The sequence below is a fragment of the Plectropomus leopardus genome, chromosome 9, assembly GCF_026936395.1.
Source record: "Plectropomus leopardus strain MGB_pleo_1.0 chromosome 9, ASM2693639v1, whole genome shotgun sequence".
In the NCBI taxonomy this organism is placed as follows: Eukaryota; Metazoa; Chordata; class Actinopteri; order Perciformes; family Serranidae; genus Plectropomus; species Plectropomus leopardus.
Window position 1 is genome coordinate 26,126,679 of NC_142184.1, and position 127,350 is coordinate 26,254,028.

Below are 127,350 nucleotides of genomic sequence, written 5' to 3' on the forward strand. Positions count from 1 at the left end.
TGTTTCTGAAAGTGTGATTAATGTTAAAAATGTGCAAATTATTGCCTGACGTACCTGCAGGCGTATTGCTGCAGTGGGTGCTGTGGATGGTTCGGTTATAAGTGAGCCAGTGTGTGTCTGGAGTGTACAGTTCAGTGTATCCCTGCTAGGTGCAGGAGCAGGTCAGGTATTTTCATTTATGTCTAAAGAGAGAGAAAACATACAGAGTCTGAATCTTCTGTGCCTGACAGTGATGGAGAGATTACAGTGAATCGCGTTTCTGTTTTTGTGTAAAATCAGAACCCAAATAGAATCTACCAGGCTTATAAAGTGACCTGAGAGACTTTCCTGCTCCTCTCGATACAAATAAACTCTCACGGAGGTTTCTGCCCTTCTGCAATCTTGTGTATATAAATGCTGGTAAGAGCGGTAAGAGCTTAAAGGCAAATACCAGCTGAACTTTGAAAGGCACATACCAGCTTTGAAATGTGTTATTGCTGCGTCTCTGGGACAGACCGTTCAGCCTCTGTGAACACGGACAAGTCTCTTCCAAAGCCACAAGCCGGAGGAGAGCAGCGGAAAAATGTAATGTCATTAAGATGTATAACCTGGAGGTGCTCTGCGGATGCTAAATGGGAGTCTGACTCTGTGGGAAATGCTTGTCTAAACTTTACATTCAGTGGGGCTTCTGACCACAGCTGTGCTTTCAGTTTGGAGACTGATCCTCAGAGAATCACCGAGTCATCTATCAGAGTCAACTCCTTCCTAATTAATGTGTTCAAGGGGTGAAATTACACATATTTAATTTCTTGAGGCTTGGTACATAAACATGAGAAAACAGCAGTGTGAAATTGTGTCTTATTTTCTATGCTGCAGTACGTTAACAGAACCAGATGGAATATTACAGATAAAAAAAGACAGAAATCAGTCACTTGTGCCCGAAACGCTGAAGGACAGCGTCAGGTAATAATGCTGTTTGTGTCTCTTGAGTTTTAGAACACGTGCCAAAAATGTGATATTAGGAAACCAACATCTTAAAATGCCCTCTATGCTTTTCTAGATTTCTGCTTTTGATCATGTGTGTAATTCTTTCAATAACGTCATGAGAATTAAGAACGCAGCCTCTGCAATACAATTATTGTGACCATTGCAAAGTGCAATCCCATTTTTTTTATTAAGTTTTTTTTTTTTTGCACATTTCACTTAAACTATCAATCAACTTTTACTGAAAATGCTGATAATTTTGATTTCTAAGGCCTAACAACTTGTAATTGTTATTAATCCTCAAGAATATAGGCTGGCATTATTACAGTGTTGAGGGAAATATTCTGTGGGCCTCATGCTGCGACTACCCACACAAAATGATGACATGACAATGGGGGATCTAATGACCAAAGACTCCTCACATATCTCAGTATCAACTTTCCATATTATGCATACTTAAAAAAAACAAAAAAAAACAAGCAAACAAAAAAAAACTTTATTCAATCAGGTAATCTCACTGAGATACAGGATCTCATTTTTAAGAGAGACTGGGTTTTATCAAATATTTTAATTTTTTCCAATCAGTCGCTCCTGGTTGAAATTCTGTTCTGCTCCCTCTTCAGCATTTTATTTCCTCTCCATTGCTGAATTTAAAATACAACATCTGGATCATTTAAAAAATACACATCTCAGTTCTACAGATGAACAAACTCATGGAAGAGCAACCAGGATCCCATTTTGTGGAATTTCAGTCAAATTCTGACATTATCCACTGTATATATAAAATATATCATATTTTGATTCCCTGAAGCACTAAAGCCCAAAATAAAAATGGATGTTCAATGAATCTGCCAAATGAAATCAACCATTTACACGTAAAATTCCCTAAACATGACCCTTAGCTGTCGGGTTTTGGCATAGATCATATGTTCTGAGCGTTTTCCTTGTCAGTGCCAGGCAGTGTATAAGACTCAGTGTTCATGGCTGCGCTAAAGGATGTGAAAACAGTTTTTAGATGTATTTTCCCTTTAAAGTCCAGCCATGGGAAACCTTGCTGTGACAACAGATTCCCCGCTGAGCGAACCAAATCAGAGAACTCTGTTCCAACTATAGCATGTGTGTGTCTGTTAGCATGTGCCAGAGCATGTGTGTTTCGGTGTGTGTGTACCTCTCCCTGTTAGTGTGATTACAGTTCACACACACATTGACATGACTTTGGTCTGGATCATTTTTTGTACGCATTCCTGCTGTGATCTGTGTATCAACTGCAGGTTTGTAGGAGAACTCTGTATTGAGAATTGGTTTGGATCATCTGAAGCTACTGTTATTCTATCTTCATAACAGACAGTGGGTCTGTGTGTGTGTGTGTGTGTGTGTGTGTGTGTGTGTGTGCGTGTGTGTGTGTGTGTAGGCTTGACGGATTGCCTCTTTGGCAGAAAGATTTGTCACTCAGCAGGGGAGTGCACGGTTAAAACACACACACACACTGAACAAAGTTGGGTTCAGTTCTGGAGGTGATGAGAGAGAGAAGGAGTGTGTGTGCTGCAGGTTCTGATGGGAGCCTCTCTAAGGATGTGTGCATGTGTTTGTAATATAACATGAAATGTTGAGTGTCTGCATATGTGTTTGCTAAAAGTGTTGATTTTGCATTTCAGGTTGCTGTACATATATGTGTCTATGTGCATGTGTGTTAGCGAGTATGTAGCTTGTAATATGTAGTGACAGCAGCACATGGGAGAGTGATGGGGGTGTAATGCTTACTGTCACATGCTGGGCATGTAAGGAATCCTCTTCATGGGCAAAGTTGACGATGAACACCTACGCACACGCACACGCGCGCGCGCACACACACACACACACACACATACACACAAGATTAGTGTATGTGTGTCAATGTAGTAAAAAAAAGGCTTATTACTAGCTGTTAATATCCCTTTTGAGTGATATTAACAGCTAGCCATATAACCTAGATCCTTATCCATTCTTATTATTATTTAAATGTGGACACCAAACTTTCAACCAAATTGATGATCTTTGTAGAGTATAAAGTCAATCCTGAGGCATTTTAGTTGAAAGATAATTCATAAACATGCTATCATAAAGCTGTATCAGGGCTTGTTTGACTGACTGCAAAGGGAATTACATGGAGACTTTTATTGTGAAGCAAGTACAAGAAAGCCACTGTATTTGTTATTGTAGTTTGTGGTGTCAGTGTGCATCATCGCCACAATTGTTGGCCATAACTTCTTGTAAAGAAGTAAAAAGCATTTTTTTCAACGCAATATTTTTAAATATGGCATTGAGTTAATGTACAAGGAGCAAACACAGCAGTTTCATCTTTCAGTAAAAATGTATTAAATTTAACACCACTCCTGAATGCACGATCAACTTTACACTGCTGTGGCCATATCTGCTACCAAGCAGAAAATGTGATGGTAACCGTTCAGTTTGCTTGTTTACTGTCTGTTTATGAAAACACATCAGTTCATACTTGATGCATGTCCAGAATCTGTATTATAGTCCTGACACTGTGAGGTGAAGGGAAAAATGCAAAGCTTTGTTGTTTTATTAACCAATATTTTGTGGTGGACAACAGTACATCTTGAAAGTCAAGCCAAAGGCTGAATGAAATTGGTCTGAGGGCCCCTCAGCCAGACTTTGGACATGCCTAGGTTACGGTACGAGCTGGCATAAGCTACAGGCAACAAACACAGGTGCATTTTTTGACGGCAGCTTGCAACCAAAAAATGCATTTTTTATAGCCCAGTGAAATCCTTATACATGTCTTTTTTCAAAAGAAACTGCACATTTTAGAGTGGCCTTTTACTGTGACCACCCCAAAGCACACCTGTGAAGTAACAATGCTGTTTAATCAGCATCTTGATTAGATTAGATTGGATTATCTTGGAAAAGGAGAAGTTCTCACTTACCAGGAATTTAATGAATTTTTGACCAAAATTTGAAATAAATAAGTCTTTTGTGTGCTAAAGAAAGTATTAGATCTTATCATGAATCTTAAAAATTTGAGCAAAAGCATCATAAAAAGCTGCCAACTGTATGAATATGCTGCGTTCAAATAGGGTTGCGTTCACCGTTTTCATGAAGAGAGTCCATATTGAACGCTCCCCTCTTTTGGTATTCGAGACCTTGTAAGTGAAAATTTTCTAAGAGCTCAGAGTTCCAGACCCTATTTACATGACTTTCCATGTCATAAACACAAGCTAATGAGCTCTATTTGAACGCAGAAAGAGTCAGTGGATGCAAAAGGATAATGTTCACCAACACTGCAGAAATCCGTTAACAATAAACATGTGTGTATGACTTGGTGTGTGTCCGTGTGTGTTTGTGTGGGATTGCCCTTGTAGTGATGGCTGTGATTATCCTTGCTCTAAAGATGGGGATTACCCCCGCTGACCCCAAAGTGAAGACACATCCATTATGGACAATACACACATACACGCATTTCTATGTCTGGGGATGTTTCAAGAAGGTTTATGTAGAGTCAACCTGTAGTTTGACTCTGGAGTCAATCCAATGGTATAAACACACTTAAATCATCACATGATCTCATCAGCACCCATGGAGAGAGAGTGTGTGCGCGCGTATGCTCTTATCATCACCTAGGCAGCCCGGAGGAATTTTATAACAGAAGGATCTGGGAGAGAAGGAAGCGAGGGGGTTGAGGAGGTTTAGAAAAGAGGGGTCCATGAGGAGAAGAGAGGGTTAAGGCAACATATGTGTTGAGAGGAGAGACGGAAATTAAGCTTGGGGGACACTGGACAGAGGGGGACTGGGAGCTGGTCTGTTAAAAACATCCAAACTGAAGAATAGGCACAAAGACCTAAAGACCCTAAGGCTGATGTTCATTTCATAAACTGAATTCATAGTCCATCACATCATAAAGGGTGTGAATTGTACAGGGGGAAATGAGTTTACGGGAGCAAGCTAGCGAGTTCTTCCTCAAAACTTAAGTGAATGTTTAACAGCATCCTGTTGAACATTCACATACGTTTGTACCAAGTCATTCATGACTGGACTTTGAATGGTATTTACTTTGTCAGTAAACTGCAGCACAGCATAGCTGTAATTAACAGTAAACACAAAAATAGGAAATAGAAACCATTTAACTACATAGCCTACTTATCTACTTATTACCTACTCTCCCATTGTTTTATGACACTGTGCAGCAAACAGAACACATATGCACTCATACATCTGCACAAAAAATATTCGGCTAATTGGTGCAGTAGTTTGTGACATAAGCTGCAGACAGACAGATGAACACACACAGGACTAAACCAAAGAAATAAGAAATTAGATAGATTAAAGCAAAAAAGACACACTCTTTGCCATCCTTAAGTGTTCTGTAAAGCAGTGCCTTGGTGTTGTGGGTCCAAGCCCAGCCCCTGAGACCAACCAAGAGACAGCTATTGGATGACCAGCGGGATCTTGTGCGTATATATCCTACTCACAAAAATCACATCGGACATTTAAACAGAAGCGAGATCACTGAGTGATCTGAAGTTCAATTAAAGAACCTTAAAACCAATTATAAAACTAACAGGTTCCCATTGCAGTGATTTTTGAACAAGTGGTGTGTCTTTTTTTTTTTTTTGGAGGACCAGAAAGGAGAGCATTACAATCGTCCAGCCTTTGATAAAAGGATGCAGTAGTCTCTCAGTATTGAACTGGGAGAGAACTGGAAGCACTTTAGCAATATATATATTTTTATACTTCTAGTTTGACTAAACCAGTGCTATAAAGCTACAAAGCCAGTGGATATTGGACTTACATTTAACAAAGGACCATAAAGAGAAGTCCTTTACGATGTGCATGTTGCTCTGTTGTTGCTTATATTTCTCTTCTTAGATTTCCTCCTAGTCGATGTTTTCACCCTTTTCTTTATCTTCCTCCCCATCCTCTTGTTCATCATTTCCCCCCTCTTGTTTTTACACTCTTTCCTGTCTTCTTCTTCCTCCCTCTATATCTTATGTAAATGGTGCACTCCAATTTTTTTTAACGCTTCCATTAGAGTAATAAAATCATTCGAATTTTAAGTTCATTACAAGTAAGAGTCAATGTTCAAACCACGTTGAGCTGGAGGGTAATTTTGTGGTTTGGGATCGCTGTTGGAGGTTCAGCTGTAAATTTTTAGGTGTGCTTGCAGCAAAAAGTAGATTGAGATCAGAAAGACACTTCCTGACAATTTCACTACACATAATTTATTGCAAATTGAGAACATCACATATGAAACAAACAAACGTAATAAATAATAAATAAACATATAAAGGTCACACGGGGGGGGGGGGAAACAGCATTTACATTCCTCCAGGGAGGCACAAATATTAAAAAAGCTAATTTGTGTCACAGATTAGCTATTTATTCATGACATCCCAGACAGGGAAGAGTCAAACGACAGACACGTCACTAATCACTGTTTAATCATTAATGACCGTCTCGGATCTGCTCCATGAGGAATTTTTTAAAAAGTCTTTTCTTATGTAAATCAAGCCAAGTTTAATTCATATGTGTGTGTGCTGATGGTTCAGAGAAAGGCTAGAAGGATTTGGGAAGAGAAAAGGGAGTCGGCTAAGAGGGGTGCGGATGAAAACAAGGGGGAGAGGAGAAGAAGAGGAGGAGTGGAATGAGAGGAAAGTGGGACGCTCTCCTGGAGGCCCCATGTCATGAGATTCTCATTATTTACCTCCATGGATACCAAGAGCCCTCCCACTGTCTTTATATTCTCCTTTCTCATCCTTCTTCTCTCCTCTGTCATTATTCTTCTTCTTTTTGCCTCCCCATCGGACCCAAAACCTTCCCTATAGACACTCACTATTTTTTAATCTCTTGCTTTTTTACTTTTTCTTGCTAATTTGTAACTTAAAAAAAATTCTGTCCTTTTTTTTCGTTGTCTCTCGATACACTAATGTGAATAAGGGTGGATTTCACCTATCATCTTGATGCAGAATGGTAATCACTCATTGCAAATAGTGGTTATGTTAGCCCTCTACAGTGGTATTGTTTCTCCCTGTTAGTAGTGAGTTTTTATTTCTAAAGTAGGACAATGCTGGATTCAAGTATCAGGTGCTGGATTGCATTGTTCACTTGTCTGATAAAGAGCATGTGGCTTGAAACGTCACCTCGGTGGTAATTATATTAAATATCTATGGGAGTACAATCTAGTGTGCGGACTTTGTTTTTTCTTCCCTTGCTTTTTCTTCAGGTGTTGGACTGAGCATAGCTGAAAATTATGACAGCTGTTATGGCTGCTCTTTATAGCTTCATATTTGACATACAGCATCATACTTTAGGTTTCCAATAACTGTATAATGTTGAAGATTCCTGAAAATTTTGGTCAGCCCAAGAGACAGAAAATAACGGAAATAATATTTCCAAAATAATACTTATTTCAGACATGACCACGTGATGGTCTCTATATGTGTTACGTGGTAAAACAAATTTAAGGGTGGTGTTTGTTGCTCAGAATTATGATTAGTATTTGCTTATATTTTACTAACATGCAAAATTCAGTATGGTTGAATCTTGGTGACCATTCCAATTAAATCAAGCTGTTCTTGTAATTTTTGGAGTAATTTAGCAGGTTCATAAAACAGTTCATGTGGAGATGTGATTGTGTTGGGCTCAGGCTGTAAAGGAGACCACCAACGGGCCACCAAAGAGGTGTAATGCAATGATAATCCTGAAACAAAATGTGTAGATTCTTGTTAGTAAACTCTAACCCACAGGGCAGATTTTTTTCTTCTTCTTGGGCATTTACCATTTTTCAAGGCACGAAGGTAATCCTTTAAAATTGGAAAGGTATCCCTTTCTTTCTTTAGGGGCTAAAACCAGTAATCCTTTAAAAGTGGACCGGCTCTTGTTCTCGCTCTCTTCATCTTCCCATTTTAAGAAGGAAGTGTAATCTGCTTTTAGTTTGGTGCTGGATTTTTCCCCCAATAGACATCTGGGGAACTGAGAGCAGGTTGAGCTGATGGGTTGAGTGCATAAGTGGACCAACTGAAAAGCCTATTGTAAAAGAAAAGAAAGTGCAGGAGAGAGCAAGAAAGGAACACAAGGACGATTGAAGATTGAAAGTTATAGAAGACAAGTGAAAGAATGACAAAGTACACAAGAAAAATAAACTGTATGGATGAAAAGATGAAAAAAAGAAAAGAAGCAAACTTATCTGAACCAGCACATGGAACCACACAGGATATTGAGCTGGTGGTCAGCGGGAGGAGAGTGATTGTTACTGTGTGCTGAAGAGACCAAACACACACACGCACACACACACATATATTAGGAAACTGAATCACCCAGTAGGAGCCAGTGTGGTTTTAACCTTTGACTTTGTGACCTCGTCTTAGTTACGGTGCAATTAGTTTAGCCGCTGTGAAACCATCAGATACTTGTGGTAAAGTTGTAGCCGGGGAGTGATTACATGTTTGTTGAACCACCTACCTGAATGAAGTGCATAACACATACCCCGACATACCCCAGAGGAAAGTAAAATTCAATTCAAGTAAGATCCCTTCATTGTACGGCACGTCTTCTGTATGTAACTGAGCTCAGTTCAGGAGATCTTATTTTGAATTTTACTTTCCTCTGGGTTGTCTAACCTCTAAGAAACCTATGAGCACAGCCAAAGAACTGTTGATTTATTCTTATTTACCTTATTCCTCATGAGGGGGAGTTTAAGAGAGGCAGATCAGAATTTAGTGATCTCAGATTTATTTTCCATGAGACAATGAAAGTACTATTGTGAGGAGCAAACCTTTCCTCTGGGACAGTGTATGTCTCGGTGCTGTCATTCTTTTGGAAATAATGAGCCTTTTGTAAGCACTCCTCAAATTTTTCTTGTTTTGATTTCTTACAAAACAAATCTCTTTTTAAACAGGAGGCAGATGGGCTTTAATTACGTGTTGGGGAAATGCAGATAAACCAGGTGTGAACCAAGAAGTGTACCCCTTTCAACATTTCGGTGCTCTTGCTAACAAGGTTGTGACTAAATACTATTCTAGAAACCTCGGACGAAAACTCTTGAGAGTGGGCCAAATCTTTCCCTCTCATGCATTCCTGCAGAGCCTTGCGAGGTCTTTAATATATGGATCATTTGTTCTGCTGGTGCGTCACAGCCTAACAAAACTCAGTTAAGCATTTAAAGGTTTTCTTCTGTTCCTCACATGGGTTTCCTCAGATGGGTGGAGGAACAGAAAGGTTAAAGGTAGAGCAGAGTGGTCTCAGTAAACCCTCTGGAGACAAACCCCCTCACCTCCCTCTCTCAGTTTCTCATTTCTTCTGTGTGTGTGTGTGTGTATATGTGTGTGTGTGTGTGTGTGTGTAGAAGACCACTCTAAAGTAGATCCCCCTTGCTGTTCAGTGACTTGTTTGAATGAGATTGCATGTGGCCAGTTCAAGGCAGAGGTACTGACTGAGGCTGGGCGGCTTGGCTCACTTAATGTGTGTGTGTGTGTGTGTGTGTGTGTGTGTGTGTGTGTGTGTGTGTGTGTGTGTGTGTGTGTGTGTGTGTGTGTGTGTGTGTGTAGGTATGTGTGGGATTAGTGGCTTTGGCCACGGCTAATCTGCGAGTCCCCAGGGAGTCTGCAGAGCCCACCACTGGACTGAGTTTGCGGAATGAATTGAATGAATTATGTGTGTGCGTGTGTGCGTGTCAGACCCACTACTGAGCACACCGAACCACATCTTTCACTCTGACTGCTCCATTGAGTTGTGATTAAGATTTATCACATCAAAAAGCAAAATACCAATGACTGTTGTGTGTTTGAGTGTATACGTAATATGTGCGTGTGTTTGTTTATCCATGGTCTCTATTTCGGGGTCATCAGCAGTGTCTGGCTTAGCAACAGACTGCATTTTGCTCTTTGATGTTTTGGAACGAATCAAATTCATTTAAATCTGTTTCACAAATGGTGGGATTTTTTTTCGCACTTGCCGTTGAATGTGCAGAGTGGGCGATGTCCCACTGAAGAGCTGCTCACCCATCTACTGCTAGAAGCATTTCATTTATGTGAAGCAAGTGATGAAGGGGAAAAATGCCAGGTTATAGTATCTCACTCAAACCATGTGGATTCTGTAAATGATTTTTTAGGTTCTTGGGTGTTTTTACATTGAACTACGCAGAGTAAACCTGTAAATTAAACCTTCTGTGGATCTTTCTCCGTTCATTTGTTTTGATGTTGTGAATGATATGATGTTCAGTCAGGGTGGCTGTTTCTGATTATGCAAATTGCTACTTCTTTTGATGTTTGTTTTAAAAATAAATGTGATGTTGCTTCTTGGAATGTCACATTTATTTCTTCCTATTCATAAGATGATCTGTCCAAGAGAAAATATCAGAGACTGGGATGCATAAATTAGAAGTTTGCACATAAACAATGAATGTGACACTTGTACATATAACACGTCATAAAAAGTACTTGCTTTGAGGATATGGTTGTCTAGTTGTAGGTTATTCCCTAGAAACACAAACCTTTGTAAGTGAGCTGAGAAGGGTTGGTAATCAAGCTTTGTTCTCGTTGAAAATCAGTTCAAAAGTGTCTGAGCAATTGCATCTGAGCATATCAGTTCTTTTTGTCAACGCTGGCATGTTTTTCTCAGTCAGTTGCACGTTGCAATGATGTCAAACACGTGTCTACACTGCTGGAAACTTGCTACAAGAAGAAGTCCTTATGAAGAGGAAGAGAAGTGCATTTCAGGAGGAAAGGCACAGTGCTGCTTGTAATATCTGTGAAATGATAATTCCGAGTCAATGTGGAAACACCATTAATAAGGTGAAATTTTTCCCATGCAACATAAGCTTAAAGTCCAAAAATGTCCTGTATTTTACACACGAATGCCTCTGCAACCAAGCAGCACATCTGTTACAGAGGGTGAAAATGCGATTTTAATGACATTATTTCAATCTCGCTATACTGTAAGATGTGTAGGCTTGTTTGTTTTTTTTAAAACAGCAACTGCCATCACCAGAGGTAAATGTTTAATCAAAAGGTTCCAGATGACATTTTTTGGAGCTGTTTTCAGGAAGCCATAGGTCTCAAACATAAACAGCCATATAACAGTGCAGGTTTGTGTGGATATAATATCCTTATTTATGAAGACATGATTTTTTCATGCGTAAATAAAAACAGCAATTGAACATGTACGCAGATCTTGAATTCAGCTTCCTTGTGCCACCAATTAAAAGGCTTATGGCTCACATCATCTACTGGCGCACAATAGCTGTTTGCAGCAACACACTGGCTCCTGTGGCACTCTAAGAGGAAATTGTCAAGGCTAAACTGAGCGCACTCTGTGTCGGGTTTAAATCCAGACAAGAATAAAAAGAGGACATATATGGATAATTGTGAGCCTGGCAACAGACGTGCACATAATTCTTGATTGTATGGAGTTATACATGTGCAGGGGTTTATAAATCTGATGCAAATGTGGTTGTTTTATTTGTGCATGCCCATCTTCATCCTCTGAATCCATACACTTTTCCTGGGATGGCAACTATAAAAGCATCCCACACAGATCTGAGTGCGCCTGTGGTTATGTGTTATTACATCCTCGTGCTGTGTCTTAAAAATAATATAAAAATGAATCTAAACATCTCAAAGTTTAAAAAAGAATATGACCATTATTCAATTAGTTCAAATGCAAAGTCCATAAAGATCTATACCCAAAGTCACCTAACAACCCGAGCATCAGTGAGTTGAGGTCTAACAGGCCTTCAGGACTTCCTCAGGGCTGCTGGTGGGAAGGCTGCAGTCTTTGTGTATGTAAGAGTGTGTTTGTGTGTGTATGGTTTAGCTTCAGGAGTCAGAGTCAAACCAGGGATTAGGACAAGGCGCCGTGTGGAAATAGGAAATTAGCCTGAGGGCTGAGGAGGTTTGTGTATGTGTGCGCGTGTGTGCGCATTCACAGAAATTGTTGCGTGGGCTGTAATGTGTGTGTGTGTGTGTGTGTGTGTGTGTGTGTGTGTGTGTGTGTGTGTGTGTGTGTGTGTGTGTGTGTGTGTGTGTGTATGTGAATGCACGTGTGTGAACAGAAGCCAAAATATATGTTTCCACATAAAAAATGAATACAATAAAAAATGTTTGCTTGCCATTTCTCTGCTTGAAGATGGTGTGTGTAAATCACCACACACAAGTTTAACTGAGGGGCTGCAGACCTCTGACACCGCTGCTGTTTGTTTAGTGCTCAGAGTTACTGTTCGTTCTGCACCAAAGACAGACCTGGAGCCACTTTTACAGCTGTCGTGTTCTGCATCCAATCAAGCATCTGTGACGGGCAGCATGTTTTCAGCTGAGTGTCTTTAAGGTGAGGGGGTCCTACTCCACAGACATCATCAAATCACCAAATTAAAAGACACACAAGGATGCTGAGCTATGGAAGCCTGTTTGTATGCTTAGATTATGAGGAGAAATGCAGTTATTTTGCATCACCAAGAAACCACAAGGATTACATTTTTCTTCAGGTGATGAACACTTCTCCATGTCTATGACATTTTTTGTAGGATGTAACGAAGCATCTAGCTAAGCTTAAAGCATAATCTGCCTCTTCATGATGCCAATGTATCAAATGACAATATCAAGGGTGTCTCTAGTAGTGATGAATCTATGATGAGCCATCGCCAGAATCTGCAGATGCCCTCATCTTCATGGAGCTTCATGGTGAGTTTCAGCTCACTGTTGAGGTGTTCCACCATAACTTTACTGTTTGGGTCCACTCTCAACTCTCTCATAGTGTCGTTTTCAGCTGCATTAGGCAGTGCTGTTAGTGAGAAGCTCTTAGAACCCATTGTACACTACCTGCTTAATACCAGTTGCCAGACAGCCATATTGGTATTGAGCACAGTGGAGCATTTAGCAGCAAGAGGCAGATATTTCACCACATTCTCACCCCAAATTATCATATATTTCCGCTTTGAGGTGAACTACCAGGTCTACATATAATGCTCTAGTTCTCCTTTTGCGTCTGCTGTTGACTTTCCAGGATGCCACTGCCGTGATGTTAACAACAGCACACAGTGGGATTACACTGTGTGTGGTTATGTTAAGGCAACAAAAGTTTAGCATTGGGGGAAGGAGGCACATGGTTAGGTAAAGAAAAAAGCCCATCAATTTCAGACAGGAAGCAAACACTGGACTCCTGCATGAAAGTCAAGGGTCTGCTGGACCCATTCACCATTCTACCCACTGAATAATAAAGGCTAAAACTTGTTTACCCAATAGGTTCAGGAAGAAATGGAATTGCATGTGTTTATGGCCCACTCATACACACTCACCACCACCTGTTTTCACTATATAAACTTCACCAGCTTCTATACTAAATCACTAAAGCTGAGGTTGCATATAAACATATTTTATAGCAGACAGAGTTGGCTGCGGGTATTTTTGTTGTGCATATGTAGAGTATTTGGGTTTGCATGTGTGTTTGATGTATATGTTTGTGTGAGTCCTCTGCAACATTCACTTCATCATGTGACCTTTTAATGGGAATAAAATAGGCTTCATTCATAGGAAGAAAGCGTTAAGCATCCATGCTGTGAGTTATGTTTACAATAAAAGCCAGACTTAAAGGTGAGGTTTGTGGGGGTGGGGGGGCTGTGACGGATTAAAGAGCCAGTCTGTGCTTCATCAGGGTTTACAGGATCAGAAGAAGTGTCAGAACCGCAAAAAAAAAAACAAACCCATATTTATACAGTTAAAACCTGCCATTAAACACACATTTATGTTTATGGGGGTAATGATGCTTATTAAATTATACACTCATGTTTAGATGGCTAAAACCATCATCATTAAATATAACAGTAAACTTTATTTCCTTAAAACCACCCTTTAAGGGCTATAAGCTGATTGTTATCAGAGCCTGTCATCAAAAGGACGAGTACCCTTTTTTATTTTTGTTGACATAGTTTAGATAACAAGTTCCAGTCACAGTATATCACTCCAGAAAAAAAGAAATGGTGCAACAGACTACAATCGTGATGGTCGTGACTTCCAAGAATGTCACCAGGAGACACAGGAGGATAACCAGAGTGTAATATGTAGTTGCGAAAGTCGACAAAACGGAAATATGTGACGACCTAGGATGACAGCTTGTTGCAGCTTCTCACTAATCTAGCAGCTCACCTGCTGATCAAAAATCAGCAGGTAGAGCAGTGCGGTAATGTTTCACTTTGGACGTTAGTGTATTCCCTCTTCTTTGATTTCATTTTAAAAGAGGTGTAATAAAAGAATACATCCACATCCATATCCGATGAGTATGCTCCCTCAAGAATGACATTACATACTTAACATAAAGTCACATAATTAAAATAAAGTTTTGTAGGCTAGGTTTAGGCAAGTGAAGTTACTGAGGTTAGATATGGAGCAGAAACAGTGAGGACATATCTTAATATGACTCCGTTCACACAATTTGAACACCAAAGTCTTGGGGGAATGTCCTGTGTTTTTTAACATGTTCCACCCCAACCTGTCCCCTAACTGGACAAATCAAGACTGCTTCCTTCTTTACTCCCATCAACATATTGTTCACTAGATTGCAGCCTTCCAAAAAATCACTGACTCTTGATTACATGGAATACATAAAAATTTGTGTAACTTTTTGAGGGATAATGTAGGCTACGAGATGTGCAAGATAACAGCTTGAACAAAATATTTCACTAAAAGCGTATGGAATATCCTTCAGGCAAAAGAAATCAAATTACTTTTGAAAGTTATTCTTTTTTGATCAAGAAACTCAGATCTGTTTGCCACTTTTCACCCTTTTACAAAAGTGAACAAGCATTAAAACAAGAGTCAGTGTTTTAAAAATATTTGGTGTTGTGCAGCTTTTCTTGGTTTATTTTGCTACACATTTTGTTACAGTCAAACTTTGGCGGCGTGAATCCTCGGGGATACAGAAAGTTGAAATAGAAAACTCTAAAGCAGCTGGAGAAAAGGCGTGGGTGGGAAAATGCTCTCAACAGCCAACTTTTGCAGTGCCCTTGAGCAAGACACTCAACTCTCAAAATCTGAGATGTGGGAGTGCTGGAGTACGACCATGAAAAGATGACGATAATATACCACACATTAGTATTCAGTCGTCTGTGCTAACAGTTGTGCACAGAAACAGAAGCCCTCAGCTCAGTGGGGATTGACAGATGTCACGTTGAGAGTTTTACCTCAAGTTTCAGTTTGTATTTTAAACCTAAGTTTATTTTCATATGTTTAACCAAATGTAAAGCCAAATGGCTGTGCATGCAAAAAGAACGAGCAGTCAATTCTACTTCAACAAGCATAGCCAGTAATAGTTTTTCAATGTGTCTTGGAACACAGAAACAAAATCACACTACATGCCTCTAGTTATATACATCCCTCACGCGTTTTTATCCTTCCCTTCAACATTTCCTTACTGTAGCTGTCTTTCTTCTGAACACCTCTCTTTTCAGTTTCTTCACCTCCATTTCTCCGCTCTTCCATGTATCTTTCTCTACCTCCTCTTTCGATTTTCCATTTCTACCTCCATCCCCAGTTTTGCCTATATTTGTATTTTTTCTCTTTTCTGCCAATCCTCTCACCGCCTTTCTTTACCTCAAGCCATAAACCTTGTGACCTAGGTCTCTCAGGTGTAGTGAGAGGTGCAGTAAACTTTGAGGGTTTTGTGTGTGTGTGTGTGTGAGAGAGAGAGAGAGAGAGAGAGAGAGAGAGAGAGAGAGAGAGAGAGAGAGAGAGAGAGAGAGAGAGAGAGAGAGAGAGAGAGAGAGAGAGAGAGAGAGAGAGGGAGAGAGAGAGAGAGAGGCGTGAGGATATGGAAGAAGTAATTGGACTGGACATCTATTGTAAATCACTGAGGGTTTAAATTCCCATAATGGGGGTATATTTCGTTTTTACCATCTCACTTTCAGAGCGCGCACACACACACACACACACACACACACACACACACACACACACACACACACACACACACACACACACACACACACACACACTGGTGTAAGGTATGCGGATGGTTAAATAGATTGGTACCATGTGAAACAAATGATTAGTTCAGGTGGAGAGACAGTGGCAGGACACGGAGTGAAAGATCAGAGAAATAAAGAAAAACTAGATATGACAAACACTGTCAACAGAAAAAAACCTGAAAACATGACAAAAATAGGAAACTGTAAACTGATCGACTCGTTTCCTGCAAAGTTAGTGATGTGTTTTCATGTTTTTGACAGAGAAGCAAACAAAAAGCAAGAGAAGTAATATCTCAGACTAGAAAGAACTGGAGAAAAAAATAAACGACCAAAAATGCTGTTACAGACTTTCAGCATGTGCACTTTCTTTAATTAATTGCTATGCCTCCCATCAAGCTTTATTCACGTAACTTTTTATACACTGTTTGATGTGGAGGAGTGCGAGTTTGTGTAGATGGACTTTATGCATGATGTTGTTGAAATAATTGGACAGAAGTGCTCTCACAAATGTGTATGTGTGTATCCAGACGGGCAGACAGAGCTGGTGGATGTTAGACGAAGGAAGGGGAATACAATGGGACAGGCTAATAAGAACAGGAAAAAAGGAAAGTGAGGATTAAAGAACAAGGGGCGGAAAGGGGAACAGGGGACAGAAGGAAACACTGAAGACATCAGTGACAGATGTTGATGAAAGGAAAGAGAGAAGTGAGAGATGAATGGGGTCATAGAGAGGCTGGCAGTGACAAAGAAAGAAAGAAAGAAAGAAAGAAAGAAAGAAAGAAAGAAAGAAAGAAAGATTGCTTTAGAAAATTAAAAGGAGACAACAGGAGATAAAGAAGATACACTTTTGCCCCCAAGAGAAAAATTTACAGAAAGCCTGAAGGGGTGAGAGAGCCAGATGAGTGGAGAAGAGCTGCAAAGAAGCCAATGCATATGTCACACAAGTATAACATCATAGTTTCCCAAAATTAAGACCACAATTTCCCAAACTCTGTTTACATGGTTTCACATACTTCGCTTAGCAGATTTAAGCAGTGCTGCTACTGAGGAAACTGTTCAGTTAATTGTTGTGTTTTAATTAACAAGATCACTGAATTGATAAAAGTGGTATGCTAACGTGCTACAGTTAGCATTTGGAAGCTTAGACTGATTAAACTTAAAATAAACCAAGATTAGACAGCTGAAATACACTTGGTAAGTTTTATAACAAAATAACTTTATTTTTAGATTGGGTGAAAGTGTCACTCTATTCTGAGAGAAGTTCATGGGTCAGACAGTAAGAAAAAAAAATCCTGTCCCTCCTCCCCTCCTACTGCCTGCATTCGCTAGGATCAAACCACCGCACAGTCAGCAACAACTAATCAGAGCCGAGGAGTCTCTAACGCAGCTGTCAGTCATGTCAATCACTTCCTGAACTGCTGTCATCCTGTCAAACTAGGCAGTGTTAATCAAATGTGTATCAAGATTCTTACTCTACTGCGTATTTCTCTCCTAAAATGTTTTCAGACTTATATTTTAGATGACTGTTTTTTGTTTGTTTGTTTGTTTGTTTGTTTGTTTGTTTGCTTGCTTTTTGTTTTTTTAAAGGCTTTTTGCCTTTACTTAAACAGAACAGATATAGCGTAAATGGAGGAGAGAGAGCAGGGATGATATGCAGCCAAGGGCCTGGCGCAGAATCAAACTCGCGGCCACTGTAGTGAGGACACCGCCTCTGTACGTGGGGCGCTCACCCTGTCAACTGAGCTACTGGGCGCTCCTAGATTACTGTTTAACTAAGGTTGATCCAAGTTATGAGTGATGTTTGGCACACCTGTTTAACAGTATCCAACATGGTGGCGGGGTCACAAACATTCTTATTTTACAGCTAAACAGTACACAACAACATGTTTCTGAAAACATTTGAGGCGAGAAATCAACAATTCAGTAACAAAATCTTGATGTGTAACAGATCGGCGCTGCCTAGTTTGGTTATTTGACCACAATTAACGAGCAATGATTGATATGATCGACAACAGCGTTAGAGACCCCTCAACTCTGATTGGTTGCTTTCCTTTCTTTTTTCCCCCCACAGATTATCTGTCTAATTTACTGCTGTGCAAATAAAGAGACAATTTCAGCAAATACAAAAAAAGTTTCTTATAAAAGTTACTACATACAGATTTAAACAAAATTAACTTTACATTTAATGTGTTTATAATACATTAATGATATACACAGTGTCATTTTAATATATTCAAACATAAAAAAAACTACATTTGTTGTTTAGTTAATTATGTCTTACAATCCAAAGAGCATCCTGGACCTTACTGTGCAGCTTTTAGCAATACCAACTTGACTAACTTTTTCCCCTACTTCATAGGGACTTGCCATCCCACATTGACAAATAATGTCACTGTGATAGCAAAACACTAAACACTGCTGCACACAGCTCTGCAAGCAAGTGTTCCAGTACTCTATGTGAGTCTGGGTCCAAATGAGACGAGGAATCTGCCAACAGTGGTAGGAGAAGATATACACAGCGCACAGAGTTATACTTAAACTAGCAACTCTTTGAAAATACACCAAAAGTAGTTATATTCCCTTTGGCAACTTTGGTAAACTTGGCCTCTCTGACTGTATACATAAACTGCCTATATACTGTCAAATAAGTAAGTGAGAACTCAAGTGTGATCAAAGCCAAACACGAAGCCTCGTTTTTAGTCAGAAATCTGTCAAATTCAGTTGTCTTTGGAGGATTTTGTCAGCCTTGGTTAAGGGTCACACCAAGTTTCCCAACTGTTCTGCTGTAACTTTTTCCCTGAGAAATAAAATGACTTCTTTTTTTAGCATCAAGCAGCATTTTGTTGTCAGTAAAAAAGGAAACACATCACACAGCAGTTACAGATTATTAACATAAACAGTTTTGACTGCTGGTTGCCTCTGTAATGTTGACAACAGAGAAGCTGATTCAGCTGTCATGGTAACGCCCCGTCACGACAAGAGCCAAAATGCTAAAAGAATGTGAGGTATAGTTTGGCAGGAAACGTAGAGGTGACGACTCTGCACTGAGCTTTAGAAGCTTTTTTTTTTAACTTTCTATGAAGCTGTGATCTGCCAGGCAGAAACCATTGAGGGCTGTAATCGGGCTCTGCCCGGCACGCTCTGTAGCATCCGCTGGCTCAGTCTGTCGACAGCGAGAGGCGGTGCTGGCTTTAAAAAGAGAGGAAAGACGGTGGCGCTCGACTGAGTGTCAGTGAAGCATAGAGACTTTTATTTCAGTGTTTAGAACTGAGGAGAGAGGAGAGTCAGAGGAGGGTGGGAAAGTGAAATATGAAGAGATGGAATTAAATTTCTTCATCAGATCATTATCGTTTGCTGCGGTCTTTCAGGGGTCCAAGCTACAAGGATCAAAGACACCTGAAGGGCATATTTTTGGACTATTCCTACTATAAACACATATAACTGCACTTTGCCCTGAATTTTGTATTGTACCACTCACAAAACCAATACATCCAACACGTTCTCATCTCAAGTCCTCATATACTGTAATAATGCACTCTGGATATCCTCTTCTTCGTCCTCTACGTTCTGGGATGCCACAACCAACGCCGGGGCATCAACAAAAGTACATGGCTGATATTAGGCAATAAAGGCACATGATAAGGTCTAAAAAAAATCATGGTTTGGCTCTTCATTCATAAGGATAGCGAATGCCAAGATGAAAGTCCAGAGTTTGTTGGACCCATCCACCAACACCCATACCCGACCTATAGGCGACCTTCCCGCTCATTATATAACGTTGTTACCGGCACATCAAAACAATGCACAAGGTTCTGTCTGGCAGTGTTAAAAACTGAAGCCGCCTGGCGGTGAGCATACCATTGTGAAAGGTCATCAAATACAGCAGATGGTCAGAGACAGTCAGCATGTGATTCAGACCACAAGGCCCTTCAAAGCTACATTTGGTGACTTTTATAAAAGTAACTTTGTGACATATTTGCTGAAAGTCTATATTCTGAAAGTTCGTCTGTGAAAAAAACTGTATCCCTCCTCCCCTCTTACTGCCTTTTGATGGCACTTGTTGAATCAGACCATAGCACAGTCAGAAACAACCAATCAGAGCTGAGCAGTCTCTAATGCAGCTACCAATCATGTCAATCACTACTCATGAACTGCAGTTAAACTGTCAAACTAGGCAGTACTGATCAAAAATGAATCAAGATTTTGTTACTGAATTGTTGATTTTTCACCTTGAATGTTTTGTGAAATATAGTTTAGTGTACTGTTTAGCTGTAAAATGAGAACGTTAGTCTGGCCAGTGGGTGGTGTTGAGGCTTGACTATGTAGAGGAAGATAAGAATGAATAAGTGAAACAAAAGGCTGATATCATTATACGTTACAACACATGCCATCTACACATGAACACACACACACACACACTTTTCCTTGCGCCTCAGCTGAAACACCAGTGAAGTTGTTTTACAGGCCTGGTGATTATTTTGATAGGCCTTAATGATGATGGACTGACTGCAATTTAACGGAAAGAAATTTTATGTCTCATAAATTTTAAGGTGGCACCTTGTTTTTCCTTGAATCAGATGTTTGAAAACCATTACGTGCTGAGGGTTACGGGACATTAAACAGGCTACCTTTAAAGCCTGTAGCAGGACTGCAGCAGGAGCAGGGCTGGTGTTTATCATCTGTAAGCAAAATAATATATTTGAAAAGAAATGTTAGAAATTTGGCATGCGATTCTCATTTAATCGAAAGTGAAAGGTTTGTTCTAAATTCAATGTTTTCACTTGTCGATATGTGCAGTGAGTTTGATTTAGTTGGCAAGCCACCTCTGGCGGTGTGTCGTGTCTGGAGTGTGTCCTGACCATTTAGAAATCATTTGAAATATGTGATATGCAACCCCAACAAATATTATTTCAGTCAATCCACTTTAGGTGTTAGTTTTGGATATGTGACTTCCAGACAGGTGGAAATACAGAAATAGCAGGCTAAGATGTAACATCATTTCTCACTAACAACATAGTCTGTGATGGTAGCTGTTTAACTAATCTTCTAAAAACACAGGTCCTGCAAAATGAAATGTCATAGAAATTAACAGTTCTGGTCTGATGGTGATATATGAAATGAAAAAGTATTCCAGTTCAAGGACAAATGCCCCAGAAATGAATACATTCAAAAACAGCTGTGAGTGATGCATCTTGAATTATTTTTTGTTAAACTTTGACATGATGATGGTATGTGGAGATATTTCCAACATATCCGCAACAGAGAACCATTACTGAAATTGGGCCAGAAAAGGTGTGTTTTGAAAAACTTGCACTAGACTATGTTTAACCACTGAGCGATTGATGGCAAAAAATACACTGTACTTTAAAATAATGCAATATTTTTTTTACAAATTTGGTGTGGTTGTTATTGTTGATTCTCGTCGGAAAGCGCTGTCTGATGCCAAGATAAAACAGTCAAAACATTCTAAATATAGCATACCTTTAATAGATTTTTTAAATGTATGTAATATGTTTTGCTGCTGCCCCCGTCCATAGCACCACATAGTTTAGTTTATCTAATACAACCCCACTTCAAAAAATCCAAACTAGCCCTTTAATTGATACCTCTGTTCTATTTTATTCCATGACTCCACCTACACATAAAACCGTCAACTGAGAGCTGGAGGTTGCTCAAAGTAACGTGGTGAAATAAATAAAGTAGAGGACATACGTTGATTTAACACACTGTAGGAACAGCAGATACAGATAATGTTTCAACTTATTTCAGTTTTTCTCTGTTTTGCATTCATCTTTAGGGAGTGCATAGACTGTTTGTGTGTGTGTGTATCTAGTTGGCACAGAACAAAAATAACTCTCTTAAACAAAATACCGTGGTGTGCTTCAGTTCTTTAGCTAAGAGCAGCAGCAGTGTGTGTGTGTGTGTGTGTGTGTCTGCTATATGAGATTAAGACGTATGTGAAACCTATCTATCTTATATACATAGGCCTATACAGACAACATTTGTAAATTCTATCCTTCTGGGGACCTTCATTGATATATTGTGTTCTCTTACCCCTAACCTCAACCTTCACAACTACATAGTTGGTCTAATCCCAAACTTAATTTAAAATAATTCTAAATTTCAGCCTAAATCTTTTTCCAGAAATATTCGCACTCTGAGGTCTAAACCTCAAATCAGCCATGCACAAGACCCCATGCCATGACTTCCCATGTCATCTCTTAAATTTTATTAGATCCAAATATTGACACACAGCGAATCACTCAGCACTCGTAACACTACAGTCACACTCACACACACAAACACAAACACACACACTCTCCTCCTCCACTCTGACAGTGATGATGGATGGAGGGAATCAACAAATAAACATCTGGCACCATGATCTGTGGGTCAAGAGGTTATAGACCATGGCCAATGTCTGTGTGTGTGTGTGTGTGTGTGTGTGTGTGTGTGTTAGTAATGTTAATGACACCATCACTGATCAACCACATTGAGGGATCCTAACCTTTAGTGCAGGGTCACGACCTCGGCGTGCTGTAGGAACCACACAACAGTCATCACTTTGTCCTCATTGAGTGGACACACACGCCCAGGCTGTTTGCTTTAATGTAATGATTATTATTTAAGTCTTTTCTGCTTTAGGAGATGTGAACCAGTGTTGAGTGACAGGAAAGAGTGAACCACCGGGAGGAAAGCAAAATGTGTTTGGTTAAAAAAAACAGAAGGAAAAGAAACATGGAGTGCAAATTACTGATTCTTTTTCCCCTTATACAGGTCTCTGTTATGAAATATTATTTGGCTTGTTATTACCGCTCAATATCTAATAAGGGACTACATTAATCACTATCCTGAGGCAATAAAGTTTAAAATACTTGTGTGCTAAGGAATGCCAGGTACATGAAAACTTCTCCCAAAAAACCATAAAAACAATTTATTTTTTTGGCGTTTCTGTTAAAATCAGTATCACTGGTAGTTTGTCTCCGCACAGGCTGTTTTATACATTGGACTGGAAACCCGCTCACTGTGGGGGAGAGGAGAGGAGCGAGAGGCAGATGATTTAGATGAGGGAGAGGAGGGTGAAGACACGAGATGTTGCTCAATTGGGACTTAACTCAGGATAAAGCTGTGTTTGCATGCATGTGTTTGGTCTTGTGCTAGTATCCTTACAAGAACCAATTTTTGGAACAGAGATAATAGATGTTTAGTAACAGCATTTTTGTTGGTACTCACTTTGAGGGGATACTGAGTGAAGATTAGATATTGTCCCTGAGGGGCAATTTGCTTCATAGCTGTAGTCAACAAAGGTATAAGGGACAGAATAGTTTTCTAAAGTGTGTGTGTGTGTGTGTGTGTGTGTGTGTGTGTGTGTAGGTGTTTGGCAGCAAAATAAAGATGTTCATTGTCATTGACCTGACTTTAATCCTCCCACCACAGGACACAGCTCAGTTGGTTTCTGGGAAAACATGAAATAAATTGGATAATTATCTTCAAGTACAAAAGGGAGAGGCAGTTAACATGTCTGTTATTTTTGCTATGTGTGGAGAGAGAGAAGAGGTACCAACGGTACTAAAAAAAATGACAATTTTAGGGCAATAAGCAGACATTAAAAAGCTGAGAATCAAGCTCTAATAATCAGTTTCTATTAATTTTGACAATGTTTTTTAAAACACAACACTTCTGCACGACATCTTAAGTTTTTAATTATTTTTGCACTTTGAAGTGGAGCCCTCTAAGTTATGGGTTATTTTTCATTTGCAGCTGCAGAGAATTTTTCAGTCATTTATTCTCAGACATTGAGCAACAGCAGAACTGCAGCAACCCAATGACGCATGCAACGGGGAACTTCTGTCATGGCGACATCTGTGCAAAAATGAGCATGCAAACACTCCAGAGAAAATACAGGGAGTTTAAGTGATTTGTATGTTATTGCCTTTTAAAATGGATTAAGAGAGGCGTCAAAGAGGGTTAAAGAAGGATAAAATCAATGCAGTGTATTGAGTAGTAATTCAAATTAAACTGTTAAAACAAAAATGGAGTTCTGAAGATGAAACTACTGATGACAGTAATTAACGCCACATTTAATTTTTTTGCCAGCAAATGTTTTTAAGTAGAAATTTTTGAGTCCTCGGGGCTGACACCCACTTTGAGCAGAACAAGGAGCTTTAAATGACTTCGTCATGAAGTTTCACAGCTTAAGCTTTTCCTTTTTTCCTGCATAATGCAAGTCCCCATGTGGTCTCTCAAGTGTGTCAACTGTGTTTTATCCTGGTCTGGGAGTGTTTAGTGTCCACTGGTCAGTGGCTGGGTCACAGCTTAATCAGGACAGGCAGCAGTCCTGTGTGTGTGTGTGTGTGTGTGTGTGTGTGTGCGTGCGTGTGCGGTCACGGCTAAGGTCAGACTCTAATCAGTCTAAATTGAAACTTGGGGCTCATAAAGGTCCTAAAAGAGTCTGCATGGTGTATGCATGTGTGTGTGTGTGTATTCATTCCTTCACTCTCTCTTCTTTTTGTTCTCTGTCATTCTCTTCTTGTGATTTTCTTCCTTTTCCTCCTTCCCTCACCCAGTATTTCTTTTTTCTCTGTTGTTATTCCATAATTTTTCCTTTCTCTCTTTCTTTTTCTCCTCCATTTCTCCCACCATACATAACTCATCCAGTAGAGGACAATTAATGTGTTGCACTGCGAGGACTCACTGAAAAATGTTTTCTCAGGGGAAAGTTACCTTTGATCACTGCTATTTTCTCTCCTGTTGACCTCTGCTTATCATCTCTATATAGTCAATTCATCTTATATACACTGTAAAGTCTAATAGCTGCCCTGACTTGCATAAAAAGTTAACTTTACTCAGTATTCAACAAAATGCACGCTTACTGTTTTTTATCAATTAATAATTACTTGCAGGGTAAAAGACACATATTACATATAGTTCAGAGTGAAGCTAACTTAAACCACCTGGTAGCTCCAAAGTTTGCCATAAAAGTCTAAATAGAAGAAGAAGAAGCAAAAATCTGAGCATGCCCAGTAGCTTAAATTCAAATCTGCACAGCATAATAGATCCATGGGAGTGAGCAGGAAGATTGGCGCCGACGGGAAGACAGAGGAAAGAAAGTCAGACTGCTCGAATTTTTACCGTTCTCTTTTAAGAAATAACAAGGTAAGATATCAAACGATAATTGTGTGTGAGCTTGTGTTTGACTGCTGCCAATATTAGCTTGCGTTAGCTAACGTATGCTAGCGCTAACAGTGCCTGCTAGCAAGTTAGCTAATTTGCTAGAACTAGTGCTAGCTAAGTTGCTAACAGGCACTACACAGCAGGGCTGGGGGAAAATTGATTCACATAAGAATCTCGGTTCTCGTTTTTAATGATTCAGACTCGATTAAAAAATCCTAAACATCAATAATAGACTATTTTGACTAAATATAGTATGTTCTTAACCCTCTAAAATAGCTATCATTTGGATAAGTCTTGATTATTTTGAGACCGTTTGTCGGATCGCCTTACTTTTTTCGCCAGCTGTTCCTGCAGAGGGATGTCTCCGATGCATCGTAGCTCTTTTAGGAGCCTCAGTGTCCAGCCTGGGAATTCGGATGTTTTTACGGGACCATGGTGAATAAATCCATAATGATAGATCCGATATTGGTTGTCTTCCGTCCATATTTTATCCATATTTCGATGATAAAAGTACATTAGCATCGATGCTAAACGCCATATTGGTTTCCCATGGTTCCTTTAGAGAGGTCAGAGGTTTGTTTCAGTCTTGTCCACCAATCGGAAGACCGTCCGACGCTTTGTATCCGCCTACAAAGTCACACATCATCTGGAGGAAACTGCACTGTGATTGGCCTAATCCTATCGCGCTGTGTTATTGATAGCGCCTCCTGCATTAGAATAAACTCTGGTAGCCCCTATCATAATAATAATAATAATAATAATAATAATAATAATAATAATAATAATAATAATAATGATAATAATAATAATAATAATAACGAGACAAGGGTAAATCAGGAGACAGTGTAAAAAGCAGTTGGGCCTCATATGGATGTAAACTCTGTGCTCACTGCAGGCAGAGCAGGCAGGAGAATCAGGCCCCTCTCTGAAGTGTCAGGAGTGTCATGTGGCCCTCTGCAGCATCACAGAGAGGAGCTGCTTTGCAGAAAGACACAGATAATGGGATCAACTGCAAAAAAACAATGGGACTTTTTTTTGGAAAAGTGTGTCCATTTTTTTGAACTATAATAATTACAATGTTTATTTTTTCACTTTCTGATTCCCAACACTTGGGTTTTCTACAACAAAAAAGCTTGTACATAATAAAACCTCCATAATTCCACACACACTTTGCTTTCATAACACAAAATGCCACTGGCAAAACAGACTGGAGGAGATCCTGAAATTACACCTCCTGTAGTTTGAATTGGGAATTGGTCCTGAATCGAATTGTGAGATACTGAGAGATTCACACCCCTACCCACCACTGTCCAGTGGTTTCCTGAAAACCTATTTTAACTTTGGAAACAAAAGAGGATAGTTGCAAAATTGAAATGCTGTAGCCAGTTTTGACACAGTAAACACACTTCAGTGGCTGGTTTCACATTTTATGCTTAGGCCTGTAACCAGAGTAATATTTACCAAGCATAGACAATCGTCGATTTAAAAAAAGGTAGAATATTAGAGTAAGTAGTTAAAATCACATTTCATGTTGAGCTTGTATGTACAACTGTGAGCTGTGCCGATTGGCTCAATATTTATTTGGATAATAAATGAATGAATTGTCCATATTCTGTTTTCACTGGAAATTAATGTTGAAATGAAGATTTTGGTGAAATTTGCACTGTGAAAATATTAACTTTATATAACTTGCTTAAGCCTATTTAGTCACTTTTTTTTGCTGTTATAGGTCCCTGCAGAGTGACTTTTGACCACAAATAATGTACTGGTTTTTTTTTTTCATTTTATTTTTTGCAACAACGGTGATGAGGGGGAATAAGATGGAATAAGAGCAGGTTATATCTTAAAAATCACTTCTCCAATCAGTAACTGTTTGCTGCACTGTAAAATAAACTTTGTTGTGACACTTGTTCCATATTAACTTTGACAAAAATGTTTGTACTCTAGAAACCAGATGAGACAGCTATTCGCACTCTTGTACTCTGAGGCCTCCCTGTTCTACTTGGTGATGACCCCAGTACTACTTCTACAAGACCTGCTTTGTAAGTTCTCTTATTTTCACACAGTACCACACAGTTTTTTTAGGCAATTGGTTTGCACGGTTTTATCAAGTAAATTCGATTGCTCTTTAAGTAAATACAACTGAGAAATTCTAAGTTGCAGGAAATGTTACATAAGTTAGCCCAACTTAAATAAGTGAGTTGAATACAAACACTGTATACTTTACTTACAATTATTAAGTTATCTGAAATAGTAGTTCTAAATTGTCTATACTAAGTCTAGAGTACATCTAAAGTAGATTTACAAGTACTCCATAGAGTTTTTTAATAACTAAAACTCTAGTTTAAATACACTACACTAAAAAGTATTTGTTAGTACAATATACAGTAGTTATTGCACTGGACTTCATTTTTTTAGGCAATCGGTTCCCGTGCTTTTTCTAAGTAAGGTTAACAAATCAGAATTTACACTGTACTTTATTCACATATCTCTCTCTGTATTATGATGAGCAGCATCTGGCTTTTGTTTTTTAAATTGTGATTTTTAATCCATATTGCGCCAACATAAATTTTTATTAAGATATTGCAGAATTGCAACACTGCCATCACATCATGTTTTTCCTTTTTTTATTATCATGGATACCAAATTATTTTAGGAGGCAGTTTTGTGTTTTTTGTTGGGTTTTTTTTGTAAAAAAGGGCTAAACCAAGGCACTCTTCTAATGATAAAAAGCTTTATTATCAAGGCTAGTTCGTGGTGGAACAGATACAATTTAGCCAACACGTTTTGGCCACACACAGCCTTCCTCAGGGCAAGAAAAGAAAGAGGTGTAAGATCACTATGTAACCTAGGTTGTAATTAGTCAAATGAACATCACCTGGTAGAGGAGCAGTTCCAGGCAAAAGGAAACACCTGCGGAGGCTACCACAGTAGATCTATTCACACTACAGCCCAGTGCAAACAACTTAACATACCAAATAATATACAATATATACATACAAATATCACAGTGACAGTGGTACCAATTTAAACCATAAAGAGATAAAAAAGAAACAAAGATTGCAACAAAAACAAACAAACAAACAAACAAACAAACATTATGGCCACAAATTAAGGAGAAAAAAAACAAGACTAAGAGTTAACATATCAGTTTAGTCTGATAGCATGCTTACATTTGCAACTGAAAGTACAGCTGGGGGTGGGATGTCATGCAGGTATTTGTTCGTAAACCAGTTTACCCAGTCAGGGTATCATTAATGTATTTAGGATTCATCCTCTGGGGACATGTTCAAACCAAATTTCATGGGTATCCATTTAATGTTTGTGGTGATATTTCACTCTGGACCAACTGAGTTACTAAATGGCATTGCCATCCTTCAGCACCGCTGCAATGGTGTGGCTTAAGAGTTCAAGTTTACTGTTGTGTCATTGATGGTGGCGCTAACTGCAGCGCATGCAGAATGTAGACTGCTCTCAGTTCTCCCTGGACTAAAGTTACGACTTCTTGTTTGATTTCCTCATGTTGGGAGGAGAGAATTATTACAGCTGTGTTTGTGGTGGGATTTCTTAAGTTTTATGACCCATCCCTTACAGCATATAAAGTTCTCAAAGTGCCAAATAATCCATGGAGGAAAACGATGGAGGTCGTTGGTCCTTCTGGTGTGTAACTTTTCCAACACTTAGGTATGATGGTAACATAAACTCTAGAACTCTTGAATATTAAAAAAAGAATCACTTTTGGCTTGAGAACCATCCTATTCCATCACATCCAAATAGCTGTCCACTCAACCATAATGCTTTCCTCAAACTGGCTAAGGAAAGCATAATTATAAGATTACGTTTTCCAGCCTAGCATTTGGGCCAAATGAAATTTAAAAAAATAATAAAGAAGAGCACACATGACTGATGTTAAAATGATCGTGATCATCACAGATGCTTGGCGTAAAACCTCAGGTGAAATGCAAGTATTACGCATTTGTTATCAGTGAAATAACATAATTCCCTGGAAATTAAAAATAAAAAACGCACTTAAAACAACTCTAGACCACAAATAAACAAACAAAAGCTATCAAAACAACAAGAACACACAATCTAGACTAGAGTGCTGCTTCTTTGGCCAAACATGTCAGGCTGTGTGGAAACTGGGACTGTAAATTCCCCTGCTCACAGAGGCACCAGCTGTTGCAAGTGAATTGATCTGTTTCTTCTATCATTTGATAGACTTTCTATCAAATGATAGAAGAAACAGATCAATTCACTCTGTGTTTGATTGCTGTTCATTGTTGCTAAAGTGCTTCTTATGTAAAGCTTGCATGCAACTTTTTCCAAGTCAGCTGGCTTTAAGAAAAACATTTGACTAAAATCTGAAGAAAAAGCAAAGAACCTTGATTAGGAATTAAGTTTATCTTAATGTTGCTAAAGTTGGCCCTGTGTTAGTCTCTTCTCGCTCGTCTGTTGTACTGTTAAATATTCCAGTGATTTCACCACACAAGTAAAATCAGAGCTAAACACACTATACCCCACCAGCAAACAGATTGTTGGGTCCCATGCCACTCACTCCTAGTCAGCTCATCTAATAAATAATACTGTAGACCTTAAATTATGTAACAGGCCTCTGCAAAGACTTGATTTCTGGTGTACATAATGAAATAAGTTCAATGGTTGAATTCAATGTAGCTACCTTACGGACAATGCAGCACATTGTCATTCACATATCGTCAAATTCCAACACTGTGTCATGCCCCTTGGCATCTCTTAGCGACGCACAGGGCACCCTTTAGCATGTCTATGCCAAGCACAGCTGAAATACACTGTAGCATGTAGTTAATATTTTGAAATGACGTGGTTAGGTTTAGGCAACATAATTACTTGGTAAAGTTTAGAAAAAGATCACGTTTTGGGTTAAAGTAAATAAGCTATGTCTGGTCCTTAACGTGACACAGTGTAATGTAATATGTCATATGTGTGATGTAAGTGGATAACATTTTTGTGTAAATTGCATAAAGTTACCTTAAAACAAAAATAGCTTTAGGTTTTACACAGAACATAAAGTGCAGTCTTCTGGGTTAAAGTGTTATTTTGTTTCACTTATTGAGACTTTCTTGATCTTCATACTGCGTATCTAAGCATCAAATATTGCTGTGGATGGGTTTACATTTGAGCAGTTGAAAGCCCAGTGCATCTGATAAAGATGTCAGGGGCTGCCTTTTGCGTCAGTCTTACGCCGAGGGGCATGACAAAGCGCATTGTATCTGTATTTGACGACCTTGGAATAAGAACAGGCTGGGGTAATATACAGTTTATATTGCATTGCTTTTTGTAGGTATAATTGTGAACAATAGCCTGCATACTGGTACCAGTAAATAGCCACAACCATCCAATCAGAGTGGAAAGTGGCTTCTGTCTTGCCCTGCCTACTTGACACAATAGTCAGGCTAACACTTATTATTGATAACTATGAAAGCAATTCAACCTTTACTGTCTCTTTGTACATAATGTATTTTTGTAGCAAAGTGCACACTCAGGTGTGTCTTGACACTGTTCAGTATATGACATTCCTCACTTTGTCCTTTAATATGTCTCCACTCATGTCAACTCCATTATCCTGGTTTCTCCTCATATTGCCAAGTAAGATGAAACATTTATGATCCCTCCGGCGCGCACACAAACACACCAGCTGTCTCCTCGCCTTGTTCTCCATCCTCTACTTCTGCCGTACCTCCCACATTGTGAATTCATGAACTCCTGCCCTGCCATTCCCAATCACCACTCAAGGAGCACCAATCTGGTTTGTCAAAGTGACGCAATGTCAAGATGCTGCTAAGTGGTCTTACGTTTCATCTCCACTGACAGCTTGAAGAGCATAATTCAGCCCCGGGAGGGTTTTTTGAGGCACAAAGAAGGTCCTTCGATCAGACAGTACAACTCAGTCCTTTAAACAAAGGGAGTTCTGAGAAGTACGGCGTTCCTTTCAGAGAGAATTACGTTGTTCAAAAGTTTGAATAGCAATACTGAGACACATAAAGATCCTTCGTGGGATTTTTAAGAGCAAGCACTGTATTTGAAACCCATATGAGAGTTGTCTGTGATTGGCCACGACACTGAGGAATTTACAGAGAGAGTTTAAGACAAGAACAGTAAAACAGAACAAAAAAATATTTTGTTTTATCAGCCTAGCCTAGGTTAAAGACGTCATTTCCAGTTTTTATAAAACCAGGAAACACAGAAATAGTAAGACAGCTGGTGGCTTGACAAATTAATTAATTTAGCTCTTCAATCCTCACGCTGCCTGCTGCTTTCCCACGTCTGTTTGTCCGTCAAGAAGAGCGTGGACAAGTGTTGTCCAATCATGAGCCTCTCAGGGCTGAGAGCCCTTCACGCCAGAAAAAAAAGACCAATTAAGAACAACTTTAATCACAGGTGGTCGCTAACTTGTGAAATCAATGGCTGTTGTTTGCTTTAAATAAAAAACTTTTACTCTTTATGAGATTTATTAGCATTACCGACTTTAATGCTGTCAGTTTTTATAAATTGACATACATTAATTTGCAATGCATTATTTGCATTGAAAACATGCAACTGCAATGTTTTTTTTTCATGTTTTATTATGATTTTACGGTTTCAAAGTACTTTTATACATAACAGAGCGTCAGCAAGAAACCATATTGGGTTTTGGTTTGATGTCCCTCCTCCTCCTTCTATTGCCTGCCTCAAATGGCAGTTGCTAGAATTTACTGTGTCTCATGGAAACACACTTGTCAGTCAAATCAGTCATTCTGTGAACTGCAGCGCTGATCAAATATGAATCAAGATTGAGTAACTGCATTGTCTTTTTCTTGTCTCAAATGCTTAGATATTTCAGTGTACTGTTTTGCTGTAAAATGAGAGCATATGTGACATGGTTGCCATTTTAGAAACAAGACAGCCATCAAGCACCACCTATTAGCCAGACTAACTTTCTCATTTTAGAGCTAAAGAGAACACTTAAATGTTTCTGAAAACATTTGAGGATAATCCTGCATAGATATAGTGCCAGTTTTAGCAAATATGACAAAAATATGAGTCAAAGTTTCCTCTTCTAGCCTCCACACCATATGTTACATTATGTATCATTGTGTCTGCTTTTGTAAGAAATCTGCTATATCACTTTAACGCACAAAACAAGAATAAACACAGATAATATTTCATAGTTTCTGGCAATGGCACATAATGAATCCAGAGAATGGCAGATGGAAAAATCCATTTCAACATGTTTGTCCTCTAAAATATACAAAAAACATGTGCCTGAGGACAAGGACAAGTAGCAACATCTTTATTTCATCAGTTAGCATCGGTGTTTACTTGAAACATGATCTTAATTTCAGGGAGCACAATACCGCTGGAATGAGACAGAGCTACTCACTGTCAGCACCGTGGTTTCATTTGTCTACAGTAAATATACAAAGGTATTTTAATTCTTTCTCAGTGATATATTGATTTTGAAAACACTGAAACATTGTGAAGCATTTTGAAGGCAATCATCAGTCTCCATGTCGTGGACAGTAAAGATAAAAATATTGATAAGAAAATTGGGAGAGACAACTGCACGCAAACATTTCATTTATTCTTGAGAGAAAACATGCATTTCCAAATGCATATTTAAGGTTTTGTTAGCATATCCCCTATCTAAAATATAGCCAAAATGTGCACTTTTAGTAAAAAAACATAAATAAGACATCTGATATCTTATTGCTTAAGAAGTACACCTCATTTACGACTGTGGTAGTTTCCAGGATGCTAAATCAAAACTAGATACATTTCATCACAGTCAAACTTATTACAAGATATTCATGCAAGGATGTCTATAAACTGAAGACCTTGCAATGATTTGACAAAACCTAAGAGGGGGGAATCAACTGCTGTAAGCACACGATCAAGTATTTGTGTCACTCCACTCATCTGCCAGGACATGGCAAGTTCCCTGATGGAACCAGAATTTGAAGTGCATGTAGGGCCCTCTTTTCCGGCATAAACAAGCCCTCAGCCACAAGACCTGCTGTCATCTCAAGCACCCAGCATTCCTTAATGTTAATGTTTATCGCTCCTCTCTGCCTCTCGGTCTATATGAGACATGATGGGAGTCTCTTTCCTGATGCAAACAAATGCTCCCAAAAGACTCAGGGTTGCAGCAATGACACCTTGAATGGCTCTCCCTCACCCTGACGTGACCCCTGTGTTCACTTGTAGGCTTGCTTGTGAATAGAAGCAAACAGGAGGGGGTGCTGAGAAGGTACCCCAACAACTTAATTAAACTACTGAACACGTCCCATTGGCACTGAAGGGGTTAAGAAAGGCCAGGCATGCACAGGGCTCAAGGCTGAGAGATGTGTAAATGGGGACGTATGTATCTTTTGTAAGATTTATTTATAGCCTATAGATCATAGGGCTTGTCGATGTTGTTAGTTTCTTGAAAAAAATAAACTGGGAGCAAGTCATCCTCTCTGTTCCTATGGATCTACCCCTCCAACTTCAATTTGATTTGATTTGATTCAAATCAATTCAGTTCAATTCAATTCAAGTCAGTTCAATTCAATTCAACCAAAAAAAAGGGGAGAGATGACTGTTTTTTCTGCACAATAAAAGACCTGTGTTGGGTGCTCATGGAAAACAGCAAACAACAGTTGAAACAGGAAAGAAATCCAGGAACTCCAAAAATGTCAAAAATGAGGAGTTATTATTTAAAAAAGCCTTCATTGTAATAGCCTAATCATTAAAAAAACATCTTCAGTAGAGCTTTAAAAAGTAAATACTTATATATATTATAACTTGCTTAAATAAAGATACATTTTTTGTTACTGTTTTTGTGATTGTTATTATAATTTTTATTGTTTTTTATTTTTTACCTTGCATATCTAATCTTATTCAGCCTCGGAACACTTCAGTTTTGACATGCACGTCCTCCAATCCATACAACCACATAAGCTGTATGTGCCAACCTGTGAATGACCCACAGGAACATTTCCTAAATTAGCGCACAACTGGTGGATGACAGAAAATCTCATGTGTGACCATTCACAGCCCCAGTTTTAAACACTTGGTTAAGTTAAATAGTCATACTTTCATGAAAACCCACTGGGTTAACCAAAAAGATCATGGTTTGGCTTAAAATAGGTGTTTTGTGATGATACTGGCATCACATAGCCTATGTCACCTGAGACACTATGACATACTAGTTTACACTGTTAAAAAATAACTAAACATTAACTTTTGGTTTCACATGGGACACAAGCAATGGTCTCCTGTTCCCTCCCTGACTGGGCTCCCTGAGTCCAGACCAAGGCCACTCAAAGAAATGCACCGATCCTGACAGAATTTTAGCTTGCAAACATGGCCTGTGTGGTTGTATTTTGCAGGACGGTCTGTTGCTTTTTTATGTAGCTGTTGTTCAGAGAATCTTTTGGGACCCCCACCCCTCTATAAACATTTAATAAATGGTTAAAAACAAAGCGTAATTGCAAGGGCACATAAAATCGAGTGAGTATTTATGAAGTAGCCAACTGTCTCCATGAACACTTAAAATGCCCTAATATCCGCTCATAGGGACATAATAATGTGTTACCAAATATTTATTATAGGTTCATATACTACTTATGAATGATAAATAGTTACTGTTACCAAATACACTTTACTTGATGTTGAAATAATGACTCATCTGTAGGAACGTGCTTCCAAGTGCGCCTTGTTTGGAGAGTCTGTTGTGCGTAAAAGAGGGACAGCTCACTTGAAGCGCCACTGCGCTCTCTCTCTCTCTCTCTCTCTCTCTCTCTCTCTCTCTCTGCTGTAAAGGCGTGGTGTGTCAGACTTCAGTTTGGCAGCTGTTGGAAGTGTACTGAACGATCGAGTCACCTCATCAGCCCGAGTAGAGAAGCAGTCACTCCGCAGTGGACACCCATCTGCTCGACCCTTTTTACGCACCGGGGGAACTAACTGAAATCGCTCATGTTGGCATTGTGAGAACAAAGATCCAGCACAATTTCTTCCCACTAAATTCTCCTGGAATATTCTGATTTGACTGTTGGCAACACATTTTGTTAAATTATCAGTGAAAAGCCGGAGGACATCTCCAGAGAAAGATGAAGGGATGTACACCTTTCTTCAAGATGACTCTTTTTGCACTACTTGTCGCCGCCGTGTCAGCGACCAAGTTGAATGTACCGCGACTGAGACTGTCATACAAAGGTAATTAAGTGATCTATCTATCTATCTATCTATCTATCTATCTATCCTCGCGCAGCTGCTCTCTATTCCAATTTTTTGTGCACACGCATGCCCTACAGGTGGCATTAATTGGTCATTGGCATTAATCTGCAGTCTTCCCTGTCATTCCCGCAGATGTCTGTTTTTTACTGCGATTATTTGAACTTCACACCCACGTGGTAACGAATCAATGTGGTTTTTCAATTAATCTCAGAATAATTATTCTCCACGAGGTGGTCCGCGCTGGAAGCGTTCAGTTCGGGTCGATGTTTTGGCTACTGTTCTGGGAGTTTTGTGTGTTTTAGGAAGTATACACACGTTAATTTGCTGGTTTCCACGTTGAAACCGCTCTGCAGTGCTGGCGGGGTGTCCAGCCAGAGGAGATTTTGGCTGAGGTTCATGTCTCTGCGGTGGGATACACCGGGCTGCGATCTTCTCACTGTAAAGGTTTATGAGGAGCGGCAACCGCAACGGAAATACCTTGGAAGGATGTTGCATAATTATCGTTTATGATGCGGTATACTTTTAGCATTATGCCATTAGGTTTAAAAGACTACAGATAGCTGCATTTAGTCTGTTAAGCTTCAGACTGTCCAGATCGTGATGATAACCATAAATGTTCAAAAAGTCGTTTCTACCTTAAGACCTAAATTGGGTTGGATTAAACTGATTTTATTAGTATTAAACAGATATATTTGCTGCTCACATGCTGAGTATTAAATAGTTTAATATGTATTAATAAGACTGCCATATGCAGTATTTCTTGGCCAGTTCTTTCTCTACCCTCTCTAATCTGAACCCTGTTGTTGGATATGACTCACAGTGGTTTAATGATAATGAGGCTGTAAAGATAGACACCTGTGTGTGTGTGTGTGTGTGTGTGTGTGTGTGTGTGTGTGGTGCTTAAGTGCTGTTGACTGTGTTGTTGCCAGACTGTGCTCATTGTTTCGTTTCACTCAGGCCGGAGCAAGTCTGCAATCATCATCAGCGATAGATATCACACAGGATTTCCTCCTCATGTTTTCAGGAGAAAAGTCACCATCTGAATTTACTGGTCTTCCTGTTGGCTACACTGGAAATACTGTGTGTGTGTGTGTGTGTGTTTGTGTGTGTGTGTTTGGAGGGGGGTAGAGACTGAAAAAGAAATGATAGAGAACAACTGCAAAAGGACTGAATGCATATTGAGGTTATGGGGTAACAGATGAGAAATATGGATACAGAAAGAAATAGGTTTTGCATACTTTTTGTACCTTTTCAGAGAACAAATTCAACATTTTAGTTTGTTGATTTACATTTATTCTGTGTTGTGGGTTGTAATTAAATAAACATTGAGGCCTGCTGTGAGGTGCCATATTGCAGTTTGATTATCAGTTGTGCAACAAGGTCAGTTCGGTTTGACGGAACGTGACAAACTTTGCATTTTCTCTTCTGTTCACTCAACTTTGAATATATAGTTTGGTCACTGTATTATTGTGATACTCAGTCTTTATTGCTCCATGATAATATAAAACAAAAATCAAGTGGATTTTGATAAGTTTTAAATAATTTTGGTGTGAAAAGATTTTTGATGTATGACCTTTGCCATACCATAGAGTTTACTGAATTACTGTTTTTGGTGGCTATATATAAAAGATATTATTCAGGAAATCCGGCAGCACAATTGAGGCAAAGATGCTGAGCGGAGAGAACCTGTTATTGAACACACAAAGTCATGCCCTGAAAAAACACTTTAAGTGGGAAAAGCAGCGCCCAAGATTGTGAGTCACTGCACTTTACTGATGTAGAGCAACTTTTTCAAAGCATTACATCCATTTTCACTTTGGCCTAGCAATAAACAGCACCTTTTATAACCAGTTTTTCTTCATCACTTAAACAACTCAACTTGCATTTTGTGAGCATTACGGGGAGTGTGGGAAGAAACTCTGTCTATAAGATTCTCATTAGTGACCAACCAGTTTCTTGCTTCCTGTTGAGATGACCTTAAATTTGACCCCCGAGTTTGCCCTATTTTACATAATTCCCCCTTCGACTCAGGTCTCTCATTTCTTTGCTTGACTTTTAAATTGTTCCTTGTGTCTCCATGTGTCTCATCTTCTCTCTCTTAAGTCTAATTCCTCTGTCTGACTTCAATGTTCTTTCTTTCCCTTCTTGTTTGTGTGTCTCTTCCTTCATCGCTCCCTCTTTCATTATAACTCGGGGAAGCCCAGAGGGTGTTTGTATTCCCAGGAGGATGTGGAGGTAATTTGGCGACAGGAAAAGCTGTCATTATCTCATTTCAATCAATTAGTGGGTAGAAGTTCAAGCAGGAAGAAGGCCATTTTACCTCCGAACTATTAAAGTATGGCAGTATCCCAGTCAGCATTGATTTAGTTATTTGCAGATAAAAATGCATTTAGGAAAAATGATATATCATATACTAAGCTTTTCACAGGTATTTAAATGACTATATTTAAATGTTGGATACATACATGTTGGATTGCACTCATTTAAAGGCTAAAATGTTCAAACAAACCTAGACATCACTTAAACACCTAAAATGCTTCTGACCTGCAAATAACCACATTTTATTTTTTATATTATTTATTTTCTCTTCCTTCTTAATCATTTATATGACATTGTATTTATCTGGCATTAATATGTTTATCCCAGTTCATATATTTTTGAAATCCTAATTTGCAATTCAAACTTCCAACAACAATTGTGTGTGTGTGTGTGTGTGTGTGTGTGTGTGTGTGTGTGTGTGTGTGTGTTTATGTGTGTGTCTTACGGGGGGTGACATTGAGGCGTCGAGGTATGTGAGATGTGTGTGTGGTTGGCTGCACTCCCAGCCCTCTGCCAAGCATCTATACCCACCTCCCATCATGCATCTCTCTCTGCCTTTCTCTATCTGTCTCTGTATGTCTTTCATTTGTCTTTCTCTTTCTTCAATCTGCTGCCTTCATTTATTCATTTGAATTCCCTCTCTCACACTCGCACAAACACACACTGACTTAAGAGACGCACACTCTGTCTAATACAATATTCACTTTGTCTCGCCAAAGGCAGGGGGGCACTTGAAAACACCAACGCACACATCAGCGTCCTATTTTGATCAGATTGCATTAGTTTTCAGAGTGAAGGGTTCTGTTTGTTTTCGCTTACAGCCTGTGAATTAATGAGTTTGTTTTCTCAGTCGGCGTTGCCCAGATGCTTACACACAGACGGGTGTTAGTTGTTCTTAGGCGGAGCGGGGTAATCTGTCACCGGGAGTCTGTTGGAGACTTCGGAGCTGCTGAAATGTAGGGCGTCTCCCATCCTTTCATCTTTCAGCTCTTTTCCTTTCTTTCTTTTCTCTTTTTCATCCATCACTCCCTTTCTGCTCAGTGTAATAGCTTGATCATTGCTGCCTTCCTCTCTCCTGCTTTTCCCTGAGTTCAGTATAAGTGCTCCCAGGCCTCTGGACTGATCTAAAACCGTGCAAAAGAAAGAAAAAGAGGCAAGAAAAGAGAGAACTTGAAAGTTTTAGTAGCCAAGCCAATTGGCTTGTCAGGCACATGTTTTTTTTTTACTAGGGTGTATTTAAGCTTCAGCTCTGAAAAATTTTGGAAAAAAATTGAGTTTTAGAGGTTTTAGTGTTTTAGTAATAGTTGACATGTGTTTAAATTTCAAATGTTTGTGTAACTTCTGAACATATAGTCTTGGGGTTTTCTGCCCGCAGGCTCAGTAACCAATATTGAAAGTTTACAGTACAGGAACAATAGTCCAAATAGTTTAATAAAAGGAAGAAAAAGGAATGTTAAGAAACAGTCTGAAAATAAAAACCTGGTCCAGGTGAAAGCTGTAATCCTTTATTGATTTCAGCTGTTCACTTTAGTGCTGGAGACAAGTATTTAAAAAATTGAAACAGTTTGATAAGGTCTTAAAGCTTTTAGGCAAAAAGAAAAGGCATCTTAATGTTAGCAATGTGTTTCTAAGTTTTTTCTCACGCAAGTCTGTGTCCCAAACTTATCCACTGGGATACCCTTATAATGCTGTTTATGTTTGGCTTTGTTTGTCTTTTATGTAAGTCTTTTGCTCGGTATAGAAATAGAATATAGACTGCTTCATTCTGGTTGGTGAGATGGTATGTATTATGGAAGATATAATAGTTTAAAAGTTGTATGTTCCATGATTGCAATGGATAATACAGGTGCAAAGAAGCACTAATCTTAGGAATTTGGAGAGTATTTTTCTGGTAATGTCCCAACAAAAGGTCAAATTAAGAATGAGTTTTTCATTCATGCAAATGTGTTAAAAAGGTTGCAGGGGGCTGAAGTTGATTCCAGCTGACATTGGACGAAAGGGTGTAGTACGCCATGGACAGGTCACCAGTCAATCACAGGGCCGACACATTCATACAGACAACATTCACAAACACATTCACATCCACTGGCAATTTAAATTCACCTTAAGACGGAAAGAACATGAAAACTCTTCATAAAAAGCCTTCTTGCTGTGAGGTGAGGGTGCAAACAGCTGTGCAACCCACGCTTGCAAACCTCGAGACCTCAAAATTAGGGAGGATTCTCGACAACATGCAGAATAAATATAACAAGAAAAAACTGCACTGCGACAGCATTATTAAGTTATACACTCTTTATTTTACTCATAAACAAGTAAGAACAAATACTGAATAATTTCTCTCCCTAATGTGGGCTTACAAGAATGTCTGGTATAAACAAATACACATTCATTTTATTTATTCGCATTCATTAATGACGTTCCATTTCATTCATTTTTGCCCCTGCCTCTTGCAGAGTCTGTATGCACTACCATCATTAATTCAATGCTTGTTGCAGTTATGCTTTGCAGCCTGTTGAACCATCCTTGATGGAACGAAGGTGTGGGCCGGACCTTTGTGCAGGGAAGGAGTGAGCACAGAGTTGTGTTGTCCATCCTCATTCTATTTTCTATGAACAGTGGCCATGGGCGCTAACAAGGCAGGCGCCAGTAGCTCTCTTCCGGGGTCACGTGACATGCATTGTGTAGCCATACAAATGTCAGTTAACAGCCAACTTCAAGGGTCAGGGGTGTCAAGAGGCTCTAAATCGGGAAAAATATGGGAAAAATGTGACACCAGGAGGACACTAGGAAAGGGCAGTGAACAAAAGGAGTCTCCCGGGAAAATCAGGAGGGTTGCCAAGTAATGTGCCACCATTCGCTCATTGATCAGCACGGCTCTCTGATCAGACTGGGATCTGTGGCTTCTGGAGGCCAAGTGGGCAAGTGAGCTTTTCGTCTTATTTTTTGGGCCATTCCTGAACAATTTTTGTTATGTGGCATAGCGCATTGTCCTGCTCAGGGGGCCACTGCCATTAGGGAGTGATGTTGCCATGACGGGGCATTCTTGGTCTGTAACACTGTTTGAGTGGGTGGTGCACGTCAGCTGGTATCCACATGAATGCCAAGACCTAAAGTTTCCCGTCAGAACATTTTAATAATTTTAATAAGATGATTAATGATACTCTTTTCATCTGTTAGCGGTTTTAATGTTTTGACTGATCCATGTAGACTCTAGCTGGTATATGGTGTTAATACATGTGATTTTTTTCAACATAGCATAAAATTAGCTGGTATACATCTGCTTGGATTTAACCGTAAAGTAAGAGGCAACACTCTGATTACTGTTACACAGTTTATTTTTTACTACTCCTGTGAGAGACTGGGCATGGTATGAATTGGATAATCCATTTGAACCTATAGGGCTAAGAGTAAAAACACGTCACATCCAGGGAGTAATTTTTTATCACCAAAAAATATTGACAGTGCATGTTACTGTACTTCAGTATTATGCTTTGAATATAAAAACATAACCTAAAACATGGATTTGTCTACTTAATTTGGAGACTGGCCTAATAGACGTCCAGATTGTATTGGTATATTTGATGAAATATTATTATCTCAAGACTGGTCATATACAGAAAATATATTTACTCAGTCTTTTATATATAATAGCCAACATACTGTAATGGAAGCGGCACAGCAGTGCTTTGTCCGGTTCATGAAAATCACCCATATTTAGTTTGGAGGCTAGAGAGACACCATAGAGAGGTCTTCTGTTCGGTATGTGGACCTGCTGACAGAAGAAACACACTACATGTTTCTGACACCGGGGGCATGATGTGAGGGGTGAAGAGTGGTGTATGTGAGAAAAAAAGAGAAAGGCACAGTGAGTATGTTTGATGTGTGTAGGCGTTTTTGATCCGTAGAGAATTTTGTGTGTGTATGTTTGGGTATTACTGACAAGGATGTAAACGTGTGTGTGAAGAAAAAGAGATGAGTTGCCACTGATGTAGAAACCTACATACTGAAATTGTGTGTGTGTGTGTGTGTGTGTGTGTGTGTGTGTGTGTGTGTGTGTATGTGTATGTGTATGTGTTTGAAGATGACTGTGTGTGATTGTGTGTCAAAAAGAGAGAGATTAATTGCATCTGATGGAGACATCTGTGTGTCTCAAAGTGTCACTTGTGTGTCATGTCAACAGCATCTCTCATGTGACGACCCTCAGATAGCGGCCTGGCCAGATCAGAGAACACACAGATGGAGGAATTAGTCGGGGGGATACAGAACTCAGAGTCAATGTGTGAGAGACGGGGAGCTGGAAAAAGGATTGAGATAGGGCCAGATCAGAGAGCACAGATGGAAAGGAAGCTGGGGTGAGAAGAAGAAAAGGTGCCTGTGATGTTTGAGGGAAAAGAAAAATGATGCTGTGGGTGAGAGAAAAAAAGGAAAAAGTAAGAAAAAATAAAGAGGGAATAGTGCATTCACACATCAGAAAGCCAGAAGGACATCCAAGATAAGAAAACTTTAAGAAAGAAATCCTTTATAAACACTGTAGATGAAAACATCTGTCCTTGATTGTTTCTCTTTGCTGAACCACATGTGTCATGCCGATAAAGAATAACCCCACCGCTGACTGTTCCTATTGTTTTGCCTGATTGTGAAAGAAAATTGCATTATAGGAAGATTGAAGTTTATTTCTCGGCAGAACAAATTTGAAATGAACCAGGAACATGTTGGTAGTTCAAGTGTTTTGTCTTCATCAACATAAAGCATGCAATTCATAAAATACTGTGGATGCAGAAAGTACATGTTCACTACTAGCTGGCAGCATTAAAATCATAGAACTGGACACTTGTCATCAGTTTACCCAACATTCTTAAGCAGCTGGTAAGGTATATTGAACAGGTAACCATAGAAACAGTACTTCCGCTTTGCTCTTCATTAATAGTCAACGGTCAGTGCTGAAGCTGATCTAATCATGGAATAAATGAACAATAAAATCTGGATGTTTATTTAATAAGTTATATTTTCTGCCTCAGGTAAATGGCCAGCAGTAGTTAGCATTTTGGCAGCCATTATTGGCAGCAGAAGATGACCTCTTGTACTTTTGAATGGTTTACAAACTTGTTTAACATCTGGACGAAGGTAGCACCAAAATATATTTTGAAAAATCAACACCGTTGTAAGTGTACACTATGTGTGAATACTTTCACTGCTTTACTTTGCCGTCAGACATGATGGCAAAGTCAAACTCATCCATGCTCTCCTTAAAGCCACCAAACTCCACTGATATGTAATTTTACCTCACTAAACATGGAAGCTGCTGGTCTACCACTGCCCTGATGCAATAGTTTGTGCCATTGTGTGACTTTGGTAAGATTTTCAACTAGAAACATACACAACAGCCGCACAAAAAGCAGGAGCACTATGAAAGAAGATGCTGGGTGTGGTACTATTTCTCTAGTTGGCCACATGTGGCCACATGATGCTCTCTGCTAATAGTAAAAAATGAAAAGAGACAATGGCGCTCAGAAACAAAAAAGCTATGCAGACACAGGTCCTAATAATGATCTGTTTAGTCATAGCGTAGGTTTTTTTCCAACTGATGAAAAGTTGTTTCAAATAGTTCTCAGCACATGCATATTTACTCCTGCTTGAGAAATGTTTTTAAAAACTACAATGTCCAGATGTTTAGGCAATTTTAGCCATTTAAGCGTTAAGCCTTTAAGTGCCACAGACAAGGTAGAGAAATTGGAAAGTATTGAGACTGTCTCATTGTTTAGGTCTTTTATTGACAGTTGTCGGCAGCCCTGTCCCTTAACATGTTCAGCCATAACTAGCACCTATTAAAAGTTTTGTAGTTTTACATAGTCCGAATACATCTTAAAGATATAGCTAAACTCTTGTACAAAGTATAATTATAAAGGTAGACTGCATCTGGCCCGCTAGCTGCCCGAGGGAGATAAGTCTAACCCCCCCCCACCATGTCCCCTAAAGTCCAAGGATAGACTGATAAACACCCTGCTGAATTCAAACAGCTTAGCTTTGCTGAAAAACATGTCCAGAGAAACAGTGCATTGATACCCCTTAGAGGTCAGTGCACACAGGCCTCTGAAATGCCTGAACCAGGACTGCACTGTGAATTAAAACATGTGCCCCTAATGCTGGCATGAATCAACGGGTTGAAGGGTGAATGGAAGAGGGGAATATCCGTGAAAGAGAAGAAACATCAATGAATTTCTAAGCCCAGTGAAAGAAAAGGACAGAGGGGAGATGGGAGATAGAGGGAAGTAATGAATAAGAGATGTTTGAATGTGGAGAGAAAACAAATGATGTGTCCGTGAAAGAGTAAATGTAAAAGAAATGGAGGAAAAGGATGAATGAAGAGAGGAAAAAGCGAGCATTAGACAGAGATGGAAATACAGATGAAAAGAGGTCATGGCACCGTGGTGGAGAGAGATTAATGGATGGAAAGAAAGACAGAGAGGCTACGAAAATGAAAAGGAAAGGAAAAGAGCGGAGGGTGAAAGAGTAGAGCGAAAGATAACCAAGATGGAAGAATGACAGATAGATAGATAAAAGGAAGAGAGGCTAACCTGAAGGCTGAAAGACACTGGTCTCTTTGAGAAGCAAAGGTTGAGGGTTCAAGTCCCAACAATGTGGCTTTGACCATCTGTCATGTAGATTACATAGTACTCCACTTACACACAGGAGTTATATGGGACGTGTGTGTGTGTGTGTGTGTGTGTGTGTGTGTGTGTGTGTGTGTGTGTTTGTTGTGCACATAATGGGAGTATCCTGTATCTCTTTCCTTTGTGAAGTCTGTATGTCTGTTCACTCTTGGTGGACTAGCATGTCCATGTTTAAGAATAGACGTGTGTGTGTGTGTATTTGTGTGCATGTGTGTGTGTGCGTGTGTGTGTGCATGTGTGTTAGTACACATACGTGCATGTATGTGTACTAAGAGACCTGCCAAAACTGATATTCGTTGTTTTAACATGAGCAACACAAATCACTGCAGTGGACATTCACCAAGGGGGGGTTCAAGCCCTTAAAAACATTTACTCTAAATTCTTAACAAGCTGCCACACCTAGAATAATGATCATACACACACACACACACACACACACACACACACACACACACACACACACACACACACACACACACACACACACACATATATATGTTCACTCCTCCCTGCTGTCCTCAAGAGGTCTGACCCACCCTCTGTGCTGGTACTGTGTAGGATTTTTGTGTAGATATCTCAGATAAAATAGGTACATTAAATCCTGAAAGTTAATGTTTTCAACCATATTCCAGTGCAACCTCACTTGGAAATTAGAAAATTTAAAACCACTTTTTGGGGTGTCTTGGTGTGCCTGTAGTTCACAATATAGGCAGAAAAATAAAGGTTACAATATTGTAACCCTAGTTCTATTAGCACATATGAAGCCCATATGTATGGACGATACACTCCTTCAATCATGTGCACGATTTTCCCTACTGGAATTTTCATAAACATTGCCAGCCAATCAGGACATGCCTACCTGAATACATATGCATCCTATAGCATATATGAGCTGTGTGATGGTATCTGCTATTCTACACTCTGCATCTGAGGGGGTCCATGGACGATCACTGAAGCTGAAGAGAAAAAGGATAGCTGATGTTGTCAATCCTGTTATGCAGATGTCAGCGGGCAAATGCATGCTTGTGATTGGAGGAGAGTATTACCCATTGAGTCCAGTGGAGCCTGTTTTAGATAGAACCATTAAAACTTGGTAAAGATAAGGAGAAGATCATGGTCATGGTTAAACAAGAAACAGGACTAAGGTTATATACAGACATAGTTCCTGGTCTCTTGCCAAAAAAGCATTTGGATGATATGACACCATCTTTATTGAAAACAAGCGTAAATGTAGTTTCAATATGAAATTCATTATATAGTACATGACCATCTGCTGTACATGTCAACCCCAAGCCTTTAATACTTTCAACAAATCACAGTCTCACAATAACACCTTATGAAAACTTTGTGTTCAGTTGGACTAATGTTGAACTTGGCCTCCTCCTGTACATCGCCGTCCGCCAAGTGCACGCTGGGTCGCTGTGTTGGAATGACAGATGCCTTGCCAGTGTTTTATAGTAAGACTTATTATTCCAACTTGAGAAAGAAACATCTCTTCACTACCTTCTGTCTGTGAGATACAGCTCTGCTCGTGTGTTTTTTTTTTGACTGCAGACATTAAAGAATCACCAGGCATTACATACACAGTAGTACAGCTGGACTTTACTGCAGAGAGCAGCAAGCACACAAAGAAAGAAAAACAGAAAGAAAAAACTACTAGGATGATTAAACACACACACATGAACACATGCAAAGACAAATAGGGTTCTTCTCGTCTTCCCATGTCCCATGTGGTACCATTTGGCACTTTGGCTCAGAACCAATACAAAGTGATAAAGAAACAGGCCAGAGGTGATGGGAACCCTCTTTAAAGTATGATGGGAGACATTACATGTCCCACACACAGAGATGCTGCTCCTGCTGCCGCCAAAACCCCCCAAAATCAATTAGTTCCACTGAAGCTGCTGATGAGAAGAGCTGAGTACAGGGACTCTACTGTTGTCTGATGTATCTATTAGACAGCAACTGACAAACAAAATCACACACAAACATCACTGTTAAGTGATACCAGAAGAAAGGCTCTGTTCAGAGTTTGCGTTCTCGGGTGCATCTGTTTGTTTTTATGTTAAAAGAGTACAGCCTAATGTGTATTGCAACCAGTTGTCTTACTGGCCCCCGCTGTCTTTACTTAACATGCTGCAGAATGGATACTGTGTATATATTTAATTTCATTACCAACCATGAAAATGTTGAGACGGCTGATATTTACTTGCCTTTTTAAGGCTGTGTGTGTGTGTGTGAGTCATCATGGCAAAATGTGGTGTGCAAGACACCTACTGCGGGAACTACAAAAGAAGCCGTTTTGAGTATTTTAGCCAGACAGATTTTGTCAACGCAATAGCGTTGCAACCATGCAAGATACACCGACAAAACTTTACAGGTGTGTTATTGAGATCAAACTTTGAAGATGGGTATGGTATGAGAAAGGTAGCTGCATGCAGGAGGGTAGTAGGAAAGGGGCTATTGGCCCTCAATTTGACATGCCTGGCCCACGTTTTATTTAAATTGAGATTTCTGTACAGTGGCTGGTGTGATCCTGATTCAAGATGGTCTGTGTTTTATTTTCAAATTAATCTAGAATGTTTTGTCTTTTTAAAAGATCTTGAAAAATGCGCTGTAAGTGTAGTAAGATAACTTCATGCTGTTTTAATATTTATGTATTTTTAATTTTTTTTTCTTTTTCTAATATACAGAAGCTTCTTTCTAGAATTTAAAACATTAAAGTTTGTAATGTAAATCAGTTACAAATAGTTAACTACTGGGCTGTTTTTCCTCTTTTTTAATACCACACATAAAACAGATTGCGTTTGCGCTACATTTGTTGATGACAATGCAGCTATTTATCTTTATGTCTGTGATACAGAAAGGTTTATGTTCATTAGTTCAGTTTTTGGCTTAGTGACATTAAATGTTTCATGAAATAACTAAGCCGGCAATCAATATGTCCAAAAAAACAAATTAAAAATTAATAATTTAATTTTATAGTAAGAAAAAAGAAAAGTTTAGACTAAGCTGTATAGACCGTACAAAACTGCATATGTGCTTGCGCTTTGCTGCATTCACTTAACAAAGTATGAGTAGCAGAAGACAGAGAATTTTATAGCGAGCTGGAGGTCTCAGATGAGGTGTTGAGGGAGTGAGGGATGAGAGTAAAACTAAAGTTTAAAAAGAGACCGAGGGAAGGAAATAGCATTGGTATTTTTTCAGAGAGTCTCAGTAGGAATGATGAATTAAAACTGGGTAAGAACAAGAAGACTTGAGAAGGGAGGGTAACAGATTTCTGAGGTTAAGGGAGGAAGGATGAGATTATGAAAGGAAAACAGCAGGGATGAGGGAAAGGACAGAGGAAAGCTTTGGATAAAAGAAGTGGAGTATGACATGGATCATTTTGGATGAGAGAGAGGTGTGTGGTGCGGGTGAGTAATGGAATAAGAGTGGATTAAAAATGGAAGGAAAAACAGATGAAAGTGGATGAAAGAGAGAGATGGAAAGTAAAAAGTGGCATTCAGGAAGGGAGGAAAATAAGGAGAGGAAGAGGGGAGGGGGAGATGATGAAATGAGGGAGGAGGGGGAGACAGCGGGGGGTGAGGGTTGATGAGGATCGAGGGTGATGAGGTAACACCCTGCGCTGTGTTTTGATTGGCCCGGCAGGGAAGATCGGGTAACAAGAACTCTGATAGGCATCCTGAGACGATGGAGAGAGAAGAAGCCTTGAATGTGTGGGTGTGCGTGTGAGAGAATAGGAAACTAAGATAAGAAAAAAAGAGAAACAAAACAAAAGGCAAAGAAAGAAACAAAATCAGACTGTATGGTCACTAGATTTTCAGTTTTCTCTTTGGCGCTCATCTCACCTCTCATGATCTCATGGTTTTATCACATGATCGAGTGTCTTAAGAATGCGAGCTGTAAAGTGACATCTCCAGTGAGGAGCAGGAACAGGTTGGCAGGAAATCCCAGGATTTACACTGTCACGATCTATCTGGCCTGTGGTATCTCTGCCTGGATAAATGCCTGTCAGTCTAAACAATGAAAACACTGTTATCTGGGTGTTGAATTAACACTTTCTAAATAGGTTAAAAAAGAAACATGAAAACGATTTTGTGTGATTGCAAAATTGCAAAAACACAAACCTTGGCACTTTATAACAATCTCTCACACAAGCACACACGCACACAGGGACAAACAAGTTAGGAGGTAATCAGCAGCGTGCAATTAAGTGAGAACAAAGGCATTGACTTTGGGGAATCGACTCAGAGTTTAGCTTTCGTGCCGAGGGAGCCTGATGACGGCCAACAAAACTTTCAGATATGTCAAAAATGAATCGCAAATGTCCGGAACTGGACCATGACCGATCCTCATTCAAAATTCACGAGGCTCAAAAATCAGGTCAGAAACATACACAAATTGTACAGTGTATGACCAGTTTGACATGCAATTTTAGGAACTTGAATGCAGCAACATATGTAAAACCAGAACAGATGCAAAGGACAGCAATCATCAGTTTTTAATAACATTTCTGTTTGAGGTTGAACTTAGCTATTCAGTCACCAGTACTCTGTGCTGTGAGAGGCTGCAGCTGTGCTTTCCTTCATCTGCTGCTGTTCTCTTTACACCGGAGACAGAGCGAGAGAGATTGAGAGAGGAGGAAGGTTTATAAAAGTAATCCAACCTGATGTATCTAATACTGTCCAGGTGTCATACTCATTTTTCAAGCGCCATTATCATGTGTAAAGACATACCCTGAAGACATTAAATTGCACAGAAATAAAAGGCAGTATGCGGTGTAAATACCCTACTTGTGTTTAGTTTTTTGATATCTTGCACTTATTAACTTATGAACACACTCACTATTCAGATGAAATAATATGAACAAAATTCTCCATAAGGATAAATTGTCACATTTACTGTAGTAATGATAAATCCAACAGTCAAGTTTATATAACAGTTTTGCTGCATTTTCCTCTTTTTCTATTCATACAATTCATATGAAAAACTAAAGGTCAGGAAGTTATCCATAATCTATGTAATTTGTCCTGCTTTGATACACATCTCATAAAGAACCACGCGAGGAGGGAAACTGAAGAGGATGACAGGGAATATGAGACCTGTGAGAGGAGGAGGAGGAGGAGGAGTGAGAGGAGAAGTACCGTGAGATGACTTTTTGTCCATGCGGCAGATTCCAGAAATACTTGGCACACTGCAACAATATACAGCCGAGATCTAATGATACCCTGGGAAGCCTGTCAGCGGTGTAATGAGCCTAATGGGTCTTTATTTGTTTGTGAGCGGGCGTGTTTGTGTGTCAGAGCTCATGAAAACAAAAGGTCAAAAAGCAATATTTAGAGAGACAGAGACTGACAGTGGGTTTTGTCAGCTGAGGTAAGGATAGGTGTGACTGAACCAGGGACTTATTAATTCATGACAGTCTGCGTGCGTGCGTGCGTGCGTGCGTGCGTGCGTGCGTGCGTGCGTGCGTGCGTATGTGTGTGTGCATGTGTGTTAGTGTTTCTGGTATGCATTTTGTAGCACAGGGGGTCTAATAGGCTTCAGATGTGTCCCTTTCTCCCACTGAGCAACGATAACACTGATGCTATTGTTGTGTGTGTGTGTGCCTACATGCATGTGCGTGTGTGGCTTTACACAGCTTACACTCTGCCTGTGCCCAATTTGTACATTAGAGATGTAAGCATGAGATTTGGAAGTGAGCTATTTTCATTCTCTGCTCCGTTTTGTTCGTCTGTTTCTCCTCTTGAACCCACTTTCACTCTTGTCTCCGAACCTGTCAGAGCAAATCTTATCTTATTTAACCTTTATTTTGCATTTGCCCCCTTTTTTTCTTTTTCTTTCATTTCTCTCTTTTTTTTTTTTTACAAAATGCATTCATGCTGTAATGCAGTTTCATCACACTAGATCTTTCTTTTTTTTACATGCCATTGGGTGATGAAAGGACCACGAAAGCCCTCAGATCAAACAAAAAAAATGCAAATAAGCAATTGAACTTTCAACACCAGCGGTGAATACTTTTGCCCAGTCCGAGTCGTCTGAGTCTCAGATTTGACAGACACCAGAGCATGCCTCAGCCTGACTAAGCGGAACATTGACAATGTAAACAAATCCCAGAATAAATTACTGCGCACATATCTTTGAAGTGGCTGAGACTGCATGATGCGATAGCTGAGGTTTGACACGTACAGTGAAACCAGATGCTCTTCCGCGTGTCGCCTCGGTTTTGGCACGGCTGCTGTTTGTCAATGCAGCGTCGGCTGGATGCCTTTAGGGAAATGAGACACATTGGAGACAGATGTAGACGTCTCCCTATGGATGCTGTGAGGGAATTTGGGGATGTATAAGCCTGTAGGACACAAGACGGATAGAAAGGGAGACAAGAGAGAAAATTATAGCAGCGAAGGGAAGAGAGACAGGAAGACAGATGGAGAGACATAAGAGATGAAAGGGAGGACATATTTAGAAGTGACTTCAATAGAGGAAACTCAACACCAAACAGGAAGTTAAAGATGGATAGACAGAAGAGATGGGGAAAGAGGTTAAATGGAGAGACAGGAGAGATGTGAGGATAGATAGGAGAGAGAGAGGTTGGTGAGAGGTGAGACAGTGGTGTGGCTTCCATAGTGAGGCGATGAGCTGCTGGAGTGATAACAAGCTGCAGATGGAAGCTGTTAGCTCACCTTTCCCCTCTGTTTGTGTGTGTGCGACATGGATGTATTATATAGAGAAGTCGGTGTCCGTGTGTGTGTGTGTGTGTGGCTGTGGTATAAATGTGCTCCCATTTTAGTCGCTATTTGAAGATTTGTATATACATCCAAGTTATTTACAAGATAACAATGTAGAAAGAAAGACGGGAAAGAGACATCAAACAGTATTCTGAGTGTGTTTGTGAGTGTGTGTATTTACAGTACGGGGAAAAAAAATGACAAAGTTTAGTGTGCCAAAAATCAGATAATTACTCCATTTAAAGATGAAAGTTCAGGAAACCAGATCTTTGAAAATGTTGCCCAGAACATACCAAGTAACCAAACAACCTTTCAGACTACACAAGTCACCAAACAAATACTGAAAGACTTTTGATGATGCTATTGTGCGTGTTAAGCGGCCAATCATTGTTCAGAAACACAGGTCTTGGGTTGAAATACTAGTCATGTGCACTGTTTTTTCTTTTGCTCTGAGTGCCAAAGTTCATGCTTTTAAAAAAGCATAAATCTGTGCCCTTCAGTCACATCAAGCACCCTTCTGATGTGACTGATGAATGCCAACACTGACTGTACATGTGGCTTATAGCCATCCTATCAACAGCTATTATATGGATTGCCATGAAATTCTGTACACTTTCATAGTTTCCAGAGGATGAATCATGCTGATTTTGGTGGTCACCGGTCTTTTCTTCCCACACCACCACAAGTTTGACATATTTTATTTTAATAAGGTGTGAAATGCCAATTCTTATATGTATTACCATGAAATTTGACATTCATGTCCCCCACAGGATAAATTGTAACAGTCTTGGTGATCCTTTAACCATAATATTGACTGACTAAATACTTTTTTAAAAAACTGATGAAATTATCATTAATCTTAGCTGTCAAGAACATTGAGCCAGGTTAATATTGTGTTTACCTTTATAAATTCATTTTCTCATTTTTGGCATTGTGCCTTTAATATATAGTGACAGTGAACATTAAAGTATGATGTGCTGGATAGAGAAGGAGGAGCGTAAGTTGCAACAAATGTTCCTGCCAGAATTAAACCTGTTACGTGAAATGCATCTTAACCACTGTATCACCAGACATCCCAAAGTTTTTAAGTCACTCTGAAACAAACTTTGATAACCATAGCAAATCTACAAAAAAAAGTTGTTGGCGGGAGTCATATAGACTTTTATATTTACATCTATGCCCTCGTAACTTGACATTCTTCGGGAATCTTTGCTGTCAAAACAAAGAGGGGTGCCATAAACATAGATGTATTAGCTACAGTATCTGTTGAGGGTGTCAGCTCACAAACACATGCAAAACTGCACAATCTACCAATCACACATACTCAAATCCACACACAGTCTTCAGTCATCACTCACTCTCCAGCCGGAGGTCATCTCAGGGCTCAGAGCTACGTGGAAAAATTTGAACTTGTGGAGACAGACAGTCACCAGCTGATGGTGTGTGGAGCTGCTGCATGTTTTGCTGATAAATGTGTCATGAAAACACATATTACACCTTTCGGCTGCAATATCTGGGCCTCTACATGTCTGCTGGTATCAGTGTACGAAACTGTGCTGGTGGTTTGGATGTAGTGTTGCAACTCTATCGGCTTTTCGTCCAAAACATGTCAAAACATTTGGCAAAAAATTACCAATTTTCAAAAGTACAATGGACATATTTAAACTACACTGAGGAAATAAAACATTTGGTAGGAAGAGGCGTATCGTGCACTGGCACAGAACTCCATCATCTAATGTAAAACAGTTCGAAAGGTTATCTCCACTGTCTCCTCATCATATGTTTCCTGCTAACCTTGTCAGTCCTAATAAATCCATCATACATCGCTATGCTCTCTGTCTCTCTTGTGGCTTTCTCTGCCTTTCCCACTCATTATGTTCTGACTTTTACCAGCCGCTAAAAGCCACAATACCCTTCCCTTCCCTCTCCCTCTCCAACTTTATCTTCCACTCTCCAACTCCCTCTAACTCTCTCGCTCCCTACAGAATATTCCCTAATGTCTTCCCGCTCGTGTGTCTCCCAGTTATTCTGCCAGCAGCTTTAAAGTTTTACATCCAGTCTTTAAAAAAAAAAAAAAAAGGTATTCCCCTAATCACTGTCTTCAGAGGATTTGGTGCAACAACGTTTAACAGGCTTCCATGTCGGTCGGCTGTTTTTGATTTTCATGCTGTAAAGGTTCTGTTAGGGAGTATATATAGAAGAAAAAACACGATAAAATGTTAAACTGTTGAAAGTGTTCTCCTATCACTGTAAAAGTTTCTTGTGCACTTGTAATGAGGAGGATCTCAGGAATGTGTGTGTGTGTGTGTGTGTGTGTGTGTGTGTGTGTGTGTGTGTGCAGCCTTACTGTAACGTATGCAGGTGTGTATGGAAGCTTAAGAAATGGAGAACTCTAACAAAAACAAATCATTTGTGTGTGTGCGCGTGTGTGTGTGTGTAAGTGTGTGTGTATGTACAAGGCCCCAGTGATGGACAAGGTGTCACTGGTACAGGAGGCCCCTGTGCTTCACTCAGTCAGTACCGTGGCTGAGTGGTGAGTGACTGAGCCTACTCTCTCACTTACTTTCTCACTGTGTGTGTGTATGTCTGTGTGTGTGTGTGTGTGTGTGTGTGTGTATGTCTGTGTGTGTATGTTGGACTGAGTGAAAAAAGAGAGAGAGGAATAACGAGTGCGACAGACGAGTGATGAGAGGTAGACTGAAAGCCGATTGAGCTGAAAGACTCCTCCAGCGAGTTTGGCATACCGAAGACATCCTCTCACACTTGAATTTCTCTCCTCATCTCGTTACCTTGCAAGAGAGACAGAGAGAGAGAGAGAGAGAGAGAGAGAGAGAGAGAGAGAGAGAGAGAGGTGATACAGAAGGAGAGTCATGAGGAAAAGGTAAGTTAGGGAGATGTAATACGTGTTTGTGTGAGAAAGTCTCTCAAGCTATGGGAGTTTGACAGGCTTAGAACCAGAGAGCTTGCTGCTGTTTATGTACTTGTGGTGTGTGTGTGTGCGTGTGTGTGTGTGTGTGTGTGTGTGTGTGTGTGTGTGTGTGTGTGTGTGTGTGTGTGTGTGTGTGTGTGAGACACCCCATGTATAGCTGAACTTGAATTCAACCCGCTCCCGACCACTCCTGCAGAGTTGTTGCATCAACCTTTTGACTTTGAAGCTGCTGCCAGATCAGAGAGGAGAGCCAGGTGCAAGCTGGTGTGTGCAGACGGACTCCTGCTCTCCCACTGATACATGTTAACTTATATGGAAGTGTGTACCATGAGTGAGTGCTCTCATAAAGTCATGCACCTCAGATAGCTTTTCAGTAGTAGAGTTTTTCAAATTGTTTGGGGTCACTGGATTCAAATACAGTATGTATACAGAATGAAGTAGAGATGATTGCTTAATACAATTACACATGTGCAGATTATCAGATGATACATGATGATTAACACAGAAAGGCTTTGGCTCTGAGACTCTGCAGGGAGATTTTGAAATTAAGGGACGTCTACCCTGAGCAGCAGTAAGATAAATTCCCTGAGGTCCAGACACTGATGGTGGTGATGGCTGCTGACTCTGCTGAGACTGATAGGTTGATGAGGTTGATGAATCTGTGAAGCCGAGGCATTGATGTGGAGGTGGAGCACAGCTAATGAAGAAGTAAAGGCAAAAAGCAGCAAGATGATAGGCTAAGAATGAAGGTGTGTCAATGTGCTGTTGGTTAATTCTGATAAGTTGATACAACAGCTAATATTTCAATTGACAACGCCGGACAATGACAGCAAGAAATTGCGATTTAGCATGCACGAGAGTATTGAATGGCAGATGGTATGAGAAATAAATTACAGGCCAAAGCATGCAGAGTATAGTCTTCCCAACACAATCTTATCCCAATGGCTCAAATACTGCCGCTTTGACCTACATGTCAAAATATGATGTGCGAGAAGCACATCATATTTTTACATCAGCATGCATCAGTTTTAGATGTTCAGGGACAGCTTGTTGTTTTTTGCTTATTACACGCATTGCCACTTTTTTTTTTAAGTACACTTACCTTTTCAAAGAAAAATTACAGTTTCTGCTGGTCAAATACACAGTCATTTACAAACTAAACTTTCAACATGGGTAAAACCTGGTAAAACACACCCCTTTTGATGTTAAATTGCTAATAACATGATGGTGTAGCTTAAAATAAGTAACATAATGTAACGTCATGTGATACGCCATGTGACTTATGTCTCTAGCGAAGCATGCTACCCATACTAGCACACTACGTTGATATTAAAATAACTGGAAAGATAAAAAGGAACAGCAGGCCCCTTGGTTAAAGTCCGATGTTTGTTAGACCCATCCAACAATATAAAGATTTTCTTTGTCTTTATTCTATGGTTGTTGCTGCTGGATCTGAAACAGCCACAGCCCGGTGTGTATCATTCTGCCACAATGGGTCACTCTCTCTTGGGTTCTGGGCGTATCATACTGTTGCAAAGGGTGCCTCCATGCATTGATATCTGATGCTGAGGTCCACTGATGAAATGGCCGTATTTGACGTGTTGGGTGTAAGAACAGGCTTTCTCCGCCTGAATCATTGTGAGAGCTTTATTAGTTAGTGTGATATGGCATTACAGCTTTGAGGATGAATTACTGCCTGGTTTTTGCTGCATTCCATCACAGATTAATAAAGATTCATATATCCTGTTCTGGTTTATACTGTAGATCTTTTCTTGGAACATCCCTTAATTCAAATGAAGTGTTGACAGCAGCAACAGGAAAGGTTTGGAGACAAATAGTGTAGAGCGGAACAAAAGGCGATGTTCCAACATGTGGATTCTCAGTGGAGACGTGCTTTTTTTTTTATGGTATTCACTTTAACATATCACTTTCAGTACAGTAAGTGTGAACAGAATGCCGCCTGATTAATGTATAGGCAGGGACAGCTCATGGGAGCCAATGTTAAGGTGTTGAGAAGATGGATCTTCCCATATCAGATCAGTCTTTAAAAATTAGTTCCCTTGTGGTTAGGCCTGGGCAAAATCATTTTTAAAACCTTCTTAAAATAATACATTCATCAGCAGTCTCCTCATGTTTTTTCAATGTTTATTCATGGGCGAACAAATTGATGTCTCGCAAAATGCTTTACATTCAGCATGCCAGGAATAAAACAAGTGCCCAGCCTTAACACCCTGCCAGTCAGTGCTTGTGCATGGTCAGGCAGCAGAATTCCATATCAAATAACATTAAATGATTTGAACTGATGTAAATGTATCTGTTGGTTAGCAACAGGGGCGAGAGTCCCTTATGCTGACAACAGTCATTAAGGCTTCAGTGTCAAAAAAGTTTTACAATCCATCAGTAATGCGTCCTGTGAGAGAACAGAAGACACTCTTCTTCTTCATCGCTATCATAACTTGTTTAACTCACCATTGTTCTCTCTGTTTGAGCTCCAGCTTGAATTTTATGCTTCAGTCCTCAAAGGGAATTTCTTAAATTTGCTGTAAAATAATGTAAAGAGATATGTTTCTGTCGTACCAATCATCCTGTTCTCCCCTCTCTCTCTCTTTGCAGACCTGCTGTCCACCAACAGGTCGTCTATCTTCAGCGGTCATCACAGCCAGCTTTCTCTTACCACCGTCTTTCTGGATGAGTACCGTGACCGCCTCTTCCTGGGAGGGAAAGACATCCTGTACTCTCTCATGCTGGGACCTGCCAGCAGCGAGTCCAAAGAGGTGAGGCTTTTGGAGACAGTAAATAATATCAGTTAGTTACTGTAGTATTTTAATGTATTCAACTCTGGTGATTGATGTTTTGTAAAAGGTTAGTTACTGTACGGTCTACATTCATCATTCCAGTTTGATTTAAGTCGCTGTGACTCTGCAAGTGGTTTCAATCTGCGGTAGATAATATATGACTCGAAGAGATAGGCGTACAATATTGTGTTTTTCCAGAATTTCCTCTCTGCAGAACATCTGTTAAAGCACTCTGAACTCATAAATCAACCATATACGTGGTGACTCAAACACCGATTTTATTTTATATCACTGCTATTGCATCATCGCTGAAACGTAAACAGAAAACAGTGCTGCAAATATTAAAGAAAGCTTAAAGAAAGTTCACTTTTTAGCAAAAAATGATAAAAATAATGCGTCAGCCACCTGTTTTCTGAGGTAAATTTGTATACATGCAGAAATTTTGATAAAAGCAGTAAGTTCAGATATGCAACTCTTTTCTCCTGATCTATGACAGGGTTGTTCTGAACGAGTCAAATTTGATCTCCTTCCTTTGCCAAAACATTTCTTCAACCTCAACACCTGTAAAAGTGCAGTCAGTCATGAATCAAAGCTTGTTATTCCACCAACGTCACCTTTAATCTGTAGCCTATGTTTAATTTGTCACAAAGGCTTGTCAAACACAGCGGTTCTGCTGCAAGAGTTACAGTTTCTTGGCTCACCAGAAAGACATGAAAGATGAATTATGATCCAGAAGTCAGATCTGTTGAGTGAGCCGCAGATTTCCACTGTCATCAAACACGGAGTCTGACTAACAGAGAGAGAGCAATGCTATAATGCTATTATTACCATGTTGGGGAGTATTGAACTACATGTAATTGGACTGGTAGTTTAGCTTGTTGATAGCTGAACTACATTCATATTAGGACTAGGTGATTTAAGTGGTTAAATTACCTTTTTGCCATTTTTGTGTAGTGAACTACTGCAGCATTTTTTGTCCATAAAAGGAAAGGAAACTTTTTTTTAAAATTTAATCGCCATTTTCGACTGTATTTTCACCCATTTGACCACAATTAGTCATAAGTATTCGTTATTGTTATTTGTCGACAAAAGTTAAGAGTATTAAGTTCAGACTATTTAAGAAGTAACTTGGTTAACTGCGTAATCCTGCTTGGTCTCATGCACCCTCCAATTTCTGAAGGCAGATGTCTGACTGATGCTGATGCTGCATGACATTCCTTGCACTTTCCCATGAATAGTGCGGTGTTTTATTTATTTTTTTGGTTCATGGGCTGTGAATAAGTGGGCACTTCATTTTTTGCAAGAAACTCAGTTGAGTTGCATTTTTTACTGGCATGCGGCATTTTCGCCATCCCAATCTCGTGAGGGCGATATCTCAAGAACGCCTTAAAGAAATATCCTCAAATTCGGCACAAACATCCACTTGGACTTAAGGATCAACTGAATGGAATCTGGTGGTCAAAGGTCAAGGTCTCTGTGACCTTGCATTTGTCTGTTTCTCATGAACGCCATTCTCAAGTACACCCTAAGGGAATTTCTTCAAATTTGGCACAAAGGAACTGTCTTGAATTTGACAGTTGGAGGTCAAAGGTCAAGGTCATGGTGACCACACAAATCATGTTTTTGACCATAACTCAAGAATTCATTCATTCATTATGACTCATTTTCACACAAATGTCAAGTAAAATAAAATGAGAAAGTGATGGAATTTTACATCCGAAAGGATAAAAAAGTGCAACTTAACTGGTGTACTGAGGCATACGACTGCAAGATGGCAATTTTGGTTTGTAGGCTATTTGTTATAACATGTACATTGTCAATATGATCTGTTTACAAAGTGATGCAGTTTAAACTTTTTCTAAGTAGATTTAGTAAACCAAACTAGATTTCTCCTCAGGACAGCTAGTTCAACTTCTTCCAGTGTGAAGTAATTGGTACATGCAAAGCTAGTCTTTCAAGGTAGCTTCCTCAAAACTGATTATTACCAATTTAATTACACCTACAAATATTGGATCTTGTATTTCTAACTAAACTTACTAACTCATTTCAAGAATGACAGAGTTTATGTCACTGTGATGCAGTGCTTTGGCAGTGTAGACCAGATTCAGCATGTTAACAATTATGGAAAAACGTGTATCTCATCTGTCATGTATATATTCAGTGGAACAGAGGACACAGATAGAAGTTTAGCTGTGATTTGTGGAGTTGTGGAATTATTATACCTGTGAGTTACAGCTTATGAGTTTTCAGCGTTTTTATTGGAAGGCTTCGACAAAAGAGGAAATGAGCTGATCTAAATTAAAATAGGATTTCATTTCATCTGTAGGAGCATAGTTCGGGGAAAATATGCAGCATATATGAATTAATATTTCAGTCTCCAGTAGGGCGCCCAGTATCTCCACTCTGTTTCATCAAACTGGTTTCTAGTCGGCACAGAACAAAGATAACTCTCTCTAAAACAAAATACAGTGCTGTGCTTCAGCACTCAACCTGAGACCAGCACTGTGTGTCCACGTGTGTGTGTGTGTGTGCTTTTAAGTGTGTCTATCTGTGCTCATACATGGGTCAAAGAGAGTGGGATGACACAGAGTGAATGGGTGAACAGGGAATTTATGTAAACAGAGAACCAGATGTCGCCCACCTTATCCACCCTTTAATTCCTCTCCTTACCTCCTCTCACTGCTCTCTGTCTTGGCGGATGATCAAGCAAGAAGCTTGCTGATATTCTAGTTTGCTGCAAGACATTTGAGCCTTAATGCCCGTGCATCTATCAGAGCCAGCCATTGTGAAATCTATCTGCGATGCCAGGTCAATGAAACAAAGGTTTATAAGATGACACATCTGCCAAATACTAAACCATAAACCAGCACTGAGAGAAGGAGAGAAGAAAACAAACAAAAAAATGAAATGAATATTCGCTGTGTTTGCCCTCTCTAGAGAAAATACCACTCAAACAACACATGTTGATATTATTGATATTCAAGGAATGGTGTGAAGGATTTAGTGGAATAGGAGTGAGGACTGCAGATTGCAACCAGCAGAAACTTCTCCCAGGTGTAAACTGTAAGGTCCTGATTCCTTCAGTGTTCATTGTTCAGGAGGTTTTCACCAAGAGCTAAATTATCCACAGAAGTTTCCCCCTCTCTAAAACAAATGGGCCAGATGATTAAACTAGTAAAAACACTAAATGAAGCAGTTTGTAAACTTTGTAAAAAAAAACATTCAGAGTTTTCACAACCAGAATGAAGTTGCACAATACTGTACAGTCTATTAAACTAGCTTGTATTTCTCCAGCCCAAACTTTGCCTACAAAAGCTTGTAATATCTCTTTGGCATAAAAAACCTAATTTGCCACCCTCTCCACTGTAACTCTGACCAACAGTGTGGTCAAATTGGAAATGGGAGTAAGGTTTAATTCCATACATGAGGCTTTGGTTGAAAGCAAGTCAGATGGCATTAGAATAGTGCATGAGTGTGTTTTCTCTGGATCCAGTTCATACTGAATCAAATCTTGGAAGTGAAACAGTTTACTTAATGATAATTACCCAGGAAAAACTAAAACAAATAGTGATTCAGTTCATGTAAATGTTTTATGTGATGGAATAAATATTCCACTGTCTCCTTCCTTAAAACATGAGTAGGTTGGTATTTGATATATCATCTTTGATTATTGTATATAAAATGTTTTTATGTATGTCTTTTTTGTGGTGTGGAAATGTGGTTGCCACCTGTCAGATATGTTTCAGCACGTTCAGACAGCTGCTTTATTTTACTCAGTTTACTTCACGTCGTGTATCTTGTATTGCTGTGTTTCCTGGCTTCTGGCCCAGTTTACTTAGTGTATCTTAATTTTGGAATAATCCCTTTGGCCTCGAAAGAATACAATGTAAAAAGTGCCCTGTTGATAAAAGCAGAGTTTGTGTTGAAATGTTAACCTGCTCCCCAGGGACTATTTTTTTAGTTAGTTGTAGGATTGCAGAGTGCAAAGGTTCTTACAATATTTCAATCCAATATTAAAATCAGGCAACTTAAGCTTTGTTGCATCCGGATTCAGTCAAAAATAAACTCATTACAACCCATGATTCCATCTGTCTGCCTGTGCCAAATTTTACTTTGGCTCAGCAACACTGAGCTGACAAAAAAGACAGATGGTTTTGTGCAAAACTGAGTAAATGGAAATGCATCTGCTTACATCAGCATGCTGCAGCATGATGTTGCTACATACAGAAGCCTGTCCCAACAGAGTTACAAGTTGAGTGCACATAGACAAAATTGTGACATGTATAGCCATGGGGAATATGGAAATCATAGCAAAAATATAAGTGGAATAATGCATTTATTTAATATATCTTAAACAAGATGAGTTTATTACATTTTCAGGGGTTATATAGTCTGTTTCCTCTGCTGGTTTAATCTAAAGTGTAAAATATACTGTAGGGTTTTGATCTCTTACAGGTTGTTTAGCAGCAGGCACATGAACAAAGATGACTTTTGATGGTTTTTATATTTTTGTGATTTTTGCTGACTTTTTAAATAATTTGCCTGAAGCTACTGACATTTTTGGTCCTGTTTAGTCCCAGAGGCAGTTAAAGGTTATGACCCGCAGTTAAAAGGACAGCCTGTGTTTGTTACTGTCCTGCTTGGCTCACTTGTTTCCAGCTCTGAAGTTAAACTTAACACTCCCTCACGTTCAAAGATCAAAGACATAACAAATGTGAATTATGTCTGAGGGTGGATTAGAAATTAAAGAGCACTTTGAAGAGGTAGAGTCAAATTCATGAAGTGTCAAGAAACAGTTAAACAGAGGAAGGAACGTGTGGCTGGTGGAGGTCGGCCACATTTCCTAAAGCGTGCGGAGCGAGACGCTTAGACGATGGATGGAATATTGCAGTACACTGACTCAGACCATAGCCAGCCAGGTTTTAGGCAGGGCCTGATTTCATAGTATATCAATGTGAGTCAGGCATGCTATCAGACTGCTTTGGGTCAGACTGTGTGAGAGCCAGGCCTTTCTACAGTCATGCATTCATATCAGTCCAGCATGATGTCTGGTCCAGGGATCCAAACCATTTCAGGCCAAGTTTTAGTATAGGCATAATTTATTTATTCATTTTAGTCAGGCATGAAAACTGTTTCTAATGGATTCCCATATTTTCAGTCAGATGGTGTGAAGAGGGAGCTGTCTATCAAAATCAAGTTTGCAGTAATATCTTTTTTATATACAGTTTTTACACACACACAAAAAAAACATTTTGAGAATGTACAGACATGACATGGTAAATATAAGTTTTCAGGCAGTTGCCGCCTAATTTAGCTTAGCACAAAAACTAGAATGGGTGGGGAACCAGCCTGGCTCTTTCCAGTGGTAACAAAATCAGTCTCTTGGCACCTCTAAAGCTCACCGACACATTTAAACAAAAACCAAAGTGTGAAAACAACAATTCATTTGTTGAGTTATTTCTTGGCCAGGCCAGGAGGTAACTAGGCTCAGAAAAGAAATGTCCGGTACATAACGTCCCATACAACAATTGTCATTTTGACAGTTCTGCATACAATAAACTCAGTTAGTAACTTCATATTTAATGAAAAATTGTACCCAAGGCTATAAAAGTATCTCACAAACATTCCTTATATAGAGTAAAATTTCTACCAGCCAAGCTGAATACAATTTGCCATGGTAATACTGTTTACATTAAGGTGAATCAAATCATATTGTCGTATAAAATTATCACACAATCAAATCAAAGTCCAAGTTGAACAAAATGTGTTGACTTTACCAAAAGAAAACATTTATTGCAAATATAAACTATGTATATGATGATTAATCATAGATCTATTATTGTGCCTGAAGCATCAAGGTTGGCGTTACGTTTCATAGAAAACACATAAAACTGACATTCACAAATCTTGTGTGCAACTGGACATATATTTGTAAAAAAAAAAAAAAAAAAAGATTGATCCCACATAAGTCTGTAGACTACAAATATTTGTACTCACTTCACTCTCTAATTAGAAAAAACACATTCACACATTCTTAATCCACACAGAACTTGTTTGAGAAGAAGAGAATTTAAAATTTTTGGTGAGCCAGGTTTCCGTCATCTTGATTTACACTGAGTCCACTGGACTGCCCGTGATAAACTGAAATATATAATAGAGGAGACAAAATATGTTTCAAACTTTACTGCCAAAATGAAATTCAGGGCAAAAAAGGATAAAGCCTCACCTATCTTTTTCTCTTGCTTTATCACTTTCCATTCACACACACTTCTAAGAATCCTACAGCTTCCACAGTGGCCCCTTGACACACAAGCACATGCTCTCAGTCTACATACTCACTGAACATAATCAGGCATAGAAATGCAAGTCAGGAGCGTTTGTTTTCCTCTCTGGTTTCTTTTCTCCCTGTTCGCCAAAACAAAGTCAATTTCCAGACAAAGACTTATTGTCTGAAAGAAAACCTCTGTTAGTCTGCAAGAAACTACAGTATCACACATGGCTTTGTCTCAATACTGGGACAGATTCAGGCTTTCCTCTTCGGTGGCAATTCAATTTCATTTTTCATTTGCTGAAAGCAGTGTGAAAACTAGTCCCATTGTTTCAGGTCCAAATTCTATTTCATGCGTATCTGAGATTCACCTCATCTTGTTGAATTGGAAGAATGAGACGAAGACCCTGGGACTTTCATAATCAGGAAATCTTGGATCTATACTGTGAGAACTTGAGTTGAAAATTGAAGAGCGTTTTATTTATTTATCCTTTTTTTTAAGCTCCAGATGGTCTTGTTAGGATACTATGAAGGGTTGGCTCAGCAAAGATTTCCTGCTTCTTTCTAGCCAATGGTCTACTTTTATTTCTAGGCACAGAACAGAAGATTGACACTGAAGGGGACTGAGGCTCTGGAGTCAACACTTGTAAAATTACATCTGCAGTATAACCAGTTTAAAGTCTATCATAGTATCACAAAGACTCCCAATGTTTCTATTTCCTATTATTGTAGCTAAGTACATATCGTCTGTAGTAAGCAAGTCTAGTGTTTCCTAATGTTTCAACGAGAAATACTTCAACAGCATATAATTGGGTATAAAAGCATGTTTGTTTTTTAATTAGGTACGTCAGTCTTAATCAAAAGGTCTAACTCTGATTGTGAAAGGAAAGTTGCAGATTTTCAACCAGCTCTGTGTCATCACAGTGTGTGCAGATCAGGAGTGTTTGGTTTCTCGCTGTGCCGCGAGTGGCCAGAGCTCCCCGCCCATTTGCCATCAAAAGTCCACCGGGTGACTGGACTGGCAAATGAGAGAGGAGCTCTGGTGCTTATGACACGAGGGGAATCATTTATCAATCAATTATTCATTTGCACACACTACATTGACACAGAGCAGGTTGAAAATCAGCAAAGTTTGCCTCCAAGTAGTATGAAAGTAGAGGAGAGGGACATTCACATATCTCAGCAGCAAAATCATGTAACTTGTTCTGTAAATAATGGCAGTATTTGATGTAGTGGGGAAAAAAAATCAATTACTGAAATTGGTCTTAGCTGCCATTCTCTAAATGAATTTGTTTAATTTCTTGATAATTACCGTGACTTAACCCAACCAATAGAGGAGAAAGGAATTGTATGAATGGTATTCAGAGCATTAAAAAAAAAGAAAGTCACAAAAATGTGCTGTTATTTTGGATAAGCCACATAAGATATTTTATAGGGTCTATTTATTAAACAGAAAGTAGTTGCAACTAAAAAGGGTCACTGTGAACACAATGTGCTTTCCATGGTAACCTGGACATTGTTTCTGAAAAGACACACTGCTGTTGATATTTATTAGTATTATTTTTATGGCTGAATTTCTTTTCATCACTGTTGTATTGTTGAAGTGAATGCAGAAATATTAGAGACAAAGTATCTCAAAACCTAGACTTAGAAAATGAAAATTATCCTCTTGGCTGATACTGAAATGATAAGTGTGTCTGTCATGTTTCAGTCAAGGTTTCAGCTTTACAAGCCAAGAGTTAGCTCACACAGTCTTTGGCGCTTCATTTCAAAGCCTTTGTTTCATCAAATGTAGAGCATATGCTCTGCTCAATTTGCCTCTAATTGCTATAGAGCTCGATTTGCAGTGAAAACAATTCAAAATGTATCAATACATGTGCTGATTAGTATGTTTTGATTGCATTAACAGAGTCACATAGAGCATGAGTGGGTTCAACACAGCAATTACATTTTGCAATATTGCAGAATAAGATCGTTGTTTGCATGACTTCCAAGTTATGGGATCATTAATCAGCACTCGTTTTTCTCTTCCTTCACAGATCTACTGGCCCCCGTTACCTGGCAACAGAGAGGACTGCATTCAAACGGGGAAGGATCCGCAGGTAAGCGATTGACTTTTAATTCCTGCCTGGTTTAAGACATTTCCATTAAAATATATGTGCCTGAATGCACCCAGAGACAACCTCATACCCTTTCTTTCACTGTCCCGCTCCACCTGCCCTCTTGTTGTCCTCAAGTTTCCATTCTCCAGAGATCACAGACACCAGCCTACAAAGCTGCCTTTTATTCCCTGAAAGCCTCAGAGTAAACGCTATATACAGTAGAGGCCAGTTTTCAGACAGTCTTTGCAAGATTGTCTGTTGCTTTGCTTCTGTAGCTGTCAAAACCTGTTTCCTTCCTGTCCTTTGTAACTAACTCAGCTGCCAATGTCCTGTCTGTTTGTTGATTGTTGAGTGTGTTTGCCCATAGCCTGACTACCTGCCTGTTTTGGCAGAGTTTTATTCTACCAGCTGAGCCTCAGTGTCTCCATTTGGATTCTCATCGCTGTTTCATGTAATTTGAACTCTGACAGTACAATGTGGTCCAAAATGGACCCAACAGATGCTGCTTTTCCCATAAATGAGGTGACTGTGTTGACCTATGCTGTTGAGCGGCGCAATGGTACGCTTTTTGCCAAAATGCCTGGAGTTAAGAGCAGAGAAGCAGCTCACAGCATGACACTTGTGTCCTCTAAATTCTGGCTTGTTGAGTTGTTGTATGGGCTTTCAGAGATTTTGGCCCATGTTGCAATGTCAGTCTCTGCTCTGCTTTCTGTGGTTCTCTTGTATTTTCCAATTCCTGCCCAAAACATTGTAACGAGTTTGAGACCCAGGATACAAAATATTAATGAATTTGAGGCACTACAAGGGCCCTTTTTTAAAGAGCAGTCCCCAAATGGCACGTTGTTCTGGGAAGTGCAGAATGTGCCTCTAGCAGTGTAACAAAGTATGTGTACTGCAAATGGCATAGCCTACTTAAGACAGTTTAGTACATTGCTTCCCTCAAATCCCTGAAAATTTACAATAAATATAAATAATAAAGTATTAATGATGAATAAAATCTGAATAAGGTCAATCATTCTCAATAGACTTTTACTGTCTTTGTAAAGGAGGAAAATTGAGGCAGTAGTTCATCTCTTAATGAGCACTCAAAATGCAGAGGAAGTAAAGAGGACATGAAATCATGGAAAATAAAAGGAAATTGGGAGGCAAGTGTAAAGAATAACATGCAGGACAAGGGGAGGATAAGAGAGAAGAGAAAAACACAAAGGGAGGACAGTGCCCATGTAATTATGACCATGTTTACAACAAGAGAAAGAGAGGGAGATTCCAAAGCAACCACGTTAATATTGTAGAGAAACAAACCAGTTCAGAGTTAAGTTTCAGCCTCACACAGTGCATACTGTTATGAATGGAACCCAGAGTCCAGGAATGTGTCAGCACCTCCACTCACAAGCTGACTCAACTTTCTGTTTGTTATCTTGGAGGAGGTTAAAATGTGTTGTATAATGTACTTCACAGTAAATGAAGGGGAAGAGAGAACGAGACGAAGATAATGATAGCTATAAGAACAGCATGAAAAAAAGACCTGACAAAGTAGAGGTAGTACAACCATCGACAAGACTCTCTATTCCTCAGCGCCAGTGATAGTCATGGCCAAAGGCATCATGTTTTTTGGGTTGTCCATCTGTCCATCCAATACTGTAAATTTGATATTTCACAAACACTGAGGGGATTTCTTTTTTTTTTTTGTGATCAAACTTTTACTTCTCTGTAAATGATAAAAGTATAATAGTATACCGCCACATCTCATCGACATTTGCCATATGTTTTCTAAATTTTTCGGGTATTGATACTCCAGAAGGAAAGTTAACCTTATGTTTTTTGTACGTGAGGGTATTTCTTCTAGTTTTGAGCAAACGTCCCCTTGCACTCAAGGATGAGCTGAGTTGATTTTGTGGGTCATAGGTCAAAGGTCAAGGTCATTGTGATCTCGTCTCTTTTGTCAGTGCAGTATCTCAAGAATGCCTTGGTGGATCTTTTTTCAAATTCAGTACAAAGCCTCCCTCAGGTTAAAAGATGAACTGATTAGATTTAGGTGGTCAAAGGTCACAAGTCAAGGTCACTGTGATCTTACACTGTCTCATTCTTGTAAATGTGATATCTCAAGAACACCTTGAATTTCTTCAGATTTGGCACAAATATCTACTTTAAGTCAAGGATGAACAGATTAGAGTTCACTGGTTAAAAGTCAACGGTCAAGGTCACGTGACCTCACAAAAAATGTTTTTAGTCATAATTCAGGAAGTCATATGCTAATTATGACAAAATGTAACATAAATGTCTAAAATGATACAATTATGAAGTGATGACATATTATCTATGATGACAAACACCAACTGTGACATCATAATGTTCTACACTTCTCTGGCCATTATTCAATGTCGTACCTCAATAACAGAAGTGGGTCAGATACTGAATTGGTGACACCAATCTTGGGTGCCCACGTTGAAACTCTGATTGTGTAGATCTTCTGTCCTACTGGAGGAAGATGTGTATTAAGCATCCATATTTGACATGGACGCACACAGTGTAGCTCTAGGGTTAAAAATTCCAAACTGTAGGTTGATTCACTGCTTTGGTCTAGACTGAAATATCTCAACATTTATACTTGCTGGCCGATGGGTTGCCTTTGCACAGATGTTTATGGTCCCCAGAGGTTGACACCTCTCAACTTTAGTGATCTCCTGAATTTGGATCCAGTATGTTGACATTCGGTGTCATTAGTGAAATGTCTCAAAAACTGTTCCTCTCAGGATGATTTGCAATAACTTTTGTGATCTCTGAACTTTTCATCCAGAACCACCAACATTCATTTTTCCAATATTTCGTTTCATAACTAAATACCTTTGAAACTAATGGTAGGCCTATTTCCATAAGCCTCAGCTTTACTTTGTTAAAAATGCTAGTTAGCAAATGTAAACATGCTTACTATGCTACATTACTACAGTGAACAGCAAAAACTACACCTGGTAAACATAAGCATGTCAGCACTGTTGTTGTGAGCAAATTAGCACGCTGACATTTCGCTTAAAGCACCTCTGTGTCGTTGTACAGTCTATTGACTGTCTAATAAAGATGGAAGACATGACAGATCCCTGAAAGTGAAGCCAAAACATCCCCTGGTTGTCCCCTGGTGTCTGGCTGCAGTATAGGTCATAAACTTTGCCCCTACATTAGTTAGCAGATGGGTCATGGGCCAAGGGTCATAAGTTTGGTTTTAATTAGTTATGTGATGCTACTATAAAAAGGGGGTTTGACATCATAATTGACAGCTGTGTGTGCCAGCTGGTGTGCTCATGATCAGTGGCGCTGCTCGAGATTGGTTGAACAGGTGTATATGCGAGACCTGGATACCGCAGGGATCGCTACTCCACAGACTGAAGCTACAGATGACATCTACAGCACAAGTTGACAGTGGTGCCATTTTTATATACAGGCCTTCGTACATCCTTAAAGAGCTTCTAACATTGCTGTGGATTAGTAGTCTTGTTAAGATGAAAACATAACCAAAGAAAGCAATAAAGATGAAACAGAAAATAAGAAGGAAGAATAAATAGTGAAGAGAAGGGAAGGCTGAAAGGAAGGGCAGAATGAATGAAAGAGGGAAGAAAGATTTTGCAACGAAGTCTCTTTGATGTACTGAGACATCGTTAAATTTGGTCCCAGTTGTTGAAGAAGCTCCCTGTGGCTTTAGTGGTGCTTAGAATACATAAACTGGCGCTAATTACTGATTTACACACATACATGACACACACACACACACACACAAAATGCAGACACTGTCGTAAGAGTTGTAAAGGTCTTGTGACTTTTTGCGCCTTTGTGTGCTTATGGAAAAAAGTCTGACAGCTACCGGCATCTGAAACAACTTAGAAGGGGTGTGTGTGTGTGTGTGTGTGTGTGTGTGGGACTACAGGTATATGTTCCCTGTGTTTGAAGTGGCAGGTGTGTCCTGGGTGTCTTATATCATTTTTATTAAGTGTTTCCTCTGCTCGGCGCTCACATGGCTCCAGGTGTGTGTGTGTGTGTGTGTGTGTGTGTGTGTGTGTGTGTGTGTGTGTGTGTGTGTGTGTGCGTGTGTGTGTGTGTGTGTGTGTGTGTGTGTGTGTGTGTGTGTGTGTGCGTGCGTGCGTGCACGCATGCTTGCATGTGTGTGTGCACGCTACTGTACTGTCTGTAGTGCAGAGTCACAATGCATTATTTGACAGGTCCTAAAACAGGATGTGTGTAACTCTACCTTACTTGTACCAAAGGAGTCATAAAGAGTGTGCGTGTGTGTATGTGTGTGTGTGTGTATGTGCATGTATGTGAAATTGTGAAAGTAACAGATATAGATGTTTCTCTGCTTATGTTAAACTACACAGGCATCTTTCTGCATTCCTTCACGTCTCTCTATGTTTCAGTTTTTTGGTGTCAAATTAGATGGATGACTGCTGTATCCCGTGGCATCTACAAAGCAAAACACACAAACACACACACACACACACACACACACACACACACACACATATGTTCCATCTCATATGTTTGCTGTCTGCATCTGTTAAACAGAACAGAGTTTGACAAAAAGTGGTAGAGGTTGAAAGGTTAAAGGTCCTTACATTGTTTTTTTGGACTTTTGAGTGTGAGTGTGTGTGTTTGGTGAAAGGCAGAAAAGACATATGAGACAGAGACAAAAAGAAAAAAGAAGAGACCTCTGAGCAATCCTTTATCAAGCTGCATGACCGTCCTCTATATGTGCACATTAAATGTGACACAAAAATAGGTAAAGCAGTCCTTTTTATCTTTATAATGAAAGCCTCTCTCCAGAGCCTTCGACTGACAAGTGTGTACCACCTTAAACATGTTTTTACTGATAGCGTTTCCTCCCAGAGTCACAACCTCAGGACCTTCAAGATCATTAATTACAGCTCAGACAAATAAATAACAGGCTGGGGGGAGGCACTCTGACTTCAGCCAAGCATGCAGTGTCTTGCTTTGTCTGTTAACACATTTTTCTGCTTCATCTATCTGCATCTTCTGTTTACAATTGGATTGATAATCTAATCAGCTTCTTACTTCCTTCATCCCTAATGCATTAAAACTTCAGCGCATTAAAATGCTGTTCGCATTGAGCACTAACAAAACTCTTTGAGTGCAGAGCAGGGATCATAGAGATAGGAAGTTTGGCATATTGAGTGTGTGGATAATTCAGCTTTGAAAAAGCCAACGAAGCATTGTGTATTCAGGTCAAAACTCCCGACTTCTCTATGTGAACTTAGAGAATTGGTGTGTGCGCTCAGTTCTATGCTTTGTTCCTCCATGACAAGCTTGATAATGCCAGTAATCTGGCATCCCTCATGGTTCGGCTTTATCAGTGGAGCTGTGATTAGTTTCACTTTGTTTAAAATCTAGTCTTTGGCATTTGGAGTCAGCGTGTAGGAAAATGTGAGCCTATCCCATCTATTAAAATGATCAGGAGTTTTTATACTGCAGCAAAAACTCTTCAGAAGAATGTGCAGAAAACTTGCTATTCCAGTGTCGACAATAACTGCCGACACTGCAAAGCAACCCAAAAAAAGGAACAGAGTCTGACAATAAAGACAAGAAAACAAGTGTCAAGTGTCCATGACAGGCCACCTTGCGAGGAGGAGACTGGGCAGTAGATCCGGAGACAGATCCCGAATCCAGCAAGTGCAAGTGCCTGATGTCTGGACCACTATGACCCCATGCCAGAGCAGTAGACTTTCTGTTGCTGCCGTTACACGAGTTACACATGTATCCCTAGTGCTGGGGGTTTGTGCTAGCCAAAATCAAGCTGCTGCAGCCAGTTACTGAAGGTCAGTCTTCAGAGCTGCCTGCTCTCTTCCCGTCAAAACAGTCCGCAGTGGAAGGGAGTGAGGTGACGGACTGAGGGACTGTGGGGTGGTTAGCTTGCTAATTTGTGACGGTGGTCGTCTAGTGTGAGGAGCTTAGGACAGAGAGGGGACAGCTGCCTTCTCCAGAAAACTGTCAATCTCGGCTTTAAGAGAAAGATTAGAAAAAACTCTTATGACTGTGTGATTTTTAAAGCATTGAAAAATACTTATTTTGTAATTACGTATTTAAATTAGTCGTAAAGTAAAACCAAATGAACAGAATGAATAGAAAGTGATCTACATATGATTTAAAGACTACTTTATAGAAAAGAGAAGCGAAAGCACAATGTGGCCATATTTTCTAAATGCTTAACTGAAAGTTGGATCACTGTATCTCTCTAACATCAATAAACAACACAGTAGCATTTATACGTCAGTGTTTACACTGGTATAATACAGAACTAAGCACTTACATATGTAAGCTCTAGATTTGGGTTGATACAGCTCATCTTTATGGCACTTTTCTTTAATATTAGTGAGAAAAAGATGCTGCATAGGCTCGAGACACACAGAGACAAAGTGTAGTCCGTCCTCATGCTTTTTTCTGCCAAATGTTGTTAGTTGCAGCTCCTAACGTATGCCAGGCAGCCAAGGTCACTGTGGTTTTTTAATCCTGAAATGAATATTTTATTGGTTACATGGTGGGAGTAGCTGGTAGATGTTTGGAAAAATCATCTCACGCACTTTGGCGAGAGTTTCTTGCCATGACTGAATGTTTTGAGTGGTGTCTGGAAGTCAATCGAGAGTTTTTACAAAAAACAGGCTTCTTTGAGGATCAAACAGCTACTGAGACCAAAGCCTTCATCCAGCTGTCCAGCTTTGACTTTTTTTTTTTATTTGTGTGCGATTGTGTTTGTTTATGGAGTCCTTTCGACTGTCGTGTTGTACATGTGAATATTTGTGTAAGTGTATGTGTGTGTAGGTGAAAGTGTTAGTCCTCATTTCCTGTTAGTATTACAGAATCTGACTTCTCTCCCCTGAACATTGGCTGTTTATACTGGAAAATGCTCTCCATGTCCAAACTTGCCTCTCCCTGCCCGGGTCACTCATCACAGAACATGTGTGGCTGTTGGAGCACTCTCTGCTGTTAGCTCCACCTTAACTCCACCACAGTGCCTCATGGACTTTGCTAATAAACTGGCTATGACCACGAATTATGTAAAATTATCCAAGCAGCAGCTCACTGTTGGCCCAAACTCCCTCTGTTCCTCTTTACTGTCTGAAACATGTGATGTTCGCCCAAAACGACAACAATAAAAACTTGACGCCAACTATGTGCATGCAGAGCAAAATTGGTCTTTCTGATTTAAAACAAAATATTTGGAGGCATTTTTGCACAATGCAAGAGTAGATTATACTTAACGAGGTGGATAACAGTTTCTAACATGGCATATCATTAACAATGGCATCTCTTCTTTTAAGTCCTTTAAGGCCTCACGGAAACCTCTTTAAATTCCCAAAAATATCAGCATTCAACATTGTGCAAAAGTGGTTGAGAGTTCAGTTTTGTCAGCCTGCCCAGGACAAACTTGGAAAGAAAATAGTATGAGAAAATGTTCCTGGTCCTTGAGCAAATTTCTTGACTGCATCTACGTGTAGCATATTTAAAAATGAATGTGTCATTGCCAAATTTTGATGCTGTGTAATACTTACCATAAACAAATCAGACCATGATTAAAATGATTTGTGGCCCGTGGCAGTGTGTCACTGCTCATATTTCTTAAAGTAAAGACCACATTTAAACACTGTTTCTTCTGTCATGAAAAAGACATTTGTCTTCCCTCCTGCTCGCTGGATTCACCTTCTCTGCCTCTAATTTACTGAAGAGCATATGTTTGTTAAATCTACAACAGAGTTACTTAAGTTTTATCTATATATATTTTTAATGGCGTTAATTTTTATTTTGTTTTTTATTTTTGTTTTCTATTACATTTAGTTTTAGTTAGTGTCCTGAGTCGGTCTGCTCCTTTCAATTTAGTTTTTTATAGTTTAGTGTTTGGTTCACTTTTTATTAGTGTCAGCAATAGTTTTAGTTTTTGAAATTATAAAATGGGGTTTTTTGTCTGGGGCAAGATTTAAGAAGTTCAAAATCAGTATGACAATACAAACACAAGACCTTGTGAAGGCAGTTGACTCACGGTCATGTAAACATCCCAGTCTTTAAAAAAACATGGACCAATGCCTCCTCATGTTTACTGGGTTGACAGATTAAACCAAACTGACTAAAAATTAAGACATTTATTTAGTTTTGTAAATGCATGAAATTGTTTCAGGTTCTTTCAGGTGTTGTTCTAATGTCAAGTTTTTATTCTCATTTCAGTTAACAGTTAAAATGGATTTTTTTCCCACCTAGTTTTAGTTTTTAGCTTAATTTTAGTCAACCATAATAGCCTTGGTCTGTAACCCACTGAATTGGATTTGTCTCCTGAACCAGGATTGTTTAACCGTTGTTGAACATGTACAAAGTAATTATTCTGTTGTTTCACACCTTCATCTGAGACTGAGCTTGAAACCTTTAGCCTCAATTAAAAGCTCTCCTACTGTGTGCCCCAGAATGATCATACTTTATGGGAAATCTCGATATTGCAAATTGTCAATGACGGGGAAGGCAGTGGGAGGTCTTGGCTGTGTTTTTTGTTTGTTTATGTTAATGATACATATGTCTCAGAGCAAATGTAGTAATAATTTGACGTTTAAAATTCTGAAAATCCCCCTTTTTAACCCTCAAGACACAAAACTGTGGTTTCTGTGGTCAGTTTAAAAGTTTATATAGTGTGAAGCAGAAGCTGGTATTGCTGGGAAGGCGTCTTTGTGGTCAGCCATCCATCCCCTGATAATCAAAGGTTAATAATTGAACATTGTGAGCTTTTGTTTCCATCATATAACCTGACCTTGGCTGTTTTTGCAGTGATTAAATATCTCGATTTTGAATTCTGGTGAAGACTACTCCCTAAAATCTCCCAGTGAGACAAAACCAGAGTTAGTAATCAAACCACTTCATTTTCTGTTTAACACCACTCCCTTTATTGCCACTTAATCTCAGTAAGACCACACAGATACTGCACGTAAAACCCCAAATCCCAGGGCGGGAGAACAGAGACATATTTCCTCTTTTCAACATTTCATTCCACTCGTGCTCTCCTGGCCACACAGATCTCTAAGACGACTCCCTTAGTAGTAGAATAAAAACATATAAAAGACAGTACTCTTTTCATTTTTGGTCTACTTGGTAGGCTCTCCTAGAACTCATATATCTTCTGTAATGACATAAACATAATGTAAAGTCCAGCTCTTAGTTTTTCTCTCCAGCAGATGATTTCAGTGGGCTAGAGATGTATTTTACACTGGCTTGTCATGAACATAACCACTTAATGCTTATTTGGAATAAATAATTAAAGGGAACATGTCAGATTTTCTTTATTGTATCCCCTCTTTCTCAACAGAAACATCTGTGAAATCCAGATGCTCCTTTTTCTATAGATACGTCATACTTACTAATACTACAGCAAATTTAGATTAACTGAAAGCATTCTTGATACAAATGTGTTTCTGTTTAGTTTATTGCTGCTCTCGTTTTGTTTGGGTCCAGAAATGAGCCAGGGGGAAAGGGCAATACAATGATGTAAACTATTTCTCGTTGTGCATTGACATGGTTTACATCATGTCTGCAGTGCCGCAAAGCACTCGAGCAAATGTTTGAGCGTCTCAGTCTGAGAGGGACTTGGGCCACACACAAAATGACAGATTTACTACTCATTCACACACACACAGCACATGTAAAAACACAAGGAGAGCACACATGCACATTTTCATCATGCATTGAAATCGGAAAAGACATCCGTTCACAACACAATTAATGCTTCAAAGGCAAAGAGACATGCACCAATACATTTGGATCCCATTAAACTCGTCTCATATTAAACATGAACAAACACTATGCATGCGCACATTTTGAAAAAGGACACACCAGACGATCATTGTGTAGATATGAGTTTGACCTTGTCAACTTGAGACAGTGATCCCTTCCTTCTCTGCTGACACCCGTTTTGTAAGCCGCTGCTACAGACAGGAAGAAGGAAGCAGTGGTGCCCATTGCTTCCTGTGGACCTCTGTGTAGTACAGAAACATCTTGATACTTGTTTCCTCAGTCGCCACTGTGGCCTTTTGACGTTTTCCACTTGAATATCTTTGTTTCAGTTTCAGGGCCCTCTGTTTCCAGTTTTAGCACCAGTGAGCATGGACTTATTGTTGGTGTCTCAAAACTCACATTTCACATCAAGTCATCCCACACATTTTCATTTTGGCAGCCAGGCATTTCTGATGCTTTACAAATCTCGATAAAAGTTCCTTTGACCCGAATGTGATGAAACTTGTTCTACAACATCACCTTGGCTGAAATCCAAAAATCAGAGATACAAGTCCTTTGCGGGACACTGAGGATATCACATTTCATCTAATAAGGCACTTTACTTGGCCTTCATTACAAACATGTGGGATCAATAAGCATTGTTAAGAAATCGTTTTGGTTCTCTTCAATACGCTGAAAATCAACTTATCTGCATTTGGATGACAGTTACCGTTGCACTGTGTTATTTAATTTATTTAAGAGCCTTTCCCTGGTGTGTGTGTGTGTGTGTGTGTGTGTGTGTGTGTGTGTTTGTGTATGCCATACAGTATATGTGTGTAACATGCGTGTAAGAGTTAATGTTAACTTCCTGTACGTGGGTATAAACATCCTGCTATAACATGAAAATTTAACTTTTTTTTTTTTTTTTTTACAGAAAATTGAAAGTTACACCATGGTTCTTTATCAGGACCCAAATAGATAACTTGAAGCAAATCATTCACAGAATAGTGCAGGTACACCTTAAGTTCACCCTGGCACTCTTTGAGTGAAGTGTGTATTCAATAGACATAACGTGTATTATACCATTAACCATAATTCTTTTGAGATACAAGGTATTAATCTGTGTGTATGTTTTTGTGTTTTACAGACGGAGTGTGCAAACTTTGTCCGCCTCCTGCAGCCTTACAACCGCACCCACCTCCTGGCCTGTGGCACCGGGGCCTTCCAGCCCATGTGTGCCTTCATCTACGTGGGGCACAGAGGAGAGGTAAGGGGGGTGAAGATAGGCTGTGTGTGTGTACAGGATTTGGGGGGGAGACTGCTGGGGAGAACTGTTGCTTACAAAACATTGTGGGAGGGAGAATGTGTCAGCACATTGTTCACAAACACACACATACACAGACTGACTAAAACACACATACAGCCACAAAGTAACTATCGCTTATATATAACAGTCAGTTGGTGTTCTTGGGGAAAACTTTGATATACAGCTGTCGCAGTCGTGTAAGACTTGTATTTTACTGTATGCTGCTGAAGTAGTGCTGCACTCTTCTCCATAGGGGAAATGTTTGGAAACTGTAAATTATATTTACATTTCTGCACCGTGTAACCATGAGAGAGACTGCTCAGTTTGTGCAGTTTACTTTGATTTCAAGTGACTGTAATGTACGTTTTACTACTGAGTCAGTCCTTAACATGAACTGTTTCCAGTGTTATTGCCCCACATTATCAGCCATGAACTATGAACTCCTAGCAACTTTAAATATAAATCTCATCTGAAAGTGTGATAATGAATCTGTCCAACTGATGATAACGTAACTTAAAATAAAAGCTGAGTCCCAACTAAATGCTGGATCCCTTTTACTAGCCAGGTGTGGCTATACTTTTTGCCACAAAAATGCAGGTTTCAGTTAGACCACACTGGTTTCCATCGATGCTGAGAAGAAGTTCATTTTTATGAAACCTATCTGACCTACCTGACCTATCATAATTTGCTGCTTAGGTTGCGCATACAAATAGAATTATTTAAACTTTTGTCAATATGGACATGCTACTCATTGTTAATATGGTTAGATTCTGCACAATTCAATTGTTCAGTTCATTTCACTGAAACCATGAATGACAAAGTATAACTCATACAGACAACATGGTAAACGAGAGACGATAAAAGTGGTGACTGCCGTCAAGTTGTAATTATTGCTTAAACAGGATAAAAAGGTGTTGTGTTGTTATGGCGGCTGCCTTAATCCTGGGGAGCCATAAAATGAGCGAATAAACTCTTTGTCTGTCTGTCTATGTAGCTATCTATCTGTTTGTCTTCATGTAAGTAATATTGATACTTGCTTAAATAAACATTTTTATAGTATTGCCTATCTTTGCTGAACAACAGTTTTGTGTGAAAGGAATTAAAGGCCCATCCCATACAGACCCCTGTCCCAATATACACCAGTTGAGTTCAGTGATTAAAGCAAATTAAAGCCCGGGCTGTTACAATAACTGACAGTTAATTTGTGTTTGCAGGAAATTTACATGGATTTATAGTTTATGGGGGATTGGTGAAAGCTGGGAGACAAATCTACAAAGAAAATCTAAAGACCAGAAAACCCAAATAATGGACTGAAAGAGTTAAAAAAAAAAAGATTTGATGGTCATTATCTATTGGTTCAGCATTGCAAGGAAGTATTTTATATTATACAGAGAAGTTTTATTTAAAGTTTTGTGTGGAAAAAGAAAAGGCTTTGCACATGGTATGTACTTCTGGTTTGGACCACCACACAAACACTTGTGGTTAGAGTTGTTATGGTAACATTTAGTTTTATGTCTAATTTAGATATACTGCTCAATGACGTTTTAAGTGTTACTGTAACAACAGAGAAGTTGGTAAAGTAAATAAATGCTGAATGAATTAAAACTAATGCAGAGTAGTCTATTTAAAAGAATGGTTTTCTAAATAGTTCATGGTTTGAACAAGCCTAACAGAAATGTTCGCATTATTTTTGCAGTGAAGAGACAGGATACCATTTTTTCATGATACATATAAAGTACTGTACATTTGAGATGATAAGGAATCTGTAGTTGGCCTCTAAGCAAACCTGTGGAGGAAACCAGAGTAATGGAACAAATATGGCTGGTGCCAAATCACAGCTCAGAGTGGCCCTGCAGCTCTGCCATGAGTCTTTCTGTACGGCTTCTCAGCCGCGGAGTCGAGCCCTCTATACATCTTTTTAACGGCACAGAATGGCTCTCCACAGAGCCACTTAGTTCAGTGAGACCCTCTGCAGAGTCTCACACTTGGAGGCATTTGAAAGACAAGAATCAATGAATGGAGCTATTAAGGCTGACTCTTAACTCGCTGTTTCATGGCGATCCTCCAGATCGCAGCCCAGTGTGCTGCCCTGCATGGCCCAGCAGGAGGGGGTCAAACTGGGCATGAGGAGAGAGGAAAGCTGGATGTTGGCAAAGAGCACAGAAAGGAAATGAGACACTAGGGTGGGAGAGTGCCAACGTTTTAGTGGGAAGTGTGTGTGTGTGTGGTGGACATAAAGTACCAAAGGTGCATTGCAGCATTTTTTCTTGTGGATTTAGTTGCTTGCCGCAGTGTGTGTGCTCTCCTTGCTGACATTTTCTGCCTCCCTCTCAATCTGTCATCCTCAGTGTGGGTTTTGGACTACGGGTTTTATTGCACATCATGAAAAGAACTGCACTTCTTCCTCTGCTCATGCTGAATAACTTGAGGCCCAGTGACCATGTACCGTGGTCTGCATGGTTGAGAACAAAGAAAACAGAAGTTAGAGATACAAAAATAAGTCAGTGGAATCCTGGAAGCGTGGTACTGGGCTGAAGGACAGAGCAGAAAATTACAGAAAGTAGGTCACCTGTATGAATCATCAGACCTGGTAAGGTCTTGCTGGTAACACAAGAGTTAGTGTCCAGAAGCTTCATCGCAAAGCACTTGAGCTCATCGATTGCCGGCAACCAGTCAAACCCTATTTGTATCTGTTTTGTGTTGCAGTGATTCAGCTAAACACGCACAAAAAGAAGCTGGGTTTTTTAAATTTTAAGTTTTGCAGTGGACCTTACATCTGTCTGCAGGTACAGAATGAAAAGATTAGAATGAAATGAACATTTTGAAGCAACCCATAATGGTCATAAATAAAGGAAATCTATGGCTCTGACACACCATGTGAATGGTCGGCCTTCGGTCAGTATCAATGAGCATCTTTTGCCTTAGTTTTTCCAGTGTGTCCTGCACCATCAGCATTAGTCGGTCCTTGTTGGTCCTTGTCACCTGCTTTTTGGCAGATTCAGCATGTTGAATAGGTGTGTGAGCCAGAGTAGTCCATCGGTGAATAAAGTCACTCTTACTGGCAGTTTAGCTTCATGCACAAGAGAACAAACACAAGTGAGAAAAGTAAAAATAAGACCAAAATCAAGAAGGTGTGAGCTTGAAGCATAGTTGTTTTAATCACTGAACTCTTGAGGAAAAGCACTTCGTAATTTTTTTTGTGTATTGTTCACTGATGCACAGTGAATGTCCTTTGTTCTTTCCACATCGGGTTTTGTTGTTAATGGGCTAACTGGCTAACTAGTGTCTTGAATCAGTTGTGTTGGTCTTCTGGTTTCCCTTTTTAAATAATGAATACAGACTAACCCTGCTTCGGGTCTGGAGGGTTTTTGTACTCACACAGGCACAGAACGTTCTACTTGGCCGTTGGGTGCAGTCTTTGTGGTGTGTTCAAGTGAAACTTTTTGGCCAAGATATTTGCAAAGTGAGGTGACCCAACAGTCAGCCTTTGTCGCCACTAGTTCTTTGATGACAGTTTGATGTGTCAGGGGCATTTATTTATGAGTCTGTAAAACCTTCTGACTACTTTGTTATGATAAAGGTAGCGCAGCTCTCGTCACACACATTGCTGCATTTGTTTTATATACCTCAGGGAATGTATGTATGTGCTTATGATAGCATGTTAGTATCTGCATGTCCAGGTGTTCATGGAACAACTCTCAGGTTGTGTCAGTTGTATGTGTGTTCAAACTTAGCTGTCCTGACTGATGTTAGGACACCAGTCGTCCTCCTGCTTGCATGTGTGTATATTTATATGTGTCTCTCCATCATTCTGACCACAACCGTGTCCTTTCAGCTCATCAGAGTTTCTGTGTGAATGTATGAAACCACAGGGAGCCTGTCCATTTATTTAACCAATCGTTAACTGGTGGAGAACACACACCCTTATGTTTGTCTGACCTCTCAGGGGGGACCAAGGCCACAAGCCCTTGGACTGGACTCTGGGTGGGATGATCTTTGACCTTCTAGGTGTTTCATCTCAGTTAGGGGCAGACAGACACATACTATTTGTGTCTTTTTCATGCCACCTTTGTCTGTCTCATTCTTATGGTGCCGTCGGCACACAAATTGTACATTAAACTCACGAATGTTGCAAGAAATACGATGTGAGCTGGTGTAAAAGTGAAGAAACTGGCTTTTTGTCAAACAATGTTTTGTATAGACTTCTTAATACTTATTGTTCTTCCGTGTTGGTTTTTCTTAATTATATTTCATGCTTTTATCCAGAGATGAAAACAAAGAAATGCATTTAGCAATATTGGACTTTTCCAACCAACTGATATACAGTCATGATGGTTAGGAACATCAGTAGTTTACATATCTCTGGGAGGTCCTCGAGTGCAACATTTCGGAATCACCCAAACTATTTTGAAATTAGTGGTTGTGTAATAAGATTGCATTTCAACTGGCCAATAGAGAAAAGCTTTCAGTATGATATAGTTTATTGAACACATTTCACTATTTCTTCACAGTCTTTCTTTAAGTGTGAAAACAATATTTAAATGAATGTTCCCCACATGGTGTTCATCTAAATAATCAAAAAATATCAGCCCTTAATCCGTGTCTTGGGTCTATGTGTTTCTCCTTACTCCTTTTTTCTCATACACACACACACTGGAATCCCCATGGTGAGTGACACAGCTGGCTGAGCGCTGTCATAGATGAGAAAATAAACCTCCATTTTACAGTGACGACATACAGAGGACCGGACCCCACACGCGCACACAAACATGAACACACACACATAGTCAAACAAAACAAATGACACAAACTTGAACATATAAATATGCAGAGATACAGACAGAAACACACACAAACATGATGAAAGACATGCACAGTCGAGCATGAATCTAAATACGTGGAAGCAAATGCGTAGACAGACACACAGATTGAAACACACACACAGAGGGAAGCAAATATTTATATGCAACTAACAACAACTGACAGATTTAAAAAAAAAAAAAAGAAGTTCAAAGTTGAACACACAAATAGCCAACTGGCCTCCTCAGCTGAGCCAAATTGTACAATAAAGCAGTTCAACTGCTTCATTTCTCAGTAAAAGCCCACTTTTACTTCCCAGTTCTGCTCTTTGGCACTGAGTTTTTAACTCGCTGAGTAACCCACTTCCTCCCACCATGATGGCAGGCTTCCATGACAACCTCTAAGTGCTACACATGGGGCGCTTTTTAAGTCCTGTGGGGGAAAAATGCTCCTCAGCAAAGCACAGCATTAAGGTGGATAAAAAAGTGGACTAAAAGATTTAAAGCGTAATAAAAAAATATTACTTATAAATCACCCATTTATTTTTTCCATTTATGTTGCCTTTGGATTGAAGCCCAACAAACTGGAGATTATTTTGCTTTCAGTTTTGCTCCATATTTAGTCCTTTGCTTGGTATTTCATCTATTAATTTTCCTGCAGTTATTACCATAACTCTTAATTAGCTTGTTCTGTCTCACTCTGTCTTTCCCTCTGGCTCTACTTTATCTCTGACTTTTCTTTTCTGTCTTTCACTTTCTTTCAATGGAGAAGAATGAAAAGCACAGAAGATTAAATGAGAGCGCAAGCTTCCCATGGTTTCACTGGAGTGAGAGTTGAGTGGTGAGTGAGGGAGCCTAGCCATTATCTCACTGGACAGTGAGGAAAAGGCCAAGTACAACAGCGTTTCAACTGAGGTCTGTTGGTTGGCCAAGCTGCCTTTAAGATGCTTGAAGTGACTCCAAACTGTAGATTTTTAGACATTTAACATTTTTTTAAACCAGACTACTAGACTGCTGGTGTGTGGGTACATGTTGTCCAGTGTTAAATCATGAATATACCCACTTTTTAACATGGGTAAACCCACTAAAAATAGGCAATAGACTCCTTTTCCATTGCCAGTAGACCAGAGCTGTGTACATGACTCTGCAGCAGAGAAGTATACGTTTTTTTTCTTTATACATGCACACGCACACACACACACACACACATATATTATATATATTAGTGCTGGGCCGTTAACAGCGTTAACGTGCTGCGTTAACGCGGGATTCTTATCGCGTGATAATTGTTGTTGATAATTGCTTTGTTGTTTAAGCGCGGATGTATACCTGGTCGAATTACGCGGAGGGGGCGTGAACAAGGCGGAAGCTGGTCTGCCTGAGTGACTGGAGTGATTGGCTCAAGCCGTGTCACAAAGCTGCTGACTGTTAATGGTCTTCTTCATGACCTCTAATGTAGGCCCACAGTTCAGTTAGGGTCATGTTATCAGAGGCTGCGCCCTCTGCTGTTCATTCCAGTTAGCAGGAAAAAGCTTTTTCCACATGGAGACAGAACCTGTGTTCCTAAATGTCTGTGTTTAACAAAATAAAAAAAAGTTAAACACCAAAGTAAATCTTATGGAACATTATTTTTACCAAATATTATAGTAGAACAGCTTTCTCAAGCATTTTGTGATGCATTTTCATCATTTAGATAGATAGATATTATTTTGAATGTCTTTGGCAAAATTCAAATCTATGATTTTAATCTAGATTAATCTAGATTAACTACAGGATTGCAGTGAGATTAATCTAGATTTAAAAAATTAATCTATGCCCAGCACTAATATATATATATATATATTTATATATACTTATTCAGTCATTCTTCTTAAAGTCAGTACAGACTAATTTAGATGGATGTTAAAGCACTGCTTGAGCGAAAACAGACAGTATTTAGTGGCGGCGTGTCATGGCATCTCATCGATCAAGGAGGTAAAATTAGCGTGTTCAACCAGATGTTGTGTTTTCATTAATGCTGATTGAAGCCAGAGGTAATAAATACCTGGACAGCTGCAAAGTCATTTGACATGGGTGTGAATGCCAATAGTTACCTTTCCCATTACACTAAAAAACCCAGCTGTTAGTGGGTTAGCAGAGTTTTTGTGAAGTGGAAAAGAGGCTTCATAAAACATGGACAGTTTAAAAATGGCCATTTGAGGAATCGAAGATAAAACGTGGGACCCTTGACAAAAGTATCAAGTCATCAAACTCTGGTACAGAATTTCATACACTAATGCGGCCTCAACTTCTGCTTCATCAAAACTTGAAAAGCAAGGGAGGACAAGAGCGAAAGGAGATTAAGAGGAAGATGAGAGGCTGGAAGGAGCAGGGAGGACAAAAGGTGGATGTCTGCTTTGTTCAACTCAGTAGGACAGAGGAAGAGAGATGGGACAGGGAGAGAGGCAGCAGTCACGAAGCTCTTTTGTGACTGGGTGGTGCATGTACTGGGATTTTTAAATGTCTAAATGTCCTAACAAAGACAGAAAGACAAGGAAGATCAAAGTGCCAGATCTGCCACCTCAGTCAAAAGAAATTCCCATGTGAGATGTTCTGCCTCTAAGCAATAATGCTAATTTCTCTAAATTTCCTCTCCAATATGACTTGGTAGTTACTTGGTACTTATTACTTGGTAGTTATTCTATTTTGTTGAAACATTTTAAACACAAAGGGACTTTTAAACAGGTTGTTTCTAACCCATTGTTTAACAATCTCAATAATAAGTGCAAGTGGAGAGAAAACGGCTGTATTGCATCTTTTCCAATAAGGCTACTGTCAGTGGGGAAATTGCCATGCATGCTTTTCTTTAGTGGATCTCTCCTTGTATTACTTAACATTGTTGCAAGATAGTAAGTCTAGAAAGCATTCCAAAAAAACTCTTTGATTCTTGGGAACTGATACAAAAAATACCTATTACCGTTAAACAACTGTTTTTATGTTTGAAGGTGGATTGTTCCTTTGTAACTGGCAGTTATGGGATACAGGTAAATGCTAAAACAGTTTGTAACACTGGCACAAGTTGGGAAAAGTTGTAAAAAAAGTTGGCTAAAACCAGCTACATAACATTAGTCACCATAAACTACTGGTTATACCAGACCAAGACAGGCATTGTTAGAAAAACCCCAGGGTGCATTAAATTGAGCAAGGGGCATTTTATGGCTAATAAATTCCAACTTTTTATTTGTAATATGAAAAGTGTGCTATTTCATCTCACTTTAAAGCAGCTGATTTAGGGTCAAGATCATAGCCAGTGTTGAAAAATGCTAAATGAACGACAAAAAGTAAATTAAGTTTCTCATAAGTTAAACTAAACAAATGTGCATGTGTGTGTGTCAGTAGTAACTTGTCTAAATGGTTTTGTAGTGGGGGTCCTGATGTATTTTACTTGGCACAGCTGAGTACAAAGTGGCCTGGATGTCTTTCTCTCTCTCTGTATCACGGCCCTTGTGTGTATTTATCTTGGCAGAGTTTGGCCAAAGTGACTCTGACAGTCTAATCAGCTGCACAGGCAGTCGCACCATTCCTCCGGATCATAATGAGATAACACAGACACACACATGCCCACTCACACAAATTACCCCAAAAACCACACAATCTCTTGCGCATATAAGATGCACAAGTGTGCAGTGGACACAGAAGTGTACAAGCGCACACCCACATCCCATGCACACTAACTCAGATGAGAAAGACAGAGATGCTGTGACGTTCCCTTCAGGAACAAAAGAGCGATGAGGTGCTGAAAGAAGAAGGATGACTAACGAGTGAGCTAAAAGACCTCGTCAGAGTGAGATGGAGAGCAGAAAACAGATGGAAATGAGAGCAGAAATTCAAGATAAATAGAAGATGAAAGCAATGAGGAGAAAGGTAGAAAGAAGGGAAAAGGTTCAGTGGGCGACAAAATTAAGAAACACATTTACAAAATGGTAAATGCCAATTCTAAAGCCTATTTCCAATATACCTCTTTTCCCTCCCATTTAGCCCATACCCATTCGTTTTGCATGTTCAGGCCTATAGGTATGAACCCCACAAATGTATTTTCTTCATGAATGAAAATTTTAGAAATTACAGCTGTATTACCAAAGTTTACTGTTGTTTCAGTGTATTCAGGTCCTTTTATTTTAAATCGTTATAAACAAAATTCCTAGTATGCTGATTTCTCCGTAGCTAACTACATAGTTGATGCTGATTTTTGTATACCCGAAATTTAACCAAATTCCAGCAGTGAAGATCCTGCACTTGTTATTGTTCCAAATATTAGTGCAGACTGACAGGATATGAGCATGGGTTGCTGACGTTAGTCCACAAAGCACCGCTAGTGGCCCGGTAATGAGGAAATGCTCCTCTTTTTAATGACTTGTTTGATCAGTTTGTAATGTGAAACTTAACTTGTTGCGTGTCCTAAAAAATAAAATAATTCCTGCAGCCCAGGCAAGAGATATCACTGCTGCAGAGGATGTCATCCTCACAATGTCGGGCAATACTTGTCACGTCTGTTTACATAAATGCCAGCACACCAATGATGTATTAGTGTCTTAAAGAGCTGTCTCATTTCATAACTGGAGTTTTCAACCACTACAACTTCTAACTGTCTTCCGAGCAGCAAGATGGCACTCGGATAGGGGTAAAAATATGAAATGGAATTGGGCCTAAGAGTTATATATTTATTGTTAAGTATCTCTGCAATAACCTGTAAAAAACTGTGCTTGCACAAAAGACATTTTCTCTCAGTGAGTGATCTTTTTTTAAATGAAGCATCACTTTTTAAGCAAAAAAATACGTGTTGCAACTTTTAAATCAATGAATAAGTAATCATTTTCAGTCTCTAGTCAAGTGAAATAGACAAGAGAAAACCTTCATAGCTCATGCTGATAAGATATCGCAAGACAGGACTCAGAGCCTATTTTCAAATGTTTACCATCAATTCAAATTTAATTGTGTTTGAGCACTGTGCGCACTGGTGGGATGTTTATATGCACTTTAACACCTGTAAAAGTCATTCAAACCTCTTTATAAACGTTCAAAATGCCACACATGGATCAAGTAAGAAATTAACTGTCTCTCCTTATTTCCTGAGACCTGTTGGATTTGCCAGTTTATATATGATCTTTTAGTGTGATTTTGACAGTAACAGTTTGCTGTGTCCTTGTTGCTCACCATGAGTGATCATGAGTTGATGCACGCACAAAAATTAATTTGCGTGGGTGTGTGTGTGTGTGTATTGTTCACTGTGTTTCGTTCAGTATTTTTATCCTCCTGACTTCAATGTCATCATCTCCCCTGTGATCTCCGTTCAGTCGAAGACTCACCCTCCCAGTAACAATACTCCATTGTCTATAAGAGGAACAGAGAGTCACACACACAGAGTTCACTGTACGGACACTTAAATCAGTTATATGGACTCATACAGGGAGTCTTACTGTAAGTCCTGTCGCCTTGCATTCCCTTTTTATCCTGGAAAGTCGGCTACGTTTGGTCTCACATTGATCACGCCCAGCAGCCTGGCACATTGATGTCGTCGACAACGGAGGAGACGGGCTAAAAACAAAAGGGTTTTTGTCCACAGTGACCCTGTTTTGACCTGGCAATCACACAATCCAAGGATGTGGCCAGTGTTCGTCAGGTGAACTTGACTAACTGGTGAATAGCGAAGAAAGAACCGCTCTGTTATTTTAATTGCTTCCTTACTTCTTGACTGCTGGAGTCAGAAAAAAGAATTTGACAGCAGTTTGATGTTTAATGGCGATCCATGAAATCGTGCTAAAAGGACAAGGTTTTTTGGGAGGAGGCACAAAATATGTTACATGCATATACTATAGTATATGGACGTGACAGTAATAATCATGTGTTTGTAATACAGGTGGAAGTATGACTAATAAATGAAAATGACTATAAAGTGACACAGAACAACCAAATAAGACACCAAATTACCCAAATAGACCTAAAGAGATCCAAAAGACTACAAAAAGACACAAAATTACCACCAGGAGATACAAAATAACAAAAAGAGACAAATTTACCTCAGAGAGACCAACCACATGGATGCACAAAATTACTGCAATAAGACACCTAGTTATTTAACAGAGACACAAAATGACCACAAGAAGAGACACAAGACAACCCTAAAGGGACACAAGACAACCACAAAAAATACCACAAAAAGACGCATAATGACCATTAAGGGACACAGAACCTCAAAAGATGCAGAGCGACTACAAAGAGATGCAAAACCTAAAAGTCTATGTGTCTTGCTCTTGTAGGAGAGGTGGTGTGGGACTTTCCCTTTGGTATTTTTTTTTTCATTTGTACTATTTTGATAGATCATTCTTAAAATTCAGTTCTTCTATTTTTCCAAATGGTATGTTTGGATGCTACTGCCAGAAACAAAAATCCAATCACTTACTGTGCAGCAAAATACTTTTTTTTTTTTTTTTTTTTTCCAGAAAACACACACTCACACGCCAGACATAAGATAGCAGGCACTTCTTACAGCAAATGAAAAAGGATTCATGGATATGGTGATGGTTCTGTCTAGTTGGCAAGACAGAGTGGAAACATTTTTACATGTAAATGTCATGGATTGTGACTTTCAATATTTACTTGGTCAGTTACTGCCCAGTGTGTGTTGAGTGAGTTTTATCATGAAACCTGCTCTCGTATGAACCGTCATGATTATTATTGTGTTGATAAAGTGGATTTTATGTGTGGTTTTATTTGATAACAGTCGTACGTAATTTGTTTTCCTTTGTAACCCTGCTGGCTCCGCAATACAAAGATCAGCTCTCAGTGTTGATCTGCACTGGGAACCATGTGGGAAACTTTTTTTGTAAACTCTGGCAACTACAATGATCCTGCATTTCCTCGTTTCTCAGACAGCGTCTTAGTTCTCAGACAGACAGAGTTCAGTGGAAGGACAAATAAATCTCAAACAGGCTGAAATTGAAAACAGCTATTTTTGATACATTCTTTCTTACACACCACATGCTGGAAATAATGACATAAAATCATCTATGTGTCTTTTTCTTCCGCAGCATGTGTTCACCATGGACCCTACAAATGTGGAGAATGGACGAGGGAAGGTACCACATGACCCTAGCTTCCCCTTCGCTAGCACCTTCAGTGGTATGTCCCTTGATATTTTGCCTATAATTATAATTTTGTTTTGCTTATAGTTATAATTTCTCAAGTGGCTTATGGAGTGAATATGGCTAGAGAACTGTTTTCCACAGATATTTTGGCCTATATTGATACAACTGATTGAAAAACTGTTTATACTGTATACTCCCCTTCCTTCTCCTGTTTCCTGTTTGCCTCTTCACTATTAACTGTCAAAATAATGGGAAAAAGGCTTAAAACTAAGAGAAAAACTTAAAACATTGAGGATGTAAGATCCAGAAAGGTAGGTGTTCTATCCCTATCTCATTGCACAAAGTCTTTAACAACAAAGTATACATTTCACAAGGTGACCCAGTGACAAAGCTGTCAAATTACCACTTGCTTTTTTATAATTTGGTATTCTTATCTGCCAGATTTAACTATTTAAAATGCCAAACATGAAGAGTGGTTTTCTACACCTTTACCCTCTCACGGATCTCTGTTATGATTTGAAATGACAATAACCTTAAGAGCAGCAACGAGGGAAACCTTCTTTGGCTCTTACACATATGCACCCGCACACTTTCTGGAGTTGTGCTGAGTTGGTTAAATAGTTCTGGGAGTTTCTCTCTGAATGTCATTAGGTATTTAGTTTGTGAAATAACGCTGATTTGTACCAGTGACAGACAATCCTGGGAGCCACTGAGGCATGAAGTGTGTGTGTGTGTGTGTGTGTGTGTGTGTGTGTGTGTGTGTGTGTGTGTGTGTGTGTGTGTGTGTGTGTGTGTGTGTGTGTGTGTGCGCGTGCATGCGTGCGTGTCTGTGTGCATGTGCAGCCCTCTATCCCACCGTCCTCTCTCGGCAGCTGGGTGCTCTTAGCATCAGAATTAATCCCACAAAGCATTACATTTGGCAGGAAATCGTTCAATTACAGCCAAGTATTCAGTAGTTTGGACCTCAGAGACATCAGACACATAGATACAGAACAATACACACAAAGCTGTTGAGGAACGCCATTAGGCCTGCAGAAGTTTATTGTAGAATGGATAAAACGAGATTTTGAATTGTACATTCTGGGAGAGGATGATGATTTTTTTTCAAGGTTTGTTCATCTGCATCACTTTAGAAGTCACATTGAACCTAATGGGAGGTAAAAAAGTTGACTCAGCAAATTTGTCGTCCTCCTAAAGGTCAACAGAGTTGTGTAAAATGACCAGCCAGCCCGTGTTACAGGACTGTCCCTGAGTCTGACCGACTGCCATATTCAGGCTGTCTGTTTCTGTCACTGACCGTGACTGCTGACCTCTCTATGGCTTTTCCTCATCAGGGATCAATAGTGTGCAAAAAGAAAAAAAAGGCTTTTATTGGTCATTGCTGCATACTGACACTAACATTTTTTTCTCATGCAAAGTTCACCAGCCCTGAAACTTGTCTGTAAAAAATAAAGCAAATCATGAGACAATTGATAGACATGGATGCGTTACTGAACAGGCCTACTAAGCTCAGACCCAGGGGCCTAAAGTGTCCCCTACAAAATGACACCCAGAGAGACATATACCGACCAGGGAGAGACTAAAAATGCCCGTAGAGCAAAATAAAAAGATAGAAAAAAAAAACATGAGGCACAAAATGACTACAAAGCAATGCAAAACAGCTGCAGAGACACAATGACTCACCGTGACTACGAAAAGGGACAAAACTATCACAAACACCACAAAGAGATACAAAACCACAGAAAGTTGCATAATGACTACAAAGAAACGCAAAACAACAACAAAAAGAGACTAACCAACTATGAAATCATGTGTCTTGCTTCTGTGTATCCTACTAATTGAGTAGACAAGCGTGGACAGACAAAAATACAGATCCAGGCGTGTAGAGTTTGACCAACAGCATATGATGAGAATTAAGAAAGATTGAAGAAGAAACCCATAGAGAATAAAGAAGAAAAGAATCCAAGAATAAAACCATAAAAGATGGTGAAAGCCCAACTCATTAGCCATCAACTCAGAAATCTTTTTCTCTCCTCAATTTCAAGATCTTCTCCCAAAATACACAAAGCTCAACAGGCTCTGTCATCACCAATTACTGCATGTGCATGTGTGTGTATCTTTTGCTTGTGTGATCATAAATCAATTTTATGAGTGTTTGTGTCTGTAAGGTAAAGAAATGTGTATGTATCTAATACCATTATTGTAGCCAAATAAGATTAGATAAGAATTAATTCACAACAGTGAGATCACTGTGTGTAGCCAGATTCATTTGCTACATTGGCCACCCTGTTGGGAAAAAATAAAAACAAAACAGATAGTTTTTCAAAAGAAGAAATATCTCTCATACTTTTTCATTATCCGACCGCCGTTGTATGAGCTCTGTCTCCAAGTTGCTGAGGTCGCTGTCTCCTCTAATGACAGATAACCGTGACTGTTAAAGGTTTTTCCAAGGTTCATTTACACAACGTGCCACAGGACAGATATTATATCTACTTGCAGAAAAATCAGTTTTCTGAGTTGTTGAAATTCAGTCCATGCTTATGGTCTCAGTGGAGGATGTACTGTACGAAGTGTGCTTGAGTTGAGGTTTCAGATTACTCTCCTGGTGTGTTCTGTATTGGATTTGTTTGATTTCCTCTTTCCTTCCCCTCCTCATTTACTGAACCACAAATTCTTTCTCTGTCACCCTTGATTTCCTTATTGTTCTCATGTGCCAAACCTTTTATTTTCTGCTAATCTGTTTTCCTTTATTGCTGCTGTTTCTTTACATTTGCTCCTTATGCTCTACTTTTTTCACTCTTATCTTCATCTCTCTTTCCTGTTGTATGTTGTGGGTTGTTGTGTGTCGTGTGTATCAATTTTCTCCTCTACATCTCTTTGTTTAAAATGTATTCTCTGTTTCCCCCCTCCTCTGTCTCTGCCTGTCTACAGGTGGGGAGTTGTACACAGGACTGACAGCAGATTTCCTGGGTAGAGACTCTGTGATCTTCAGGAGTATGGGAGGTCGCTCCACCATGAGGACAGAGACTGACCAGAAACTTCTCCACGGTAACGTTTTCCTGTTTTATCAATCTGTTACATTCAATACAGAAATGAGACAATGTAATGTCAACATTATTTTTCATATAAGGACACCTTGGGGTCCATGTTACCGTTGAGAGTTAATCAGTATTATTGCGTGACGCAAAGCACATGTGCGATGGTTACATGCTGTTGAATAGTTTTGCTCAAAGTGTTAATGAACGTATTTTGCATTTGAGTGGAAGTTACTCTCAAAATAATGTGAAAATGTAATTTTAAAAGTGCTATATGTAAGATACTCATTAAAAAAAAAGATGTATGCATTTTTTTGGACACTGGTATGATGATGAAAAACTAACTATTTACTGCTGTGTTGCTTTTGCACTCTTCTGGACTGATTTACAGAACAAAATTACTACATTTCTCAAAGTTTCTTTGGTAAAAGTCATAAAGACGATGAAGGGAGTAATTACAGGTTTATCATTATCTGTGCTCGTAAAGCTGCCGTGCAGGGAAGTGAGGGGGGCGATATTGTTTCAGTCTCAGAAAGCAATGGGATCTGTTGCAAAGGTGTTGATTTTCTTTCACTTTCTGTTTTTTTTGTTGATTCGTCTTTTTTACGTTTGATGCCAAATTGGGAACATTGCTTTTGAGGTTGCGCGCTAACACCACCTACTTTTTCTGAGGCATTCTTGCTTCTTTGAGTTGCGTCATAGCAGTTCTTTGAAAAAAACAAGCTCTGCTAATTTCATGTTTTTAATGGGTGGGTCCAAATGCACTCAATATTAAGGCGTATGGGTACTCTACATGCCCCCCAAAATCTATGCCTACGGTCTTTTGTAAATATGGTACATTTTAGCAGCAAGATGGGCTCTGATGCTAAGAAAAAGACTGCTAATCATTCATAAAAAATCCTTTCATACTCACCTCCATGTCTCTCCACCCTTACATCTTCCTCTGCAGACCCTAAGTTCATCGCAGCCCACCTCATCCCAGACAATGATGACAGAGACAACGATAAAGTGTATTTCTTCTTCACTGAGAAGGCCACGGAGGCAGGAGACAGGGAGGGGGCCATACACACACGTATCGGACGAGTGTGTGCGGTGAGATGCTTAATAAAATCTTTATGTGTACACTTTTACTCTATGACACAGTACATGATGTTTCTGTTAAGGCTGCAACAGGAAACTGTTATCTAGCCTCATAGATACTTTTACTTGCCAAGGTTTAAAGATATCTCTCATGGAGTCTTGTGCATTCGCTTCATTCCAGTGGAGGTGAATTTTGTTAGCGGTGCTCAAAACATTAAAAAATGATCTACAGAGAGACTCCAGATGTACCCGTAAGGACTGAGAGATCTGTTGGCAGGTGGGGGGGAGTGAAGCCAGATGGTCAGGTGAGCTACACAATGCTCTTCCTTCTGGCTGTACAAACATCCAGTCCCAGCAATGAGACATCTGCCTTTCACTTGAAGAAGCTGTGATCTGGGATAGTCTGGGAATCCTTTTGGGCTTTCTTGTTTTCTGGAAGATTTGTCATGTCCTACATTTTGAGTCTGCACCAGGCCTTTCAGTCTGATAGCTTCACACTGCCACAGAAGTCCACTGGAAGATGGTTATATGAGAACACGAGCAGAAAAAGTGTCCTGGAAGGGGATAGTAATTTGATTTAGGAGTCTTTTTCTTCAGGGTCACATACAAATGTCTGCCGGTTTTACTGACTAGGACAAGAGGTAATGGTTTTATGGGTTTATCCTGCTCTTGTGACATTTACAAACCCTCTCTTGGAAAAGATAAATGTCTTTTGGAGCAGTCAAATATTTACATTTCCCCCAAAGGACTGCGAATGCATCGTGATATTCAGAATCATATGAATTCTTTCTCCTTCCAAAACCCCACACAGCTGTCAAATTGGCCAACTGTGATCCCCATCTGCTCTGCAATCTCACTCACATTCTTTCACGCATCGATTTGTCTTAGAAAACCATATGTGTGCTACGTCCACCATACGCAAGCCTTGGTATGCAAAGGAGAATACACACCATTTATACACACACTCGTTTGACTGTGCCAGAAAAGTTTGGAAAAATTTCTTAGACAAAATCCCACCTTGACCTTCAAATTATAACTTTCTTTGCCATTCTCATTTCCCTCTCTCTCACTCCCCTTTTTCCCCATCTGTCTCTCTTTTCTCCCTGCATACACGTTATAGTATTTCCTCTTCATCCCTCCTTTTCTCCCTCAGGCAAATCTGAATAGTTGTCATCACTTCCCTTGTGGTACGTCTTGCCAAGCAGCCAATTATCACCGCTGATCCTCATCTCTCTCTTTTTCTCTCGCTCTCTCTCACACACACACAAACACAAACACACACACACACACACACACACACACACACACACACACATACACACACTGTTGTGCACATATGCATAGGAAATTATTTCTTCAATTTTGATAAAATGGAATAGTGAAGGACATACACTCACACAGTATCTATCATGAGTCTCTTTCCATTTATTCTCTGCAAAAGACATTGCATCTTCTTTTGTTATACATAGTCTAACCACATTTTGGTGCCATGTTAGAAACATACCCTCCTTGATTGCCTTATCTTTAAGTTTAAGTTCATAATCCTGCTGCATTGTTCCTAAAATTGGTGGTCCTACACTGTTTCACCCACTTCAAACACCCCTTAAAGCTGCTTTAACCTCAGTGTTTCAACCCAGATCCAGTGTGCTGGAGTACAGAGCCAAAAAGTGAAAATGTGTATTTGTAAAAAGAATATGCAGCTGTGTTTTATAGGTTGTGTGTCTTTTCTGCCAGAATGATGTTGGAGGCCAGAGAGTGCTGGTTAATAAGTGGAGTACTTTCATCAAAGCCAGACTGGTCTGCTCTGTGCCAGGACCGCATGGCATCGACACACACTTCAACCAACTGGGTGAGACACAGACATTCTTATTTTTATTCTATCAAGGTTATGCTTTTGCACGTTAACACATGCAGCAGCATGTCACATACAGATGCATACACAGACTATCTACACATGCTTGTTCTTGTCCACAAACTAAATGCATAAGAGCGTAAATTCCCACATTATGTTGCACATAACACTAAATGGCATTGTCCTTCTACATGAAACAGAGGATGTTTTCCTGCTGAGGACCAAGGATGAGAGAAACCCAGATGTCTATGCAATCTTCAGCACTATCAGGTGACTAACCAAGCTTCATACTGTATGTGCTTACAGGTCATCTACACATTAATCTGCCTTACTTTACCTGAATATTATTGAATTGGATATTATTGGAGTTAATCAGAGAAAGTAAATTGAATTGTTCAGCTGTGTCTTTCCTTGATTAAAGCTACCAAAGTCTATATTAAATATTTGTGAGCCGCAGCTGAATATCTTCATTTTGATGATGTAATTATGCCTTACCTTGCTGAAGCAATGTAGTTGTGTAGTCCAGGGTGTGTCATTACACAGTTACATAACTGTTGAGTGTGGCTTCAACTTTGATGATTATTTAATTTGGTAATATCATTGACTTACAATTAATTAACACAAGTAATTCATACTATTATTGCTGTTCGACTTTAAAACCCTAATGGATCCAAGTACTTAAAATTATAAACTGGTGGGTTGCCTAGTAGCTCACCTGGTAGAGCGGGCACCCCATGTACAAAGGCTGTGTCCTTGCCACAATGGCGGTGGGTTTGATTGCAACCTGTTCCCCTTTGCTGCATGTTATCCCCTTCCTCTCTTCCCTTTCACACTATGCATCCTTTACAATGAAGGCAAAGACAAAAAATAATCTAAAAAACCCAAGAAACTGGTGATTGTATTCTTGTCCTTATTCTCCAACTTTTTCCTTTAAGTTTACTATATGTCTTTTGTCAATATAACTGAATGTTCAGTCATTTTTTGTCAAATATTTAATCAAAATAATTCAGTTGGTTGTGGAAATGTTTAACTGTATATCTCCACTCTTTCCTCCACAGCAATGTGTTCCAGGGTTTTGCTGTGTGTGTTTACCGTATGGCTGACATTAGAGAGGCCTTCAATGGACCGTTCGCTCATAAAGAAGGTCCTGACTACCAGTGGGGGGCCTATGAAGGCAGGGTCCCTTATCCAAGACCAGGCGTGGTGAGTGATTGTCTACAAACAATATGACCTCTAACCCTAAATTTATTTAAATGTTTTCATTGCCCAACCTTAGCCGTACCTTATCCACGCTGCTCTTGGCTTGACCACAATAGTTCCCATTACACACGCCTCTGCTTGGCAACATTCTAAGGAAAAACATGATGTCCTGCCCTTCATATGCTGATGACACACAGTTATACATCACTCTACCCACTGCTGATCTCAGTACTATAAACAGGTAGACTGTATGAACAGTATCAATTATTGAATTTCCAACCTAGATTAAGATACTTAATAGGTTCCAAAAAATAGACTCATGAAAACACTTAAAGTCAGTATTTCTGAAAACAGTTAGTAGATGAAGAACCTCAGAGTTGGTTTGAATGCTCACTTAAACTTTACATCTGCAACAAAATTCTATCAAATTTTAACATTTACTTTACTTATTAACATATTTGTGGACAGCAGATTTTGAGTATCACGTAAACATGCCAGATTTCAGGGTAGATTTTTATCTGCCCAACAACAGCCATAGAGGTTGACATTTTCAAATGTTGTTAGACAATTAAAAGATCACCGACCTGTCATTCCAACCAAAATATAGAGTCCCAATGTATTTACAGCGTCACATTAATACCTGGTGCCAGCTGGGTGTACTAGGAAAGCATGGAGGATTTATATCTCAAACTGATGCTGAAAATCTGGCTAATGTATTCCTCCCAAACATTGCAATACTATTTTTGGATTACCAGTGGGGAGCTCATTTTAAAACACAGCAGCAGCACCATGTACCACAGCCTCCAAAACTGTCACAGAGTTGAATCAACACTTTAAAAACAACAACAAAATCTCAAACTTCATTAAGGTAGGTTTTATTGCAGGGTCGCTGTATAAGAATGCATTACATTAACCTAGGTGTACCTATTGTGCCAATATTTAAATCAATCAATTTAGAATCTGTGATACATCCCTATTTGACATTGTTGTTCAGCAACACCTAAAAGAGGTCCAGTGACTGAGATACAATGTAGATAGCACTGCATTTTCCGCAGTATATTTACTAATGTAGTATGTAATATAGTTGTGTACAAATGCAATTCTTATGGGAAGTGGTTGCTCAGGCTTACTGTGTGTGCTAGACCAGAGAGGAAAAAAAGAATTGCAAGGTGATAAAAACATTAAAAATGAGGCGTAGAAAAGTTTCCATATCAGTAAAGTAAACTACTGTATGTGGTAGTGCAGCTGTGGTGACTGTACACAGTGCAGAGCCTCCTCCTGGTTTACATCCTGAATCTCAGCAGAGCTCTGTCATGTTCGCTCAACCACATCACTGTAATTCAGACTTGTTATACACACAAACACACACGTGTAAGGCAACACACATACACGCGCTCACATCGAGCACGCAATTCCACCTCATTACCAGAGCGCAGGCAAGCCTATGGAGGCAGAGGGATTATGAATAATGTGAGAACAGAGCAGACACCTCTGTGGTTTCACTTTGCTGACTCCCTGATTAACAGGAATGTCTTGGCCCAAAACTGAGGGTATAAAAGAGGGGGGGGGGGGGTAGAGGAAGAGAGGAAACAGGGTAAAAGATGATGAATTGGGGCATGCTGATGAAGAGGCACAGATGGGAATGGGGGGAAGATAGAGGGGGTGTCGATTGATTTCTGCTTCTCTCTGATTGAAATATTTATCAAAATTCACTTGATGAAGAACATCTTGCTGCCCTACTTGGATGTTTAGCTGAAGTTGAATTTTTTTTTTGTAAAAAAATTCTAATGATCTAGATTTTTCTGTCTCACTCACACCAGACAGAGCATTTAAGTACTTTTTTTATTTTCCTGGATTTAAGCTTTATGCTGTGTAATATCCATCATGCATCCTTACACACCTGCCCAAACTCACCCAGGAATGGAAAATAAAACTTCAACTCATATGAGAGAGATTTGGTGGATTTATACTCTCTAGATATTTGTCTTGGATTGAACCATTACTGCACAGTGTTTAAATTTCTGTCATAACTCATTCTATAAAAGAGGAAATGATGGGATAGTATAGATAGCAGGTTTACTGGGGTTTTAATGAAAATCCTACCTGGACTGAAATTTGTGATGTATTTTTCTGCTTGCCTCTCTTATCTACACAGACATGTATTTTCATCATAAGGGCCTCATGATTGATACTTAAATATAGAGCTTTTGGGCTGCTACCAGAATGACTTTATCCTTTGTGATCCATACAGCTTTTCAGTTACCTGTTTTTCTTGGATTGATTTTGGACAAGAAAATCACTACTGCAGCCTGTTTTAAATCAATAGTACTTTAATATGCTGTCATCTTAATAATCAGAGAATCATTTGCATATTTTTCTGCCTCCTGTCTGCACTGACAGCTCCGATTGGATTTGAAGTGCCATACTTTCAACTGTCTTTTCCTTATAAAGGCTTTGTTGACTGTTCTCTTACAGACAATTTTTAAAGAATGAGCTATGATTATTTTTTCTTTAAAATAAAAAAAGGGAACTCTGGAAAGGGGCCAGAAGCAGATCTACTCTTTCTCCCTGATTAAAAATGTCTGGATCTGGCCTCTGTTGTGATAGGTACCACTTTTGCTTTCTGCTCTCTCCAGCGCTGAATCAAATCAAAGTGAGGAGATAGGTCTGGCTATGGGAGATTAGCACTAGATTTACTGGTAAAAGAGCTATGGGCATTAAGAAAGCTAGTGTTGGAGGAAACATAGGAAAAATTTAACCATACATGTTTGAGCCTCAGTCAGATCCAGACTCAGATGGAGTTTGGGCAACTACCAGATGTATCAGAATGATAGCTGAGGTTTACATCTTTTCTTTATGTTGCTTGTTAGCTTGTGAAGCTTGTAGCTTGCTGTCAAAACTTTCACTATGCCTAAACAAATTCTCACTCTATACTGAAAGTCCATTTTGTGACAGAGGTTTTTTTGGTTTCTTTAGCTGTGCTGTGGCATAGTCTATTTCCCGTCTGTGTGTTTTCATATTTAACAGCTTTAGTATTAGTGATGTACCTAATCTGGCTTTCCAAACGCACTTTTGAATCTCAGATTTTAGGGAAATGCACAAAAATTAACCCAGTACAGGAATGTGGAAACACCTCCCTAATGACAAACTTCCCATATACAAATCAGTAAAGTCAAGGTCAGACATTTTAGGGGACATAAACATAAGAAAAAGACATTTTTGAGAGGTGGGGAACATTAAATATCCTTTATCTTTTAAACGTCCAAACTCTTGCCGGACCATTTTAGGGATTGCTAACTGCCTACATTTGGTTGATAGTGGACAGTTGACAGATGGTACAGGATACAATTAATGTTCATAGGCCTAATTAAAAACAGGCTTCTGCTAACATGTTTATGCAAGCAAAGGTTGATATAGAATTGAGGAAAGTAATTTTCTAGGATTTGATCCTCAGCTAATCTCACTCTCCTCTGCTGGGTCTGTTTGTCATAATTGAGCAATTTCCCAAACATAATACAAAAGGGCTTGCACAATGCATACTGTGCTCAACACACATACAAAAACACTCGCACACACAATAATAATTGGTGTGAATAGAAGTCTGCCAAATACGCTCACCTCTTCTCTCTCAATAATCCTCTCTTGGCTTTCTGTTGTAGATTGAACGTAGTTGACTTGCTACAGCAAATTTCCAATGAGTTTGACATAAGATTTTGGAGCTGTTCTAGTTTAAGTTTTACGTGTTGTGCAGGAGTGGTTTAGTGACCAGTTGATAATACTAACAGATTAATGATGTGCATTGGGAGCAACCCAAGTATCTGTGTCGAAGAAATTTTACACACATACATGTTAAAAATAGTCCCTTCAGTTCCAAAAGACTGTTGTTTGTGTGTGTAAAAACAACTACTAAGTTGATTTTAGCATTCAGTTTACCCACAGATAAAAGGTTTGTTTGGAACTTATTTTGAATTATACATAAATGCTACTTCTTGTGAAACCTCATTACTCATGTAAAGAAATATACACTTTCTGGAAGCATTTGCTAACACATTCCACATCTTCTGCCACAAAAAGTGATTGACGCCATTTATTAAATCATACTCAGAGGAATCATATATCAATGGTTTGTGCAGATTTGAGTCCCTGCACAGTTCAGATCCTCCCACTGAAATTGTATACAGACCATTACTGGGCTATTGTGTGGATCAGTTACTGTTGTGATAAGCAGGAGTAACAATATTTCTACCATATGGAAGTACAGTCTGGGAAAGCAACATCAGGCAATGCAGTTTATACAAATACCAAGTGGTGTAATGACTAAATGCTCCCTCAAGAATCTCGTCTGCGAAAGAGACTAAATCTTACTTAAATTTCTCCTCAGCCAATTTATGACAATTGTCAGTTCATGACTTTGACATATGCTTCCATTTTAGTTAGTCACTACTGCAGTGTTACTTTTCTGAAATTTATTTTCCTTATCCACATCTTTCGGTCATTCCAACCTCCCCCTTCATAATCAGTTTGTATGTTTGTTTCCTTCTTAGGCTCTCAGGTATTTTTTATGTATATTTAGTTAAGAAATTTTATTATTATTAATGTATTTCAAAACTTCAAGTGGAAATATTCACTTCACTTCTTTTTTTGTATGTCTTTCAGGGAAAGAAGTCAAGTTTGAAATCTTGTAAACCCAGTCAAGAGCGTTGTACTACCTGATATAAATGGGGGGATTTTTTTAAACTAACTGCTTCTATAGATGTCTTTCCAAGCACACAACTTTATAACTGTGGTTTTGAACTTTCTTCCAAGGTTTCAGGCATAGTAAAACTGCTAATGAGGGTTCTTTGAGAAGACTTTAAGACCATAATTAGGCCTCCATTCTTTTGGAAATCACGCCTACAGTGGTGGGAAATGGTGAGAATATAGAGGCATGCTGGAGAAACACCAACATTTTGCCTGTTTTGCTTCTGCTTGTCTGTCCTGCTCTTTCCATTCATTCTCTTCCAGTATAGCATCAGCAGTTATCCAGCCATGGTTTTTAATAAAAAAGTTTAATTTTAGTAACATCTCTGTTGTCCTGTTTCTCCTAATTTGGCTGATCCTCTTCTCCGCCTCTCCAGTGCCCAAGTAAAATCACAAACCAGCCAGGCAGAGAGTTTGGCAGCACAAAGGACTTCCCTGATTCAGTGCTTCAGTTTGCACGCAGCCACCCACTGATGTGGCGACCGGTGTATCCTGCCCTGCGCCAACCTGTGCTTGTGAAGGCCAACATTCCTTACAAGCTGAAACAAATCGTGGTGGACCGGGTCGAGGCAGAGGACGGACAGTATGATGTCATGTTCATCGGCACCGGTAATACAAGCAAGAATGTGAAATTAGGCCCTGTGGGGAAACTGGATAATTGTGGCAGAGAAGAATTTGCGATAACATGCAGGCATTCTATTCCTATTCTGTAACCTTGTCACTTATAGTATGTGTTTGTGTTTTTCAGACGTTGGCACAGTATTGAAGGTCATTGCTCTGCACAGTGGTAACAACCTGGAGACAGAGGAGGTCACACTGGAGGAGCTGCAAGTCTTTAAAGTAAGAATCACCCCCTCAGGTGTCCTAATAATACTCTCTTCTTCCCCAATCATTGTGTTTTAAGGCCATATTGAAGAAGCAGTCATTCATCATTTTAAATAACATTTCTTTCACTGTTCCTTAAACCCTCTTTGCAATTGACGGATAAGGAACCACAAAGATGTCCTAAAAGAAAAGCTGTTTAAACCTTATCACATTTTTTCTCCCTGTTCTTAAAAGAATAGTTCTATTCCTAAACTTGTCATTTTTTTGAATGTAAGCCTTTTCTACTCTATACTTCATGTCAATTATTATCATTATTTCAGGTGCCATCTCCAATTACATCGATGGACATATCTGTTAAAAGGGTATGTTAATACGACTGTAATTACTTACTTTAATTCTCATTTCCATCAACTTAAGTTAACAGTTTTAAAATCATTAAACCTTACACCCTTCTTTTCTCCTCTTCTGATTTCAAACAGCAAGCCCTGTTTGTGGGCTCTCCAGCTGGTGTGGCACAGGTGAAGCTACATCGTTGTGAGACTTATGGGAAAGCCTGTGCTGAGTGCTGCCTGGCAAGAGACCCTTACTGTGCCTGGGATGGATCACTGTGTGCACGCTACATGCCCAACGGCAAACGTCGCTTCCGCAGACAGGACATCAGGCATGGAAACCCTGTGTTACAGTGTGTGGATCAAAATCTGAATGGTAAGTTACCTACTTTCACCCTGCTTTTTCTCTTTGGTGCCTTCTTCGTCCATGATGCAAGATTAATTTATTGGTTGGGTGCAGTGCCCTCCTGGATAGTATCTGGCCACATAATTGTCCATCTGAGAATCAAACCGTTCATTTTTATTTTTTTAAACGTTTTTAATTAGTGAGCTTTATAGGTGCTGATAGGCAGATTTCCTCACCGTTACACAGAGCCAAGCTAGCTGTTTCCCCCTGCATAAAGTCTTTATGTTAAGCTAAGCTAACTGGCTGCTAGTCATAGCTTCATATTTACCATAAAGATATGAGAGTGGACACAATGTTCTCATCTAATTCTTGGCAAGACAGTGAATAAGCACGTCCCAAAATATCAAACTATTTCTTAAACATCACAGACCAATTTAAAGATACAAGCAGTCAAACTTTTAAAAATGGTGGTAGTATTAATGCTGTGTGTAGATTTAGGTTTGGATGATCCATCTGCACCACCTTTTAGGAGTGGTAGAGGAAGGAGGAGGAATGGAAATTGAGTAAGGAAAAGGAGAGATATTATCACCATGTATAGGAGATTCAAGTGAACAAACAGCCAATATTTGACTACAATAAGTACTTCTAAATATTGCTAATATCTGGCACACTTCATAGAGAATTCATTAATATCATAATTGTTGCATGTTCACTCATGTTTTTACAACTCTTCATCGTCCTGGTTTGTAGGTCATGTTCCAAACATTCTTCATCCTGAAATCTGTTGGCAACGTTTTCCACATTCTTCCCAGGTCACTCTAGATAAGCATTACTTGTTGTATGGTCTAGACCAGGGTGGTGCTCTCCCCACACGCTAAACTATTTAGCTGTGGATAGGAAGAAGACCAGTGAGACACCACTCATGTGTGTATGGTCTGTGAGTCTGTGTGAGTTTGTGTCTTTAAGGGTCACCATGTATCTTTGTGCCTCTTTCTAAGGATGAAAGCCAAACAGTGTTTATGTGATTTGTACACGTCTGGCAGTTTATCCAAGCTGTGTGAGACTAATGTTTTATAGTACATTAGACAAAAAATATATGTTAACTTTTCAACAGCACGTCTGTTTACACACTACACATACAGTCTGTGTAGAGCACAACCTTGTACTCATTTCACACCAGATTGGCTTTGTGAGACTTTAAGAGCTCCAGATTTTTGCCACCATTTATCCTTAATAAACTCAGTAAGAGGATAGAAAGACCAAAGGAAAGATGATGATGATGATGTGTGTGTGGGTGTGGGTGTGTGGGTGGTCCTCACAAGTAACCGAAAAAATGGTGGACCCCTCAACTGATAAAAACAATGATGCGTGTGTGGTCCTTACAAGTGACCAAGAAAAACTGTGTACACCACACCTGATAAAAACAAGGAACAAATGTGTGTGTGTGTGTGTGTGTGTGTGTGTGTGTGTGTGTGTGTGTGTGTGTGAATTTGTGTGTGTGTACAGTCTTTACGTGTTATCAGAAAAACAGTGAACCCCACAACTGATAGAATCAATAATGTGCAAGTGTGTGTATGTGGAAGATGGACAGAGCTGAAAGACTGACAGATAACCTCAAACAGAGGTTATGTAAAGTCATCAGCGATCATATGAAAAGTAAGAATAAACAAAAAGCAGAAAGACAAATGAATGTCTGAAAACAGATAAAGAGGATGTGTAGGTGAAGGCAAAAAAAGACAGAAAAAATGAGTGAGATATAGGTTGTGTGCATTTGCTGGATGTGTGTTTGCTTACCTGGGTGCAGGTACGGTGCTAAGGTGATGAAATATGCCTCCCTCAAAGCCTTTGGATGAACTCACATTCTGTAAGGTTTCTTTGTGCCTAGGTGTCAAGCTGTTGTTGAGGGAGAACTCCCAGAGGCATGTGTTTTCTTTGCTAAGACTTAAATATCATCCTAATAACAGGCGTTTGCTATTTGTCAGTGATTTCTAAATGTGTACTCACTTGACATGAACTTTTCACAAAGCACAGGCAAAGCTGCTGCCTTGTTCACCAACTGTGTCCCCAAATCACCACTATATGAGGCTGACATCATATCTGTTTTCTGGGATTTGCAGTCAGATTGCAACTTGTCTGTGTGTACAGTAGATAGTAATCAGGATTGTTCAACATAGTTTAAAAAATAAGCTTATTTGTTTTCTTGCCAAGAGTTAGAGGATACCGATACTGATACCACTCTAATGTCTGTACACTTAATATGAAGGTAAAGCCAGCAGTCTCCTGGCTTAGCACAGCAGAAAGACTAAAAACAGGGGTAAGAGATAGCCTGGCTCTGTCTAATGGTAAAAATATCTGCCTACCAGCACCTTTAAAATTTGCTCATGTACTCATTATTTGCTGCTGTCTTAATCCATATAAAAACTGATGTATGAAATGACAAGTTGTGGTAACATGAGGAAATATGGAGTAAACCTAGCAGTAACTTCCTGCTAGATGTATTTTGTTACCTTTGTATAGAGCCTGATTATCTGTTTCCACTATGCTAAGCTAAGCTATCCAGCAGTGAACATGCACTAAACTGAGATACCTATCCATCTCTTGCCAAGAAAGTGAATAAGTGTATTATGCAAAATGTTGAACTATTATTTTAAATTATTCTGTCAGATATCTGGCTTGACTGCCTGTTATCTTTTGTTTTGTTGACTCACACATCTTCACCACTTGATTCAGTTGGGCGTGTGGAACTGTCTCACATGCACATGGTTTAATGTGTTGCTCAAGAGTATTTTAGGCTCCCCTGGCAAATGCTTACATTGTATGGATACAGCAGGTGTCAAGGGAATTTAGGCCTTTACTAGACTGACGTTCTTAACTCTGATAATTTTACAATCTTCCAAATAATCTCTCTTTCAACCAGAAGACCTTGACGTGACAGAAGACAAGATTGTGTATGGGACTGAGAATAACAGCACCTTCTTAGAGTGTGTTCCTCGCTCTCCACAAGCTACTGTTACCTGGCTCGTGCAACGTGATGAGCGCAGAGAAGAGGTAGGATGAGTAAACAGCTATCCCATTAAACTCAAAATAATGATAATAAAATGAAAACCTATCCTTCTATGTATCATGGATGGGAGGTCAGGAAGGGTTTGGGAAACAGATGAGGGAAGGAATGAAAATATCTGGCCAATGTTGGCCGGAATAACTGCTGGAGTAACTGCCTTTAAAAGTGAGATTTGTGTGTGAATTTGGCACATGGTTGACACTTTTGACAGCCATTTGACATGTGGTTGAAATTAAGCAGTTATATTTCAAAGGAAAACGCACAGCTGCTCTTTCTTTTAGATAAACTGTGAATTCCAACCTTGACCACATGCCACTGAAGCTGAAGTGTCACTCAATGTCCACCTGCCATTGTGACTTAAACACTGTTGCAGAGTCTTATTTAAAGCACTACTTAGAAAATGATGTTGTTGCGTGTGCCCACACCCACAGTAATCATTCATTCAAGGGTATGTTTCTCCAAGCTTAACCAAGTGCCTCGGTCAGTCATGCAAGTATTAAGGCATTACCACCCCTCTCCATTTCCATGCAAATAAACATTTGGCTGCCACTCCAGCTGACAAGGCTGCCATGTTTGTGTTGGCACAGAAGGATAGAATCTGAAGAGAGGGGAGGGAGGAGGTCAAGAGAGAAAAGAGGTATAAATGAATAGAGGAGTGACTTGAGGGAAGATTCGTAAGGGAAGAAAGCGAGAATGAGCAAAGGAGTAAAAACTAACAGTGACTGGGTTTCATGGTACATTCTTGCTGTTGCAATTCAAGCTGAGAAAACAGCACAAAGAGCCCAGTCTGCCCTTTTTCTTTTCTCATGTCATGAAGTGGATTACATGCACTTTGCCCAGATATTCCTAGTTTGTTTGCATCAGCCAGATGAATGGGCAGAAAGCAACACTCTGAAAGCAATTTTCACAGGGATTGATAAGCATGCTAGACCTTCATAAAAAACTACATATAGTGGCTTTAAATACCTTTTTTTTGTTGGTTGTTTCTTGACTATCCACAAAAAAATGTCATTTATAGTCAGAAGGCTTGGAACTTTTATATGAACTACAAAAGCTTGTTCATACAACCCTTTGTGACTTTCACAAATTCATGGCAAAAGCATCCAATTTCAATTGATTTACATTTTTAAAATAACATACTTGACTTGCAGCATTACATGCAAAGATGAATTGATTCAAGACTTTTTGTTGCTTTATGGTGCAAAATATCTGTGTCCCAACAGTGTCTTTTGTATTCTATTGCATTGTGACTACATGATCACAGTACAGACTGAAACAAAATGACATGTTGATTTTACAATAAAATTCAATAAAATTTAATTCTTCCCCAAAGTATTTTTACTCTGCATCATATCTTCACAATTTGTTGTTCTGTCATGTATAAAAGTTAAGATTAGACACATATTCTTTCTCTACCCCACTCAGGTAAAGCTGGACGAACGTGTGATGTCCACTGAGCAGGGCCTCCTGTTTCGTCGTCTTTTCCGCCAGGACGAAGGCGTGTACATCTGCCGATCTAGGGAGCATGGCTTTACACAGTCCCTGGCCCGCCTAACCCTCGAAGTCCTCCAGGGGGAGACTGTGGATGAGCTCATGGCACGAGACAGCGGCGGCCTCTCTGACTCGTTCAAAGACCGGTCCACAGGAGGCTACAGGGCCTGGATGCCTTGTAGCGCATACAGCAGGGGGGGCTCATCGAGCCAAATCGGCCAATCCCGTACATGGTTCAAGGATATCATGCAGCTGATTGGGCCATCAAATCTGCCGCATGTGGAGGAGTACTGCGAGAGGATGTGGTGCAATGACAAGCTGAGGAGAAAACACAAGAGCATGCTGGAAAAATACCGCCAGGCGCAGGAGAGCGCCAGGAAGGCACGTAGCAAGAGCTCTGGAGAACGTAACCGAACCCCGAGGGATCTCAGCGCATGGGAGGAGTAACAGATAGAAAGTTAGCAGAGGGAAAAAGAAGAAAAAAAGGACAAAGACTACAGTATAGGACATAAGAAATGGGCAGCGAATAGGGTCAAGACCAGAATCAACTCCTAATAGTTGAAACTTTGAGACCTGGATTTTTAGGAAGATCAGAAAAGAGCGTCTACTTCGGCTGTTAAACTGAAGAGAATGGATTTTATGACATCAGAGTATTTGAAAGTCAGGTGATAGGGGTTGGTTCTGGATATGGCCCAAAAACACAGAAGTGTGGGGCTACTGAACTGAAAAGGTTGTTGCTATAAAGAGGAGACGATACACTCTAGGATGCTTTTTAAAAAATCTTGTTTAACAAGGACTCCTCCCACTCTCACACTTGCATACTTTTATGGTTGAAAATGACAGACACTGTTTTCATTTCATCAAGTCATATAAAACCTTCACAAACCTCAGAATTATAGAACATATGCGTGTCTGTGGACTGACTCTTTAATGAACAGTTTGGGCTGGCTCTTGACAAATTGGGGTCTCAAAAGAGAGGAACCTCATTTACATGTTTTTCATCTTTGGAGTTTAAAAAAAGCAAGTTTGTCAAATGCAGCTCTGACACACACGGACACATACATTTACTTTCCATTTGTTCACTGGATTCATCTCCTTCTCACTTGGTCTTGAATGGTCCATGTTTCTTACCTTGTTGTGCACCGGGCTTTTTAAAAATTGAAATATTCACATGTCTTCAGCTCAAGACATAACTGAGTTTGCAGTGTATTTATAAGACGCATGTGCAACTAATTCACCCAGGCTTATAGACCTACTGTTTCTGATCTTGCCACTGTACATGCATTTACACACACTGTTACATAAACTGAAATCCCACTTACTGAATGCATAAGCTCAGCTAGCTCAATCTGGAAGCTACTTTGAGACGACTGTTGATGGTTCAACAGATTAAAGGCACATTGCTTTATTTTTACTGCTGTGGGTTGAACTTTCCATTAAACACCAGCTACAGATCAAGATTCCTCTCTCGCCGACCCTGAGAGGGATATTTCACAGGGGCTTGCTCTAATGCTTTTGGGCACATACCGTAACACCTCCTGGAACGTACCTAATGGCCACAGTCTATCACTGATATTAGCCTCTCTGGGGATCTCTATGCACCTCAACCCAATGAAATCTAGGTATGTGACATAAACACTAATCCAGCCTGCAAATAATGATCATTTTCAATAATTTGTTTATTACTTACATCAGGGAGGGTAAGTTCTTAGTTTGGTTTGTCTGTTTGTCAGCATGATTATGGAAAAACAACTGGCCCAATTTTCATGAAACTTGGTTGAAGGGTGTAGTATGGTCTAAGGAAGAACCCAATACATTTTAGAGTAGATCCGAATCATGGGGCAAATACACAAATTATTTTTCACTTTTGTCAAACTTGCAATATACAACATTCATAGTCTTGGTCAGAATTGCCTGCTCATAGCTCTCACTTCAGATGTCCCAAGGAAACATGGAGGTGGCTGAGCCGAAACAGCAGCAGCTAACATTTCAGAGCTAACAGTATTGGGGCGACCTGCGGGGAACCAGAGAGTGGATATTACATTTCCACGATAATGCTATCCTGCCTCTGTAGGTTGGGACAATGTTATCAACTGTGCTAACACCCTAACAGTGATAACAACGGCAATGGTGCTGACAGAGTTAACAGTGTACTGGGCAACATTTTCCCACGCAGTGCAAAGCTATTGTGAATAGCTAGCCAGTAGGGACATGAAGGAAGGTGGGGAACTCACATTCAAACGCAACCGGTCAAGTTACCACAGCAAAGAACAGACAAGCTCGGATTACAACACACACGGAGAAAGTGTGACTTCATTTTCTGCCCCAGAATTAATTACTCCATTATATATTTACATTGCAAATGGTCTTTTACTGCTATATTAATGATTTGAATGTAGTATATTGCACCTTCAACGTTGACGAGAAAGGGTATTTGGCCTTGGTTGAGATCTGCGCTCTCTGAGTACCCTTTTAGTTAATATTTTTACTTCTGTAATTTTTTAATTGATTAAAGCAGCTGTAGGTGATATCTTCAAAGGATTTTTTTCAGTCAAAATCCATTAAAGGAGAAATTACATAACCTGACCTCATTTTCCCACAGTTCCTCTGTCTGTTATAGCTCCAGTGACAATAGAGGGAACAACAGAAGGGGTCAGCTGTGATGGCCAACTCCTTGTGTGCTTTCTGCTTTGTAAACTCTGATTTTGAGACGGTTCATGCTTTGAACACAGTATAATCCACATGTTATGCCCTCATGTAAGTTCTGTTGTTAAAATATAAGTTTCACAGTAGCTAAATCCACAGGGGAAAGGTGGGGAAAAGGACAGTGTTCAATTGATAAATAAGATGGACAAAATGGATAGAGACACAGGGCAAGTAAAAGAAAGACAGGGCATGGATGGGATGAGCTGTGAGCTCCAGATGTAAAAAAAAACAAAACACAGAGGCGAGGTCATTAAAGACAGATGGCAGGCTGGGAAAACAAATGCCAAACTTGAGTTACAGTGAGGGCTATGTGTGGATGAGAGAGATGCGCTCCAAAGCTTTGGTAATATAATGGAAAGGGTAACTTTTGATAATAAAAATATTCATAAACTTAAGCAGAAGTAAAATGTAATTAAAAATGTATAAATTGATGACTGAGTTGCTTTCAACCATAAGACCTAAATATAACAATATGAATACAATTTTAAAAGCTTTAGAGTTGCATCATTAGTTTAGTAACATCCTCTGGCCCCATGGAGGTCCAGCTGCACCACTGATGGGTCAAATATAGTGCATCTAATAAACAATAAAAAAAATATGTGCCTTTAATGTGTCCATAGTTAATCATTTCCAAATTAATTATATCATTTTTTTAATCTTGCAGTTTCAATCTTTGTCCCTGGACAAGTCTGCGTAACTATGAAATATTACCTAAGATAATATTACCTACATTTGAACTATAATACACTAAATGTTGGTCACGTGGTGAAATCATCAGATTTGAAAGTACCTTAGAAAGTAAGTAGCCTTGTTTTTTGGATTTATTTGATGACAGCTTGAAACACAATCAGCTGTTCATAAACAGTCTTTTGTTGCCAAAGAACTGAGGACCTCCAATATGTCTGCCAGAGGGTGAAACCCCAGTAATATGTGTACAGAAGAAGATGGTATCAATATTCTGGGAGCCCTCTCATTGTTTAAAATTAGCCAGGAAACAACATTAACACCAGTGACCTTTTTGTAACCTTCATGGCGTGTGAATGAGAGGAGAAAGAAAAGGGAAGAGAGAAGACTGGGAGAAGAAAGGAAAGATAGAAAGAATACGGTACAAAGCATCTTGTGAAAGCTGTATTTGCAAAACTAAAAAACCTAAAAAAAAGCAAAAAAATATAACTCCTAATCACTAATCAAAACCCAATTCATCAGTGTTAAGTGAGTATTCCAGTTTGTACAGCACACATTTTACTCTAACAAAGTTTATTTTCTTAGTCTGAGCATGGTGAGACTGGCTATTAAACTCCACTTACAGTGTTTTCTTTAAAAATATTGCTTCTGATGTATATCTTAACGGGAAGAAAATGAAAGAGTGACAGAAGGACAGTGCATAAAAGAGAAAAGCAAATAGCTGGGTAAAAACTTGATTTGTCTTGAAAATAACCCTCCTTAAAAATTATCTGCCATAAAATTGTCACTCAATTGTACATTTTGCTCTTGTCATATTTTTTGTGGAAATAAGTATTTTGTCTAGTCTGATCTGGTCTGTGAAGATGATTAGGTATTTTGTTGTTGTGGTGGTATCATTCTACTTCTGTAAGTCCACCTCATGACTCTGCATTAGTGTTATTAGAAAGTTAAAAACTGTCTGTGTCTAAGATATAACTTTGTAAATATGATTTGTACACTGTGTAAGATGGTCTGAAAATACAAGTTTCCATTTAAATGTCATAATGGAACTGCCAACTTTTTTTTTTTGCTGGACAGTATACTGAGATCTAAAAGAACACAGATGTAATAGTATGTGGTGGTATTGCGTCTCACTTTTATATTTTTATTTTCTGTTAAGATGTCCACTCTGTAACTAGTTCAATGCAGTTTGTCAATACTTCTTAACTTATAGCTAAAACACATGTTGAATTTGCAGCACTCCTGCCTAAATGTCCAACTGTAGTATTTAATGGTATATCTGATGGATTTATATTGACAAAGACTCACTCATCAATGTGATCATTGTATTGTGATAACTGTTGTTAAAACTGGTGCACTCCTGTCAAACTGCACCAGGTGATTTCACTGATTAGCTGCTCCTCCTGGCACTAATTAGCAACTGCCTGCATCTGCTGTGACCACCACAGCTACTCTATATCAAGCTGACAAAGAGGCTCAGTCTGGTTCAGACTAGGAAAGAAGACACTGCAGTAAACCCATTCAGAAAATCTATCTTCCACAGCTACTCAGGACTTTGGTGTCCATGAACTTGGACGGTCTGAAGTCCAAAAAGCATGCATTGCCATCATGAACTCACTGAACATCATGCAAAAACAGTCAATGTAGAATATAAGCTAAAAGTGTAAAAGGATCCTCTGATCCAAACTGAATATCAACTTGACCTTTCCCTTTATTATACTGCAAAACTGTGCTGGTTGTGGGGTCTCTGACAGAGCCTAATTTAAAGCATATTTATCTTTTATTTAAGTGTCTTTCTACCATGCATGCTATGTACTTGTATGCTAATTAACAGCATTAAAACTTGATTTTCTAACATAAAAGTGATCCTGACTGGGTGTTGTAAATATTGTGACTTTAAGTATAGGGGGGGGGGGGTCTATTTAGTGCTTTGGCAGGACTAATGGCACCAGTGACATAAACAGAGACAAACAGCAGTGCCCCAAAATGAGCCACTTCTGTAAACTATAGCTTTTAAGCCAAGACATGCTCTATTTAATACTGAATCAACAACATGCAGACTGCACACCTGCAACAAGGCTGTTTGGCATGTCAGGGTTAAAGAGACTGGCTTTTGGCTTTATTTCCCATGCCTGCTTTCATTTATTATTCTATTTGTGTATGTGTTGAATGTCCTTATTTCCAGGGCCAAAATGATCTTGGCTAAAAAGCTTTCCTTGGCTTGTAAGGGTTATTTTTAATGTTAGGACTTGGCATAGGAATACCCTAAGGGTTAACTCTACATTTCAGGGTTTAGGGCAACTACAAATGTGAATCAGTGCAAAAGTTGCCCCTTTTCCACCAACCGATTTCATTCCAGTTCTCACATGTAATTTTGAACTGTTCAGAGCATTTCAACTAAGAATTAATTGATTCAGAACCCAGAAAGTTGGCTCTCAGCTGGAAGCAAAAATTAAAAAGGACAGCAAAAGTTGATTTTGCTTTTTTTTCTTTTTTCTTTTTTTTTTTTATCTTTAAAGATAACAGAAGTTTACAGGTGGTTAATGTTGTCCACGGGTTTGCTTCTACAGTTTATTTCCATTGTTTGTGTGTGTGTGTGTGTGTGTGTGTGTGTGTGTGTGTGTGTGTGTGCGTGCGTGCGTGCGTGCGTGTGTGTGTGTGCAGCGCTTTCTGATTGCACATCCTTGATGACAATGGTTCTGTTTGAAAGTGGTGGAAACTTTGGCTGTTTTGTTAGATAGCACAAAGGTTCCAAGAATCCTGAACAAAACCAGATCAAGAACCAGGGCTCATTTAGTGGAAAAGGAGTGACTGTGTGTGTGTGTGTACTCTCAAAAGTGCTATTAGCAAGAGTACGTGTGTGTGTGATTGCAGATTTACTGACCCAGTGTTGGCCCATTACGTTGCCCAGTTACTGAGTCTGACCATGCATGTGATTGGAGGGTAATTGGGCAGTAAACATCTGTGGAAACCTGCAGTAACAATGGCTGCTTGTCGCTTCTGCAAACAGACCATCTCATAAAAACCAAACCTGCAACTGAACCCACTAAACGACTTCACACCCTGACAATTACTGCAGCCACATAAGCGCACACAAATGCAGGATGAATGAACGCACATGCCTTGCACACACAGATGTGCATGACCCACAAAAACCAACAAACACACAAATGTTCACAAATACACACACACACACACACACACTGCACTGTAAAACCTTCTGAATGCCAATTCTGAGTCAGTCTCCAGTGTATAAAAAGCATTAAAGTGGCCCCAGTGTTTATGTTGTCTCACAGTATGGGTCCAGCCTAGAGTAACAAATTGGCCATGGCTGCACTGACGGGAAGCAACTTATTTTAACTTTAAGTTTGTATTCTAAAGGAAGAACTTATGGGTCAAAATCACCTTTCTCACAAAATGTGTAACCGTTGAAATAAGTTGAATTACAGTGGAAATTAAAGTGAAATTATCTCACTTTATAAAAAAAAAAAAGTCCTTGCTTTAAAGAATGATGATATTGAGGCAACTGTTAAATCAACAAAGGCACACAAACTATAAAATCAATGAGGTGAAACATGCAGAGTGCTTCACAAGGTCCATTGCTTTGTTTCCCAAAATTGAAAAATTATGGACACATGGAATTATGGAAATGTACAGCAACCCATAAATCCCCCCCAAAAAGTTTTACTTTTTGGATTAGGGTTTTTTCAAATGAATGTTATTTATTGTGGTTGTTAATGCAATGGAGACATCATGTCATCTGATAAACTGCATTACTCTGAGCTCAATTTTCCTTAACTCCTTTTTGTTTATTAATATAAGCACTGTGTACAAATTTTGTTCAGCTAATTCTGCACTTGTGTAGAAATCAAAGTGCTGCACATTATATTTTTGGCCAACTGTTTGAATAATCCCACACCATAGTTTGGCCAACTAGTTAGAAAACTGAACTACACTCACATTGCACTGACCAGCTTGGATGTGACTGTTAAACTGAATAAACCCTGAATAGACCCATTTTCAACATGGCAATTTGCTCTCACAACCTACACAATTCACATATTTTTAGGCCATGTCCATATGAAGACAAGTTTAGGTGTATCTGCAAAAGTTTTTTTACTGTATGGCCGTTTCGTCCACACGGAACCAGCATTTTGGGAGCCCGAAAACGCAAATTTTAACTTTTTTAAAACAAAAGAGAAATAGATTGGTTCCGTCTCCGTGTGGACATGGACTTAGTCTTCCTAAAAACAACCCTTATAGTTACATTAAAATAGTCACAGAGATACTGAGTGCACTTTGCTAGTTTGATCTTTTGATCTCTCACTGTTAAGGTTTTTGAAGTGTAGCACAGAAATTTGGCGCCTGTATCATTTCCTCCATACAAACTGCAGCTGGTGGACTAGAAAAATTCTTGACACCATGTGACTCTACAAGGTCTTTAAAGTAAAGCAAACTGGACTTAAAAGAGTTGCAGCCTGGTTCAGACAAGTGCATCTGTTCATTTATTTCAGCCACCTCAGTGAGCTGTGCTAATGCAGAACTACCTGTGGCTTTGATTTGTGTGTGTGTGTGTGTGTGTGTGTGTGTGTGTGTGTGTGTGTGTGTGTGTGTGTGTGTAGCCACACTTCATTAGACAGCAGCAGGCCTCAGTTTAAACAGGTGTCTGGGCATTCTGCACACATTTTCTGTCTACCAGGGATACATTTTTATCACAATTGTTAGTACATTTAAACGTTTTCTCTTTTTTTTGTAAAACCCGTTTTTTTATAAAATTGGTTTGTTGGTTGTTGGTCTACTTGTGTCAACCATGTGTGTAGGGCCCACACTACAAACAAATTTACAAAAGTTTAAATATATGATTTTTGACTACACAGTTTTTCTCCACGGGATGAGTCCATGTATTGGTGTCGTAATGTTATATTCATCATAAAGGTACCTAGGTCAGGTTTTGGCAAGTCAAATTACCTTAGGTTTAGAAAAGGAAACATAGTGACAGTTTACCTTTTTAAAATAAGTCAGAGTTCACTTGGTTTCACAAGGTCCCAATGTGAACATCATGTTTTATGGCCCATCCACCACCCCAACCTTCCTTTTTACACTGACACTGGCTTTTGACATGACTTCCTTCTTTACTCCTATCAACACATTGGTCATCACAGTCTTCCTAGTTACATGTGTATATTTTTCATAAGTATATGTTTTGGCTCAAAACATCACTTGTGTTTGCAGAATAAAATCCTTTAATGGGGGCTTCCTGCTGCGGATCTATCTCTTCACATTTCGAACAGTGCATGCAAACAGCCAGCCTCAGTAGAACATTAAACATACATATTGTGTTTTTACTTGTTCTTTTAAAGCAATAGTACCAACTGTATAGACCCAAAACTTCTTTTTTTAGGAATGAAATACACTTAAAAAACTATATCTAACATATTCTCCAGCTGGCAGGCACAGAATACAGTGCTATCGCACAATCCTCAACTCTGGAAAATATTTTCTATACACACAGAAATACAAGTGTGCAACCACAGACACACAAAAAACGTGGACACAAATACTTCAAACCAAGTTATAGACACAAACCCTACAGTTTAGCTGGTCTCATAGTTGCTTTTCCCTGTGCACTCAGTGCAAACTTTACATTTAGCTAGTTACTTTAGAATCTGACTGTGATGATAAAACAATTATTCATAAATCACAGGTCATAATGAAATCATGGAAGGTGGTTTACATTCAAGAGTGTAAACCACATCTGATGGATTACATTGAAGCTAATTTAGAAACTAAGCAGAGCACAGTTTCAGTTAAGACAGGGATTTCCTGTCCACAACCCTGAGGTTTCCTGTAAGAATTTGGGACTTGAAAAAAAAAAAAAAATTTCAACAAAAATTGTCTGAGAGACACTTAATCCCTGAGGTAAGGGGTACTTTTTCATGCTGGACTGTAATGTTCAAATATCTACAAAATGATATCACCGCCATGCTTATCAGAAAATTGCTAAAATCTTACTTATGTAATGCAAATATATATTAATATATGAAAAACTATGAAATGTACTTCACAACTCAACGGACACCTGATTTAGTTCAGTTTGTATCAGTTATGTCAGTCCCACAGTCATCCTTGGCTTATCATCATTTGCTGGACAGCAAACCCACAATCTTCAATGTGGCATGTGATATGTAACAAAACCACAACTTGTCACAGTTGTAAATATTCTATATTATGTTTGGGACTGGAAAGATTGGATCCTTGGCTTCTAAAAGATTGTGGTCTTCCACATTATATATCATGATGTAGTAATTAATGGATATGTTGTAGGCCAAAAGACTTATTGCTGCACTATTGCAATAAGCAATACTATTGGGATTTCTTGTAGAGAAGGCCATTTATTGGTCAGAAGGTTGAAGAAAATTGAAGAAAGGATTTTATTGGAAATGTTTGGACCAACCCTAAGTCTTTCTCTGGCAAACACTACTACTGTTGCTGCTTCTACTACTACTGCTTCTACTAGTTTGAAACTTTGCTAATTAAATCTAAGGGAGTTGTGATTAAAGTGTGCGGGTTCCCCTTGTATTGCAATTTTATTTATATTGTTGTACTCTGCAGCAACCCCACTTTTTTGTCAATGTCTACCTGTTTACTGTAATTTATTAAGATTTTAAACGGAATACATCTTGGCTTTGTCTTCAGATTAACAAACTTTCCTGACTTTATTTACTTAGTTTGCACTATTCAGTCTCTCTGAGATTTTGCAATCGCAACAATTACAGCAAATTCAGTCAATCCCCATGAATTCTGTGCAACCTTGTATTTTTGTCAAATCACCATAACCAAACAGCTAATTGCACTATTTGAAACTGGTAAAATCTAAGTTTATTCGAAAACTGCAGGAAGGATATTGATTCAATTTTTTGAATAAAATCTGATATAAAAACAACCCCCAAAACAGCCCTCTTACACCTGGATGGACCGGCTAATTCTCACTTGTATAAAGCAGCATTAAAGACTTGTTTGGACTCATACTCTCTGATGGGGCTATACATCCAGAACTGATTTCAACCCTTTTTGTGGTAAAGCACAGTCCAGGTAGCAGTCTAAAAGGAAAGAAACCATAAGGAAACACACTTGAATCGTTTACCATCACATGTTAACACAGCCAAAGATCTTCAAGAAAAAGTCTCATTTGTCAATTTAATTTTATTAAATGAGTCAATTTGGAAACATTAAATAGACATAATGGCCCAAACTGAATGGACTTAAATTACTTTAATGATGCCATATTTATGGTTAAGCATATGTGGGACTTTTGCCAAAAACAAAAGCCTGATAAGAGAAGAATGAAATTGTTAAACACTTGACAGCAACATTAGCTAAATATACTCTGAATAATGGTGGTGAATATCCACTGGATAGATTGGTGCTGAAACCAGGACGTTCCCACGACAACAAACAGCTTTTAAAAGTTGTACAAGTGACAACCATGCAATTCCAAATGCTGCATGTATATATTAACTCAGCAGTGGTTCTTGTTTTTGCCTTCACTCTTTCCTTTTGTAAAACCAAAAATATGTTGTGTTCCTGTCTCTATTGCGTTCCCAAGATGCGTGAGGCCACAGTCCTGTGTCACCATGTCAGTTTAAATGGATTCAAATACATTTTATGTTCAATGTTGTGGCACAAAGCAGCTTTATAACCTCTGATTTAGGTTTATTACAGCACCTCACAGCAATGTTACTGCCTCAGAGGCAGTATTCCCACCGGTCTGTTGGGCTCTCTTGGCCTACTTTATTTCTAGTTGACTAAAAGCAAGTTTCCTCTAGTTCAGCTTTTTTTTTTTTTTTTTTTTTGGTTCTGGTTGTGATCGTACCCACTGGAGCACTCTGTTGAACTCATTGATCCTGATTGGAGGCATGAGGTTTTCCTTTTATGTCTGTGCTGGAAAGACTCAGTCTCACACTGACTGACTGCAGACCTTGCTCTGCCCTGTGGTGTTTGAATTTCCACAACATATGTGTAATTATTTCACTTGGATTCTATTTTAGTTGCTTAATTTTGGCATGTGAGATTACAAATGTCAGTTTTGTTTCACTATACTACTATTAGCTTTTCTCTAAAATCTGGCATTCTACACAGCTTTTGATGCATTTTCAGTCAATTTCTGTTAAAGTATTGTTTTTCTTGACTGGTAGTTATTGCTTGTCATAATGTTTAACATTTCTTATTAAAGGTACTGTATCTTTTGCTGCTATCCATGCAGTGATAAATCAAAACGTGAAGTCTCAGAAAATCTTGAACATTTGCTAATTTTAAAGACAGCAGATTTCTCTAGCTGCCATTATTGTGATATGAAGTCTCAGAAGCATTTTTGTAAGGCCGGAGTGAAATTGCTCTGGGAAAAATAATCACTTCAAGAACTGTCAATCTATTTGGCTGATTGTCCTCAGTTGGAAGAATGAGACTGTTTTACTCATTTTATGGAGAACCTATTTGGACTCAGGAAAAACAAGCAAACTACTATAATCTTGGAGGGTTGAATTAAATTTTCTGAAGGCTGGAGAGGATCAGACTGTTTTCTCAGTCTAGACAAAAGCATGTTGACACAATTCACATACAGGACATAATGGGCTGTACATGATGAACTAATTTTGTCACTATAAATAATCAAGAACATTTGTTGCCTTCTGGCCTGAAACTTGTTTTGTATACCACATACACAAAAACATGCGAACATTGTTTTGGCAAGGGTTTTGTGGGAAATGTGGCCCAAATCTTCAAAGTACTGAAAAAACACTAATATGAGATTACATTAAATAGCATCTAATATGTAATTATAGCAATGCATAATGATTAATTTCACAATGATAAATTGATATTAAAAGGTGCTATATATAGCACTTTTAGTCTCCAATGTGGGAAACAAATGAGGACCAGCACAGAGAGGGAAGAGCAAGAAAAGAGGATGTAAAATACCAAAGTGGGGGATAATTGTAAATTGAGCAGGGGCTTTGATACAGGTAGACAAATAAAGGTGGAGACAGAGATAAAAGGGAGAAAAAAGTGAAGAGTGACAAAGAAAGAAGGAGCAATGGATGATAAAAATGTTGAATAGAGATGTAGAGGGAAAGTGCTGATGAACAAAGAAAAACAGGAAGTTGAAGGGAGGACTGACTGGAGGTGCAGGGACGCCTCATGGGGGAGAGGACGAGAATCTGGTCATTAATCTCTTCTGTTCAGTTCCACTCATCCTCTGGGAGAACAAAATGAACAATTTCTCTGTGTGTCACAACCTGTTATGACTCTGAGGCGGGGCTGTGAAGGCATGTATTCCACTCTCAATAATACAGCCCATTACTCATTAGAAAGATAGTGTCAGTATACCACAATCTCACAGGACCCACCGTCCACGCACAACCTCGAACCTTATATGACCCACTTTCAGCAGGACTGTATAATATTTATCTTTCAGCTTTCAAACCAGTGTCATTTATCACTGGCTGGTCCATTGATGTTCTACAACAACCACAGAAACCTCACTCTCCTTCATGTTGAAGGTCTGACTGTGCTTCATCTTCCAGACTTTCACAAAAACCACAGAAGAATTCTTCACTCCAGCTTGAAACGAGGCATAATTAAAATGGTTTGGACATTATTTTTTTTTCTTTAAATCATCCATGATTTATCCAAATTAAATAATGTATATGCCTACCTGTTGTTGTCCCCTAAAATAAGTGATTATAAGATTTCCTTTACATAAGAGATGCTAGTGTTGTACCCACATGTATTATGTAAAATGTTAAAGTTAAGGTGGAAAGATATCTTTTGTTCAGGAAGAACATGATTCAGAATTCATTTGTACTTAATGATACATTTATTCAAATTGTTAACCTAATCCTAAATCACAGTAGTGCAGATAATGGGAAAACAGAAAACAGAAACACTACATATATATAATAAAATCAGCTTCCCTCATGGAGTAAGATTTGTCTGTCAAGAGTTATTCACAAATGTTAAACTTCTGTTTGAATGGATAAATAATAAGTATTTATTGGCTCCAAATCCATCTTTACAGCAATAATCTAATGCTTCCCCGCAGTACAAAAACATATACATTAATGGAAGTAGACTGATTATTGTAAATTTTGCCATGAAAAACATTCCTTAAAATGTTCGCTGTTTGACAGAATTTTGTCTTCTCAATTGTTTCACTTCTCAACTGTCTTGAATTTTTGAGCCCTTGATAATTCTAATCTACAATCACAAGAAAAAAATTTATCTGCAAACAGAGAGTGACAGTGTGGCCTTTTTTTAACAAAAAAATCAGACTTGGCATGTTCTCTTGTAGTCCTTTATATTAGCTATTAAAGAGTTTTAAGTGCAACCAGATTTAATTAACATAAATATATGTAGTATATGTTGTTAGAATGAACATTTGTATCTAATTGGTGAGCCCCACAGGCAATGTAAATTAGTAATAAATAATACAGTACAAAGAGTAACACCTGTGGTAATGAAGTGCAAAGAACTGATCTGTGTCAATCTTGTCTAGCAAATGCAACAGTAAAATCTACATTTTAAGCTGAGCATGAACTGGGCTTGTCACAATGAAAAGAAGTCACATCTGATAAGACTTTAAAAAGACGTAATGTGTTGGCTTACATTCATGGAGAACTTACTCAGAAATTTGAAAGTTGATTTTTTTTCAGTGAATCCTTCTGTTGTTTTCTTTCTTTAATGCGGTAAAAAAAAATCCCTAACCCTCTTTTGACAGTAAATCATCAAACCGAAAGTACACTGGGTCTTTGATCATTTGCTGGACTTTGTGGGCTGGCTCAAAGTCAAAATTGTATCATTCCTTTTGGATATAGTCACACTTTTTCCTTGGAAACCCTTCTTATCTTTCAGGGTTTTTCATGATTGCAGGTGTATAGTAAATATAGTGGCACAACCATGCAGCTTTAAAATGCAGTAGATGAAAACTTCTATGCTCAAGTGGAAAGTGCCATTTATGCTTTCTACAAAAGAGCAAGGGGTGTGGAGAGTTAATTCATGAGTAGTGAGTGGTTGGTATAGAAATGTTTGGGTGCCACCAAATTAAAATAAGGACACTCCTGACTAGAGGCAACTGCATGAGAGGATGGGTTGATCCAGTGCAGACAGAAAAGGAAGGGTCAAAACAACACAGTCTTAGTTTCATTCCATTTGTTGCTTTTGATAAAGTGAGTAAATAATGTGATTCACAGCGGCACAGCACAACAGCACAAACTGTAAAGTTCCTGGCGGCACAGTTGTGATATTGGCTGTATGAACTAAAGTGACTGAACTGATCAATACTTTTGTTATAAACCTAAATATAACTGGTTCTCCTCTAACAAAGAACAAAACACTTTTGCACTTATCCCACTAAGTTCCAAATTGTTATCGACTTTAAACTTGATTTTAAACTTCTCTCCAGTTGTTTTTTTCTTTTAAATCAAAATACTCAGACTAGAGAATGAGGTCTGAGGGTTGACACTTTAGAGCAAGACACATGATTGTTGTTAGTCAAAGACCCAGACTACAGAGTGCACTTTATTTACCCTCCCTGTGTGCCTGATCCTGACCATTATTTATACAGTGATGATTCACCACTGGCATCAGCTCATTTGCACTTGTGTCGATCACGCACATGATCCACTTGCTGTTCCTGTGTAGTCATTGTAAATAGTACACAGCCTGTCATCAGGATCTGCAGCTAATGATGTTTGGGCCAGTAATTTCCTGTTATTAGCCAGATCCTTTTCAACAAATACCGGGATATAATCTAAGCCATAAACAGATGTTTTTTGCAGTGCAGAGACATGTGTTTTCATGTGCTGTTGCTGAGAGAGTCATCCTGTAGGTATTAGAAACTGATGGAGAGAGAGACAAAGCAGTGCTGTCTTTAGCCAGAGTGGAATAAACACGTTATTATTAAAAGATGGATGTTACCAAACATTGATAACACAATAACATGCCAAATGGTAACTAAATATTGCTGGATAGTTGGGCAAATAACCTGCATGCCAGTGGCTGTTTACCTTCACACACACTTATGGTCAACTTCCTTTCTGTTTCCTGTTCAGGGACATTGCTAAAGCTGGATCTGGGTTTTTTCCAGATTGGCTTGATTATGTCAGAGGAAATGATGTGTGTGTGTGTGTGTGTGTGTGTGTGTGTGTGTGTGTGTGTGTGTGTGTGTGTGTGTGTGTGTGTGTGTTTGTGTAATAGCTCCAACAGCTGGACTGGGTAACAGAGCCGGCACCTTTGGAACTGCCCACCTGAGACCAAATCTTTTCATACACATTTGCCAATATAGCAAATGTTGTAAAAATGAAATTCTCCCTCTCTCTCATGAAGTTCAATAACATGTTATTGGCATAATAACCTTTTGATAAAAAAACATGTTGACAAAGCATAACAACTCATAACATATATGAATGAATTCAAATACATACTCTGCAAACACCTCTGTAGTGTTAGAAAATGTCTTTACATTACAAGGGAGTGAACACTTATCCCTGCTGTGTTTTTAAAGATAAACCCTCCCTTATACGTTGTGTATGCAGGGTTAATTGATTCTCCAGGTAAGAGGGAAGAAGACTGTGTATGTCATAAGTAGTGTCCTGTGGGAAACGCAGTAGTCACGCAGCTACTTCCTACAGGTTTGGTCACAGCTTGAACAGCAGGAAGACATGGTCACATGTGGTCTAACAGAGGCATTGTCAACAGAGGGCCCTCCTACCATTATTTGTTGACTCATGCAGCTCAGTGTTACTGAATACTGAAGTAATGGTTAGATGACTGCCTGCTCATGTTGTTTCTAGTTCTACTTGGTTCCACATACAGTACATGTACTTTATACTGAGCAGTTCATTCAGACAATGTCTAAATTTCAGTACCTTTTTGTTACTTGTTGTACATAAACTTTTGCAGTTTTTGGTAACATTGGATCAAACCAAACTGTTTTGAGTTAGAGGAACATGAATGTAGTGCTGGGTTTCTCCAATGAAGAAATAAAATGTATTTGAATTTCAGTCATAGCTGTTACTACTTAAAGAATGTGAAGATTTAATTCACGACGTCAACTTATGCTTGAGCAACATGCAAGAAAAAATTCCACCAAAAAGGCTGTAAATAGCAATGGTAGCCTTTGTGCAGCACAGTGTGTTAAATTATTTTTTCTCAGTCTAAAGGTGCTTATTCTTAACTAGTAAAGATAGAACAGCAGCAAAACATTTTATTTTATAGGTATGATTCATTAATGTATGTAAATTTGCAACCACAGGAACAGTGGTTATTAAACCTTTGAAATGAGCCCCTACTTCCATGCATGCTGGGCGAGCACTGCATCCCTGTTTAGGAAGGCTGTTTGTTAAGGCACTAGCTGCAAAAAACTTTTTTGACTGTAACTGGATAGTTTTAGTAAGTACCCTTAACCAAAGATATGGCAAAAAAAATGTTATATGAGTCATTTTTGGAAAAGTCACATCAGCCTTTGGGAGGCACGAACAAATGACCTCCAGTGTTTTGCCATTTAGGTATGAGGCATGAACTCCTCGCTTCATTCCAGCTTTTCTGTGTAAAGAGGTGATTAAATGAGGTGTGAGTCAGGGAAATAACAGCCACTTTACTTGCACAGATGATTAAATTGCCTGATTTTGCTCATGGGACATTTCAGTGAAACAGAACGTGTACAGAATTCATCTATATGACTTTTAAAAAGGAGCTCAATAACAGTCTAATATTCACACTGCCTGCTCTTCTTGCACACACTATTTGCCGACACCTGACATAACAGAGACAGGGAGGTGCTGGTATTAGACAAGCCAATTCACTCTGTCTTTGTAGTACAACGCTATTGAATTTGACAAAATGACTTGGCTGGTAGTAGTAATAGGTAATGTTTATGTCTGAGTAGACTAAACTATCCCACACTGTTGGTGAACTGTCTCAGCACTTCAGGTCAAAGAAGCCTTGTAAACCCCTTTTGTTAAATATTTCATCCTGGCTTATATTTGTCAAGTCTGTTTTTTCTTTTTTTTTTTTCTTAAATTTACTGATGTTTTCCCCTTTTCCAGCTTGAGCTTTCATAAAGCTAATTATACTCTCTTTGCTGGGGGAGTGTGTTTGGGTTTTCAAAGTGGTGGATTCCATCACCATAATTTGAGCAGTGGTCAAGTTTGTGTATGTGTGTGTGTATGCATGCGTGCGTGACAATGAGTGACTATGGTTAGTGAAAGCCCTGTCTCCTTTGTGTCAAAAGGCTCTCTAACTTGCTATGGCTAATCATGGAGGTAATTACTGTTAATTAGGCTCATTAATCATTAGACCTGTCAGTCTGTTTCACTGCCTGGTAGCTTGTGTGTGTGTGTTTGTTTTCACTGTGCATATTGTATAGGCGGTTAAAAGCTGAGGTGTAGGGCTTTTTCATATAACTGAACACCAGTTACATTCAAGCCCTTGCCAGACAAGTTTACTCAATGCTAATTAAGCCATTTGCCACCAGGGAAAGCTTGATGTATTTTGCATTATACCAGAGTTTTTGTGTCTGGTGTCTGTGGCGAACTTTCCCACGCTGGCGCAACAGAGGTGATGCATTTTATGTCAACTAGCCACAAATACTGTATAAAGGACAGGAGGGGAGGAGAGACCATATCCGCGATGCAGCAGCTGGGATTATGACGGATCCTAAAAAGCATCCAAGAGGAGTTTCTCAAGTGGATGTTCCAGATAAAGAAGAACTTTGCCCCTTGGGAAGGGGGAGATGCAGCAAGATCTCCTGTAGGCATATGTCATAAGTACACTTAAAAAGTGTTTGTGTAATTACTCTTACTGCCAGAGGTGGGAGACAAAAGTCCTACCCTCCAGCTTTTTTATCATTTTCTTTACAATTTTCCTTTAAAAAGTTTTCTTTGAATCAGCTTGATATAAAACACCTCAGTGTTACTCACAATTAAGATAAGACACAAGAATGCAGGCAACCAAAATAATTTTTCTTATAATTTTATGTTTCCATAGAGCACACGTATGATTTTGTAGTCTCCATTCATATAAAAAGCAGGGTGAATTAATTTAAAGATTTAGATAAAGATACCAAATTGCAGGCATGTTTTGGCAGTGATGCATGTTTTTGAAGTATCTGCTCTGTAAATAAAAAAATTCTTCTGCAACGTTTTTCTCTAGAACAACAAAATCAAAGGCATTGCATCCAACACACTTTTTTCACACTTGTTTTAGATTTTTCAAATAATTTGTCACTATGAAATTATTTAGAAAACAAGGCTTTTTTTCTAGAGCATTTATTGATTTCTTTTTCTTTTTTTTAGATTCAGGGGCCACTCACACAAAAAAGCTCAAAGAGCAATGTTGATGTCATTTCATTTAGTTACTGAAAGAAGTTCAATAGCTGTGTCTAGTTGTGTAGCTGTAAAGAGTAACTTAAATGAAATAGTTTCATTTTAAAGATGGCAGTCTTAATGTGACTATTTCTCTAGCATGTAACACAAGATGCCAATGGGAGGAATATAATCCTCTGTTTATTCAGAAATGATCTACATTTGCCACAACTCAATGAGTTGGATAACTCTCATAGCAACAGTGGCATGGTAGCAGTTATGTATTCTAATGGTTCACTGAAACCGCTTCACATTTACTATACGATGTGTTTATTATACAAGACAGTAAGGCAATCAGGGATACACGTTCTCCTGTTTCTCATTTTAAAGCCCAACATAAACAGTACTGCATGTAGTGAGAGAATAGTGTTTATTCATTCAGCAAATGCAGTCAAAGCTTCTGCAGCTTTGACTGTAAACATGCTAGCATGTTTTTAAATGGGTGGGATGTGTGGTCACAATATGAATTTAGAATCTCTGTTGGATATTATCCCTTCATTTTTCTCCAGTCTTTTTACATTTACTGACACTGACACGCCATAACAAGAATCTGATTTTGAAGTAAACCTTAATGGAGAGGTTTTGTGTTTGCACAAGAAGAATAACAAGAATACACATTCTTTTGGTGTAGAGCTTTAAAATTTTATACCGTGGTAATTGATATGTTGACCAAGCTATATTCAAGTTTTCAGAATTATTGCTAATAGCTCTCCAAATATAATTTTACTAAAAAGAGCAGAACAAACAACTCCTGTATTCTATTGTGTGTTGCCGCAGTTGGATCATACTACGTCAATGAAAAAAGAAAATAAAACGCCAAGGTGTCATTCATAAAATTATACCATAGCCATGAATGTTGCACTCACAAGTCCTAAGTTATTACTGGCAGCTCCTTAAAGGGGTTAGAGGGTTATATATTTTCAGATAGATATTAACAGTGAAACCTTGTTATAGAAATGCCTTTTTATATAGATGAGCTTTTTTATAGATAGATAGTAGCTGCTAAAAGGAAACAAAAAATTGAGCGAAAAGACTTAAGGGTACCCTGTGGAATTCACAAGTACCCATGTGCAATAGTAGGGGAAACAAACAAGAATCAAAATACAGATAAGAATAAACTTATTTGTGTCCAGTCAACCAATTTGACTATTCTTTTAAACTTATTTAAAAAAATCTTATATTGTTTGGGGCTTCATCCAGTAATATACCCAAGTAAAATTTCCTTTGCTTTTATAAGGCTGTATAAAGTGTATTATATGCCAGACAGGGTCCAGGATCTGACCACTATCAAAAAAAAAAATCTAAAATATTCCTACATGCTGTGTCTTACATTTAAGGTCAAAACTGCATCTTTGTAATCTAAATTCTGTTATGAGCTCACAGAGAACTGTAGCATTCCATCGGCTCCATATATGTCTGTGTTTTAGGTTGTATTGAACAGCATGGGAACAGCTTGAATAAGGGCTTCTATATTCTCATTTACTGGCGCAACAAATTGAATGTAAACATGCTGGCATATAGAAGAAGCATTAGTGTGTGTGTGTGTGTGTGTGTGTGTCTGTGTGTGCGTGTGTTTTCTCATTGATATCATATTTCATACAGAGGCCACTGTGTGCCAAAGTTCAATTCACCCTGTTATAATAAACTCAACTATATATGGATATAGTAAGCAAGAGAGAGATATAGAGATAGACACCTGTATCACATACACACATAAATATGAACCTGAATAAGGGCACATTAAGAGGAAAATACAATTACATATACATTCACATACACACACATTTGTTGTTCTATACTTTTGGGGACCTTTAATCATGTAGTGCCTCCAGTTACAAGACTTTCAGAATCTCGGACCAAAATGTCTTGCAATGTGAACAGTTGTGACTCTCATGGTGTGGAAAACATTGCTGTTTTTGTCCACTTCCTCCATACTTCCCCATACCTTGTTTCCTGTTGTGTTGTCTTTGGATATGCGCAGCTCCTATGCTATCCCAAACATGCTCCCACAATGCTCTTTTTCTAACTTCAACTCCGAAACCAATACTTATCCATCGAACATCTCTCTTAAGAGTTAGTTGTCAGCTAAATGTCCTCACTTTTCAAAAAGACCTCAGAAAAAGCCCTCACAAAGATAGAAGAACAAGAACGTACACACACACACACAAACACACACACACACACACACACACACACACACACACACATAGAATGGCAAGTGGTATGCAGTAAAATCAGCATACGGAAATGAGCTCTCAATTGGGACCTCACGGACCATTGCAGACCCATTTTAACACCCAAACACACACACAAACAAACACACACACACACACACACACACACACACGTTTTAACAAAACTAAGGGCCATTGAAAACACAAGGGACCTAATAGGTTGCCAGTTTGAGTAATATGGACCCAATTTAATTCTGTATGTGGTGACCACATAATGTGTGTTTATTGTAT

The 127,350-nt window shown here is 39.1% G+C and overlaps 1 protein-coding gene across 3 annotated transcripts; it reads left to right on the forward strand.

Annotated features, from left to right (window-relative positions):
• The first annotated feature begins 24,932 nt into the window (after nt 1-24,932).
• Nucleotides 24,933-109,016, forward strand: sema3g (semaphorin 3G). 3 transcript variants are annotated; one of them, XM_042491429.2, is made up of 18 exons: nt 24,933-25,072; nt 27,038-27,132; nt 34,916-35,308; nt 56,593-56,753; nt 65,082-65,144; nt 76,036-76,155; nt 88,061-88,151; nt 91,049-91,165; nt 92,102-92,244; nt 93,967-94,081; nt 94,285-94,354; nt 95,143-95,287; nt 100,402-100,633; nt 100,773-100,864; nt 101,170-101,211; nt 101,329-101,554; nt 104,442-104,572; nt 106,011-109,016. In XM_042491429.2, exons 3-18 carry the CDS (start codon nt 35,203-35,205, stop codon nt 106,521-106,523), a joined length of 2,367 nt encoding a protein of 788 aa, XP_042347363.1. In that variant the 5' UTR covers nt 24,933-25,072; nt 27,038-27,132; nt 34,916-35,202; the 3' UTR covers nt 106,524-109,016. The 3 variants fall into 3 exon arrangements, with proteins under 3 accessions (XP_042347363.1, XP_042347364.1, XP_087938527.1); XM_042491430.2 differs by having other exon boundaries at nt 104,445-104,572; XM_088082401.1 differs by lacking the exon at nt 34,916-35,308.
• The last annotated feature ends 18,334 nt before the right edge of the window (nt 109,017-127,350 follow it).

Coding starts and splice junctions, on each gene's coding strand:
- sema3g (XM_042491429.2), top strand. CDS start 35,203: ATGAAGGGATGTACACCTTTCTTCAAGATGACTCTTTTTGCACTACTT. Junction 95,288..100,401: donor CTTATCCAAGACCAGGCGTG/GTGAGTGATTGT, acceptor CCGCCTCTCCAG/TGCCCAAGTAAAATCACAAA. Junction 104,573..106,010: donor GTGATGAGCGCAGAGAAGAG/GTAGGATGAGTA, acceptor TACCCCACTCAG/GTAAAGCTGGACGAACGTGT.